This window comes from Moschus berezovskii, chromosome 23 (genome assembly GCF_049115385.1).
Source record: "Moschus berezovskii isolate FMDL1 chromosome 23, NW_MosBer_1.0, whole genome shotgun sequence".
Lineage (NCBI taxonomy): Eukaryota > Metazoa > Chordata > Mammalia > Artiodactyla > Moschidae > Moschus > Moschus berezovskii.
The window spans coordinates 22,359,341-22,461,166 of NC_142482.1; the positions used below are offsets into that span (position 1 = coordinate 22,359,341).

Here is a 101,826-nt window from a genome sequence, read left to right on the forward strand (position 1 = left end):
CATAAAACCCCACCCCCGCCCAAAAAAAAAAAAAAACCCTCTATATTTTTGCTCCATGGGTATCAGATTCTGAAAGATTTTGTCTGCCAAAGTGCATATTATCTATTGTCTTACTGGATCATTTATTATCAGTCAAAGGCCTGTGCAGTAGCTGGTAGGACCTATGATGAGCTTTGTGCATTGGTCTTACCATAGAGTTCATTTAAGGTGAGCAAAAGTGAGTACGTCTGAGAGCTCGGTGGGTCGGTGCAGCCCCTTCTGCGGTGAGCCGCATTCTGCTCGACCCTGCTCCCGCCCCAGGCTCTGCCCTGGGTGGTGAACCACAGAGAACGAGCCCCCATCCTGGGCGAGCTGCTTCTCTCACCATTTCTCCTGCTTTCACGTCATTCCTGAGGAAAGAGCACAGGTTGAATCAGCGGGCCACCCCACGCCTGGATCTGGCTGTCAGAGGCCAGCCAGGATCCTGTGACAGGGTACAGGGGAGCCCCCAGCACAGGACCTGGGACTGCACCTCTCAGGAAAGTCTGTTGGGTGAACAACTGAAGGCTCCCTGTGGACGGACTTCAGATAGTTTTTTTATTCTCAGAGCATCACTTACTGCATGAAATAGGTTATGTGCAGGTTTTGCTGTTGGGAGTTTCCCCCTGCGTTCCTCATTGGTCAGACCCAGAATCAAGGAGAAAGAGACCACCCTCTCCCTAAGGGCTCTCTCCTCACCTTCTCAGGGTCTCAGCCCCAGTCCTGATCTGCTTCCCTGTCTGAGTGAGCCAGGCTGACCCCAACATGAACTTCAGGGACCCCTTTGCCCTTCGCCAGGGATGGGCCTCTGCAGCCTGCCCTGCACCCCACATTGTCCCTGACCCCTGGGACCAGAAGGCCCTCGTCCCCACTGCACCTGCAGACCTCACCCTTCTCTCCCCTCTAACCACCCCCAAACTTAAGCTTTTCTTTGGAGCGGTATTTGCTGGGATAACTTATTGAAATGGTGATAATGTTAAAAATCAGAAGAGACATGCCTTTCTGTTTTAGCAACACTCCCCAAGGCTTGGGCATTTTTTTGTTATTAAGAAGTGTCCAGTGAGTCAACTTTTATTTGGATGATGATAATATTAGGGGTCAGAAAAAAATTTAAGAAATTAAAGGATAATGACGACTTGGTGGCCAGAGGTTTCTCTTCTCCACTTGCCACAGACAATGCTGTAGCATTCAGGCATCCTCTCCAGCTTGGGCAGGAGTATTTACATAAATGGAGCCTTTCACAGAGCTACTTCTGGCAGAAATTTTATAACCACTTCACCATATCTCTCTGCAAGTGGCCACTCGTGAGAGTAACAATGGCTTTGTTACACAAACCACATCTTTAACACAAAATTGAGTTTTAAGGGGGTTTTTAATCTAGGCCTCAGAGATGGAATCATCCTGCCTGGAGAGCACAGAAGACTTAGTGAATTACAATATTCTGCCCTTAGCCTGATGACGCTGTTGATCAGCAGCAGCTGGGCTTTCTGACCTGAACATCAACCTCAAGTTCCATTTTGGACACAGAGATGAGTGGGCGTGGGGGGAGAGGGAGATTGAAGATGCCAGAGGTGGCCTTGAGCAGATGAGTAACTAACTTAGTAACTGGTTGTGTTCTGTTTGCTTGTTTTTGGTTTTTTGGCTGGGCCTCATGGCTTGCAGGATCTTAGTTCCCTGACTAGGGATTGAACCCAGCCCCACGGCAGTCAAAGCACTGAGTCCTAACCACTGGACTGTCAGAGAACTCCCTAATAACTTTTTTTTTTTTTTAATTGGAGGAAAATTGCTTTACAGTGTGTGATCTATTAATGAGTTTTTAAAGGTAATGAATTTCTTCACTAACTCCAGTTATTACCGGCAGGTGTGTAAAGTGCTGCTTTTCCTCCCATCAGGCCGTGTGTGTCTCTCAGAGCTGATTGTAGTTCCTGGAAGATGCGTTCACTCTAAGTCCACTCGTTTGCCTATCTCTCCTTCCAGGTAGCTATAGAGTCTACTGCCTCAAACAGGGGCCCCAGAAACAGTTGTTCTCCACACTACATCCACCACTAGCAGCCCAGTGAGTACCTGAAGGCCTTGGTGGCTGCGGGGGAGATTTGCCAGGACTCTGCCAGATATGAGACTCCCCATCTCTGTGGGTTCCCAGGGCCCCTGGATGACCCTGCGCAGAAGAAGGGAAATTGACTCATGCTAAGGCTAAGGAGGGGACAGAAGGAAGCCTACGTGTTATTGTCTCCGCGTCGAGAGGAACTGAGTTTGTGCCAGGCTCACACTGAGCACCAAAAACAATCCTTGCTGAGCTTGCTTCTCCTCCTTGACTGGCAGGACCACTGGATAGTGGTTTTGGTTTCCCTTTTGTGGAGTTTCAGTTTGTGCCTTGCAATGCAGGCTGGTTCCGAGGACCAGCGGCATAACCTAGGAACTTAGAACATCAAGCCCCACTTGAGAATCTGAATCGGCATCAACCTCATAACACGATTCCCAGGAAGTTTGGTGATTCATGTGTACTCTGGAGTTTGAGAAGCACCAGTTTAGTGGGCACTATTCTGTATGATCGGAGAAGGCAATGGCAAGCCACTCCAGTACTCTTGCCTAGAAAATCGCATGGACAGAAGAGCCTGGTGGGCTGCAGTCCATGGGGTCGCTATGAGTCAGACATGACTGAGCGATTTCACTTTCACTTTTCACTTTCACACATTGGAGAAGGAAATGGCAACCCACTCCAGTGTTCTTGCCTGGAGAACCCCAGAGACGGCAGAGCCTGGTCGGCTGCCGTCTATGGGGTCGCACAGAGTCGGACACGACTGAAGAGACTTAGCAGCAGCATTCTGTATGAACCTCACATTAACCCTTCTGTCATGGGTGCTGTTCAATAGCAGAGGAAAACCGTGCAGGGAGGTGAAGTGCCCTGTCACACAGCCAGAGGCATGATTTAAACACAGATCCAGCTCCTTCCACACCATTAGCTCATAATTGTGGGGTTCACTGGCTTCAAAGTGAAAGTGAAAGTCACTCAGTCATGTCCAGTTCTTTGGGACCCCATAGACTGTATAGTCCATGGAATTCTCCAGGCCAGAATACTGGAGTGGGTAGCCTTTCCCTTCTCCAGGGGCTCTTCCCAACCCAGAGGTCGAACCCAGGTCTCCCGCATTGCAGGCAGATTCTTTACCAGCTGAGCCACAAGGGAAGCCCTTGGTAACTGTAGCGAGGGTCTGTCTGACCCTGTGCACAGGTGTGTGTGTTGGTGTGTGTATACAGCAAACACAATTTTGAGATCAGAGGAGATCAGATTGGTATTATATATTTATTTTAATTAGGTGACCAATATTGGCCTTTACCATGAAGACCTTTACCCTATAAGAAATGATTTATATAAATTACATTAAAGTGAATTTATTCTGCCTTTCCAGTATTTCCACACTGAGGTGACATTGCTCACGTTTGATTGATCCAGGAGGCTCTTCGAAGTAGAACTAGTACAAATATAAATATGGGTAGATCTCAGTTGACTGCCTGGTGTGATGGTAACACAGGGCTAGTTAGTAATGAGTAGCAACCAATTCGGAGAAGGCAATGGCAAGCCACTCCAGTACTATTGCCTAGAAAATCCCATGGATGGAGGAGCCTGGTAGGCTGCAGTCTGTGGGGTCGCTAAGGGTCGGACACGACTGAGCGACTTCACTTTCACTTTTCACTTTCACACATTGGAGAAGGAAATGGCAACCCACTCCAGTGTTCTTGCCTGGAGAATCCCAGGGACGGGGGAGCCTGGTGGGCTTCCGTCTATGGGGTCACACAGAGTCGGACACGACTGAAGTGACTTAGCAGCAGCAGCAGCAGCAACCAATTAACCTGTTAAACTAGGAAAATAAAGTGACTGTCCTCCAGTTTCAGAGAGATTTCATGGGATAGCTGATTTCTGTTCATCCTCATAATTGGTGATAAGTATATTAAAAATCTGATACCCAGGCACCATAGGGAGTGACACAACCTACTGACCAGCAGATGCAGAGAAACCAAAAGACAGGTAATAGGAAAGCTTCCATCAGTGTCCTTCCTACTGGCAAGTCTCAGTTCAGCTCGGTCATCGCCAGTACCTCATTTAAATGGGGGTGAGGCCAGTTGAAGGCAAATGAGCAGGTCCAGTCAAATCAGACAGCTCTAAACATTAGGCCCCTGCCCTGCTGACATTCCCCCTCTTCATGTTTGGAATAGAGGGCAATAATATGTTTTTTCTTTTAGCCGTGCCAAGGGGCTTATGAAATCTTAGTTCCCTGACCAGGGATTGAACCCACACCCCTGGCAGTGAAAGCAGTGTCCTAACCACTGGACTGACGGGGAGTTCCCAATGATAGCATTTAAATTTTATCTTGTTGAAGTGACACTTGTATTATTGTCTGTGAAGACAACTTGAATCCCAGCTCTGATTCCCTCAGGTGCCAACTTGGGGAGGATTCTTAGAGAGGTTCATGTTGCATGGCGATTTCTACCTACCAAGGAAGGAAAAGATGGACAGATTGCGTCCCCACTGTTAGAAGCTCCCCCAGGTGCCCCCAGGACTCCAACGCAGTGAGCCTCTCCCTGGGCCTCAGTCCTCTGGCCTGGCTGCTTCTCTTTGTGCAATTTCTAGGGTGTGGTTTCTGTAACCTTGTAATGTGGTTTCAAGTCCATGGGTGAGTTTCCTCCAGCTGCTGTTCTCCTTCCTCAAGAGCCTCTTGGCTCTTTGGGGTCCTGTATGGTTCCATGCAAATGTCAGGATTGTTTGTTCAGCTTCTGTGAAAAACTCCATTGGAATTTTGATGGGAATAGTATTGAATGTGCATACGGTTTTGGGTAGAATGGACATTTTAGCATTACTGATTCTTCCCATTCAGGAGCACAGAATGTCTTTCCATTTATTTGTGTCTTCAAATTTCTTCATCGATGTCTTAAGGTTTTCAATGTGCAGCTCTTTCACATCTTGGGTTAAATTTATTCCTAGGTGGTTGGTTCTCTTGATGTTATTGTAAATGGAATTGTTTTCTGGATTTCTGTCTCGGATAGTTCATTGTTAGTGTGTAGAAACACCGCAAGTGATTTTTGTATACTGATTTTGTATCCTGCAGGTTTACTGAATTCATTTATTGGTCCTAACAGATTTTTTTGGTGATTTGATGTGGAAAGCTGGAATTAGAAATCCCACTGTTTCTACCATGTCCGAGTCATCCACAACACCCAAGACAGAGTGACTACTAATATAATCTTCCCACAGTGCCCTTTTAAAATATGTGAAATCATATAAAAGTGAATTGCGTCATCATTTAGGGTGAGAAGGATCTGGGTAGGGCTTGGCCTCTGTAGCAAAGCTTGTTGTTTTCTGTTCATTTATTGACACAATTGTTTTGAAAAGTAATTTATTTACCAGTAATTTCAAATGTACAGAAACTCGTCAGTGGCGGTACAAAGTGCTCACTTTTGCCACTGCACACAAAACACGTCCGTGTGCCTTACCCCAAACGAGGACAGTCTTCCAGGGAACCAGCACAAGACCTTCATGAAAGGAAATCACTGTGGTTTCCACATTATGATCCAATCCTCAGGCCCGCTTCCACTTTCACCAGCTCTCAGGAAATGTCTCTTTTCATTCTGATCCTGTTTGTTCTTCTGGAACCATGACTGATACTTTTCCCTCATCATCACAACCTTGATGGATTGAAAGGACACAAAATAAGTAAGATCTGGGTGGCCTTTTTGTATTGTAACATGTATTAGTACTTCATTTTTTATTGTGATTAAATGTACTAACATTTACCATTTAAACCATTTTAAGTACACACTTCCATGGCATTAACCACATTCACACTGTTGTACAAATTTCCTCACCATCCATGTTCAGATCTTTTCCATTTTCACCAGTGAAACTGTAGCCATTGGACTCTAATTCCCCTCAGCCCCTGGCAACTGCATTCTACTTTCTGTCTTTGAATTTGACTTCTCTGGATACCTTGTTTAAGTGGAATCATATCAGTTTTGTCCTTTTGTGACAGGGCTATTTCAGTTACCATATAGATCAAAATTCATATGTTGTAGCATGTGTCAGCATTTCCTTACTTTTTCAGGCTGAATTTTCAGTGCTTTTTGTGTATGCCATATTGATCGATTGATGGACACTTGGACCGCTTCCACCTTTGTGGAAGTGATTAATATTGCTATGAAGATGGGTGTACCCATATCATTTCCTACTTTCAATCTTTTGGGGATATACCCTCACGTGGAGGTGATGGATCATATGTCGATTCTGTGTTGAAGTTTTTGAGGAACTGCCAAACTATTTTCCACTGAGGTGATGTCATTCACTTGATTCTTTTTCTGACAGAATAATATCGCTTATCCATTTACCCACTGGTGGACATTAGCGTTGTTTCTCTCTCTTAGCTGTTGTGAACGATGCTGCTTTCAACAGATGTGTACATCTGTCTTCAATTCTTTGGGTTCTGTATCCAGGGGTGGAGTTGTTGAGCCATATGGCAATTGCATAGTCATGGAGTAAACACAGGTTGCATCATTTTCCATTTCCACAATAAGGTTTAAAAGTTCCAGTGTCTCTGCATTGTTGCCAACATATGTTATTTTTAATTTTCTTGATTATACTCATTTTTACGTGGGTGAAGGAGTTATTGCATTATGATTGTAAGTTGCATTTCCTTCATATCTTTTCATCTGCTTGTTGACCATTTGCATGTCTTGTATGGAGAAGAGTCAATTTAAGTCCTTTGTCCATATTTAAAACTGGGTCGTCTTTGTTGATGAGTTGTAAAAGTCCTTGATACAGACTGGACAAAGACTCATCAGATATATAATGTGGGATCATTTTCCTCCCTTCTGTGAGCTGTCATTTCCCTTTCTTTTTTTTTTTTTTTCTAATTATTTATTTATTTGCATTACAATAGTTTAATATGAACAATCAGAACTAATGAACAGTATAACAATATTTTACAACTGAAATAATTAAAATAAACTATAAAATTACTACATAAAACAGGTCTGATCTAGCTTATTTACTTTCTATAATCTCTTCAGTGCTGCAAAACCATTTATTTCTTTTTTTTTTTCATGTTTTAATAAACACTTCGTCTTTTTGTATTGCTTTCTTTTTCATCACAATAATAGAAATATAACACCATATATCACTGTAAAACACATTTCCACATAAATGCTGATAAGCACAAAATATTTTTCATCATTTACATTTTAACTGTAATAATATATGGCAGGATTAAAGCTGCATCCATCATGTGTCTAACTAACCTTGCTGTAATGAATTTTTAAATGTAATGGTTTCTGTTGCAAAGTAAAATCGTACATAATGTCTAGTGACACAGTACGCTGGTGAATGGGTGGTTTTGGAAAATGGAAATGCAACTTCATTTTTAATTAGATTAATAAACTTCACCACCTCCACCTCCACCTCCAGCCAGCTTCCCAACCCTCCCTCCCACCACCATTATTTATTTATTTTAAATGAAGCTTTTAATTAATGTTTGACAGAGCTGATTCAGGTTGAATAGACTAAATTTCTTTAAACAAACTTACTTATACTCCAGAGTCCTTTAAAAACTTAATAGCATTTATACATTGAAGGTATTTGATTTTCTTGTAACTAGCACTTCAAATGAAACAAGCATTTGAAGCAACAAGCATTAGACCCAACAAGTAAAACTTTCTACAGTTCATAACTTTTATAAATAAAATAAATTAAATGTACAGTGAATAAGTTCTCTGAAATATTTCAATATTTCTGCAGGTTCAGTAACATCATAAAATACATATCAACTAAAATTCACAAATCTGTTAGGCATTTTTAGGCGTTTTAAGTTGGAAATGAAGACCAACGTTACATCGTAATATGCCAATTACAAATAGTACTTCAAATAGCAAATACTACAGTTTGTCCCAAACTTTAAAAACTATTCATGAACTCAACACTGAACTATTGATGGCTATGAGAATTGTTTCCTAGCCTTTTTGAAAATTTCAACCCATTTACGTTTAAGGTAATTATTGATAAGTATGATCCCATAACCATTTTCTTTATTGCTTTGGGTTCAAGTTTATACACTCTTTCTGTGTTTCCTGTCTATAGAAGATCCTTTAGCATTTGTTGGAGAGCTGGTTTGGTGATGCTGAATTCCCTCAGCTTTTGCTTGTCTGTAAAGCTTTTGATTTCTCCTTCATATTTGAATGAGATCCTTGCTGGGTATAGTAATCTGGGCTGTAGGGTATTTTCTTTCATCACTTTAAGTATGTCTTGCCACTCCCTTCTGGCCTGAAGAGTTTCTGTTGAAAGATCAGCTGTTATCCTTATGGGAATCCCCTTATGTGTTATTTGCTGCTTTTCCCTTGCTGCTTTTAAGATTTGTTCTTTGTGTTTGATCTTTGTTAATTTGATTAATATGTGTCTTGGAGTATTTCGCCTTGGGTTTATCCTGTTGGGGACTCTCTGGGTTTCTTGGACTTGGGTGATTATTTCTTTCCCCATTTTAGGGAAGTTTTCAACTATTATCTCTTCAAGTATTCTCTCATGGTCTTTCTTTTTGTCTTCTTCTTCTGGGATTCCTATGATTCGAATGTTGGAGCATTTAACATTGTCCCAGAGGGCTCTAATATTGTCCTCATTTCTTTTAATTCGTTTTTCTTTTTTCCTCTCTGTTTCATTTATTTCTACAATTCTATCTTCTAGTTCGCTAATCCTGTCTTCTGCCTCTGTTATTCTATTGTTTGTTCCCTCCAGAGTGTTTCTGATCTCATCTATTGCATTATTCATTGTATACTGACTCTTTTTTATTTCTTCTAAGTCCTTATTAAATCTTTCTTCCATCTTCTCAATCCTTTTCTCCAGGTTATTTATCTGTAACTCCATTTTGCTTTCAAGATTTTGAATCATTTTCACCATCAAAATTTGAAATTCTTTATCAGGTAAATTCCCTATATCTTCTTCTTTTGTTTGTGTTGGTGGGCAATTATCTTGTTCCTTTACTTGCTGGGTATTTCTCTGCCTCTTCATCTTGCTTATATTGCTTTGCTTGGGGTGGCCTTTCCCTCTTCTTGCAGTTTGTGGAGTTCTCTTTATTATGTAGTTTCTTCGCTGTGTGTGGGATTGGTCGAGTGACTTGTCCTGGTTCCCTGGTTAGGGAAGCATGTGTCGGTGTTCTGGTGGGTGGAGCTGGATTTCTTCTCTCTCCTTTAGAAGACAATGGGCTGCTTTTCTGGGAGCCTGATGTCCTCTGCCAGTATTCAGAAGTTGTTTTGTGGCCTTTACTCCACGTTCAAATGTTCTTTTGATGAATTTGTCGGGGAGAAAGTGGTCTCGCCGTCTTATCCCTCCGCCATCTTGTTCCTTCCTCCCCAGAACACTGGATTCTTATATTCCACTTGGTCATGGAGTATCTCTTCCCAGCTGCTCCAGCAAAGTGCAGCCGCTGTACCTTACCTTGGACGAGGGGTATCTCTTCAAGGCTGCCCCTCCTGCTTTGAATGTGGATCAGCTCCTCTCGGCCCTCCGGTGCCCAAGCAGCCACCGCCTCCTGGACGTGGTACAGCTCCTCTCGGCCACCGCCCTAACCCTGGGCGCCGGGTAGCTCATCTCAGCCACGATTCTGCACGTGGTCGGTTGCGCCGGAGCCGGGCGTCTCTCGCGTCTCCATTTCCCTTTCTAAATTGCATTTTTTGATGCAAAAAAGGTTTTTGATCTTGAGGAAATCTTTTTCCTTTGATTGCTGGTGCTTTGCTGTCAGATTGAAGACACCATTGCTAAATCCAAGATTCTGAAGATTTATCCCCATGTCTTATTGGAGATTTTACACAATTTTCCTTCAGCATCCATGAGGGATTGGCTCCAGGACACGCTGCAGATACCAAAATCTATGGATGCTCAAATCTCTTATATAAAATAATCGAGTTTTGCAAATAACCTAGGCACATCTTCCTGCATACTTTGAATCATTCCTAGATTATGTTTAAGAACTAATGCAATATAAATGCTATAAAAATGTTGTAAAGCAAGTAAATGCTATGTAAATAGTTGCTGGCATGTGGTAAATTTAGGTTTTCCTTTTGAAACTTTTTTGAATTTTTTAAAAATATTTTTTGCTCTGGCATTAGTTGAATCCACTGATGTGGAACCCGTGGATACAAGGGACTAAGTGAAATTTTACTTTTTACATTTAAGACTTCTGTGTGTTTTGAGATACTTTTTGTGTGTGGTTTGAGGTAAGAGTCCAGTTTCATTCCTCGGCATGTGGATAGCCAATCACTTAGCGCCATTTGTGGAAAACACCATTACCCCCCACCTTTTTTTTTCCTTTATCTTTCTTTTTTTTTGGCTGTGTGGCATGCAGGATCTTAGTTCCCTGACCAGGGATCAAACTCATGCCCCCGCAGTAGAAGTGCAGCGTTTTCACCACTGGACAGCCAGGGAAGTCCCCCACTCCCCACCCCCATCTTTATTGCTGTTGACTATAGTCTGACATCCATTCATCGGAAACAAATGGGCTTATCTCTGGGACCTCTGTTCCGTTCCATTCATCTATATGTGTATCTTCATGCCAGTATCACAGTGTCTTATTCAGCATTGCTGTATGCTAACATCGGAGGTTGGTGAGTGTGAACCTCCCACATGGATTTTCTTTTTTAAAAACAGTTTAGCTCTCTTTAGGCTCTCTTGAAATTCCCTATTTCAGGTGAAGTATTCTGCTCACCTTCACATGGAGGAACCCCAGTTTGCTTATGCATTATCTCCTGAAGACATCCTGATTGCTGCAAGGTTCAGACACGAGTAGAGGTTCTGTGCGTATAGCATCCTTGTTTTTGTTTGGATTCAGCTTTTCAAAGCAGTTGTATGATTACTGGACGCATGAAGGGTGGCTCTCAAGGTGTGAGACCTATTTGGCTTTGGAAGATACTGCCACCCTGTGTCTCAAGAGGCTGGATGGGTGTCCCATCCGCAGGGAACGAGGGCTGCTGCTGTCCCTCCTCCTCCAGTTATCCGTCTTGTCATTTTGGGAGGAGGTTAGCAGCCCTAGTAGGGGTGGGCTGTCTTGTTGTTTTTAAGATTGCTGTGTCTTTTACTGCTGTGCTGGGTCTTCGTGGCTACGTGGGCTTTTCTCTATTTGCAGCAGGGGCGGCCACTCTCTAGCTGTGGTGTGTGGGCTTCTCATTGCAGCGGCTTCTCTTGTTGTAGAGCACAGGCTCAGTAGTTGCGGGACACAGACTTCGTTGCTCTACAGCCTGTGGGATCGTCCCAGATCCCGGCTTGAACCCATATCCCCTGCATTGGCAGGCAGATTCTTTACCACTGAGCCACCAGGGAAGCCCCTGTCGTGTTGTTTTAATTTGTCATTCTCTAATGGTATATACAATGCTGATCATATTTTGTCCACTTATTTATTATCTGTATATCTTCTTTGGCCAGGTGTCTGTTCAAATCTTTACTCATTTGTAATGAAGGTGTTTGCTTTATAGTTGTACAAATTCTTTATCAGATATGCATTTTGCAAATATTTTTTCTCCAAATTTATGACTTGTCTTTTGGTTTTCTGAATATTTCATAAAATTTAAAATTTTTAAAGTCCATATTCAAAATTTGATTTCTTTTGCGAATAGGCTGTTGAGGTTTTGTGTTAAAATTCATCAAGCCCAAGTTTATGTAGATTTCCTTCTAGTTTTCATCTAACAGTTTTTATCCTTTTGCATTTTAAATGTGTCTGTGAACAGTTTCTAGTGAGTTTTGGTGTAAATTGTAAAGTTTGTGTCTACAGTCTCTTGATTGCATGTGGTTTCCAATTAATTATTCTATAGCTATTTTTTTGGAGAAATCTGGGTTATTTGGCTCCATTTCAGTTTGAGTTTTCAAATTTAATGGTTTCTGCAGGCTTGCCAACTGGGAGCATGGACTCCACTTAACTGAGAGGTTGCAGCCTGCACTTCCCAACCAGCCAGCACCAGTCCTGCCTCTCTGACCCTTGAGATGCATTTGTGTTTCCTTCCGACCTGTCACAGCCAGGGTCTGAGTGTCCCCCACTTCTGTTCCCTCCACAGCCCATTGCCTTTCAACAATGTTGAAGGTGACCTGAAGGTCTAGAAATCTCCTCACCCTCTGTGTCTCAGAAGTGGCTTCCTGTGAAGAAGCTTCCCCACAAAGATTCTGCTGGAGCTCAGGATATCCCCTTCCTTTTTTTCTTTTTCTTTTGGCACACCCCACCCTCACCCCACACAGCATGTGGGGTCTTAGTTCCCCGCCCAGGGATTGAACCCAAGTGAGAGTGAGGAGTCCCAACCATTGGACTGCCAGGATCCACCCTTTCCTGACCAGGCCACACAGTCCCAATCCCCGCTTGGGCATATCAGCCCGGAGCTGACCCGCTCCTTCCCAGGATCAGTCAGAAAAGGGGCCTGACCCGTGTGTTCCCCACCTCCCCAGCAGGAACTGCAGTCACTGCCCTCCCCTCAGCAGAAGGCCCCGCAGGGTATCTCCTGAGTCCGGCCTCTGATCCTCATGCTGTTGGGCCACCTTTCATGCCAGCCGCACGCCCGGGCCTTTGTACTTGTGTTCACACCTATCCATGGAGAAATCTCCTTTGCCCCAGCCATCTAGACATTTGCAGACCTTGTCTCTCTCCTTCCAGCGTTTCAGTCTCAGAGTTACCTGTCACCACTCACAGTCCTTGCAGAGGCCAGAGATTTCTCCTGGAAGGAAAGACTCTAGAGAAATCACAGGGATGAATGCAGAGTGCAGCCAAGTCTTGCCTGTGCTGATACCCGAGAGGGTGAAGAGAGTGAATGATTTCTGGTGAGAATTTTAAAGTCCCCCAAGTAATAGATCATCTTGGAGCATACTGTGTCTTCCTGCTTATTCTAAATGCATGTCATTCCAGAACTTTAATGGGGGAATTTCTTTATCTCCTAAATAGGCCAAGTGGGGCTTATGTTTAAAAAACAGTATTGCAGTACCTCTGAGGGTTTCCACACACAGCAAGGACGCTGTTTGTTCAGACACAGGCTGAGAGCTTGCCAACAGAAGCCTTGGCCACGACCCTCCTCACCCAGGTGAGCCTCCTGGGGCGGGCCCAACCCCATCGCAGAATCCTAGATTGGCCGAGGGCCTGGCAGGCAGCTGGCTAGAGACGCAGACAAGAGAAAACCGCCCAACAGCCAGGGGCCACCCTGGAGTGTGGCCTCAGAAGCCTGGTCCAGCCAACAGCATCTCCACGCCAGGAGCCACACACCACGCCTGGAGCTCTGCTGGGTGGGGATGTGCCAGGAAACCGTGAGTTAGAAGGAGAGGTCATGGCGGGCGCAGCGAGAGAAGCTTTGCGAAAACTGAGAACTGTTTCTGTTCCCACCCCTGCCGCCGGCTCAGTGTTTGGTCTCCAGCAGGCCCCTCCCTAGTCGGCCTGGGCTTTCTCACCAGTGGAGAAGTGAATTGGATGCTAGCTTATTGAGTTTTCTCTGAGCGTGAGGTGCCTCTTCCAGCCCCATGGGCACCTCCCTCCCACTTAGGCACCTGGTCGTTTGGGGTCCTCAGCTGATGCAGGTTTAGTAGATTTCCGTCGGTCCTTTCCTAAGGGAAAGCTGGGAAGGAGGGTGGGGTTTGTTGCAGAGACTGGTCTCCCTGCATCTGGGAAGGCAGGACGCGCCTTTCCCCTTTAGCTCCTCTGATAGCCCACCACTGTCATCAGCAGGTGAGTGAATGTGGCTTCTTCCCAATCATGGTGCAAAATGTAGAATTTCTCCCAAAGAAATTTGACTTTAATGAGGGGGTAGATTATACGAGAGAATAATTAGACAGTATACACATGCCAGGTTAATTTTAAATCAAAGCTTTTAGGTCAAGTTATCTTAGTTACTCCATTAACTGTTTTCAGCTAGCTGTTTCAATAATTGTGTTATCAGAATGCCTCCTGGCAGTGTACTTGCTTTTTGCATCCTGTTCTCATTGTGACCTCAGAGTCAGTGCCTGGGCGGGTGTTAGTGTGTGCATGTGTGTGTGTGTGAGAGAGAGAGAGAGAATATGAGTGTGTGTGCAAACACTGGGGGGAGGGGGCTTCCTCCTGTTTTTTCCTACAGTAGTACCTTGTGTTTATTTATTATGTAAAATAATTCATATCGCCTAATCCCAAGCTCCTAATTTATCCCTCCCTCCTCTCCCCTTTGCTCACCTTAAGTTTGTTCTCTATGTCTATGAGTTTGTTTATATTTATGTGAATAAGTTTGTTGTGTCATATTTTAGATTCTATGTGTAAGCCATGCCATATGGCGTTTGTCTTTCTCTGACTTACTTCACTTAGGATGATAATCTCTAGGTCCACCCATTGCAGCAAATGGCATTATTTTATCCTTTTTCGTGGCTGAGTAATATTCCGTATCAGTTATATACCATACCTTCTTTATCCATTCATCTGTCAATGGATATTTAGGTTGCTTCCATGTCTTGGCTGTTGTAACTAGTGCTGGTATGCACACTGGGGTACACGTATCTTTTTGAATGAGAGTTTTCTCTGGATGTTTGCCCAGGAGTATCATTGCCGGATCCCAAGGCAACTCGATTTTTAGTTTTTGGGGGCACCTCCATTCTGTTCTCCATAGTGACTGATTTAAAGCTAGTTCATGTGATTTCAGGGGATGCTGATTGATTTAAAGCTGACTCACTGACTTAAAGTAGTGGCGTGGGCTAGGGAGGGGCAAGTGGCCTGGGAGACTTTGAGAGAGAAATGCCCCGCTCTGCAGGTCACTGCTTTGTGCTTGGAGGGAGAGGAGGAAGCAGTCAGGCAGCAGGTCGCCCAGGGCTGAGGCGGCGGGGAGGGGGAAGGGCTGAGAGCGGGCCTTGGAGCAGATGGCCACTGGAGGGCGCCAGAGCACCGGCAGAGCCCACCTGCAGCTCCCGGGCTGGAGCTCCAGGCTGGGAAAGGACCTGGAGCCCGGGGCTGGTGGGATCCCGGGGACGTGCCCAGAGAGGAGGGGCTGTTTACCGGGAGCTTCTACCCCGGCCCAAACTGCCTCGCCTCACAGAGGGCCCAGAGGTCTACCTTCATCGCCCGATGGGGACACTTCCAGCTTGGTCGGGTGGCGCAGTGGTTGGACAGCCTAAGAGGAAGTGTGCGGTGTGACTGCCCTTTGTTTCCCCAGAGGCGGGGCTCGGCCCAGAGACACGGGGCTTGACTCCTGGACTTGCAGTTTCTAAGCTACAGGCCGGCATGCGTGCTGGAATCTGGAAAACGCAGCTGTGGTCGTGAACATGGAGCAGGCAAAAGCTGTAGTATTCTGTGGGCAAACTGTGCCCTTTGTCTCAAGAGTTCTCCCCAACCTTTCTTCTCCCTTCCCATCTGAGCCTCTTCCTCTTCCCTCCACCCGCCCCTTTCTAGGGCGATCTGACCTAAAGCCAGGTCATGTGACTTAAGGGTGTATGACTGATTTAAAGCCAGATCATGTGACTTAAAAGGTATGACTTTGTTTTCTTCCGATTTTAAAAAGAAATTGGGCCACTTTCATGGGCCCCTGAAAGTATGGAGGCCCCGGCACTGTGCCTTCGATGAGTCAACCCAGCAGTTTCCCCGTGTGTGGTGCTTCTCCCAAGAGCTCTTTACCACTTCCCCGTCCCCAGCTGTGTGAGAGTGCAAGGTGCTCAGGGCTCATCAGGTCCAGCCTGACAGTAATAACTGAAGCAGGGGAGAGAAACGACTATCTGAACCCACCCCTTGCCAATGACAAGCACCAAGCCAACCTCTGACTACCAGGTCCCAAAACAACACAAAAGAGAGAACTAGTTTTCGTGTTTGGGAAACAAAAGATATGCATCATGCATTCCTTCATTTATTCCAGCTCCAGACACATGCCAGGCACTACGCTGCTGCTTGGGACACGGCACACAGTGAAGCAGGCAGGAGGGACCCCAGTAACCAATGACTGTCTCATGACAGTCCTGATCAGCGACCCAGAGGAAAAGTGCACTGTGCTACAAACAGAAAGCTGAGCAACAAAACCCAGCATGGGAGGAAGAAGAGGCTTCCGTTATTTATTTGATGACCTAAGAAAGAAGAAGAAATGTCTGAATTGACCCAAAAATTATTTAAGGGAAAAAAAAGGAATAGAAGTGAGAGTCGGCCTTTGTGGTACTACAAAACCACATAATCAGGATCTGATGGTACTAACCAAAGACTGACAAGTATCGCTGGAAGAGAAGAGGGAGCCATATGTGTGTGTGTGACATTAATTTAGTGGGAAAGGATAGCTAATTTGAGGTATGATAAAACCACAACTGGCTCTCTACCTGCAAAAATCTGTATTTGGACCCTCACCTCCCACCCGTCACAAAGATCAGTTCCAGATGGATTAAGGCCTAATGAATTGAACAATAAATAGCAACCCTGCTGCTGCTGCTAAGTCACTTCAGTTGTGTCTGACTCTGTGTGACCCCATAAATGGCAGCCCACCAGGCTCCCCCGTCCATGGGATTCTCCAGGCAAGAACACTGGAGTGGGTTGCCATTTCCTTCTCCAATGCATGAAAGTGAAAAGTGAAAGGGAAGTCGCTTAGTCGTGCCTAACTCTTAGTGACCTCATGGACTGCAGCCTACCAGGCTCCTCCATCCATGGGATTTTCCAAGCAAGAGTACTGGAGTGGGGTGCCATTGCCTTCTCCAAAATAGGAACCCTAACAGAAGTGGAAATAGAAAACCATATGCACTGAACAAGGAGCAGAGCCTCAACCATAATACAGCAAAGACTGTAATAAAAAGTGAAGCACATATTTGACTGCATTGATTTTTACATGTGTGTCAAAAGATACCATAAGCAAGATTAAAAGAGGATGGATTTGGGGGAATTCCAAAATTCCCCGTTGCAATGCAGATGGCAGATACAATGCCTGAGGGCGTCCCTGGGTGGCTCAGTGGTAAAGAGTCTGCCTACCAACCCAGGGAGACACGGGTTTGATCCCCAATTCCTGGGAAGACCCTGCGGCATGCGGGCATGGCCACCTAAGCCCATGTGCCACAACTACTGAGCTTGTGCTCTAGAGCCGGGGGGCCCGCAACTACTGAGCGCATGTGCCACAACCCCTGAAACCTGCACTCCTTAGAGCCCATACTCTGCAACCAGAGAAGCCACTGCATTGAGAGGCCAAGTGCCTCAACTAGAGAGAAGACCCAGCACAGACAAATAAATAAATAAATTATTTATAAAAATAAAATGCCTGAGACAGGTCAAGAGCATCTCTAAATTGATTTTTTTTTTTAAGACAAAGAACCTTCCCAGCACTGTAGACACTTTGGGTCTGACAGCCCCTTGCTGTGGGCGCTTTATATGATACATAGCAGCATCCCCGGTGCCACTAGATGCCAGCCTCACCCCTCCCCAACTCACGAGTTGTGATAACCAAAAATGTCTGCAGACATTGCCACATGTCCCTGGGGAGGGAGAGAAAAACCGCTCAGTCGAGAAGCTCTGCAATAGAGCAGATCCACTAATAAACATATGGCAGGATGCCTCAGTAGTCAGGGACAAGCGGAGAGCAGAATGAGATGTCATTTGAATGCTAACACCTACACCTAGCGTGGATGCAAGGAAAAGGGTGTGTGGAGGACAGCAGTAGGACTTTAGAGTCTCCAAGGGAGGTCAGTCTGATGATGCAGAAGGGAGACACAAAAATTTATTTGGTGGGGCTTCCCTGATAGTCCAGTGGTTAAGAATCTGCCTTGCAATGCCAGGGACACAGTTTTGATCCCTGGTCTGGGAAGATCCCACATGTCATGGAGTCACTAAGCCCATGCTCCACAACTACTGAGCCAATGCTCTTGAGCCCAAGAGCAGCAACTACTGAGCCCACGTGCTGCAACTGCGGAAGCCCACGAGCCCTGGAATGCGTGCTCTGCAACAAGAGAAGCCTCTGCAGTAGAAAGTGTGTGCACTGCACCAAGAGCAGCCCCCGCTCGCCACAACTAGGGAAAGCCTGTGTGCAGCAGTGAAGATCCACCACAGCCAGAAAACAAGTTTTAAAAAGCTGTATGTTGTAAATCTCAGAGACTGAGCCAGTGTCATGCAGGTGTCGGGGCAGGCCTGCACAGTCCTGTCAGCCAGGACTTCCAGAACTCTAGGGACCAACTGCCAATTGCATTTTGAATGTGGTTCCCTATTCTGTAATATTTGAGACCAACAGCCCCCAAATTCAAAACTATGATACCTGAGTCAGAGGGGTCTGTTTTCCTATGTTTGGCTGGAGGGTGGGGACAAATTCCACTCCTTTCTGTCTGTTCTGCCTCCATGAAAACACAAAAACTATGCTGAGAGGGAAACCCCTGAATTTTGCAGGCATTATCAACCACAGATGTGGTCCTCCCAGTTTCAGAGATGGGCAGGAATTTCCCTCACTGTCTCTGAAAGACCTAAGGTCACACACAACCCCCAGTAGCACCTGAAACTTTGAAGCCAGTCATCTTCCTGGAATGTAATTTGTTTTTTCTTTCATTTCCACATGCTGACTCCTACCCTCACCTTTCATTCTCTTGCAGTCAGCACCTCCAGTCCAGTCATAAATAAAAGGGACTTTTTTAGTCTACAAATAATAAGTGCTAGAGAGGGCGTGGAAAAAAGGGAACCGTTCTACACTGTTGGTGAGAATGTAAATTGGTGAAGCCACTATGGAAAACAGTATGGAGGTGCCTCAAAAAACTAAAAATAGAATTGCCCTATGATCCAGCAATTCCACTCCTGGGCACATACCCAAACAAAACTATAATTCAGAAAAGATACGTGCACCCCTATGTTCACAGGAACATTATTTACAATAGCCAAGGCATGGAAACAACAATTATATATATATATAAATGAATATTAAATGTTCCCCAGTCATTAAAAACTATGAAACAATACCATTTGCAACAACATGGATGAACCTAGAGATTATCATACTAAGTGAAGTGAGAAAGACAAATACCATATGATATCACGTTCATGTGGAATCTAACTGCTGCTGCTACTGCTAAGTCACATCAGTCGTGTCCGGCTCTGTGCGACCCCACAGAGGGCAGCCCACCAGGCTCCTCTGTCCCTGGGATTCTCCAGGCAAGAATACTGGAGTGGATTGCCATTTCCTTCTCCAAAAATATGACACAAATGAACCTACCTACAAAACAGAAACAGAGTCGCAGACGTAGAGAACAGACTCGTGGTTGCCGAGAGGGAGGGGATTTTGAGGAGGGAAGGATTAGGAGGTTGAGATTAGCAATAGGTGCAAACTATTATATATAGATGGATAAACGACAAAGTCCTACTGTACAGCACTGATAACTGTATTCAATATTCTTTGATAAGCTATAGTGGAAAATAATATGAAAAAGAACATATGTATGTATAACTGAGTCACTTTGTACACAGCAGACATTAAACACGACACTGTAAATCAGGAACAACAAAAAGAATTTTAAAGGGACTTTTCTGTTCCTCATATGTTCAAAGACTTTTAGGTGAAAAGGCTTTTCCTACAGGACTTGTGCCCCAGGAATGGCCCAGGTTCTAAACACGGGTCATTCACCAGAATCCGCATCAAGCCCTGAGGTGGGGAAGGGGCGGGCGGCCCTGTGCGCTGCCGCGTGGTTCGGCCATCAGGCTCTCAGCTGCACGGCACGCGGAGGTGAGGGAGCCGCCGGTTGTCCTTCATGAAGCTCCAGGGGCTGCGGCTGCTGGGCCCTAGTCAGCACTCCTAGGCCCTCCCCGAAACCCGAACTTGACCCCCGAAACTGGGAACTCTGATGGGATGAAATCTCAAATAGTGCCAGGCGCTGTGCACTGGGGTTCCGGTGAGCGGGCGCACGGGGTGCTCTGGTAATTGATATCCTGCTGGGAAATAAAAGAGCGGGATCCGGCTTCCACTCCCACAGGTCGGCTTGGGGGAGGCAGGGGGCTGGCCCCTGTGGGAGTGGAGTCCCAGAGTGCCCGAGGACTCACTGGCTTCGCGGATGGACAGCACTCCTAGGGGGGCGGAGGTTGTATTCTGCGAGATCTGCAGAGCCAAGGGAACCCCTGGTCCTGGACTTGCAGCCACAGACCAACTTCATGTTCATCTCTGCAGATGGCGGGTGCGGGGGCCTCCCGTGCTGTCCACCTAGACCAGGTGCTTCTCCCCTTAAGGGTGAGTGATCTTCCCTCCGACCCCTCCACGGCCTCCCCTTTGGCCCGAATGCCACCGTTAGAGAGGCCATCTAGGTCAGATGCTCTTCTGACCCAGACCCAGGTACTCAGTGGATCCCAGCTGCCACCTTTTCACAGCCCCTGGCTGCTCCAGGTGTGGTGCCTACCTGCCCATCACCCGTGTGTACCTACTTCAGCTCCCTCTCTCTCCAGAGGAAGCGGAGGGAGATTGTAACCACTAAAGCAAACCAATACATGTGGAAGAAGCCTTAATAACCTGCCAAAAAGCCAAAGGTGGGGACTTCTGTGGCAGTCCAGTGGTTAAGATTCCACACTTTCAATGCAAGGGGTGCAAGTTTGATCCTTGTTTGGGGAACTAAGATCCCACATGCCTTGAAGTCAAATAAATAAATTTTTAAAAAAAGAAAATCCTTTAAAAAAAAAAAAAGCCAAATGTGTAGACACTATTGACTTAACGTTGAGAAATCATAAGCACCTAGAAACCAGTAAGAACAAGACCAGAGACCCAATAGAAGAATGAGCAAAGGACATGCATAGACCATCCACATTAAAACAAAATGCCAAATAGCTTCTGAACATAGAAGATGCCCATACTCTCCCATTGTAAAAGATGTGCAAATTAACATTATTCTGAGATAATCATTTTTAACCTGCTAATTCATGAAATTAAAAGACGCTTGCTCCTTGGAAGGAAAGTTATGACCAACCTTGATAGTATATTAAAAAGCAGAGACATTACTTTGCCAACCAAGGTCCGTCTAGTCAAGGCAATGGTTTTTCCCGTGGTCATGTATGGATGTGAGAGTTGGACTGTGAAGAAGGCTGACCGCCGAAGAATCGATGCTTTTGAACTGTGGTGTTGGAGAAGACTCTTGAGAGTCCCTTATACTGCAAGGAGATCCAACCAGTCCATTCTAGAGGAGATCAATCCTGGATGTTCATTGGAGGGACTGATGCTAAAGCTGAAACTGCAATACTTTGGCCACCTCATGCGACGAGTTGACTCACTGGAAAAGACTCTGATGCTGGGAAAGGTTGGGGGCGGGAGGAGAAGGGGACGACGGAGAATGAGATGGCTGGATGGCATCACCGACTCTGTGGACATGAGTTTGAGTGAACTCCGGGAGTTGGTGATGGACAGGGAGGCCTGGCGTGCTGTGATTCATGGGGTCGCGGAGAGTCGGACACGACTGAGCGACTGAACTGAACTGAACCTGCTAATTTGGAAAAAATTAAGAAGTTTCATAGCAATCTGCTGGAGAGGCTGAGGGGAACAGAGAACTGAGGACATGTAAAGTGGTGTAGCCCCGGGGAAGGTAGGATGGCAGGATTAGCAAAGTTGCGAATGTGTACCCTTCACCTGGCAATCCCAGCACTGGAAGTGTATTCAACAGATACTCAGTCATGTCTGACTTTATTGCCACCCCACGGACTATAGCCTACCAGGCTCCTCTGTCCCAGGCAAGCACACTGGAGTGGGTTGCCATTTCCTTCTCCAGGTGACCTTCCTGACCCAGGGATCAAACCCACGTCTCCTGCATTGGCAAGCAGATTCTTTACCACTGAGCCACCAGGAAACCCCTATTCAACAAATAGACCTGCCTTTATACAAAAGGTACATGGTTATTTATTTCAGCATGGCTTACAGTACCGAGTGATTAGAAACAGTTTAGGTATCCATAAAGAGAGGACTGATGAGATAAATGATGCTGCATACATTTAACAGAATCCTGTGCATCGTCTGACAGGCTCTCTGTGGACCATGGCCAGCTCTCCTAGAGGCAGTACAGCAAAGTGGTTAAGTCCCTGGACTCTGAGGATAACCAGCTGGCTTGGAAACCCAACTATGTCACTTACTGGCTATGTGCTCTTGAGCAACTTAGTTACCTTCTGTACTGCCTCTCTACAAAATACTGCCTTAGTTTCCCTAATAGTAAAAATATAGTGTGTCCCTTACATATGAACTTTCAAAGATGCGAATGCAAATCTTATTCCAGCGAGGAACTAGAACCTGTGCCATCAGTGTCAGGTGTGAGTCAAATTGTAGCTTGCTGTCCATCTCTTACAACTGACGATCCTTCAGCTGTACCATCTACCACGTTTCCTCCTTCCTTTAGTCAGTAACTCTTGTTGCCTAGTCCTTCGATGACAGCCCCTATATGCTAACTGTTGTACTGAACTACTGGACTTTTAAAAATATATATTTATTTATTTGGCTGTGCTGGGTCTTAGTTGAAGCACACAGGATCTTTAATTGCAGTGTATGAGATCTTTTTAGTTGGCGGCATACGGGATCTAGCTGTTGCCTCACCAGGGACTGAACCTTCCCCATCAGGGAAGTCCCCATACTTTTCAAAGTACTGTTTTGTAAGATTATAAATGTTTTATTTTTGTGTTTGTTTTTACATTTGTTTGTGTTTGCATTATTTGTGTGAAAAATGTTATAAACCTATTACAGTACTATATAACCAATCATATGGAAGAAAGCAAAAAAGAACTTTAAGAGCCTCTTTGATGAAAGTGAACGAGTTGGCTTAAAACTCAACATTTAAAAAACTAAGATCATGGCATCCAGTCCCATCAGTTCATGGCAAATAGATGGGGAAACAGTGGAAATGGTGAGAGGCTTTATTTTGGGGGGCTCTAAAATCACTGAAGATGTGACTACAGCCATGAAATTAAAAGACACTTGCTCCTTGGAAGAACACCTATGACCAACCTAGACAGCATATTAAAAAGCAGAGACATTACTTTGCCAACAAAGTTCAGTCCAGTCAAAGCTATGATTTTTCCAGTGGTCATGTATGGATGTGAGAGTTGGACTATAAAGAAAGCTAATGCCAAAGAATTGATGCTTTTGAACTGTGGTGTTGGAGAAGACTCTTGAGAGTCCCTTTGACTGCAAGGAGATCCAACTGGTCAGTCCTAAAGGAAAAGTGAAAGTCACTCAGTTGTGTCCAACTCTTTGAGACCCCATGGACTATACAGTCCATGGAATTCTCCAGGCCAGAATACTGGAGTGGGTAGCCTTTCCCTTCTCCAGGGGATCTTCCCAACCCAGGGATCAAATCCAGGTCTCCTGCATTGCAGGCGAATTCTTTATGAGCTGAGCCACAAGGGAAGCAGCTCTGAATATTCATTAGAAGAACTGATGCTGAAGCGGAAGCTCCAATACTTTGGCCACCTGATATGAAGAGCTGACTCATTGGAAAAGACCCTGACACAGGCAATGATTGAAGGCAGCAGGAGAAGGGGACGGCAGAGGATGAGATGGTTGGATGGCATCACCAACTTGATGGTCATAAGTTTGAGCAAGTTCGGGGAATTGGTGATGGACAGGGAAGCCTGGTGTGCTGCAGTCCATGGGGTCACAAAGAATCTGACACAACTGAGTGACTGAACTGAACTGATGGCCAGTCATGTTAGTTGAGTACCTAGGCTAACTCTGTTGGACTACGAACAAATTGGACTTAGGAACACACTCTCCAAATGGAACTCATTTGGATGTAGGGGACTTACTATAGAGCTAATAATAATAATACCTATCTCCTAATGTTCTTATGAAGAGTAAATAAGTTAACATTTGTAAGAGGAGTAGTACCTGACCACCATGCTATCAAGGTACAGAACAGTGTCTGTTAATTAAGTGAAGTCGATCAGTCATGTCCAACTCTTTGCAACCCCATGGACTGTAGTCTGCCAGGCTTCTCCATCCCTGGCATTTCCCAGGCAAGAATACTGGAGTGGGTTGCCATTTCCTTCTCCAGGAAATCTTCTTGACCCAGGGATGAAACCCAGGTCTCCCACAGTGCAGGCAGACTCTTTACCATCTAAGCCACCAGGGAATTACATGCTACCTTTTGAGGGTGAATATATATTGTTGTTGTTCAGTCACTCAGTCGTGTCCAACTCTTTGAGACCCCATGGACTGTAGCACACCAGGCTTTCCTGTCCACTATCTCCTGGAGTTTGCTCAAACTCATGTCCATTGAGTCAATGATGCCATCCAACTGCTTCATCCTCTGTCATCCCCTTCTCATGCCCTCAATCCTTCCCAAATCAGGGTCTTTTCCAATGAGTCATCTCTTCTCATCAGGTGACCAAAGTATTAGAGCTTCAGCATCAGTCTTTCCATTGAATATTGAGGGTTGATTTCCTTTAGGATTGACTGGTTTGATCTCCTTGCTGCCCAAGGGACTCTAAAGAGTCTTTTCCAATGCCACAGTTCGAAAAGCATCAGTTCTTCAGTGCTCAGCCTACTTTATGGTCCAACTCTCACATCTGTACATGACTACTGGAAAAAGCCATAGCTTTGACTGTACAGACCTAGGTTTGTTACAGCTTTTCTTCCAGGCAGGTGTTTGTTCAAAGAAACTCTGGAAGGGTATGTAACAAACTTATAACTAGAATTCAGGAAAACAAATAAGAGCAAGTGTTTTCATTGTAAATGTTCTTATATTGTTTTGAGTTTTTAAACATATAAGTGAATAAATACATACTCGAAAGAGTTAAAAAATAAAGAAGATATTTTAGGGAAGCCAAAACATAGGTGATGATAGGCATTGCCTGAGATGGACTTAAAAAAATGGGATGTTTCCCTTTGGAAGGACAAAGACGATACTATATATGATCAAACTACAAAATTATGAACTTGTATGAGCAGGAACAAGGGGAATCCCTCCTTCACAAAAGAAATATGTACAGGTGTTTCATGCTCAATAAAATAACCATATTTATTTCATTTTTAATTATTAACTTTCTAAAATAACACTTTTCCTACAAAGAACTCAAAACAGAACTTGTAGTTTATAACAACAAACTTTCTTAACACTTGTCATGCTTCTCAGAGGGTGGAGGGAGGGAATAAGAGGTAGACAGAACTGTAAAAAGAGCAGGGGTCGCTACAGATCTGGACACAGGCAACAAGAATGAGGCCAACAGGTCACTGGAGGGCCTGCTACCCAGGGAGGGGGCCCAGGAGAAAGCACCCATTTCTGTGACCTCTGGTTTGGGAATGAGGTTCAGTGGCACTCATGGGAGGTTCCCTTACAAGGTTTCCTTATAAGGAGCACTGGGGCTATCCACAGTGCTGGCGTTTCCTAAGCAGTAAGGCCTCCTGGGTTCCTAAGTTCCTTGGGCTCCATACACCATGAGACCGTCACAGACGTCTCATTGCTGGTTGACCAGTAAACAGACAAATGGCCAGTGGGTCCACAGTTCTTCAACAGAACAGACAAAAGCGGCGATGGGTGAGAAGGGGAGGAGGAGTAGAAGGGTCTTCTTTGCTTCTGCCCCCGTGGGATTCATGTTTTCTCAGAGGGGAGAAGGGAAGCAGAGCCTGCCGCTTACATTCCTTCTACATCAAATGGTTGTTCCAGAGAAAGCGCAGCAGCATGTGAACTCCTCCAAAGAAAACGAAGACATAGTGAGCCAGGATAGCTCTGCCTTCTTGCTGAAAGTTCTGTTTAAAAAGAGGGCAAGGAAGGGAGGGTGAGTTTTTTAAAAAGGTGATAAAATAATCCAAAGTTAGAAATTCATTATTAATATTAATTCAGTCAGTGCCACAAACTCGCTTCTCGGGCTGCTTTGTGAAGTGTCTGAGTGGAAGAATATCTTGGTCTGTTCATGATGTCCGTACCACCCACACAGCCTGGGGAAGTTTTCCTCTGGACATCTTTTCCCATCTTCACCATCAGCAAATTGGGCACTCTTTTCCAGGTTGATTAACCTCTACCTCTGGCTTCCCAGAGCACTTTCTTAGTCCTCTCAAAGAACCAAGGGAGTCTGCTTTGGGGTTGGAAGAATGGACTTTAGATGGTGAAGAGGGGTGAGTGTGAGCTTGGTTGGAAGCAAAGACCTCCGCAGGTTTCTGGTGCGTGCTCAGTCGCTTCAGTTGTGTCTGACTCTTGCAGCCCCATGGACGGTAGCCCACCGGCTCCTCTGTCCGTGGGATTTTCCTGACAGTACTGAAGTGGGTTGCCACATCCCCTCCTGCAGGGGATCTTCCTGACCTAGGGATCAAACCTGCATCTTCTGCATTTCCTACATTGCAGGCAGATTCTTTACCGCTGGGCCCCTGGGAAAGCCCATAAGTAAATACCACTATAACTGGAAACCATGAAAGAACTTGTTTTTCCCTTTTATAACTGATATCAATTTAAAAAACTGAGCGACTTTGACAGTGGTCCAGTGGTTCAGTGATTAAGACTCTGCGCTTTGACTGCAGGGGGTGCAGATTCAGTCCCTAGTCAGGGAACTAAGATCCCACATGCCATATGGCACGGCCAAAAAATTAAAATTAAAAAAATTTTAATTAAAAAAAGAAAAATTGAATTTCCTTCCTGCAAAGCAGACAAGAAAACGTATAGCGCACTGAGTCAGATGCTCCTATGATTAAATTCCAGTTTTGCCACTTAGCTGCTGAGTAACCTTGGATAGGTTATCCAATCCTGCTGAACCTCAAATGCTTCTCCTGATATACCGATTCCACTAATTCATAGAGTTATTTGGAAAATTAAATGAAACAAATAAGAGTATCTCAGATTACCTGAAAGAAAATGTTTAGTAAATGTTCATATCCCACCTGTCCTTCTAACAAACTTAAATGTCTTATACATTACTGTCAGGGTCCCAGAGAAAACAGATGACACAGTCAAATTAGGATAATACAGGGTCAGATGAAGATACTTTATGCAAGTCGGGGGAGGAGGCATGAGGGGGGCGGAACAGCAGAGTCATTGCCACCCCTCGGCCTGTAGGGACAGCGAGGGGGCAGCTTCTAGGACCCAGGATAGAGTCCTATGGAGAAAAATTTCAAAGGCACATTTAAGATCCTAAAAGCACAGAAAGAATGTTTTAAAACATACTTTATAGCTAGGAAAATTACATGCCCCAGATTAAAAAAAACAGGTCCATGAACCAAAATCCCTCAAAACTAGATGGCAAAATAGGTTGAGAATCAAGGCCAATTTGAAAACACAAAACACTTGCTTAAGTGAAAAGAATAAGAAGTCAAGCTATGTGATAGCTTGAGGACAATCAATTCAGCAGATAAAAATACACCTTGGTGAGCTCCTTGCCAGGGAGCTCCAAGAGCAAGAATCAAAGTTTCTTTAAATATATCAAAAGCAGGAAGGCATCTGGAGAATCAGTGAGACCACTTGATTAAACAAAGTACAAAATGTGAATAAATGATTGCATATGAAAGAAATATACCATGCCAGATTCAAAATTTTGTTAAAGTTACTTGAGTTAAGCCTGGAAGCAGCAGAGTAAAGCCTTTTAGCATTTTAGAGTCAAACTGAGGAGGAATTTTTAAAATTATTTTAAAAATATTCTGTGGTCTTTTTGAAGTGCTCTAAACAATTTTGCAATACAAGAAAGATTACTTTAAAAGTCTAGGTCAAAGCCAGCTTTGTAAAACACTGCAACGAAAACTAGGGCAGGTATAAGTATAGACATAGATCAGTGGAATAGAATTGAGAGTCCAGAAATAAACCCCCAATTTATAGTCAGTTGATTTTCAACAAGGGTGCCAAGGCAATTCAGTAGGAAAAGAGTACTCTTCAACAGATGTGCTGTGACAACTTAATACCCATATGCAAAAGAATGAAGATGAACTTATAACTCATACCATATATAAAAATTAGCTCCAAATGAGTCAAAGACCTAAATTTAAGAGCTAAAACTCTAAAGCTCTTGAAAGAAAACAGGCATAAATCTTCATGACGATTTCTTAGATATGACCCCAAAGCACTAACAACAAAAGAAAAATAGGTAAACTGAAATTCATCAAATTTAAAACTTTTGCACTTCAAAGAACACTTGTCAAGATGAAAGACAACCTTCAGAATGGGAGAAAATATTTGCAAATAACATATCTGATAAGGGACATATATAAGCATATATAAAGAAGTGTGCTGCTGTGCTGTGCTAAGTCACTTCAGTCATGTGCACCTCTGTGACACTATGGGCTATAGGCCTCCAGGCTCCTCTGTCCATGGGATTCTCCCAGCAAGAACACTGGAGTGGGTTGCCAGGCCCTCATCGAGGGGATCTTCCTGACCCAGGGATCAAACCCACGTCTCTGACGTCTCCTGCATTGGCAAGCGGGTTCTTTACCATTAGCGCCACTTGGCAGGCCCAAATAAAGAGCTCCTACAACTCAATAATTAAAAGACAACCCAATTTTAAAATGGGCAAAGAATCTGAATAGACATTTCTCCAGAGATTTATACAAATAACCAATAAGCACGTGAAAAGATACACAACATTAACTATCAGGGAAGTGCAAATCAAACCCACAGTATGTCTACTTCACACCCACTGCTGCTGCTGCTGCTGCTAAGTCATTTCAGTCGTGTCCGACTCTGTGTGACCCCATAGACGGAAGCCCACCAGGCTCCCCTGTCCCTGGGATTCTCCAGGCAAGTACACTGGAGTGGGTTGCCATTTCCTTCTCCAATGCATGAAAGTGAAAAGTGAAAGTGAAGTCGCTCAGTCGTGTCCGACCCTTAGCGACCCCACAGACTGCAGCCTACCAGGCTCCTCCATCCATGGGATTTTCTTTTTTTTTTTTTTCAGTGAGCAAGTCCCAAAACTTTATTTTCCAGTGCTGCTTTTATACCCTAAGTTGTGCACATAATAATAGAGAAAGGGAGGTATAGAGTCACGCCAGAATCACGCAGGGTCAGCAATCTTGACCCTTATCAGGATCAGGGCTTATTTTGGTATGTCTCATGATATACAAAAGTTTTAGGTGGTTTTACATCATCTTCTGGCCAGGGGGCCTGCTAACAGTTTATGGCCCTCTCTCCTAACAAAGGTTGCTGCTGCTAAGTCACTTCAGTCGTGTCCGACTTTGTGTGACCCCATAGACGGAAGCCCACCAGGCTGCCCCGTCCCTGGGATTCTCCAGGCAAGAACACTGGAGTGGGTTGCCATTTCCTTCTCCAATGTGTGAAAGTGAAGTCGCTCAGTCGTGTCCGACTCCTAGCGACCCCATGGACTGCAGCCCACCAGACTCCTCCATCCATGGGATTCTCCAGGCAAGAGTACTGGAGTGGCTTGCCATTGCCTTCTCCCCATGGGATTTTCTAGGCAAGAGTACTGGAGTGGCTTGCCATTGCCTTCTCCGTCACACCCACTAGGCTGGCTATAATCAAAGAGACAGTTAACTAATTTTGACAAGAATGTGGAAAAACAGGATCCCTCATACCTTGCTGGTGGGCCACAATGTAAAATAGTACAGCCGCTTTGGAAAACAGTCTGGAAGTTTCTCAAAAAGTTAAAGTTGCCATATTCCATTCCTATGTATGTTCTCACTCCTACGTATGTTCTCAAAAAAAACTGAAAACACACATCTACACAAAAACTTGCACACAGATGTTCATAGCATCATTATTTATAATAGTCAAAAAGTGGAAACAACCCAAACGTTCATCAACTGATGAATAAACAAAGTGATATATATATATACATACAATGGAATATTATTCAGCAATAAAAAGAAATGAAGCATTGATTCATGCTACAACATGGATGAACCTTGAAAAAAACATTGTGTTCAGTGAGAAGGGTACGAAAGAGGATGAGATGGTTGGATGGCATCACTGACTCAATGGACATGAGTTTGCTCAAGCTCCGGGAGTTGGTGGCCTGGCCTTCTGCAGTCCATGGGGTAGCAAAGAGTCGGACACGACTGAGTGAACTGAACTGAAGTGAAAGAAGTCAGACATAAAGACCACATATTATATTAGTCCCTTTATATGAAATTTCAGAATAGACAAATCCAGAGAGACAGAATGTAGATTGGTGGGGCTGGAAGGAAAAATGGGAGGAGGTAAGAAGGGACTACTATTGGGTTTGGAGTGTCTTACTGGGGTGATGAAAGTGTTCTAAAATTGATTGTGATGATGGCTGTACAACTCTAGGAGTAAACATAAAGCCACCATTATACTGTTTAAATGGATGAATTGTATGACATGTGAACTTTCTCAATAAAGTTGTTTTCTTAAAGAAAGAAAAGTGTTAATTTATTAAGCTGCAGAGGTAAATTTAAGACATAAGTAAATTACAGCTTAAAAGGTAAGGGGAAAAAATCATTACCAAAAAAAAAAGGGTAAGGGAAAGGAAGAAAAGGAAAATGGAAGTGGAGGTGACATAGAGAAGTGACTTCCTGATTGGGTTGAGATAAATGCAGAAAATAGGTGGTTGTGATTTTTCCTACTCTGCTCTCTCCAGAGAAAAAATTAGAAGGAACCAGGAGTATTCAGAGTGCTAGCTGAAAAAAAAAAAAAAAACAGAGTGCTAGCTGATAAAGAAGCAGAAAAGTTGAACTAAGGACTTGCCTGTAATTCATCAAGCACAGTCATCAGTGAAAACTGCAGAAGAAACAAGCATCAGAGGAAGGTGGAGAGGACCACGAGTGCTCTGTAGTAAATGACGCATGGCCAAGAAGTGTTCAACTCAAATAAGGCCAAAGACAAGTTGTTGGCTTTGATAACAGGTACTGATCATTATATAAATATAAATCAGAACATGGCACTCTTCTGCTCTCCCTCCCCAGAAGCTTCTCTCATAAACACTTAGGGTAAAACCTGAAAACCTTTTACCATCACTCCTAAGACAGAGGCCAGCCCCTGGACCTCAACACCCACCCCGCTCAGCCATTCCGGCCTCCTTGCTGTTCCTTACGCCTGTTCCTATGCTAAGGGCTTGGCACTCCCAGTTCCCTCCGTCTGGAACACTTTCTCCCCAGGTATTCCCCTGGCTCACTTCCAGTCTGCTCAGATATCACCTCCTCAGAGAAGCCTTTCCTGACGGCCCATTCAGAGTCATCTCCATCACTCAGTACCCCCAGCAGGCTAGCCATTTACTTCACTGTTTGTCCCTCTCCTACATTATGAGTCCTATGAGAGTAGGCTCATCTTCCATCCTGCTCTCTGCCGGGAACTGAGTCTGGCATACAGGAAGCGGTCAATAAATACCTGTTTGAGTGAAGGTCTGTCAATACCTGGGACTGAGTCTGGCGCATAGCAGGTACTCCATAAATATTTGCATAATCGGTCTATCAATATTTTATGTGATTATTTCCTTCTTGCTTTTAGTAACGTTATTGTTGGGACCTTCTGTTCTTGTTTTGTCTCCGGGAATGTTTTATTTGAGGGGATGGCTGAGTACTGCCACATTTGAACCAGAGCATAGAAAGGGGCCTGGCACTCCCTGAGGTCAGCATGATGGCAGCAGCAGGGATAAACAAGAAATCGCCACAGGTACTTGTCCTGTGATGAATTTAAGAGCAAAAAGTTGGGCTCTAACAGTAGGGTCAGCCACCTGTCCTACCACAGACCCACATGGTTATACTCTCTGTTGCCAGTTACAGGTTGTTCTGGAGGAAAACTAAGTCGGCCGTGGATTTCATCGCATCTAAGATTTGGGCTTCCCTGGTGATTCAGATGGTAAAGAATCTTCCTGTAGTGCGGGAGACCAGGGTTTGATCCCTGGGTCAGGAAGATCCCCTTGAAAAGGGAACAGCTACCTACTCCAGTATTCTTACCTGGAGAATTCCATGGACAGAGGAACCTGGCTGGCTACAGTCCATGGGATCGCAAAGAGTCGGACATGACTGAGCGACTAACACTTAGATTTAAAACAGTAATCTTTATGTTTTCCCTTATTACTTCTTATAATAACCAGGAGAAACAAAGAAATCAGGGAGAGCTGGGCTTAGAGCATAACCTGGGTTGGTTCAAGGAGGATAACCACAATCTAAGTCAAAGGTTCTCCTCCATCATGGAGCATTACATTCACCTGGACTCATCTCTCAAAGTGGGGCCCAACATCTGTAGTTCTTAAAACTCCACAGGTGATTCTCACATGCATCCTAGTTTGAGAGTGTGAAGCAAAGTTTCTCACATTTATAACTCAGATCCCCGAGGGTGTGTGCAAAATGGTAAATTCTGATTCCAGAGCTGTGGGCTGGGGTTTGTGCACATCCGGTCAGCTGCCAAATAATGCTGATGCCACTGGTCCGTGGACCAGTTTTTTGAGAGGCAAATGTGAGATCAAACACTGGCACTGGCTCAGGTTCTCAGTCTTCAGATCTAATGCTTGGTAATCTGGACATTATTAATCCATGCATTCTGCTAATTCCTGGGCATTCCAGCTACTGGGCAGCCGTTGTTCTGTTTGCTCTTCCCAGCTAGGCCCTTGCTGGGGAAATTTAAGTCTCACCTCTTGCACCATTCTCTGCTCAAGGCTGTCCCCGATGTTTCTCAGCTGCATGGCCAACTTGTGAATTATTTCCTCCTGATGATGGTTCTGGCCAACACTATCCTCCTTGGGCTGAGAAGGTGGACTGTGATCTACATTGATAGAAAAGAGTTCTAAGAGATAACTGCATTAACTATTGCTCATCACGAGTCACTTAAAACTGTCATAGACAATGAGAAGAATGAAATCCCATCACCACAGTGATTATTGAAAGCAAAGCCTTGCTCTGGAATAAATAGCTCTGTCCAGTAGAAATATAATTCAAGCTATATATAAATTTTAATTTTTCTAGTGGTAAATCAAGTAAAAAATAATTTTACTAATGTATTTTACTTAAGACAGTGTATCCAAAGTTCAGTTCAGTTTAGTCGCTCAGTCGTGTCCGACTCTTTGCGACACCATGAACCGCAGCACACCAGGCTTCCCTGTCCATCACCAACTCCTGGAGTCCACCCAAACCCATGTCCATTGAGTCGGTGATGCCATCCAACCATTTCATCCTCTGTCATCCCCTTCTCCTCCTGCCCTCAATCTTTCCCAGTATCAGGGTCTCTTCAAATGAGTCAACTGTTGGCATCAGGTGACCAAAGTATTGGAGTTGCAGCTTCAAAATCAGTTCAGCTTCCAATGAACACCCAGGACTGATCTCCTTTAGGATGGACTGGTTGGATCTCCTTGCAGTCCAAGGGACTCTCAAGAGTCTTCTCCAATACCACAGTTCAAAAGCATCAATTCTTTGGCACTCAACTTTCTTTATAGTCCAACTCTCATATCTAAAGTATTATAACATATAATCAATATAAAATTATTAGTGATATGTTTTGCACTCTTTTTATTTAAGCTTTCAAAATCCAGTGTTTATTTTATACTTACAACACATCTCAATCCAGATATTAACTAATTTCATTAGAAAACCTTGTATTTTATTTCATGAAGTATTGATTTGTATTTAGATTTCATGAAGTTTACAATTAAAAAGTAAATTCATATATCCAAGTTGTTTCACACATACCTAAAACTTTTCCAACAACTAAATCAAGTATCAGTTTTTTAAACTTAATTAAAATTAAATAAAACTTAAAATTCAGTTCCTCAATTGCACTGGCCACATTTCAAGTGCTCTATTATATTCCAATACTGAATTTTTAATATCCAAAAGGAAAAATTATCTCACTTTATGCTGAAAATTGTGTGGATGTATACATATCCACACAGAATTCTGAAAATAAAACTGTCATCTAAATGACCTAGTGGGGAATTTGGAAAAATCTCATTGTTAATCTTTTCAACAGAATAATTCCTTCATAAAGCAAATAACAAGCCTCAATGTATTGGGACTTTAAAAAATGTTGTATCAACATGCAAAAGGTTCTTTCTGTTGCACTTAGGAAAACTTTTAAGCAAATATGACTTTAAGGTTTTGTAAGTGCTTTTCCACTGCCAGCTGTAATATTTTAATATTTAATTTAAAATGTAATATTTTATTGTCTCACATGGTGGTCATCTTTTTATAATCTTGATTTTATTCAATTAAAAAAGAGAGATCTAGGGCCTTTTGGTCTAAGACTGAGCACAAGCATTGACTTTTTCGTTTCTCCTAGTCCCTCCCAAGACCCCACCAAAATGAAAGTATAAAAAAAGAGTAAAACTGCAACAGTGCAAAGAATGGGAAGCAGAGTCAACAGCAGATGAGAGACCTATATGTGTTTCTAGAAGGCAGAAAGAAGAGAAGACAAGATATAGAGTAGTGAGCCAGAAAGAGAAAGTGCCAAGAACCCATGATAGAAAGCCCCTTCACTCAGCAGGACCCAGAAGCTGGGAAAGGGAAACATGCCATTGACTAGAATTCTGATCAGGATCTACTGTACCATGTGGTACCCTTGACAACCCCAGCCCACTGGACCCGTCAGATTTCAGGCAAAAAGTCCAGACCACTCTTCTCTAATAGGAGAACAAATCTTGTGGAAAGAGCTAAAACTTCTTTATGAGTGTTGGTGCATCAGGTCGAAGGTCTTCTTGTTCTGGCATTTGAGGGATCTGGGGCCAGAAAGTCAGCTCCCCTAACTCATCACTCTCAAACTCCCCCAGTTCAGACCCCCTATTTGAGTCCCCATTCAGTGAGGAGCCCTGGGAAGCAGTAAGGCATAGTGGTAAGATTCTGAAGCCAAATCATTTGGGTTCAAATGTAAAATCTATAGATAAAACTGTGTAACCTGGGAAAGTTATTTAATCTCTCTATGCCTTTCTTTCTTCAACTGTAAAATGGGACTGGTAATTATTATTTTGTCAATTCTAAGATTTTATAATGCCTCCAAAAGAGAATGTGTTTTATAATCTATGGCATGTCATATTCCAGCAGCATTGTTTATTTTCTTAGTAGGAAACAAAATTATAGTACATTTTACAATTGATGGAATATTAAACTTAATGAGCAGAGAAGGAAATGGCAACCCATTCTAGCATTCCTGCCTAGAGAATTCCATGGACAGAGGAGCCTGGTGGGATATGGTCCAACTACCTTGTAGAGGGGTTGTTGAAATGATTGAGTTAATACATTTACCCTGTGCAGGACCACACCTGGAAATGGATAAATGCTATATGACTGAGTGAGTGAAAGTCGCTCAGTTGTGTCCTACACAGACCCCATGAACTGTAGCCCGCCAGGCTCCTCTGTCCATGGAATTCTCCAGGCCAGAATACTGGAGTGGGTAAGCCTTTCCCTTCTCCAGGGGGAATCTTCCCAACCCAGAGATTGAACCCAGGTCTCCCGCATTACAAGCGGATTCTTTACCAGTTGAGCCACCAGGGAAGCCCAAGAATACTGGAGTGGGTAGCCTATCCCTTCTCCAGGGGATCTTCCCGACCCAGGAATAGAACAGGGGTCTCCCGCATTGCAGGCAGATTCTTTACCAACTGAGCTATTAGGGAAGATCAAATACTATATCAGTGTTAGCTACTGCCACCAACTGGGAAAATAGTCCTCATATAACAGCAGAAAAAACCCACACAAGTTAACTGGTCAGTTGTTTGTTTGTTTGTTTTTTAATAACAGAAGATCACCAGGCAACTGAGAAGAACCATAGAATGAAAGAGAAATACCAGATAAACAAACAAAATAGTGATCCTGAAGAAAACAGATGTAATTCAGGAAACAGAAGAGAATGTTTGCAAGTTCTAATGTATATGTTTAGAGCGATTTAAGAAAATATTACATTTAGTGACTTCCCTGGCGATCCAGTGGTTAGGACTTCACCTTCCCCAGGGGTTGTGGGTTTGATCCCTGGTCAGGGAGCTAGGATCCCACAGGCCTGTGGCCAAAAAACCAAAACGTAAAAACAGAAGCAATATTGTAACAAATTCAATAAAGACTTTTAAAAAATGGTCCACATTAAAAAAAATCTTTATTAAAAAGAAGAAAGAAAATATTACACTTAGGAAACAAAAGAAAATGCTATGAAAAAAGACTAAACCTACAACAAAATCTTTCAGTTTTTAAAAATATGATTGCTAAAATTAAAAATACAATTGATTGTCTGAGAAAAGAAAATCACTCAGGAAAAAAAATCAGAATTTTTAAATAGGCGAGATAAGATAGGTGATATACAGAACCAATCTGGAAAGATCAGCACCGGATTAGTAAGAGTCACAGAAAGAAACAGAGGAGGAAAATTGTTAAACAGCATAAGACAGCTTCCCAGCACAAACTTCAGATTTCTCATCAAGAAAAAAGAAAGCCCCACCAAATTCTCAGGACAACAAAAGGGGAAATAAAATCCTCACCTCTGGACCATACTGACATTTCAAAAAATGTCATTTTGGCTAAAGATGCTAAAGATCTTCAAAGAAAAACATGGGTTAGTTTGATGACTGATTTTCCATCAGTAATGGATTCTAGAATATAGTAGAACAATTAATACCCTCAAGAATTTTTTTTTTTTTTTGTCATGCATGCTTTGCAAGATCTTAGTTCCCCAACCATAGAGGTTGAACCCTGGCCCTTGGCAGTGAAAGCATCGAGTCCTAACCACAACCACCAGGGAATTCCCACCCTCAAAGATTTTATAAAAAACTATTTTCAACCTAGAAGTCTCTGCCTACCTAATTCTCAATAATTTGTGAGAGGTGAATAAAGACATTTGCAGACATGCAAGGACTCAGGAAGTTGTTCTCCCATAAACAATTTCTTAGGAAGCCTCTTGAGGAGGTTTTCCAGTGAAACAGAGTATGACTAAACCAAGGGGAAAAAAAATAAAATCAGCAAAAAGTGGATCCAACGCTGGGAAGGGGAGTCCCAGGATGACAGGCCCAGACAGTGATGAGATTGGAACAAGAGAACAGTTCTAGAAAGGAAGACCCCGAGGAAAGGGAGATTTGATCGAAAACATAGTATGATTGAAAATTTAGGAAACTTGAAGATATCATAACTACAAATCATGTGAGCAGTGGAGGAGAGGCAGTGAGAAAGTCCAGAAAACAAAGGTAATGCAGAAAGTTTATGGTGCAAATGAGAAGCCAGTTAAGATGTGGCTTAAGTTTAAATGGTGCTTTCCTGATAGCTCAGTTGGTAAAGAATCTGCCTGCAATGCAGGAGACCCCAGTTCAATTTCTGAGTCAGGAAGATCTGCTGGAGAAGGAATAGAGTCGCAAAGAGTCAGATTAAACTGAGCGACTTTCACTTCCATGACCCACTACTTGTAGATCTGGATTATGTAAACTGTCAACAGTCCATCATTTAACGTACAGCACACTGTCTCAAAAACGTACATAACTATGCTTTGACCTTAATAGACAGAACAGTTCTCAGAGTTTTGTGAGAGGCTATTCTGGGGTTATAATCTTCAATTTGGCTCGAAATAAAATTTCCATTTCTTTCTTAGACCAACTGATCAACTTTTTTTGTTGGCACTCAGCCTGATTTAAGCAATCACAGCTTTAATCCCCTATTTCATTACTTGGAGATGATTATTCTCAGGGAAAATCACTTCAGTACCTATGGACTTTATTGGTGGTAGTGACCACTCCTGAATCCCAGAGTCTTAAGAGAATGTGAAGAGTATTTGCATAAATATAAAGGTAAACCTTTATAACATAACAAATGGAGAGAAGAAAGGGCAACTGAGTGGGGAGACCTTCCAAATGAGTATCATCAACTTCAAAATGGGTTTAGAATCAGCCCTGTGCCAATCAAAAGCATGATGATTTGCAACCATCATTTTAACTGACTGTCATCTGGGAAGTACAAAATCTAGTATCTGCAGTATGAGGACGGAATACAAGTTGGGTAAGTTTCAGTAATGGACGCTGGGAGAAATGGAGCTATAAGAATGCTAACAAGCCTTGGGTTTTCCAGCTGGGTAGACCAAGGGGCAGAGAAGGAAGGACCTAGAGATAGGACACAACAGAAGATTGTATTCAAAGCAAGAAGTGTGTTTTGTATTCTGGAACTCAGCATAACTACTATTTGTATTTCGTGCATGTCTGAGCAATTACTGGTGAAACACTTGTGGGGTGGCAAATGCGTGTGTGCTCAGTTATGTCCAACTCTTTTTGACCCCATGGACTGTAACCTACCAGGCTCCTCTGTCCATGGGATTTTACAGGTGTGGATACTGGGGTGGGTTGCCATTTCCTCCTCCAGGGGATCTTTCCGACCCAAGGATCGAACCCATGTCTCTTGAGTCTCCTGGATTGGCAGCTGTGTTCTTTACCACTAGTGCCATCTGGGAAGCCCAAAATAACAGAGATGATACTGCATATTAGATGTGTGTATCAGCATACTTACCTATTGGATACACATTGTCTATGTCAGTAATTATGGGTTACCATTACTCCCTAAGAACTTGGAATTAAAAGAAAAAAGTGTTTTCTGAGAACTTAGAGACAAGATCAGTGTATGTTTAGTGAAAATGGGTGAGATGAGCAGTCATCGGAAGGGGAGAGGCTACTAGCTCTCTCTTGCACGAGCCGTTCCCTCTGCCTGCAACTTGCACCCTCCTTAACCCCCTCAGGTCTCAGTCCAGGGTTACATCTCCAGGGAAGCCTTCTGTAACCTCCCTCCTAGGTCAAAGCCCCATTATAGCATCTGGACCTCTTAGCACCCTATCACATTACATTTAACAGTGGTATATGTGATTGACTGCTGTCTGCCTTCTTTATCTGACCATCTGTGCCAGTAAGGAAGGGGCTGTTACTGTTTTTGTTCACCATTGTCACCCAAGTATGTATTGCAGTGCCTAAAATATAGTTGGCCCTAGTATTTTTTTTTTAATGAATAAAAAAGTCAATGTGTCCATCTAGAGGAGGGAAGAGAGAGATGGCGAGCCTTAGGAGCACCAAAAAAAAAAAAAAGCAAAAATGAGCATCCAAGGGACTTCCCTGGTGGTCCAGTGGTTAAGAATCTGTCTGCCAGTGCAGGGGTCGAGGGTTGATCCCTGGTCTGAAAACTAAGATCCCACATGCCACAGAGCAACTAAGCCCATGCACCACAGCTACTGAGCCCTTGTGCCCTGGAGCCCATGCTTGGCAACAAGAAGCAGCACCACAACTAGAGAGTAAAATATATATATATACAAAATGAACATCCAAGTGTTGCAGGAAGGGGGGACCCCTTCCAGGGCCCCCCTCCTGCAACACAAGCACTCTCAGAAGCAGAAAGAAGCTGAAAACTGGACCCTCTTCTGACTTCTACAATTAATATATCCCATTTACACTACCTATATATCTATGAGTGTCTCTGTGTTAGTTGCTCAGTTGTGTCCGACTCTTTGTGACCCCATGGACTTTAGATTGCCAGGCTCTTCTGTCCATGGTATTCTCCAGGCAAGAATACTGAAGTGGGTTGCCATTCCCTTCTCTGGAGAGTCTTCCTGACCCAGGGGTTGAACCTGGACCTCTTTCATTGCTGACAGACACCCCACACCTTGTGAAGCCTCAATTCTCCGACCAGGGATTGAACCCGGGCTTCATGCAGTGGGAAGTGCAGAGTCCTGTTGGTGCCAGGAAATTTTTCTATGTGTGTATATATAATTCTGCCCTTTCCTACCAATAGAGAAGGAAATGGCAACCAGCTCCAGTATTCTTGCCTGGAAAGTCCCATGGACAGAGGAGCCTGGCCAGCTGTAGTCCAGAAATCACAAAGAGTCGGACATGACTGAGCGCACACACTTTTCCTATCAATACTTATTACATTTTTAGAGGTGGGCAGGGCCTCTTTCCACTTTTAATCATTTTTGTTTTCCCAAGAGTGTCTAATTTATCTTAAACGACGTATCAGGACGGTTGCTCTAGACTTCTCCAAATCCTACCCACCTCCTAAACTTTTCTAAGTGTCTTTTAGTTCTACATGGGCTTCCCAGGTGGTGCTAGTGATAAAGAACCCTCCTGACAATGCAGGAGACCCAAGAGATGCAGGTTCAATCCTTGGGCTGGGAAGATCCCCTAGAGGAGGAAATGGCAACCTATTCCAGTATTATCGCCTGGAAAAATCCCATGGACAGAGGAGCATGGTGGGCTATAGCCAGGGTTGCAAAGAGTTGGACACGACTGAGTGCAGGTGTGTGCATGTACACATACACACACACATTCTCCATACAAATACTATAGGTTCCTCCCCCCCAGCACCAGATACATTCATATGGCTAGTGTTCAGTTCAGCTGCTCAGTTGTGTCCAACTCTGCAACCCCTGGACTGCAGCATGCCAGGCCTCCCTGTCCATCACCAGCTCCTGGAATTTACCCAAACTCATGTCCATTGAGTCGGTGATGCCATCCAATCATCGCATCCCCTGTCGTCCCCTTCTCCTCCTGCTTTCAATCTTTCCCAGCATCAGGGTCTTTTCCAATGAGTCAGTTCTTCGCATCAAGTTGCCAAAGTATTGCAGTTTCAATATCAGTCCTTCCAATGAATATTCAGGACTGATTTCCTTCAGGATGGACTGGTTTGATCTCCTTGCAATCCAAGGGACTCTCAAGCATCTTCTCCAACATCACAGTTCAAAAGCATCAAATCTTCGGTGCTCAGCTTTCTTTATAGTCCAACTCTCACATCTATCCATGACTACTGGAAAAACCGTAGCTTTGACTAGACAGACCTTTGTCAGCAAAATAATGTCACTGCTTTTTGATATGCTGTCTAGGTTGGTCATAGCTTTTCCTCCAAGGAGCAAGCGTCTTTTACTTTCATGGCTGCAGTCACCATTTGATTGATTTTGGAGCCCAAGAAAATAGTCTGTCATCTGTTTCCATTGTTTCTCTGTCATTTGCCATGAAGCAAATGGTACATGGTAGCTCAGACAGTAAAGCGTCTGCCTACAATGCGGGAGACCAGGGTTCGATCTCTGGGTTGGGAAGATCCCCTGGAGAAGGAAATGGCAACCCACTCCAGTATTCTTGCCTGGAGAATCCCATGGACTTAGGAGCCTGGTAGGCTACAGTCCATGGGGTTGCAAAGAGTCGGACACGACTGAGCAACTTCACTTTCACGGGACCAGATACCATGATCTTAGTTTTTTGAATGCTGAGTTTTATCCCAGCTTTTTCACTCTCCTCTTTCACTTTCATCAAGAGGCTCTTTAGTTCTTCATAATGTCTAGTGTAGTTGCCCCCAAAGTAACAGAGATAAGTTTGGGCTTCAACCAGTCACTTTCCAGCCAACAACGGCTTGTGAGTTTCATTTTCAGTCTGTGTTGCAGCCTGGGACAAAAGCACTAAGAGGAGAAAGGGATCTTCTCAATCAGCTTCTTCATTAAGAGTTCTCTGTATCTAACTTATCTAACCTAGAGAGTTGGACTGGGAAGAAGGCTGACCGCCGAAGAATCGATGCTTTTGAACTGTGGTGTTGGAGAAGACTCTTGAGAGTCCCTTATACTGCAAGGAGATCCAACCAGTCCATTCTAGAGGAGATCAATCCTGGATGTTCATTGGAGGGACTGATGCTAAAGCTGAAACTGCAATACTTTGGCCACCTCATGCGACGAGTTGACTCACTGGAAAAGACTCTGATGCTGGGAAAGGTTGGGGGCGGGAGGAGAAGGGGACGACGGAGAATGAGATGGCTGGATGGCATCACCGACTCTGTGGACATGAGTTTGAGTGAACTCCGGGAGTTGGTGATGGACAGGGAGGCCTGGCGTGCTGTGATTCATGGGGTCGCGGAGAGTCGGACACGACTGAGCGACTGAACTGAACTGAACCTATCTAATCTGCTAAAGCTGAAACTCCAATACTTTAGCCACCTCATGCGACAAGCTGACTCACTGGAAAAGACTCTGATGCTGGGAAGGATTGGGGGCGGGAGGAGAAGGGGACGACAGAGAATGAGATGGCTGGATGGCACCACCGACTCGATGGACATGAGTTTGCGTGAACTCCAGGAGTTGGTGATGGACGGAGAAAGAAATGGCAACCCACTCCAGTATTCTTGCCTGGAGAATCCCATGGACTTAGGAGCCTGGAAGGCTACAGTCCATGGGGTCGCAAAGAGTCGGATACGACTGAGCGACTGAACTGAATCTATCTCTGTCATCCGTCCATACATCCAATCAGGTTCCCAGCACGAGAGCTTCCAGGGTCCTCCACGCGACCTCCCACACCTTGATGACCTGCGCGCTCAGCTGTTCTCAGACCCGCTCGGCGACCGGAAAAACCCTTGGGGCGGGGCTGGCAGTAGTGGTCACGTGAGCGGCTGTGACCAATGGGAAGTGCACACGGCGCGCCGTGCCCAGAGGCGGTCTCCGGCGCGGGGGGTGGCGCTCCTTGTTCGCTACCTGCTTCAAACCCGACTGAGAGGGAGGGAGACCAGGTATCCGGGGTACACCACCAAGCCCCTCCAGTTATCCTGGCTTTAGCGTTCTCGACGTCATAATAACTCCGTGTCCCTCACACTGCCCCCTTCAGCCTGCGCTTCAGCGATAAAAGGGGAGGAACGCGCTGCTGCTTGCTGCGCCTGAGGGAAGGCAGTGGGAGTGGGGGTGGGGCGCGGCTTCCGGCCGCTGCCGCCTCTGACTGAGCTGCAACCGGCGGCCGTTGCACGCGCTGTTGGCGCACCAGACAAAAGTGCCAGACACAAATAAGGTTTTACATATGTAATAAAACGAGAACTCTATGCAAAAAAAAAAATGCAGATTAGGCTGTTGGCTGTCACTCTAACTCAAACGTAGTAGCATTCGTAATTCTTCACCCTTCTGCTTTTTTTGAGGTGAAACTAATTAGGAAAGCTTTTGGGGTAAATGTGGCAACCGCCCACAGCGCACCTCAGTTTCATAAGGACCAGTGAGGATTAAGTGATACGGTGAGTGTGAAAACGTTGGAAAAGATTTGCAGTAAAATGCAAGTTCTAGAATAGTGCACAACTTTGTGAATTTACTAAAAGCTACTGAATTGTGTGCTTTAGAAGTTTGACCTTTATGGTACGAGTTACATCTCAACTTAGAAAAACGAAATGTATGTTCTACAAGGTAATCCTAGGTGACACAGTCTCAGGTTTGGAGATATTGTTGTTGACACCTGTCCAGATGAAAATTCAAAATTTTGGTCAATTGAGTTATTTTTAGAAAAGGGATACCATATTTGATGTGGCGGCCAGAGTCTCATCAGGATGCTTGAAATTTTCACTTTCTTAGGGGCATGTGATTCTTTTAAAGTGGAAAATAGTTTGTGATTAATTTAAATCCTTTCAGGTGTCTAGCATGTTTTTAATCTAAAAGTCTAAAACCGCATGCATTTAACTCTAACATTCTTTAATGCTTTTCAAAACACAGCACTTTAGTTTTTCAACATTTTGGGACATTCAGGAATCATACATTTTTGAAAAACAAAATTTCAAGTTTATCTTTCCCTCATGTTCTTTCCTATATTGACAATATCAAGAAGGAACCTACACTGAACGTTCCCTACCTTAACAATGCAGACATTTTCAGGTCAAGTTTAAAGGTATATTTTTATTAAAACATGAATTTGATCTATTTTAGTGAATTTGGGATCATCTTAATTAGTTGTCACATCAGTGATTCAGAGCTAATAGAAACTAGGATATTTATACCATGACGCAAAGTCAGTTTTAGATTTTTACTATGTAAGAACTTCGATGAATAGATTTACATACACTACTTCTTAATGTTTAAATACTCCAGTGCCCAATTTTATATCTTCAATACCAGGAAAAATACAAGCTAAATAGAATATTTAACTTAGTTTAATACAAATAATATCTTACCTGGGTTCCTTGACATGGCTGAAACTGGCTGGGAGCTGACAAGTTGGGTCATGTAAGCATTCTGAAAACTGTATTTCACCCACAGTGATTTGCAACAATTTGTTACATTGGGAGAGGGATTCAGAAGTTCTTTAGGTTCATAAACAATGGCATCATGTGTTTTCTTCTTGATGCTTTTTTCCTGTTAAAAATATTTTTAGAGGATTTCTCCCATTTCTCAGTATATATTTGGTATGATAAATGAATACTGATATTTTAATACAAACAGCCTTTATTCCATATAGAAAAAGGTTTTGCATTTGGGTGGAAGATGGAACAGGGTGATCTGTAAGTTCTTTTTCAACTGAAGTAAACATCTATGTTGTTTGGTCTTTAGATCTGATACATCACCCTATATCCTCATCACCCAGCAGTTTCTCATCATCTTAATAGTTACATTCATCCAGGGAACAGTCTTAAATTAGTACACATAGAAGAGAGACAAATTATTAATAGTATGGCCAAAAGAAAAACAGAATTAAAAAACCTAGACAGGGTGTGTGTGTGTGTGTGTGTGTATTTTCTCCCCAGAATGGCTCTTGTATTCCCTCTTTAATACTCCATATACACACAGTCCATCTCTGCAGACACCAATGAAGGCTATTCTGTGCACACTCCTCCCTTTTCTTCTAATATTAAAGCACCAATTGGAGAAGGCAATGGCACCCCACTCCAGTACTCTTGCCTGGAAAATCCCAGGGATGGGGAAGCCTGGTGGGCTGCCGTCTATGGGGTCGCACAGAGTCGGACACGACTGAAGTGACTTAGCAGCAGCAGCAGCAGTAAAGCACCACTCCATTAAGTTGAAGCATTGATGATTTTCATTGTCTATCAGTGTACTTACTTATCTTATTTTAAAGGTTGGACACAGAGTTTGACTTGCTAAAAATAGCAAGGTAAAAACCTTCTAAATCTAAGCAGTTAACAGAAAATCAAAGAATGACTGAGAGGTCAAACTATAAAAAACAACTAAAGGTAGCAGAGGAGGCCTTCTGAAGCATTGGATCAGTACTGTCCAATAAAAATATGTGAAATACATATGTAACATTAAGTTTTCTAGTAGATACATTAAAAAGTGAAAGGGAATAGGTGAAATGAATTTTAATGATATGTTTTATTTAACCAAATGTATCCCTAAATAAATTTCAGTGTTATCATTTCCACAGGTAGTCAATATAAAACTTATTAATGAAATATTTTATATTCTCATTAGTGTGTAAGTCTTCAAAACCTGGTATATATTTTACAGCACATCTCAGTTCAAATTAGGCACACTTTTTGTGCTCAGTTGGAGACGGCAATGGCAAGTCACTCCAGTACTATTGCCTAGAAAATCCCATGGATGGAGGAGCCTGGTAGGCTGCAGTCCGTGAGGTCGCTAAGGGTCGGACACGACTGAGCGACTTCACTTTCACTTTTCACTTTCACACATTCGAGGAAATGGCAACCCACTCCAGTGTTCTTGCCTGGAGAATCCCAGGGATGGGAGAGCCTGGTGGGCTTCCGTCTATGGGGTCACACAGAGTCGGACACGACTGAAGTGACTTAGCAGCAGCAGCAGCTACATTTGGCCAGTGGCTACTGTTTGGGACAATAAATATGATAAAGCTGTATTGCAGCTTTAGAAGAAGAAGCAAGAACTGAAAAGAAATGGCTTTGAGAGAACGACAGTAAGCAGCAGTCTCAGCTAGAAAGACTAAGTTGGGGAATATCATCAGGTAAAATTCTCATTTTTTTAAATTAAAGGATAATTGCTTTACAATGTTGTGTTGGTTTCTGCCATACGACAGTGCCATCAGGTAAAATTCTGATCTCATCGTTATTCAAATGTATGATATTTTCCAGTGTAGGATGCTATTACAAATTTTGATTATTGTAATTTGGGCCAGATTTAGGGTGTGGGAGCTGTGGGATGAAGTGTAGTATGTGCCTCGTCATTTTTGATGCCTTAGGCTGCCTGACATTTTAACTGTTCTCATCAGGCAATCTTCTAACCTTTATTTGATTTCTCAAGTTAACTTTCTACTGGAAAAAGGACATCCTCTCCAGCTAATGCCTCAGAGCCAGATCAGACCTGGGTACAATTATTAAATTACTAAAAGAGCAAAATTGACATCAAGATATAGTTTCGGGGTGAGAGTCTTGTCTGAAAGAGCCAGCTGACAGCGTTGCCCCCCAGCTCACTGTGAAACTCATTTTGTACTGGTTGTTCACATGATGTTGCTAGATAATTGAGAATAAAGTATCTAATAATGGCCTGTTAAAGTAAATAATTGAGCATATTAGACTTCATTTTCCCCAAATAGGTTTTTATTATAATTATTCCCAAGTAATTCTGCAGGATGTTATGAGATATTTATTGAAACATAATCAGTGCTAATTATACAGCCACCTTTTGGTATCCATGGAGGATTGATTCCAGGATCCCCTTTGGATATCACATCCACAGATGTTCAAGTCCCTTATATAACATGGTATAGTATTTGCATATAACCTGTGCACATCCTCCCATATACTTTAAATTATCTCTGAAATGAAGTGTTAGTCGCTCAGTCGTGTCAGACTCTTTGCAACTCTATGGAGTGTAGCCCACCAGGCTCCTCTGTCCATGGAATTCTCCAGGCAAGAATACTGGAGTGGGTTGCCATGCCCCCATCTCTAGACTACTTATAATACCTAATACAATGTAAATGCCATATAAATAGTTGTAAATATAATGTAGATGCTACATAATTAGTTGCTCAGTTCAAATAGTTGCTGGCCCACAACAAATTTCAAGTTTTTTCTTTTTGAAACTTTCTGGAATTTTCTGAATATTTTCTATCTAGTGGTGGTGGTGGTTTAGTTGCTAAGTCGTGTCTGACTCTTGTAACCCCATGGACTGTAGTCTGCCAGGCTCCTCTGTCCATGGGATTCTCCAGGCAAGCATACTGGAGTGGGTTGCCATTTCCTTCTACAGGGAACCTTCCTGACCCAAGAATTGAACCCAGGTCTCCTGCACTGCAAGCAGATTCTTTAACTGAGCTACGAGGATGCAGAACCGGTGAATACACAGTGCCAGCTATATTTTTTATCTAAAATTTATTTTTAAATATATCTAAGAAAAACACTAAACTCTTGTTAGTAACAACTTTACTAACATAGTTGTTAGTATAATTGCCTTTAGAAAATGCTGTGACTACCTGAAAACTTGAGGAAATCCAAGGATTCTCAAAAGCATAGTCATGGGAGGTATATGGAAGTCTAAGTAATTGTTGAGCTGATATATGTTGTCTATTTAATAATCATTGGTTTACATTAGGTATCTTATTATTTCAAGGCATATTAGTGATATTTTTCATTTAAGTTATTTATCTGCTTTGGAGGTTGTTCTAATTTAATGTTTAAATGTATGTGAGTCAAGTTTTTATCATTTCCTACAGCAACTAATTCATCTATGGGTTCATATTTTGTTGTCTATGTGTGGTAGCCTGAATAATGGTCCCCCCGAAGATGTCCACATCTTAATTCCCAGAACCAATGAACATTCTCCTTTATACAGCAAAATGGACTTTGCAGATGTGGTTAAGGCTATTGAAAAGCAGAGATTATTCTGGGTTATGTGGACCTGACCTAATCATATGGGTCTTTATAAGAGGGAGGCAAGAGAGTCAGAGAAGGAGATTTAACAGTGGAAGCAGAGGTCAGAGTGATATGAGAAGGAATGCAGGCAGCCTCTAGAAGCTGAAAAAGGCAAGGAAACTGATTCCCTCCTAGAGCCTCCAGAAGGAATGCAGCCTTGCCAACCCATTTTAGATTTTCTACCTCCAAAACCATGAAATAATAAATTTGTGTTGTTTTAGGCCATCCAATCTTTGGTCATTTGAAACAATAGGAAGAGAAAACCTATACAATATGTTGATTTGAGGGCATATTATATTATTGCCAGTACATGATTTGTGTTAGTCACTCAGTCGTGTCTCACTCTTTTTGATTCCATGGACTGTAGCTCGACAGGCTCCGCTATCCGTGGAATTCTTCAGGCAAAAATACTGGAGTGGGTCATCATTCCCTTCTCCAGAGAATCTTCACAACCCAGGGATCCCACACTGCAGGCAGATTCTTTACCATCTGACCCACCAGGAAAGCCCACATGATAATTTAAAAAGTGTTCATTGTACAATAAACACAAGAGTCCATATTATGGTGCGTTCATATTAATAGCGCTATACAATTATAATAATGAGGATTATTGAATTAAAAACAACTACTTATTGGTGGCAGCAACTGTAAATTAAGCTACAAATCTTTATAATGAGCAATATATGTTATCAACAGTAAGAAAAGCATACTGATCCCCTACTGAATGATAAGCATTACACTAGACACTAGCAATCAACAAGACAGAAATGGTCCCTTCCCTTGTGGAGGTCAGCAGAGGAGTTAGGCATGTACATTAATTAGAGTCATGGCAGGTGTTATGTAAATCTACCACAGGGAGTGTACTTAACCTAGTCTGGATGGTCAGGAAGGTTTCATCTATGAATGATGTTTAACTGGGACCTAAAAGATGACTTGGAATTGGCCAGGAAGGAAGATGAGGGAGAGAAAAAGAATATTTCAGAGAACTGGAACACCAAATGTAAAAGCCCAGCAGCGGTAAAGAATTCAAGGCATTTGAAGAACTAAAAATAAGAAGTGAAGAGTTTTCAATTCAAGGTAGTGAGACCTTCCCCATACCACTTCTCTCAAAAAGAGAAAGAGAAAAAAAAAAAAAAAAACCCACAAATTTCATCTTTATTTAGAGTTGATAATCACCCTAAACTTCAGTACATGAAAATGGAAAATGGATGGAGGGTGGCAAAGGACTTAGAAGACCCAAGGAAGGTCAGATCTCAGTGGTGAAGAAGGAGAAACCATGGAGAAGCGAGGCACGTCACCGGGAGGAACCCTGAAAAGACTCCAGAATTGGAAGCAGGAAAAACGCAGAAGGAAGTTAGAGGAGTGAAGATAGAAGGACTGTAGCTCTGGAAAGAGAGATTTGTTTGAAAATATGTTTAAGAAAGTGATCAGATCCCCAGGTCCTGACTCTGCCTGATATAATCAGACTACTACTTTTACCATCATGTGAAACAAGAAATGTCACCTCTGGAATAAGTAAACCAGAGTTCTACTGTGGGGACACCAGGCATGGATTAGAGTGGGAGTGAGACATCTTAATGAAAAGAGAAGAGCTGAGTCTGAATTTGAAAATGAGACACCAGATCTCTTCTTAGTCTCATAAAGAACATCACAGCCACGTTCTTATCTCTGGCAGAAAATAAACGGTGCTTCTCAGGAAAAAATAGCCACAGGCCAGAAAAAAGAGCCACAGATACTGACATTTAAGGGACCCATAGGAACAGCCTACAGTGAATCCCTTCAACTGACAAGACTCAGACACACACTTGTGGCCCCTGATCAGCTTTGGGGCCTTTTCTCTTAAAAGTGGACAACAATCCCCACCCCCAGGGGGAACAACAGTCCCTCCTGGTGGACTGTAGCCTGCCAGGCTTCTCTGTCCATGGAATTCTCCAGGCAAGAATACTGGAGTGGATTGCCATTCCTTCTCCAGAGGAACTTGCAACCCAGGGATCGAACCCTGGTCTCCTGCATTGCAGGCAGATTCTTTACCTTTTGAGCTACAGGGAAGTCTGTAAATACTGGATTTATGTTGAAGATTAACTTCAACTTAAGTTAAAATCTCCAATACGTAAGAATCAGGGGAGAAAGGAATCCCAAGTAACAGAGACAAAGCGAGGAGCATAAGAATACTTAAAAAAAAATATCATAGTATCATCAGAAAAGCATTACATCCATGAAACATGAACAGGATGCTAGAAGAAGAAATAATCTAAGAGCAGCTGGAAACTACAAATACCTTAAATAATTAAAATTCAGTAAAAAATTATGTACTGAAAGAGACAAAGAAATCCTCAAAGTAGAATGACCTTGGAAATTGTTACAAGTCTGAAAGAGTTATGAGAACATTCTGCAAGCTAACTGGCTGATCTCTTTTTAAAAAGTGGTATTATGGGAGATAAAATGGTGGGCAGATGGGGAGCATTGCCCTAGATTAGAAGATGCTAAAGAAGGAAAACAACCAGATGCTGTGTGTGAACTTTGGATCCTGGTTTTAGAAAGGAAAAAAACAAACAAACCTGCTATAAAAAAGTATTCAGATGCAGTCAAATGCATTCTTTGTGGAGGTCAAAGTAGTTAGAGAAGCAAGAGATGAGGAAGGGGCTTAGGTGTTCATTGGAAGGTAGTTTTGCTTATTAATTGCTAGTTAAGACCCCCTGGAGAAGGAAACGGTAACCCACTCCAGTATTCTTGCCTGGAGAATCCCATGGACGGAGAAGCCTGGTGGGCTACAGTCCACGGGGTCGGATAGAGTCGGACACGACTGAGCGGCGGAATGGAATGGAATGAATGGAAGTGTGTGAAAAGCTGGGCTTCTTTGTTACAGGGCTTACTTTGGCCTTTAATATGCCAAATTAAACTTGGGGTCTGAAAATGGAAATTACATTACACTAACTTATTTGACTCTAGGATAGAATCATCTTTAACATCTCCTGAGATGTTCATGTTTAGCAGAACATTTTTGTGTGTGCAGGTTCCTTCAGAATAGAGACATTGTCACAATCGTCATTTAGCATATGGTGTTTAGGGGCTCAATGAATGGTTATTGGATCGAAATTAATTATGAATTAGAAGCTTTTTAAAGTATTTGTCAGAGCCTAACAATTACATAGGCTTTTATTTTGTATTGGAAAAAGCATGGATGTTCCATGTGAGGGATTTATTTAGGAACTTTGGGAAGGTAGCCTTGTAACTTGAACTTCCTGGGACCTTGCTGAGTACTGTCATAATTATTTCAAAGCCAGAATAAAAGTATTATCTGAATATGAAAAAAGTGTTCTAGAGAATTCCCTGGTGGTCAGTGGTTAGGACTTTGCACTTCCACTGTAGAGGGCACAAGTTTGATACCTGGTCAGAGAACTAAGATCCTGCAAGCTACATGGTGCAGCCAAACAACAACAACAACAACAACAAAAAAAAAGTTTGTTGAGGAGAGGTGACTGTATAAATTGTATAAATTTAAATTTGCTGTACTTAGAGAGTTATACCTTTTATATGATATAAAATTAAATGTATGTAATTATTGGTCTCGTTTCTTTACCCTGCGTCCTACATCTCTGCCATGACTTCATGAGACGGAGGCAGGACTGACGGTGGGTTTGCTCCTAGGCCTGAAGAGGCCTGGTGTGTTTCTTCTTGTCCTTTTGCACCTTTGCCATCCCCATGGCCGAGTATTCCCTGGGGAACTGCTGCCCTTCAGATTGAGCATCAGAAAGAATGTAAAACAAAAGGTAGCAAAATGTCAACAGACTAGAAGTAGACTCTCTTTTTACCCTGCCTTTGGACTTCCCTGGTGGCTCAGAGGTTAAAGTGTCTGCGATGCGGGAGACCTGGGTTCGATCCCTGGGTCAGGAAGATCCCCTGGAGAAGGAAATGGCAACCCACTCCAGTATTCTTGCCTGGAGAATCCCATGGACAGAGAAGCCTGGTGGGCTACAGTCCATGGGGTTGCAAAGAGTCAGACACGACTGAGCGACTTCACTTCTCCCAGAGGAAGAAAATTAGAGCTTTATCGTCCAAATCTTCTGAAGAAGCATAAATTACTTTCATTCTCAGGGGAAAAAAGTACTAAAGAAATGAAATAATGAACTCTTTGTGCAATAGAGTAATTCATATTTGTTTCTCCCAAGAAATGACTATATCAGAGTGCCTTGCACACAGTGGATGGGCAATAAATATTTGTAGAATGAAAAAAGGAACTCAACTCACCTCTCCTGGCTTCTGCAGCAGTTCTTTGTTCTTAGTCTTTCCTTCCCTTCTAAGACTAGCTTCCTCCCTCTCCCACTCCCAGTTTCTCTGCCTGATTCCTCCTTCTCCTTCCCTACCTCTTTGTCATTCTCTCTTTTCCTTCTCCCCAACTCTTTTTCTTCAAATATTTCTCTCCTTTATTCTTTCTCTTTTTTCTTTTTAGTTTGATATTGCCTCCACCTTTCCTTCTTTCTGCTCCCCTTCTATTCCCTTGGGATTTCTCCCTCTTAGCTAAACATACTAAATAGTTATCTGTTTGTTTTTCAGTCCGTGGGGTCGCTACGAGTCAGACATGACTGAGCGACTTCACTTTCATTTTTCACTTTCACACATTGGAGAAGGAAATGGCAACCCACTCCAGTGTTCTTGCCTGGAGAATCCCAGGGACGGGGGAGCCTGGTGGGCTTCCGTCTATGGGGTCACACAGAGTCAGACACAACTGAAGTGACTTAGCAGCAGCAGCAGCAGCTAAACATACTAAATAGTTATCTGTTTGTTTTTCATTATAAAGTTTCTCAGAGTGCAAAGGGACCAGGAGGCATGCTTTGATAAACAAATTTTGTCCTTTTTTCATTTACTGAATGTTTGGGGAAAGGAGAAAGTTTGATCTGAGCAAAGTAAAAGAACCTCAGGGTTTTATGGTTTTATGTGATGGCTCAGTGGGTGGCTGGAATCTATTTTATGAGCCTAAATGTCACTGGTTCAAATCCTAGCTGAAGAATGTATATTTGGGGACTTGCCTTTTTGTTTTCTTTCCAAAATGTAGTTTATTTAAAACCCATATAAGGTTAAAAAAAAAAAAAAAAACTTCCCAGCATTCTCAGTATTGAACTCGAGAATGAGACTTGTTTGTTGGTAAACAGGGGCAGTGGTCAGAGCTGGTGGGTGGGATTGGAAGGTCCGAGTCTGTAAACTGGTAAAAAGGGTAATGAGAGATAAACATATCAATGGTTTACACACAGCCTTTGCTGAAGCCTAAATTTTTTGACTCTCCAGTCTGACTCCCCACAAGACTTCTGGTTAAGAGGATTATTTGATTCTTGACTCTTAAGCTGAGCATTCTGTTCTCTGTACTTTTAAAAAGTCATAGAATTCTGAGATGAAATTATCTTCCCGTGTAGGATAGGAAAGGGAGGGAATTCTTGCCCTCAACAAAATCTCAGTAAGAAGTGTTAATAGATTACTCTCCAGACCTTTACTGGAATTTAACCATTAAGCATCAAAAAATTGTTGTAGTCTCCTTATGTTCCCTCATTCCACTTTACCCTTTTAACACTCAAAATACACTCCTACCTACTTGTCCATTATCTTCTAAAAACGGACAGTATCTAAATAAAATTCCCAAATTGTAATTCAACATGGAATATCATTCAAAAGTTTTCTAAAAAGCATTTATTTTTCTTTTTAAAGTAATTTAGCCTTAATATTTTCCCAGGAAATCAAGTGGTTACATTTGCAAATGGCTCACTGTGAAGAAAATATTATTTCTGCTCTTGGGTAGGACTGGCCTCTAGTTCCAAAGTTTTTCTTTAAAAATTTTTTTATCATAAAATAAAACACAGAAACCAAAGACAAGACAAAGAAAATGTTCACCTTAATCAGTAATTCTAAGGCAAACACTATTTCAAATCCTGAAAGATGATGCTGTGAAAGTGCTGCACTCAATATGCCAGCAAATTTGGAAAACTAAGCAGTGGTCGCAGGACTGGAAAAGGTCAGTTTTCATTCCAATCCCAAAGAAAGTCAATGCCAAAGAATGCTCAAACTACCGCACAATTGCACTCATCTCACATGCTACCAAAGTAATGCTCAAAATTCTCCAAGCCAGGCTTCAGCAATACATGAACCGTGAACTTCCAGATGTTCAAGATGGTTTTAGAAAAGACAGAGGAACCAAAGATCATATTGCCAATATCTGCTGGATCATCGAAAAAGCAAGAGAGTTCCAGAGAAACATCTATTTCTGCTTCATTGACTATGCCAAAGCCTTTGACTGCATGGATCACGATAAACTGTGGGAAATTCTGAAAGAGATGGGAATACCAGACCACCTGACCTGCCTCTTGAGAAACCTGTATGCAGGTCAGGAAGCAACAGTTAGAACTGGACATGGAACAACAGACTGGTTCCAAATAGGAAAAGGAGAACGTCAGGGCTGTATATTGTCACCCTGCTTATTTAACTTACATGCAGAGTACATCATGAGAAACGCTGGGCTGGAGGAAGCACAGACTGGAATCAAGATTGCCGGGAGAAATATCAATAACCTCAGCTATACAGATGACATCACCCTTATGGCAGAAAGTGAAGAAGAACTAAAGAGCCTCTTGATGAAGGTGAAAGAGGAGAGTGAAAAAGTTGGCTTAAAGCTCAACATTCAGAAAACTAAGATGATGGCATCTGGTCCCATCACTTCATGGGAAATAGATGGGGAAACAGTGGAAACAGTGGCTGACTTTATTTTTCTGGGCTCCAAAATCACTGCAGATGGTGACTGCAGCCATGAAGTTAAAAGAGACTTACTCCTTGGAAGGAAAATTATGACCAATCTAGACAGCGTATTGAAAAGCAGAGACATTACTTTGCCAACCAAGGTCCGTCTAGTCAAGGCTATAGTTTTTCCCGTGGTCATGTATGGATGTGAGAGTTGGACTGTGAAGAAAGCTGAGCGCCGAAAAATTGATGCTTTTGAACTGTGGTGTTGGAGAAGACTCTTGAGAGTCCCTTGGACTGCAAGGAGATCCAGCCAGTCCATCCTAAAGCAAATCAGTCCTGAATATTCATTGGAAGGACTGATGCTGAAGCTGAAACTGCAATACTTTGGCCACCTGATGCAAATAGCTGACTCGTTTGAAAAGACTCTGATGCTGGGAAAGACTGAGGGCAGGAGAAGAAGGGGATGACAGAGGATGAGATGGTTGGATGGGATCACGGACTCAATGGACATGGGTTTGGGTAGATTCCGGGAGTTGGTGATGGACAGGGAGGCCTGGCGTGCTGTGGTTCATGGGGTCGCAAAGAGCTGGACACAACTGAGCGACTGAACTGGACCTGGAAGGCAAACACCCTTGTTATCACCATTGAGTCGAGAAACAGAACTTCAATACCTATCCTTAGGAGTCCCTTCTGTCACTTCCCAATCACAACCGTTTCACCAACAACAAACAAGTAACCATTACAGTAACCACTTTCACTTCCTTTTTAAAAATGGTTTGACCACCCAAATGTTCTCCCCTAGACAGTATAGGTTTCCCCCTACACACATACATGCACTTTTGAAAAAACTGAACTTTTAAGTCTTTTTTTTTTTTTTTAACTTTACAAGTTTTCTCTTGAAGAAAAGAGGCCTTTTGACCTGTAGAGTCCTCTACAGTCAGGACTTCACAGATTGTGTGATTCACGGTGCAGTTCAACATGGCCCTCTGTTCTCTGTTTCCTATAAATTGGCAACTGTATCTCAAGTCTAGACCCACTTTAGGTTCCATCCATCTAGCAGCATTTTAGGTGGTGGGGTGGTCTTCCCTCGGGAGGCCTATAGTATCTAATTCTCTCTTTTTATAATCTTAGGACCTATTGATGTATAATGCCTATATTAATTCACAGGGGACTGCAAAATTAGGATCTTCTATCATTTCTTTTTTACTTCATAGTGGAATATTCTGATGTAGATTCACTTCCCTTTATCTCCTATTTGGTTACCAAAATAAAATAACCAAACTTAACTTTTTAAAGTTCCCTTAGAGGAAAGACCCAGTAGTTATCATCTTTGTAATTCTCTTGGGGTCCTACACCTTTACTATGGCTATATGTTTGTTGAATTTGCAGATGAAACATAGTCCTATAAATGAGACTAAATGGCATATTGAAGTTGTATGTAAAGCATATAGCAAATTCTAGTCACCAGGAACTTAAAATTCTTGCTTCTCTGGTTGATTATGTACTTAAGCTCCAGTCTGTTTCCTGCTGGTCATAAGCCTTTGTGACTTTCATGAAGAGATTGTTAATGAAGGTGAACAGATGAAAGCGAAGTATAAAAGATTCTTGTGAATCTACTTTGGGTCAATATGCAGGGTTCTGGCCCCCTCTAAAAAGTCAGAAATTAAATAGTCATTTACATCTATATTTGAGAACAATTTCGGACTCCCAAACGAAAGTGATTATTCTTTTGTAAAGTCTCATTTGATATGTTAGAGATTATACACCTAAAGCATTTAAAGAAATTGTTTTTGCAAATGTAATTCTTTTGAGTAAGTTAAAAAATCTTGGCATTTGGGGGGTTGTTTTATAAAAACAATGTAGTTTTTACTACAAACAATGTAGTATGTAGAAAGGATAATTAGTTTCTTATATGATTAATTGATAATAGCTATTACTTTAAAATATTTTCATTCTAAGATAGAGTCAACCTTAATTTATTTCGTTTTAACAGTTGAAGGCATTTAGGATGCCATCTAGAAGTGCTCAGGAGTTCACCTAGAAGCAGGTGGAGCTGCCAGTCACTCAAGGTATATCAAGCAAGAATTTTGTGGTCAGCTGGTCTGACTTTTCAGCCCACCAGAACCACTAAGTAGTTAAAAGACCTTAGATATTTTACTTGTTTATGTCTTGTTTTCCTTGTTTGTGAATTTGAGTAGTAAAACCTATCTCCCAGGTGTCAAACCAAAAAATTATGCAGGAGGCTACAAATAAGAAAAGTTTACTTAGGTCTTAAGAACTGTAACTGGGGAGACAGATTTGGGTAACCCTGAAGGAGTGTTCCTGGTAAGAAAAAGAATCAGAGGCTTATAAACACAAAAAGTCATGAGGTTGTTAAAAGTTGTCTGGCAAAAAATGGTGATTAACTCCAATGCAAGTCAGAAAATATTTGTCTTTAAGGAATCATGAGTTTTTTAGGGTGAGAGTCCAATAAGTAGATAGACTGTCAGCTGCTGCTGCTGCTAAGTCACTTCAGTCGTGTCCGACTCTGTGTGACCCCATAGACAGAAGCCCACTAGGCTCCCCCGTCCCTGGGATTCTCCAGGCAAGAACACTGGAGTGGGTTGCCATTTCCTTCTCCAATGTGTGAAAGTGAAGTCGTTCAGTCGTGTCCGACCCTTAGCGACCCCACGGACTGCAGCCTACCAGGCTCCTCCATCCATGGGATTTTCTAGGCAAGAGTACTGGAGTGGCTTGCCATTGACTTCTCCAGTTTCTGGCAAATGTTCTGGATTACTTCATCAGAACAAAAGGTCAGATTCCATCCAGACTGAGCATGCATAAGTCACATTTCCTCAGTGGCCTCCTGGCTCCATTTTAGCGAGCTCTCTTAACAATACCGGCTTCATTTTGATTTTTCTTTCACAAAAGGCTTTTGAGAAGTTGTCATTAGAAATACTGTGGAAAGTGCTTTGTAATATTTAATAGTAGTAGATGTTATACTTAAGGAACTTAACACAATCAAATAAACTGTATTGCCTTTTGAACTGGCCATTGTGACCATCGAAAATTTCTGGTTTGCAGTTTGACATTAGAAAGGTTTCAGCTCCAAAGGGAGGAGGGAGGTGGGAGGGGGGTTCAGGAGGGGGAACTTATGTAAACCTGGGGCAAATTCATATCAATGTATGGCAAAACCAACCAATATAATATTGTAAAATAAAAAAAAAATTAAAAAAAAAAAAAGATTAAGAGCAGGAAAAAAAAAAAAAGAAAGGTTTCAGCTCCAGATACTAACACATCTGAGAGATTCAGGTTTTGGAGATTCATTAAATTAGAAATAAATAGATAAAAATCAGCTTTCTGTGACCATACAGTTTTCATACTCCATCTCCTTAATGTCTACCCCCAAAATATCAGATCTGATATGCTATTCATTATATGAAATTTGATTTTGTTGTTTACTTGCTCAGTCTTGTCCGACTCTTTGTGACCCCATGGACGCTCATTAATAGTGTATGAAATTAGAAGCAAAAATAGAATAATTTACTCTTAACTCCTAATTAAAAGACACAATAGTTAGCCTAATTCTCCAATGTTGGGGCCAGATTTTTGTAATATATTTCAGATTTGCTGAGAGAAGCCTTTCCAGAATGGGAGAATTTGTTTCAGGAACTGCCTTACATGAACATCAGAAAAGTCTTTTCTTTCTTTTCACTCAAAGGACATGAGAAGTGAAATATTTCTTGCCATATCAGTAAACAAGGATGTCGCTGCTACTGCTGCTGCTAAGTCACTTCAGTCGTGTCCGACTCTGTGCGACCCCATAGACAGCAGCCCACCAGGCTCCCCCGTCCCTGGGATTCTCCAGGCAAGAACACTGGAGTGGGTTGCCCTTTCCTTCTCCAATGTGTGAAAGTAAAAAGTGAAAGTGAAGTCGCTCAGTCATGTCTGACTTGTAGCGACCCCATGGACTGCAGCCTGCTATTAGCAATTGCAGCCCTCCAGTGTAAGCCAGTGAGCTTTGAGGACACTCAGGAAGGAGAACAATACCTGCTATCTAGCAGCCATCAGACAATGGCTACTTTCCACAATGAGCCCTGAGGAAAGGAAGCTCAAGATGTGTAAACCTTAGATACTAGCCCCAGATGCTGAGGTTCATATGAAAAGAATGATTTCAGTGAGCCCAGACTCTCGCATCTTTCCATACATATGCTAAATTCCTTAACTTGGAATATTTGGTTTTCTTTAATTAACAATAATCATTTGATGTTCAGACTGCCTGCCCTTTGTCGCAAAACTGTATAACCTGGCTCCTCTCCCTCACCTTACTCGCTCAGCAGTAACCCTAACATCTCAAGTAACCCTAACATCTCAGGGTTACTTGAGATGCTTGCTGTCTCCTGAGTTTGAAGTCCTAAAACTTCCCACCGAATAAAACATAACTCTCAACTTTTAGGTTGTGAATTTTTGTTTAAAGTCAACAGACATAACACTGTACTATATAGAAATGGAAATAAAGGCTTTAGTTTGAACAATTCTCTATGTTACTCTGGTTGTAAAGCTTGGATCCTGTAACACTTTCAAATTGGTTTATATTTATCTTTACTATTGAACATTGTGAGAGAGACAATGCTGTGTTTTCCAAATCTTTTTTTCTTGTTCCTTTTCCCCAGCACACAGGAAGTTGTACCTCCCAGCCTTCTTGGAGTCAGTCAGATTTGGCCATGTGACTAGCTCAGGCCAATGAAAGGTCATCAGAAATGAAAGGTCCATATCCGGAGGAGGCAAAGAAAAGCCTTTGCAGGATCCTCCAGTGTAGCTCTTCTGCCATCTCTGATGTGGAACCTCACGTTGGGTTGGCAGAGCCAGAGAAGGAAGCAGCTGGAAATGCTGAGTCACCACGTGGAGGTGAGCTGCTCTGTAGAGTCACCTGACCTACGGGTGACTAGTGAAGTACTAACCTAGCCCATCCTGATTCAAACACAGTTGTTGTTCGGTTGCTAAGTCATGCCCAACTCTTTGTGACCCCATGCCAGGGGACTGCAGCACGCCAGGCTCCTCTGTCCTTCACTGTCTCCCGGAGTTTGCTCAGATTCATGTCCAGAGTTGTTGATGCTATCTAACCACCTCATTCTCTGCCACCCTCTTCTCCTTTTGCCTTCAGTCACTCCCAGCATCAAGGTCTTTTCCAATGAGTCGGCTCTTCACATCAGGTAGCCAAAGTATTGGAGCTTCAGCATCAGTCCTTCCAATGAATATTAAGGGTTGATTTCCTTTAGGACTGACTGGTTTGATCTCCTTGCTGTCCAAGGGATTCTCAAGAGTCTTCTCCAACACCACAGTTCAAAAGCATCAGTTCTTTGGTGCTCAGCCTTCTTTATGGTCCAACTCCCACATCTGTATATAACTACTGGAAAAACCATAGCTTTGACTACACGGACCTTTGTCGGCAAAGTATAGTCTCTGCTTTTTAACATGCTGTCTAGGTTTGTCATAGCTTTCCTTCCAAGGAGCAAACATCTTTTAATTTCATGGCTGCAGTCACCCTCTGCAGTGATTTTGGAGCCCAAAAAAATAAAATCTGTCACTGCTTCCACGTTTTCCCTTTCTGTTTGCCATGAAGTGATGGAACTGGATGCCATGATCTTAGTTTTTTAAATGTCAAACACAATGCTGGATGCTTTACAGTCATTATAAGTGAAAGAACAAAATTCAGCAATGATCCTCTCTACACCTCTAAGATAAAATTATAATGAACAAATTATAACCTCGATTTTTTTAAGTTGTTGCCCTTAATGAGGCAGTTTTGCTGTACAAGTATCCAGCAACCACTGCAAGCTACTAGAATGAGATCTTTTCTCTTATTCCTTCCATTGCGACTCTAATCCTAACCAGCAGCCCTAAACTAGTTCTTAGACTCTTAAGTAAAAAAAAGTGCACTCAAAATTTAAGAAATTGTACTATTATTAACTTAATTGGTTTCTCACAATTTTAAAATAATACTTTGCATAATCAGTATAACTTTTATTAACTTTTAAAAGTGTAGAGCATGGGAACCCACTACAGTATTCTTGCCTGCAGAATCCCATGGTCAGAGGAGCCTGGCGGGATACAGTCCATGGCGTCAGAGTCGGACTTGACTCAAGCGACTTTGCACACAGCATGCACTCAGTAGAAAGCATGACAGAAAGGACTGACGCTATTTCTGTCCTTTTATGTGCTTTATAGGTCATGGGGTATATATAGAATTTTTGAGTGTTGAAGTATTTTACTCATAACACAATTTTCCAATAATTTGCTTTAGGGTGAATAAAAATGTGTAATTCAGCTTTGTTTGCCACAGTATGTAGTTTCATTAAACTCAAGATTTGAGAAAAACGTGGAGCTTTTCACCCTTCTTTCGGTCAGAATGCATATCCAGTATAGGGATTTCCAAGGAAAACGTGTTTAAGGAACTCCATTATTCTTATAAACTTCTCCTTCCAGATGTTATGTAAAGATCCGGGCTTCACGATTTTCTAAAAGTATTGGCTGTCCTGGGTTCGATCCCCGGGTTGGGAAGGTCCCCTGGGGAAGGGACCGGCTGCCCATTCCAGTATTCAGGTCCGGAGAATCCCAGGGACTGTATAGTGCAAGGGGTCGCAACGAGTCGGACACGACCGCGCGACTTTGACACTCACTCACGCACTGGCTGTTCCGGGGCTGCGCGCGCTTATTTGGCAATTCAGATAACTACTAACTTTTCCGTTTGAGACTTTCAGTAATTGAAACAGGGCACCCGCAGCTCAGAAATTGACCTCTCGTGGCTGTACAAGTGGGGGAGCGCCCTCCCTGGCGCCGTGGGGCGTATGGGGAAGGAAAGAGGACACCCGGTGGCCTGCAGCCCAGAGGGCGGGCCGGAGCCCGGCCTTCCCGGCGTGCCCCGCGCGGCGAGGGGGACTCTTAACGTGAAGCGCCGGGTGACTCAGCCGCGTGGCCGCGCGGGCCGGGGCAGGGGGTTCGGGGCGCGCGCAGCTGCGGCACCGGTCCCCGCGGCGGCTGCTGGCGGCGCCGTGAGCGCGCGCGCCTCCCGGGCGGATTCGGGCCCCGGAGTGCGGGAGGAGCGTCAGGTAAGTGGTCCGACGCGAAGAGGCGGCGGGGTGAGTGCGGCGGGGGGCCTGGCCCCTGGAAGTGCCTTTGTGTAGCGGGGTAAGGGGACCCGCTCCTCAGGACGGCGCTCGGGCGGCAGCCCTCCGGTCGTACCCCCATCGAAAGGCCGCGGCGCTGCAGTCATCTCGAGGAAAAACGTTGGCAAACGGGTTCCAGGCGCCGGTTTCCGTGCTGAGGGTAAAGCCTGGTAATCCGGGGAAGAAGGGGGGCTCGCTTTGCGTGGACTTAGGTCTACACAGTCGGGGGACAGCTGAAGAATAACTTGACTTTCCTGCAGGCCTTTGGTGTTTTTATCCCAAAGGAAGAGAAATAATGAGAGCCCGGGACTGTTTATTGATAAAACACTTCCCTACGTGTTCTTTTTTTTCTGGCAATTCATTGAATTCACTGAAAATTAGGTAGTTGGGTCGGACTTCTCGGTTTTTGCACCCCTTCTTCAAAGTCTTCCTTCTCTGCCACCCACAAATTACCAGCTTTCATCGGTGCTGAAGAACGGGGGGAGACTGAACTGGTAATTTTCTTTTAAATAAAACCTTACTTTTTATAGCGTTGAGTGTCTTCAGTTTGATTAGTTCTGCACTATTCAAAAAATCTCTTCTCAAAAGAGGAGTTTGTGATTCTTTGTGAAAATTCCGGGATTGATCCGATTTATTTTTAAACGAGAAACCAGTGAATAAACTAACAAGATAAACAGGCGTCAAGGAACTGTTAAACCCGGTTAAGAAAATGCATTTTTCAAACCCTTTAATTGTCCCCCTGTTAGCTGTTAAACAACTAGCAGCAGCTGTTACCTGAGAAATTAAACAGTTTTTAATGGTCCCCAAACAGTGTTGTTATCGCAGCAGAATTTGATGAATCCAGTCAAAGAACTTCATCTTCAACTTATTCTCACCCTCCCCGCAAAGTCTGGGACAGTTCTTAAACATGAATTTGCGTCTTGGAAATGTAAATACCCCCCAAAAAATAAATACCCGTCTCCCATTTTTTGTATATATTAAAATTGTTTAATAATTTTAAAGATTACTTTCCACTTGCAGTTATTCTATATTCGTAGTTTGTACTTGCCACTCCCCACCCCTTTGGTACCACTAGTTTTTTTCTCTATATCTGTGAGTTGGCTTCTTTTTTGTTATATATTGTTTTTTTTTTACATTCCACGTATCAGTGATCCCATACAGTATTTATCTTTCTCTGTCAGACTTTTCACTTAGCATAATGCCCTCCATCCATGTTGTTGCAAATGGCAAAATTTTGTTTTTCATTTTTAGTTGAGTATTAGTCTATGGCATATATTTACTACCTCTTTATCCATTCATCTGTTGATTGACATTTAGGTTCCTTTCATATCTTAGCGATTGTAAATAATGCTGCTATGAACATTAGGGTACATGTATCTTTTCCAATTAGTGATTTTGTTTTTTTTTAAATGTATAGCCAGGAGTGGAATTGCTGGGTCACACAGTAGATCTGATTTTAGTTTTTGGGAAACTTCCATAGTGGGTGCACCAATTTACATTCCAACCAATAGTGTAAGATGATTCTCTTTTCTCCACATCCTTGCCAACATTTGTTTGTGTTCTTTTTGATGATAGCCGTTCTGAGAGGTGTGTGGTGATAACTCATGTGTTTTTTATTTGTACTACTCTCAGAAATTTGATTCTGGAAATCAGTGATGGGTCCTGAGTCTGCATCCCCTTTCTTGGTCTGTTATTGGTGATCCAGGAACCACACTTAGAGAAACAGCAAAATAGACTGGCCTGAGAATTTTTAGAACTGGCCAACTTCCTTATCCTTTTGTTGACTTTTATTCTACTTTGATTAGGGGGCAATCATAAGCCAAGAAGGTCTGAGTCTTTAGAAGGAAACTAAAGAGTGCTTTCTTGGACTCTGCCATCAGGGTGAGTGAGTGAAAGTCACTCAGTCTTGTCTGACTCTTTGCGACCCCATGGACTGTACAGTCCATGGAATTCTCCAGGCCAGAATCCTGGAGTGGGTAGCTGTTCCCTTCTCCAGGGGATCTTTCCAACCCAGGGATCAAACCCAGGTCTCCCGAATTTCAGGCAGTTGTTTCTTTACCGTCTGAGCTACCAGGACATTGGGGTAGGAAATACATATTCTAATTCCTTAGAGATATGTACTGTGTACTAAGTTGCTTCAGTCATGTTCAACTCTTTGTGACCCGATGGGCCGTAACCCGCCAGGCTCCTCTTGTTCATGGGATTCTCCAGGCAAAAATACTGGAATGGGTTGCCGTGCCCTCCTCCAGGGAATCTTCCCAGCCTAGGGATCGAACCTGCCTCTCTGACATCTCTTGCATTGGCAAGTAGGTTCTTTACCACTGGCCCCACATTGGAAGCCTGCCTTGGAGATAGTCCGTGCCTATTAATCTGTCCTTTTATCTTTCAGGGGCCTGCTTCCAGTATCATCAGCTCATTAGAAATGTCATTAGGCTAAATCTTCCCCCCTCCCAACTAATTTCAGTCTTCTTCCCTTTACAGAGGTGTAATTCTCATGGCCTTGAACTCAAATTTCCTGTTATGTAGCAGTACCAGTAGCATTTACGAGGGCTTTCTGTTCATCTGAACATTAATTCAGTCATCAGATACCCCAGTAATGCCTATTCTGTAGTAGGCCATTTTAGCAACATTACAAAGATGTCACAGAGTTGCATTGCTCCCTTGAGGCAAATATGAAGGCTGGATAACCTCTGCTGCCGAAAGCTTTTTCTGTTTCTTAGTCCTTCAAATTTTTTTTTTTTTTTTTTTTTAGTCCTTCAAATATTAATAGATGTGTAGGAATGAGGTTAGAGTTAGGCTATGTGTTTTCTGACTCTTTTTTGGTCTTTGGTTTCTTCTTAGTGTCTCCCTTTTCTTAGTAACCTATTTCTGTTGATTCACAAAATACTGTTGTCTTCCCTTCTATAACCCTGGGCTTCCTGATTATTGTGTCATCCTCTGCCCCTGAATCTGTACATGCCTACTCCTCCTTGGCTAACTGGAGTAAAAGGTGTAGGGAAATTGTTGGAAGACCCAGAGTCATGGAACTGTGAGGCTTAGAGATATAAGGGAACCTATTACAAATTTATATGGTGCAGTCCTCTTGCTTTTTTCCGCCCACCTCTTGCCTTTTAAGATGAGGAATCTAAGAGATGAGATGGCAGAGTGAGGACCCCTGGCTCCTAGCCCGGTGTTCTTCCCACTAAATCATCTCAAGAAAAATACTTCCAAAATGGAAATGGTTTAGAGAAATTCAGTTATAAGTAGATGAAGAAAACTGAGACTTTTGCATGAATACAAAAGCAATATTTGGAAAAATGGAGATGGAAGGAGAGTGTGTTCTAACCACATAAATCAGGAAAAGTGGGAATACTAAAATAAGGAATTCTGAAGCTTGAAATAATGAGCAAATAGTTATCTTGTAATCCCAAGAAATGTTATGACGTTGGTGTTTTTTTTAATTCAGTAAAGGTTAAGATAAGTACATTGAATTTTTATTAAATGTTGGATGTTTGAGCAAAGTCCAGAATTTTTTGAACTTGCTATGTAACTATACTGTTGTCCTTACCCAGATTATCAGGTATCTCTGTTGGAGACAGAAAGTAAGACTGATCTAACTGCTAATCTGATTCCATATACCTCTTATGAGAAATGAGATTATTGGAATAGTATATGCATTTCTGGAATAGTAGGAAGGAAAGAAGTACAGATGAAAGAAGAGAACCCCATGCTATTTTTTCTTAGAGTCCCCAAAGTAGACGTTTGGATTGTTCTTGTATATTCATGAAAGTAGAATTAGAAATAGTAAGGATTTGGAACTTTCCTGGCGGTCCAGTGGTTAAGACTCTTCACTTCCCCAGCAGGGAGTGAGGGTTTCATCTTTGTTGGGGAAACTGAAGATTCAGCTTGCACCAGGGTGTGGCCAAAAAAACAAATAATAAAGACTGTGAAGAAAGCTGATCGCCGAAGAATGGATGCTTTTGAACTGTGGTGTTGGAGAAGACTCTTGAGAGTCCCTTATACTGCAAGGAGATCCAACCAGTCCATTCTAGAGGAGATCAATCCTGGATGTTCATTGGAGGGACTGATGCTAAAGCTGAAACTGCAATACTTTGGCCACCTCATGCGACGAGTTGACTCACTGGAAAAGACTCTGATGCTGGGAAAGGTTGGGGGCGGGAGGAGAAGGGGACGACGGAGAATGAGATGGCTGGATGGCATCACCGACTCTGTGGACATGAGTTTGAGTGAACTCCGGGAGTTGGTGATGGACAGGGAGGCCTGGCGTGCTGTGATTCATGGGGTCGCGGAGAGTCGGACACGACTGAGCGACTGAACTGAACTGAACTGAACTAGTTAGTAGACATTTGTTAGTAGACATCGGAGAAGGCAATGACAAGCCACTCCAGTACTCTTGCCTAGAAAATCCCATGGATGGAGGAGCCTGGTAGGCTGCAGTCCGTGGGGTCGCTAAGGGTCGGACACGACTGAGCGACTTCACTTTCACTTTTCACTTTCACACATTGGAGAAGGAAATGGCAGCCCACTCCAGTGTTCTTGCCTGGAGAATCCCAGGGACAGGGGAGCCTAGTGGGCTTCTGTCTATGGGGTCACACAGAGTTGGACACGACTGAAGTGACTTAGCAGCAGTAGCAGCAGCACTAGTTAGTAGACATTGTTATGTACCAGATTGATTAGTAGACATTGTTTTGTACCAGACTCTTTGCTCAGCATGTCTATGTTTCTCATTTAATTTCCTCCATTTTATAGCCAACGAATCTAAGACATAAAGAGCTTTAGTTTGCCCAAAGTCATACACCTTGTAAGTGGCTGAGCCAGCGTTCAAGCTTAGACTGACTCCATCAATTAATATTTATGCTCAGTAGTGCCCTCCTTATTCTTCACTGGGCAGTGGTTAAGAATGTGGGCTTTGGAGCCAGTTTTTCCTGGGTTTAAATCCTAGCTCTTTCATTTACTAGCTTGGATATTCATCAGTTTCTTTCTCTGAAATAGAGGTTGTAATAGTAGCTACCTCAGAGGGTTATTAGGATTGAGTTAATTCATGTAAAATGCTTTGATCTGCACCTGACTATTGTGAGTTCTCAGGAGATGCTGACTGTTAATTGGTTTTTTAAAAATTAGATACTGTTGATATTTTCTTTAGATTTAGATTGTCCTTTCGAGTGTTGAAATGTTAATGCTTTTATAGTGTAGATATAAATTAAACTTTATCTCTTTTCTTAATGTAACATGGGGGAGACAGCTTACTAAAATTTAGGAAAGCACTGGGGTGTAGTGGAAAGATCTGTGACATGATCTGGTTAAGGTCACTAGAGAAGGTTCAACTTTCTTAGACTAAAACAACTCATGATCTATACTTACATAGCAAGGCCACAGTATATACCTTAAAACCATGTAAGATTCCTTCAGTGTATTTGCCTTAAATCTCTTTTGGTGGGAATGGATAAAATTTTAATTTTTGCAGTTGCATCTGTGTATTAGTTTGCTGAGACTGCCATAACAAAGTGCCACAAGCTGTGTGGTTTAAACAGTAGAGCTTGCGGAGGCTGGAAGCTCGAGTCCAGAGTGTTGGTGGGGCTGGTTTCTTCTCAGGACCTGCTCCTTTGCTTGTAGGTGGCTGCTTTCTCCCTGTGTCTTCACATGGTCTGTCTTGCCTCTGTGCCTCTCTTGGCCTCATCTCTGCTTAAAAGGACACCAGTCAGATTGGATCAGGGCCCACTAATGACTTCATTTAATCTTGAAAAGTGAGCCTTAGTTGCTCAGTCATGTCCACTTTTTTAAAGAGCCACCACCTCTTTAAAGGCCACATTCTGAGGATTTAGGGTAACAGACTTCAACATACAGATTTTGAAGGAAACACGATTTAATTTAGCTCATAACAGTCTGTTTAGGGAATTAAATGCTGGGTAATTTAAATGCCAGGTAATCTGTCCCTGGTGGCTCAATCAGTAAAGAATCTGCCTGCAGTGCAGGAGACCTGGGTTTGATCCCTGGGTGGGGGAGATCCCCTGGAGAAGGGAATGGCAGCCCACTCCAGTATTCTTGCCTGGAGAATTCCATGGAGAATTCCAGAGGAACCTGGTGGGCTACAGTCCATGGGGTCACAAGGAGTTGGACATGACTGAGCAACTAACACAGTCTGAACGTTCTGTTGTCCTTATCATTGAGCACCCTCCTGCTTGGGACTTGAAACATCATGCTTTATCCTGTGCCACCCACATGTCCTTCTTTCCACCTGTTCCTTAGAACTTGCTGTTGAGTACCCGAAGAAGCACATCACACCTCCACATTAAGTCCTTGTGTTGGATTTAAAGCTATCAAGATTATTCTGTCATCCTGTTGAGTAATCTGCTTGAGAAACTATTTCATGTATTTATCCTAAATTCGTAATTTGTCTGGTATTCCTAATATTTCTTCTTGAATCTAGATGGAAAAAATGTCAAGATCTCTTAAGTAGTGATATGTCATTTTCTTCTTAAACTTTAAAAAATTTAAAGTATTCTAAGATTTTTAAAAAACTTGCATTTTCTTGAAGAGTTCCCTGTTTTTAGAGGTACATTTTCCTTTTCTTTTCTTCATTTTAAAAGTAGTTAACACATTCATTTTAGAGACTTTGGCATAGTCAATAAAACAGTTTTTTAAAAATCACATATGATAAGCCTGTAGTTAAGGGAGAATATTAATATTTTCAATCTTTTTCTATGACTAGATTGTTTCAACTTGCCTTTTTAAAATCTAGTTTATCAATACTATTTCATGCTGTTTTAGTTATTATAAAACATTTTTTAGTCTTTTCATGTGATGAATTATATCAGTTTTTAGAATGTTAAGCCAACCTTTGTGATAATGTATTATCCTTTTTTATGTATCTGGGTTTGATTTTTTTTAAAAAATAATTTGTGTAGGATTTTTGTACTTATGAGAAAAAGTGGTCCATAATGCTTTTTGGTAATGTCCTAGTGAAGTTTTGAGTCAGTGTTATATGCTGGCCTCAGATAATGAATTGGGGTGTATGCTCTCTTTTCCTGTTCTCTGGAAGAGTTTATGTTGATAAGATTGATAACAATTTCTTCCTTTAAAGATGTGGAACAATTTGCTAGTCAAGCCACTTGGTCCTGGAATTTTCTCTAAAGGATGGTTTTAATCATGGATTATGGTTCTATGTACTATTTATATACCATCAAAATAATCTATCTCATCTATTTGTATATAAATACAGGCACGTATATATTAAGCTGTTTGTTGAAGGGTGTTCGTGTGTACCATGTGGAGACTGGACTAGGACATTAGGAAGGGCAGGCTGGGACTCTGGGCAGGAGCTGAAGCAGCATTCCAGTCAAATGTTTTCTTCCTCAGAGAACCTCAGTTCTCTTAAAGCCTTGGAATTGGTTGGATCAGGCTCACCCACATTATCTAGGATAATCTTCCTTATTTAACCTAAAATGATTAAATACTTTAATCACATCTACCAAAAAACTTCCCCTAGATTAGCATTTGATTGAATAACTAGGACTGTAGCCTGTGGGTTGACATTTACAACTGACCATCACAGCTCCTCCACAGTCTTGGCTCTCTTGCTAGTTGTCTAATGCCTTCAAACAGATGTGGGTTTTTTTGTTTTTGTTTTCCTTTTTGGTTTCACCCATCCCATTCTGATGGATACATTATTCTAGGGGATAGGACTTATCAGTGCATGGAAGTCATGGTGGGAGCAGGGAGGAAGGCAGACTTCAACTTGGCACAAAGGAACCCCCCCCATCAAGCATTCAGTTCAGTTCAGTCGCTCAGTCGTGTCCGACTCTCCGCGACCCCATGAATCACAGCACGCCAGGCCTCCCTGTCCATCAAGCATTAGTGGCCAACAATAGGATGAGCTAATAATAAGCAAGAGATTCTTTATTTTGGAATATTTTTAGTTAGACTGGGCTGAACTAATAGTGTTTTTGTAGTCCTGATGGAAGGTGATTTGGACCCCAGATCTTTTTGAGATTTATGATTGTGGGGGTAAAATTGGGAGCCCATCATCAGGTGACCAGCATTTAAAAAAAAAAACACCTATCATTTTCTGTCACTGTTATTTTATAAAAGATATTTAATATAAAAAATGAAGTAAAACTTAGTTTAGGTACCAAGAAAGCATTAAACTAACATCTGCCACAATTCTTTAGTTCACATTTTAATATTTTTTAAATCAGGCCGTGTCTTAAAATGTATTAATATGATAGTACTTTCTTGAAACATTATTATTAGATTGATGTCTTAGTCAATGTCAGTTGTCTTAGAATTGGGATGATAATTGTGTTTGTATGATTGTGTGCATGCGTTACATTATCTCCATTGCCCTCATTTTTGCTATGTCAGTGAAAAACTTTCGACTCTCATTAATACTGGTCCTTGAATCATCTTCTGACACAGTGACTGTGGATTGTCTCCAGAATTTCTTCTATTGCTACAGTACTGCTTCATAGATCTGTCCCCTAAGACCTTCAGATCTTGCCGTACAAGAACTCAGCCTTTCTTATCAAATGGCCTACTATATTGAATAATGCATTTAAAATTTAAAAAATTGCACTCCCTTGTACTGTTTAAGACATCATTGCTAATAGTATAGATCTTGGAAATTTCCTGGAAGTTTGCCATTAAGTAATCTTAACTGCAGTGTCTCTTCCTGTTATATACTTTGGCTTGTTCCTAGCTTAAAGTTGTCATTAGAATGAGCGTAACTAGTTGAATCCATCAAAAGATGGAAGCACCCTGTGTGGAAATTACAGAATTTGATCTACTCTGTTTTTAGGTAATAAAGTTGAGAGTTATAGCAGAATTAAGTAAGGTCTTAAATTGAACTCGGAACTCAAGATTGTAAAATCAACCGCTCTCTGGAGTTAATTGATTTAGAGGTTGTCTCAAAGCAACTATTTAAACAGAAAAGGTGTTAGGAGTGTTCATTACTGGCATAGAAAGGTCATATGTTTTGGCTCCAGATCTTTGACTTGAGATCATATCTTCAAACTTGAGAAACTTAACATAGAATTCATGAAGTAAATCAGAACTAAATTTCCGATAGGCAGAGATAACACAGCTTAAGGGTAACATGTGTTTGACTCTGAAGCCAGAAGCCTATGTTTGAAGCCTGGCTGTACTATTTATTAGCTGTGAGACTGTGAGAACTTTTCTTAACTTCTTTATTCCTCAGTTTTCTCATCTGTAAATGAAGATAATAATAGCAGCTACTTCATAAAGGTTTTTTGTTGTTTTTGTTAGTATTGAGTTAAATAACATTTATAAAGTACTTAGAATAACTTGTAGCAAATGACATATGTTAAAATCAACAAAGGTTAGTCCATCTAGACTTAAAATGGACTATTTGTGGTAATTTGGCATATTGAATCTCAACTGATTAATTAGTGATTCTAATGTAGAATGTGTTCTTGAGTAATTGGGTTTAGATTTGGTTATTTAAGGATGTAAGAAAACTTTGCATCTTGAAAGGGGTTGCAGTATTTAAAAACTTCTTCAGATAAATTAATGAATCTAAGTTTAAAGATTTACTGAAGGTTTTTTGAGTACTTTAAGATTGGCTTGGTAGGCAGTTGAAGTACTAAAATAAAAAAAGAACACGTTAAAAGATTATAAGTATTGTTAAAAATGAATTGAAATATCAAACTTAGGATACTGGGGATTCAACTATATTTGTCTCTTTTCTGTCTTATTTTATATTTTAAACTGAGTAGTGAGTAAAAAAGTTATTCTCTAAATCCTCTTGTTTAACAGTTCTTTTTTTTTTTTTAACAGTTCTTTTAATTGAGTGATTTGATAAAGTTGTAAAGGAAATTGTTTAAAGGCCTTTAGACAGTTACAAATTGAATGTAAGGTCTTTAAGTCTTAATTTAAATTCAAGTAACTGTAATATAGTCTCTTCTGGCACAAAAGCTGTTTTTGGACCTAAGTTTATCGACAGAAAAGTTATAAGAGCAGTGAGTTAGGCATGTCAAGTCGAGAAGACAGGGAGATATATCTAGGCAGTTGTAATCTTGTCACTACTGTCCTTGTGCTTTTATCTTCCAGTCTGCTAGCCTGGCCTCGCTAGCAATTCATACACGAAAATGAAAGAGGGCATGTGGACTCAGAGGCACTCTGCCTTCCTCTCCCTGCATCTCCTAGGCACTACCCTTCTTGCTGTCAACCCACTGAGATCCTCTCATGCCTAGACAGTTCCAGTAACCTCTTACTCTACTTGTCCATCTGTGGTGATGTTTATTTTAAAGCAACATGTTGAATATGTAACTTCTCTATGTAAAAACTTCACCTACAAGACAAAGTCCTTAACTCTATTTTACTTTATAATTCAAGGCCTCTGTAAACTAGCTGCAACTTGTTTTTCAACCTGTGTTCTCCTAGGGCTGTTCTATACAGCCATCTAAGTTGTGTGTTGTATAGCTCCTTAAATGATGGTATGCATGGGGTTCCCCGTAGTTGTATGGCATGATGGTTACTCTGTTTTCTCCCACCCTTTTGTATTAATCCTTCACTCTAACCTGGCTGGTCTACCCCTCCACTCCTTTCTTATAGTAATAAAGCACCTTTTCACTCTTACTTTTCTACCTGTTATACATCATCATCCTGTTTTATGCCTTTCTTTCCTTTAATAGGTAGAACCAAAGTTCTACCTATTAACATCTAAGAGTGGAGTAGTAAACAGCTATTAAAAGAATGAGGAAGATTTCTAATCAATCTTGTGGGATGAATTTGAGATATATTGTTAAGAAAAATAGCAAAGTACAGAACTGGATATGGTAGTCAATCTTTTGTATGAGAAACAGAAGAATTATGAATTTATATATATATACACACATTATCTATAAAGAGAAACATGAAAGATAAACAAATTAATAAAACTAGTTATGTGCAGGGAATAAATAGGAGCATACTGGAGGGGAAGGGAGAGATATCTCTGACATTCCTTTTTTGTAACACTAACTTTTGAACCATGTAAATGTTTTACATAATCAAAAATTAAAATAATGAAAAATAAGCTATAATTGAGTGATTAAAAAACAAAAATGAACCTAAATTACAGGACATACAGAATAAAATAATATAACTAAAAATAAAATAAACATAGTATGCTGACTACATCCCTTGTGAAATGTAATTCAAGGACAAAAAGAATTAGCTCCCAAAAGACACTTAAACTTAGTGGGTATAAATGTTAGTAACATTAATGTTATAGTTTTAAAACTGAATTATGAACCAAGATTTTCATTGGGAGAGAAAAGATATAGTACTAATATAAAATAAAGAAAAACCATAATGTCGAATTTGAGGTGAAAATATCAGTATAAACTCTGTGTTTTTAAAAATCTGCAGGTTTGCTTCTAAACCATTTCAGTAGACTGTGACACCCCAATAGATAAGACACCTGGTGTTCAGATCTTGATTTATAAATGCTTTTGTCCACTAAAAAGAAGAAAGGCTTCTGGAGAATTGGCTGATTGTAAGTCAGTGTTCGAGATGGTGAAAGGTGAGCTTAGAAAACTTATATAGGAAGTAGCCTCAAAAAACCAATAGCTGCTGCTGTTGCTGCTGCTGCTAAGTCGCTTCAGTTGTGTCCGACTCTGTGCGACCCCATAGACGGCAGCCCACCAGGCTTCCCCGTCCCTGGGATTCTCCAGGCAAGAACACTGGAGTGGGTTGCCATTTCCTTCTCCAATGCATGAAAGTGAAGTCGTGCCCGACTCTTAGCAAACCCCATGAACTGCAGCCCACCAGGCTCCTCCGTCCATGGGATTTTACAGGCAAGTGTACTGGAGTGGGTTGCCATTGCCTTCTCCAAAAACCGGTAGAATTGTGTTTAAATGACAGATGAAGGCCTGAAGGCAATCCCCACTAGCCATACCTGGGACAGTTTGAACCAATAATTGGAGAAGTTAAAAAAAAAGATGGTAATGGATCATTTTAATACCTTAGATTAAAACAAATCTTTGAGTTCATAATTAGACTTAAAAAGGATGATACAGGGAGAGTGAAGTAGTAGTTCTACTTAACAGGAGAATGCTAGACAGTAAATGTAGGAAGAATGATAAAATTAGAAAGTCATCATGTAGTCCCAAACATATTAATAATTGGTTCAGGCAAGAATCATCAATAGATGCTGAAACCACTGGGTGAAAAGTTATTGGGAGATAGGATATCAGCTCTCTCTTTACAACAGAAAGACCTGCTGTCACCACTTTAACCACATAATCAGACATTCCCTGTAGTGGGGTAGCCTGGCATTATGTGCCTCTGATGTGATGGCAGTTTGAAGGACACAACTGTATTCTTGTTTAAAAAAAATTTAACTTGTATCTCATCACATGGAAACAATGAGATGGACATTAGAACTGACCTAGACTTTTTAATTTAAAATAATTTTTATTTTTATTGAAGTATAGTTGATCTATAATATCTTATTAGCACAGCAAAGTGATTCAGTTATATATTTTTTCAGATTACTTTCCACTGTAATTATTATCAACTACTGAATGTAGTTATGTGTTAGATAGTGAATCCTTGTTGCTTATCGACTTTATGTATAGCAGTTGGTATTTGTTAATCCCATCTCCTAATTTGTCCCCCTCCTCTTTCTGCTTCGATAGCCAAAGTTTGTTTTCCATGCCTGGCAGTCTGTTTCTGTTTTGTATATAGGTTCCTTTGTATTATTTTTCAGATTCCACATGTAAGTGGTATCATAACTGTCTTTCTCTGACTTAGTATGAAATTCTCTAGGTCTGTCCTCCATGTTGCTGCAGATGGAAGTATTTCATTCTTTTTTATGGCTGAGTAGTATTCGTGTGTGTGGGTGTGTGTGTATGCGCTCATGCATCTGTATCTGTATATCATATTTTCTTAAGTCAGTCATCTGTTGATGGTCCCTTGGGTTGTTTTCCTGTCTTTGCTATTGTATATAGTGCTGCTGTGAACATTGGGGTACGTGTATGTTTTTGAATTAGTGTTTTTGTCTTTTCTGGATATGTGCTCAGGAGTGGGATTGCTAGATCATATGATACCTCTATTTTTAGTTTAAGGAACCGCCATACTGTTTTTTGTAATTGGCTGTGCTAATTTATATTCCCATCAACAGTGTAGGAGGGTTCCCTTCTCTGACCTAGACTTTTTTTAAAAAGTCAATTTCATGTAAAATGACTGTCCCCCAAATTGTGGGGGTAGCGACAGCAGGGTGCATTATATGAAAGATTCAGAACAGCCAAATGTAAGGAATGAGCCTTGATTGACTTATGGGTCCCAAAAAAGATTACACAGGAAAATATTAGGCCAGTTGAGTAAATTTGATTATTGGTTATATATTAGTATTATGCAGATCATTTTCTTAGATGTGAGAGCAATACTGCTGTGTGTTTTTTTGAGAGTATGTTCTCATTCTTAGAATGTGCTTGCTGAAGTAACTTGGGTGAAATGTTGTAATGTTTACTTTTAAGTGATTCAGAAAAACTTGTGTGGTGGGGGAGCAGATGATCATTGGTAAATCTGAAGGATATATAAGATTTTACCGGTTATAATGATTTTTTCAATTTTCTGTAGGTTTGAAAAGTTTAAAAAAAAAATGTTGAGGAGAAAATCTTTGCTTCAGAGTCCAGCTCAGATTTTATCTCATACGAATACTTCCTTTTCCCAACCACACTGTCTAGAGGTGATTTTCTCTCCAACTTTTGTGTTTATTTTATAATCCCCAAACCTGAGTGCCACATAAGAGCTGCTTAAGAAGTTGACTTTTTAATTTTTAATTACAAATTCCAGACTCATTGTAAGAATAGGCCCGAGGATCTGGAACCACTGGTTTGACCCACCTGTTCTGTATTTATTACCTGAAGTTGCTTGTCTTTTTCATATAGCCCCACCTACTCAGTGTGAGCTTAGAGCCAACCCTTGAGAACATTACTCAGTCCTTTGTGTTGCTCAGTGCTGGCACACAGTGCTGTGTGCCTTCCACACAGTAGGGGTTTGGTAATTATATGCTGACTATAGTATATATGTTGGGACTAATTTGTTGATAATCTGAGGAGACTGCCAGAAATTTCTCCATGGTTTTGAGAGATTAAAAAAAAAAAAGAAACCTAGCTGATAAAAGTGCTTAGTCAGTACAAAAGGTCCATTAGAAAGATGTATAGTTTTTAGTTCTAAAACTACAGTTTGGCTTATAGAAATAACATGTTTGTTACCAGCAGATGTTTGGAATTAAGAGTTAACAGTGGTATCATAGTTGAGTTTTATTACCTCTGCAAATGGATATATAAGGACTCTAGTACTTGATCTCTATAAAAATACAGATACCCAGAGATACAGTTTTTTCCCTTCTACATTTATTGATATGATTGACACATGGCACTGTATATATTTAAGATTACAACATAATTTGACTTACATACATAATGATATGATGACAATAGGTTTAGTGAACATAAATCTCATATAGAAACATTACAAAAATAGAAAAAAAGATTTCTTTTTCCCTTATCTGTATCATGTTGTACATCTCTAGTACTTATTTATCTTATAACTTGAAATGTGTATCTTTTTTTTAATGCTAAGATGATTTTTTTTAATTGGATAATTGAGAGTTTTTGGTATTGGAATTGAGATAATGAATGAAGGTTGAGGTTAGGTGTTAATGCAGGAAAGAAGAAACAATTAGAGATTTAAAAAATAAGGTCTTTGAAGATTTTTATAGGCTTGAAGCTGGTTTTGAGTATATAAAAAGTAATAATGGCTAACATTTTTTTTTTAGTGTTTACACATGCCATAGATTGCTTTAGCTGAAGTATCCATAGTCCCTAGAAGAGTTCTTCCAAGTAGATATTGATGTATAGATGAGAAAATTGAGTCTCAGAGAAGTTTGTCATGTGCTTAGATTCACACAGCTAGTACGTGGTGGAATCAAGAACCCAACCAGGCAGTGTAGGTTCTAACGCACTTGCTGGTAAATATAAGAAGCAGGATAGCTTATGACTAAATGTAGCTTCCCTTAATTTGAGACTTAATGAGGAAATGGTATGGGAAATGGGAGAACATTTCATAGCATTAGTTCTTTGAAGAGAAAAAAAAAGAAAGGAGTTAGGGGAAGGGAATTGATCTTTACCAGGGATTAATTATGCAGTTGTTTAGACCCACAGGAAGAGTATATAAAAAAGGCAGGTGTATGAACCTTGACCAGTATTCAAGAAAAGCAAAATCTTGCACAGAAAAGTATTCTAGTATAGCTGCAATATTAACCTAATCTATCTTTAAAGTATATAATGTATTTATGTGTATTAAAATAGCTGAAATAAACATTTTTACTTTGAATTAAAAACTTGATTAAACACTCAAAAATAAATAGCAAAAATGCTCTAGTATTAATATATCTAATTATCCACACATTTAAAAAATATTTCATTGGAATGAATATGGCAGTAATATTTTTAGGTAAAGCTAATTTTTACTTCCATATAGTAAGACAGCAAGCAAAGCTACATTCTGAGTCATAAACTGGTGTATGTGCAACTGCCATCTCCATTAAATGTAATGCTTTATGAAACTTAGTAATTCTAAACTAGCAATCACTGCAGGAAAAAAATGAGTGGTTAAGATATAATTTTAAAGATTAAAAGAAAAAAAATTTCCCTGTTGACAACTTAAAACCATTCTGGAAGTTCTAGATAAATGACATAGAGAAAAGATGTCAAGATTGTTAAATTAGACATTGTATTGACAAAGAAATAAGATTAATCAGTGGAACAGAGTTTAAAAACCAGACCAAGCATAAATGATGTTAGTATTTGATTAAAGTGCTATCTCAAATCAGTGTGGGAAAAAAACAGACTTTTCAGAATATATTAAGGCAGTTAGTTGGTTCGCCATTTAGATTTCGTTAGATCTATACTAACTGGGCTTCCCTGCTGGCTCAGCGGTAAAGAATCTGCCTGCCAATGGTAGGAGACAACAGTTCAATTCCTGGGTCGAGGAGATCCCCTGGAGAAGGAAATGGCAACCAATCCAATATTCTTGCCTGGGAAATCCCATGGATAGAGGAGCCTGGTGGGCTATAGTCCATGGGGTCACAAAGAGTTGGACAGGACTTAGCAACTAAACAATAACAAATTCCTGAGGGGAAAGTGGAAAGACACTAAAGGTCAGGTTCAAAGGGCAAGTTAGGCAACTGCGGCAAAAAATAATTCAGAGAATTCTAAAAGTAGTAGTTGTTTAATCTCTGTCATGTCCAGCTCTTGCGACTCCATGGGCTATAGACTGCCAGGCTCCTCTGTCCATGGGATTTCCCAGGCAAGAATACTAGAATGGCTTGCCATTTTCTTCCCTAGGGGATCTTCCCAACCTGGGGATCAAACCCACATCTCCTGCATTGCAGGTGGACTCTTTTCTGCTGAGCCACTGGGGAAGCCCTAAAAGCAGTACCATGTATCATTTCGCTGAATCAAAAAAGAGAAATGTAGCTGAAATCAGTAGAACCATACAATAGAACATAAAAAGTATATTCAAAAGTGGAGTATGGGTATGATGTGCTTAAAGAGCCCAATAAATGGTAACTAAGCAGTTGTATAAGGGAGATTCATAAACAGATGTGTCTCTTGCTTTTGTATAGCACTTCATGCTTTTTTCCCCATACATCTTAATTGAGAAAGGATACCTAGCTTTGTAGTGGCTGATATCATCCCATTTTTATGGATGAAAACACTGACACTTAAAGAACGTTTTCTTGGTGGTGAGGCTTAATTATCAGTAGTAACGCCAAACTCAGAAACTGCTTTGCCTCAATCTAGTGGGTGGTCTTGTCATCATTTATACTTCCAGGGAGATGAGAGCAAGCCATGGAAACATCCAGTGATTCTCGTCAAGCCCTACAAACGACATGAATAAGTCACTGCTACTACCCAGTGTTTCCCCAGCATGGGATTTTTTCCCCCTGCCTACTGAAATCTTCTAAGGCTCTTAAAGGTGAAATTTTCCAAGTGTTGATGAAAATGAATGACTTTTTGCTTTGTGATAACCTCGAGGGGTGGGAGGTGAGAGGGAAGTTCAAGAGGGAGGGGATATATGTATACCTCTGGCTGATTTATGTTGATGTATGGCAGAAGTCAGCACAATATTGTAAAGCAATTATCTTCCAATTAAAAATTTTAAAAAGAAGGGATCACTTTTCAATGACCACACTAAAATGAGCTATCATATTTCACTCTAACTAGCAAAGATGAGGTGGAGAAGGAAATGGCAACCCACTCCAGTGTTCTTGCCTGGAGAATCCCAGGGACGGGGGAGCCTGATGGGCTGCCGTCCATGGGGTCACACAGAGTCGGACACGACTGAAGTGACTTAGCAGCAGCAGCAGCAGCAAAGATGAGGAAGATTGATATACTATTAGCCAGAGTTCTGGAGAATGGATATTCCATGCTGCCAGGAGTGTAAATTGGTATGTTTATAAAGGATAGTCTGGCAGTATACATCAAAACTTATTTACCTTTTTCCATAGCAATTTTATCTCTAGGAGTTTATTCCAAGGATATAATAGAATATGTGCTCAAGGATATGTGTGCATGTATTTTACCACAGCTTTGATTTTTAAAGTATTTATATCTTTCTATATTGACATTTTTTATTGAGCATAGATTGCTTTTATAAGCAGTAAAACACTGATGCTGTTTTATATATAGAAAAATATAATTATTCTATCACAGGATTCTCGCATTATGACTATAACTCCTATTTGATAAGAACTATAGCCAACAATGACCCAGGAAACTACTGATTTTCTCTTTAATTTCTGACAAGCAATAGAAGGGAAAACTTCTAGAATCATTATTGGATGAAAGGCAGGATGATTTGGGGGAAGCAGTATGATTAGATGAAAAGAAAATGGGAATCAAAAGACCTAGATTTGGAATCTGTCCTTGTTTCTTAGCTGCACTTGTGATTTAGGCAAAGCTGCTAACCTTCCTAAAGCCTGGTTGGTGTTTTTTTTTTTCAGCAGTGAAGTGAAGATAATTACTGTCTTTTTCCGAGGGTTGTTTCAGTTTCAAATAAGATTAGATTTCTGAAAGTTTCTTTGCAGATTCTATGGCTTGGGAATAACGATAGTCAACTTTATTGAGTACTATGTGCCATGCATTGCACTAAGCACTATAGGAAATTGCCTGATTTCATCCCTTGTGTCAGCCCTGTGTGGTCAATGGTTATCATCCTCTCTTACAAGTGAGGAAATTGAGACATAGACCTAGAAACCTGCCCAGGGCAACAGCTGTTTAAGAAATGGAGCCATGATAGAGAATCATATTTGGGGAGCAGTGTAGCAAGAGGTCTCTAAGAAGTGTTCATCTCAGCAGTCTGCTAGACTTCTTTGATGAAGACAGCAAGCGTGAGGGAAGGGAGAACCCAGTGGAAATAGCAACAAAGGTCTCTTTTCTTATGGGTTTGGGAACATACTGTAGGGAAACTATGAGATTTAGAAATCATACGGATAGATTTTTAATACTGGAGTGGTCTCACTCAATGTTTTTAGAAATAATCTAGTAAAAGAAAAACCAGAAAACAGAATTTCTTCTGAGATTTGAACATTAAGAATACATATGTAAAGGAAGTGAACAGAAAATCTTCAGTGGAGTTGGGTTAAACATATATCCACCCAGAGTCCATCTTGAAGATGGTAGGCTCTTAGCTATCAGTAACATCCTAGAAGGAGATCTTGTGGACATTTCAGATCATATCTATCACTTCTGTTGTCTCCCCTCACTTTCACCCCTTTTTAACCTATTCCCAGAGATCCTGAGTATCATCACCAGACAGCATATGTGAAGCAAAACTGGAAAACCTATTCTCCTTCAATAGAACACATTAGCAGAGTTCTCCTTACTGTGAAGTAAGAAAGAAGCGTAATGGAACTAGACCGAAGTCAATGATAAGCAGTTAACACAGTTAAACAAATGTAGTGGTTTTCACAGAACAGATTGAAAGGATTAGGATTTGTCAGTCTGGAATGAAGGTTTGGCAAAGATGGAATTACTTTCTAGATTTAAGTGTGGAGTATAGATGAAGGGTAGATTGGTTTGTTCACCAGATTCTGTGGCATCCTGCCTCATCTTTACCATCCAGCTTTTACATGGAGAGGAGGCATGGTCCTGAAGCATAAAAGGATCCTACTTTGTGAAAGATCATACCTTTGTATCATTAGCAGTCTGAAAGCATTATGCTTTTGAGATATATCTGTGTGAAGTTTGGCCCCATAGGCATTCCAACTACATTTTCAAAATCTGAATAGTTCACTTACAAGATCTGACTGAACTGTTACACAAATCACGTTTCCATAATCTTGTTTTCTTCATGAATAATTGATTAGAGGGAATTGCAAGTAAAAAGAAAATACATAGACTCATTATGGATTGGAGAAGGCAATGGCAAGCCACTCCAGTACTCTTGCCTAGAAAATCCCATGGATGGAGCAGCCTGGTAGGCTGCAGTCCATGTGGTCGCTATGATTCGGACACGACTGAAGCGACTTCACTTTCACTTTTCACTTTCATGCCTTGGAGAAGGAAATGGCAACCCACTCCAGTGTTCTTGCCTGGAGAGTCCCGGGGACGGGGGAGCCTGGTGGGCTGCCGTCTTTGGGGTCGCACAGAGTCGGACACGACTGAAGTGACTTAGCAGCTTAGCAGCATTATGGATTAATAGTTGAGATGACTATGTTCTCGGGAGAAACCACCATGTCATTTTTTTATGTGCAAAGGCTATATGGAGAGAATTCCACTATCAGAGATTATACATTTTCCAAGGTGGGGAGATTATAATAAAGGGTGTGCTGTTCTGGGTCAGCTAGAGCAACACTTAACAAAATAGGGGCCTTCACAGGAGGCCTATGAAACAGATAAATAATAAAATATATATATTTGTGTAGCTCTTTAGAGTGTTTAAAAAATGCTGTCACGTACTGTGTGGAAGTGATGCTTGAGCTGGCTTGCTGGATGTTTGTTTTGTTTCACAGCTATACAGTCAGAGTTCCATTATTTATATATCTCTAATTCCTAGTTCTTCTCTGAAGCAGTCTCTTCAATTACTGTTAGGTGTACCAGGGGTGTGTCATGATCCTTTGGTTCTTGTCATTGTACACTGCTGTGACTTTTAGATCTGTGTTGGCCACAAATAGTTTTGTAGCAATGGAGAACTATATTGTTCAAGTGCTTTGCTTATTTCTTTCTTTCTTTTTTTCTTAGATCTGTTCTGAGGACCAAGATCCTTTTGGGGGATGGTTACAGAAATGAGCCATGGTAGGCAATAAAAATATACATTCAAAGTTGAATGAAACATCCATCCTGGAAGGGGAGCAGACCCTTATCATAATGTTGAAACTCATTGCTTTGTTATTTGTTGAAGAATTCAGTGTCTGTCAGTTTGCTTCTTAGGTTTCATAGATCAAGAGTGTTTTCTTCTATCATTCTAGGATTATAGAAGAATTAGTTTATAAGGGACTTTGAGAAATGATGGTGGTTTCTTAAAGTGTGTGCCACTAAGCATTAATCCTGAGATGGTTTCTTGGGGGAAAAAAATGTTTTGAGGCCAAATTCTTTTGGGGAAGCTGCAAATTGGGTCCTCTCTTGGAATTTCATGGTACACTCTGATCCTGTTTATTGAAACATTGTAATAGTTAGAAACAACTTAATTCATAGATAGGAAAGCAGAATCATAGAATATTACACAGCAGTTAAAAATGAGTGAACTAGATAGATGTGTCTTCTAACATGGAGGGATTTTAGAATGTTAATTTCAAAAAGCATATTACAGGGTGAGAATGTATAGTTTGTATGTTTTTTGCAAATGATATGCTTTTATAGTATACCTGTATAAGGCTTGAATTCTTTTGCTGCTGCTGCTAAGTCGCTTCAGTCATGTCCAACTCTGTGCGACCCCATAGACGGCAGTCCACCAGGCTCCCCCATCCCTGGGATTCTCCAGGCAAGAACACTGGAGTGGGTTGCCATTTCCTTCTCCAATGCATGAAAGTGAAAAGTGAAATTAAAGTCGCTAAGTCGTGTCTGACTCTTTGCAACCCCATGGACTACAGCCTACCAGGCTCCTAAGAGGGAAAATTTTCATGTTTTATTTATAATAAAAATTAACTAAACACAAATAAAATGCTTGTCAAGTGCTCAGCAGGTTACTTTCTTTTTCTTGGAGATATCTGCCCCTGCTAATTTTCAAGCATATCTTTCTGTTTATTAATTCATCGTTGTAAGTTAAACTGAATTTTGAGCCCTGGTATTCATAGACTGGGAAGAAAATGTTTTCATTATAGTCTGTTATAATGAAACTTTTTCACACATTGTAAGGAATAAATGAAGTAACTTATATAATGGTCTAGTCTGTGCAGATTCTCAAGAAATCTGTTTATTCAAAGTTTTGTTCCAAGAGATATTTGGAGAGCAACAAAAAGAAGTTTGAACTTGGTTCTGGAGCAGCTAGTGATGAGTTAAGCAGCGCACAAGTTCCACAGAGTGAAACATGGCTCAAAACCAGTTAAGCTGACAGAAGCAGACCGCCTTTTGGTCCCTCCAGTGTTAGCAATGCTTTTTCCAGTTTCATGGATCTTCTTTATCCTATTCTCTAGACTTGATTTTCATTTTGACATCTTCTGAGTCAAATTTGGAAGGCAGTGGTGATTCTGTTTGACTTTACCAGTTGCTAGGGATTGATTTTAAGGAGCCACGTTTTTTGTGTAAATACATAAATATGTTTTTCTTTAAGAAAGGGTAATCTGGAAAAAGCTGTAGCCATATTGTCAGGGTTTCCAACAGAATGTTCACTTTATCCTCTCGGTGTGCCTTACGTTTTAAGAGCTATTGTCTGAGAGTTTAAGATTTCATCAACTGTGAAAGTATCTCTTTAAAATTATTTGCTTTCAGGCATCTGTATTGGCTCCTTTTTTAAAAAGGGCTCATTGTTACATTGATATTTCGTGCAAGTTAAAACAGGACTAAATGATCAACTTTATGCTCAAAAATGTACTAATTATAGATTATGAAGTTATTCAAAATTGAATGCACATTTAAGTTTTTATTGGCACCTCTACATGCTTGCATGTCAGGAAATTCAGAGTATTACTAAAACATGTTCCTGATCTTAGTGACAAAACTTCTTCCTAAAACATAACTTCTTCCTCCTGTATTGTTTTCATGCAATCCTTATGCATAAAAATTGCTAGTAATATGTTTCTTCTACCAGAACACCTAGTGGAACCTAGTATAGTATAAACTGTGAAAGTGCTAAGTAGGGTGAATTTCAGGAATGTTTTCAGCAGTTGGGCAGCCCCGGAGGATGGAAAGGCTGCAGGGCAAAGTGATTACCAAGCAGAGAGGTGTGAGGCAGCCATTCTGCCTAAGCAGCGAATGCGTGGCACACAGCATTCCCTCAGGAGGTGGTGTTCACCATGGTTTTGCACTGCTGGGGAGAGTTAGGCTTATACCCAGTGACATCTTGGTATAATTTTGAGATGGGGTCAGGCAAAAGGTACAGAAAGTGAAAGGGAGAACTTGAGCACTATACGTAAATTTAGAGCACTATACGTAAATTTATTATCTGAAAAAAATTATTTTTAGTGCCCATGACTTGCGGTTTCAACTGTCATACTAGCATTGTAGTTGTGATTCTCATTTCCTAGTGCTTAACTGTTGCGGGAATGTACGTCTCAAGTTTTTGAGACATATGGGCTGGTTTTCTTTAATTGACAATTTGAACTCTTTGTCCCTTATGTGAATCTGTGGTATAAACACCACCAAGTTATTCTACCACCAGTTAATATGCAGAATTGAATTATGGGCAAAGTCAGTGGATTTGATGTTTGTTTTATAAATAAAGTTTAAAATTATTCCCTACTAACAAGTTTATCAGTGTTCTTAGTGATTTGGTAAAGACAACTTAAGTCAGCCCAATTCCTCTCAGTATAAAATCACAGAAATGTTTAAGGTGTCATTTCTTCTCAAAACAAGAATAAGAACTGTCTGAGAGTTCTCTAGTTAGTTCTAAGTTGCGCGTATTCCTGTCTTCCAGGATTTCTCTGTGATCAAGCAGACAGTTCAGGATACACAGTCCAAAGATGAATGTCCACCGCGGCACTGAGAGTGACAGGTTATTGCGGCAGGAGGCCAGCTGCCTGATGGATGAAGCTGCAGCTGCAGCTCAAGAAAAAGAAGCAAACAGTCCAGCTTCTTCTGGTCTTCAAAATCTTACTTATCCTCTAAGTCCCAGGAATGATGGTATGATGATTAGCTTTTGATTTAGTCTGGAGGGCTTTCTGACACCTGAGTACCTATTCTCCCAGAAGGCATAAATGTTCTTACTCTAAATAATATATCCAATTAATTGGCTTAGCTTACATATCACAATTATATAAAGCTATTACCAAAAAATCTCCACTTTAAAAAGAATTTATTTATTTGGCTGTGCCATGTGGCACATGGAATCTTAGTTTCCTAACCAGGGATGGAACCTGTGACCCCTGGATTGAAAGCATGGAGTCATAACCCCTGGACAGCTAGAGAAGTCCTTTTTTTAAATTAGAGTATAGTTACTTTAAAATCTCCATTTACTTAATCAGTTTAGTACATCTAACTTGGTGATAATAGTATAAGAAAAATAGTCTCGGGTTTGGAGATTCACATTCTAGCTATAATCATGAATGAGCGCCTTACTTTCTGAGCCCTGCTTTCTTAATCTAGACAACAAGGATGTTAATATTCTCCTTACCTCACAAGGCTAGAAGACTACTGAGTTAATGGATGTCAAGGCTCTTGATAAATTGTTAGGTTCTTTTTAACTTTTAAAAAAACAGTAGCAACAATAATAATAGCAGTTACCATTTATTGAGGACTCACTGTGCTAAAAGTTTATTTTTTAGATCAAGGGTGGCAAACTGATCAACTCTGAACCACTACTTGTTTTTATAAATAAAAATGTGAAACACAGCCATTGTGCCCATTCATTTACATACCATCTATGGCTACTTTCCTGCCTTGTGGCAGAGACTGTGACCCACAAAGCCAAACATAATTACTTTTTAGCTCTTCACAGAAAGTTTGCTGATCCCTGCTTAGATTAATCTTTTTACAGATGGGGAAGCTGAGTCTTCAAAGGTTATTAGTAACTTGCTCAGGTTCACACTGCTAAGAGGTGGGGGACTGGGATTTAAACCTGTGTCTTTCTGGCCAGCCTTTGCTGACAGAAAAGCAGAGTGTACTTGCCACCCTAGAGTGCCCATTACAGAGAATTTATGCAGCAAATCTCCTCCTGCTCACCCATTTAAGTAGGATGGAACCTGAGGCATCCTTCAGGAATCAGCCCAATTTAATTGCCTCTTTGCTGGGGGAAAATCAAGTATTCTGCAGAACTGAGTTAATAGGTACCTAGTTTCATTTTTAAAAACAGCACGAAGCCTGGCTTGGTGATTAAAGTTTTTCTTGCTACAAGCTTGCCCAAGGATTGTGTAGAAATTTAGCTCTTGGTATCCAAACATAAGGCCACACTGAAAATTTACCAGAGGCTATAGGATGTGAACCCTAAACAGGTTTTTGGTCTAAATTTTGGTTTCCTTTTCTCTAGAAGCAAATGGGGAAAAATCAAGTATACTCTCACTAACAGTTTATTTGATTATCTTAAGTGCCTGAAATAAAACTAAGTTCTCAGAGGTCATGGGCAGTAATCCTGTTCATGAATTATTGTAAATAAATTTAAAAGACGTGAAGAGTGGGAGTGAGACATGAAGGGTGGGAGTGAGACATTAAATTGTACCTATAACATTTCATTTCTTTCTAAAAAAGAAAATTTAGGAAAATGTTAACTAGCCAAATCCAGGTGATGTATACATACTGTATTGACTCTAGGCTTTGATATATTTGAAATTTTTCATTAAAAAAACACATTATTTTCCATTAACATAAAATATACTAGGAGAGCTCCCTATTTAAAAGAATCTTCTGGGACTTCCCCAGCCGTCCAGTGGCTAAGACTCCTCACCCCCACTGCAGGGGGTGCGGGTTCAATACCTGGTCAGGAAACTAAGACCCCAAATGCTGCATGGTGTGGCCAGAGAAATTTAAGAAACACTATTCTGGTAATCCTTTTGAAAACATTTTCTCCTTATCATCTTCTGTATACAACCAGATTTCAGGTATCTGGTTTTCAGCTTGTTTATATGATGTGGTATTATACATTTTTAAGTGCTGCTGCATGCTTTATTTCAGCTGATAGTCAATCCAATCGTGTGAGGTAGATGGAATGAATGTTATTTTCACTTTACAGATAATAATTCAGGTTTATAAAAGTCAAATTCTTTAAAGAAATGGCTCTTTGGTGATACTAAAACAAAAATTTTGATTCAGTGAATGAATTCTAATCCAAGACCATTTGCATTGGAACTTTTCCGTTGAGAGCAAGACCTGTCTGTTCAGAAAATGGTGTTGGTAATGTTAGCCTATGCATAATGAAAATGCATTTTTCAATGAATTTCTAGGAAAAGTGGGGCAGTTAGAGACTATCACTATCCTTTTTGGAAAATAAAATTTAGAAATGTTTTTTAAGAATGTGGAAAACTAATAGTGTTGGCTAATGAAATTATCAAGTTCTTTAAATAAAATTCAGGCAATATGGATGGTATTTAGAGATAGAAGTGAAAATGAAAATAAAGTGCCTCTGAAACAAGACTACGGGAGGCTTAAAAATAGGTAAGAGGATTGCTTGTTTTCCACAGAAATTCTTCTCCAGTGTTCAATGATTTTATTTTTTGACCATGCCCCATGGCTTGCCAGATCTTCTTTCCCTGAACGGGGATCAGACTTGGGCTTCCAGCAGTGGAAGCAGTGAGTCCTAACCACTGGACCTCCAGGGAATTCCCTATCTTTTTAGAGTGTGGGCATTACTGCCTTCATTGCCCTCTCCCCAGTACACAAAAACACACACAAAGCAGAAGAAAGGGCTCATGGGCATCCAATATGAGTCTCTAGCTTGTTTTTTCTTTATGTGCTCTAGACAAGAGTTTTTGCCTTTGGATCCCTAAAGTTTGGGGATTTTTTTGTTTAATGTTTTTTGTTCTTGTTTTTTTTAAAAGGACAAGGTTTATTATTTCTCCCGAGGCTTTTTGCTGTCAAGTTATTTTGGTTTGTTTGTATCGTATGATCTTTTAGACCTTCCACTTGACTCTGCCTGTCAGCCAGCAAATCTTCCATTCCCTCACATGATGTCACTTCCCGAAGATGTCAAAGGCTCTTGCTTCCAGAGTGGGAATAAACGGAACCATGAAGCCTTCATTGCTCCAGAGCGATTTGGAAACAGTGCTGTGGGCTTTGGCTGTAACGTTCATTCTCAGGCGCCAGAGAAAGTGACACTTCTTGTTGACGGCACACGTTTTGTTGTCAACCCACAAATTTTCACTGCTCATCCGGATACCATGTTGGGCAGGTAATTGATAATAATTTCCTTCCAAATTCACTCTGTTCTCTATGAATAGAAATACCTGCTGTTTGCCTTGCATTAGATGTGAGAATGAAAACATTGAATTGCTTACTTTTCTACCTTGATACTTTTGTGAAACAGCATAGAAACCTTACATGTGTTGGTGATTTTGGGGGGTAGGTACTTTTGAGCCCCCACAAAGGGGAGTGCAAAAGGTCCAGCTGGCGTCAATTTCTAAGGCCTCCATCACTAGGCAAGCTCTGAAACTAGATCTCTGCAGCTGCTGTTTCGTGCGATGATGGCTCGCTCTGTTCTTCATGTTCCATTCTCTGTGCTGCTTCATTCAGAATACAGTCTTATTCTCCCCTCAGCATCTCCTGCCTCCAGCTTTTTATGACTCAAGTTTAGGAAAAGGAAAGCACCTGTTGAGGAAGGTTACCATCCCAGAAGTATTCTTAGAGCCTGGGCTGGGAGTGAGAAGCTCCTTCTAGCCAGCTGTACACACCTTAACGTGTAGAACAGACTGGGATAAGAGTGAAATAATTTGAGTGTATACGCACACAAACATTTAGCTTTTCATCTAGTACTTAATAGTGGATCTTATCTAAAAATTTAACCTCTCTCCAGACTTTGAACTGATTTTAACTGAATTAGAAATCAGAATGGACCACACCATTTGCTGAATTTTAGGCTAAGTGAAATCTAAGCTATTCAAATATGTGTCTACTTACATATATACAAATGATGAACTGGCTCATGAACCAGCCAGTTTTAACTGAAGCCAAACCTATATATTTGTTAAACATATGACTTAAGATTAAGCTAGAACATTAAAACATTTTCTAAACTGGCACTGTTTTAGACTTGACTTCATGTCTTCAGTCTTGGTATCTCCACCACCACTTCTCCCCAGGTCCCCCAAAAAAGGCGCTCCTTAGGGTAGACTCTCTGTCTGAAGTAGGCTGCCTCCGAAGTTAGTACTCAAGAAAATAAAGGCAAGCGTTTTCTGGGTAATAGATCCCTTTATCTAGGTGGTTCATCAGTGAGTCAGCCGAGGTCATGAATTCTGAGAGTTTCTTGGGTTTGTTCTGTCCTGTGGCTACATAAAGTATTCATATCCCTGGCCACTGAGCATACAGATGTGGACCACTAGTCACAGGGGACAAGCTGAGAAACAGAATGGTTAATGCAGATCCACGCCACTCCTGGATGAATGGCTCTGAGGTGGGGTTATGTTTATGGCATGTTGTTCACTATTTTGATTCATTGCTGTCTCAGCTACACTTCACCCAAAACATTCCAGAAAAAAGTCAGCATTCTTTGAAGACTACTTTTATCAGATGGAGTTTTTATGTACAGCACAGAGATTTGGAGAGCATGTGACTTTTTTTCAGACCTTGGAAAGCAGCCAGTTCACGGTGGAGCATAACAGTTTTGAACAGCTGGACAGCAGGGCTTCCCAAGAGGTTAAGGAAGGAAAAGGCAGCGAGTCCCCATTGGGCTGACTGACGATGCCAACCGCCTGCCCTGTCCTTTGTGCTGGCTTCTCCTTCCACAGCTCCTGCACAGACGTGCAGCAGGGGTAGGAGGAGTCATGGGGCCAGTTTTTCTGGAAGGGATCTGAGAGAGGGAGGAGGGATGGGAACGGATGAGTATAAAAGCAAGGTTTCCTCCCTGTGGCTTCATGACCTCTGAAGTCAGCCCAGAGCAGGCCTATCTCTCTGAAATATGTCAAACTGTTGATGATCCAGTTCTTCCCCTCCTTTTCGGCTTGACCTGAAATTCCCATCATTAGTTACTCCTTGGATTGAAGGAGGGCATTTTTTCTAGAGCTCGGCTGTTAAAATGTACCAGGAAAGGGAAAGCACTAACATCTGCATGTACTAATACAGATTCGTCTATCGGATTAGATGTGGAAAAGCAAAACTCAGAACACATCGAGGACGGTGTGCTGGATGGGAACATGCCGATGGGTGAGGAGGAGGAACAGGAAGGCTCAGGGCGGGAGACACTGTCAGCCAGGATGCTGGTGCTCCGGAGACTTTCCAGGTGCAGCTCCACAGGTGCCGCTGTGCGTCACAGAAGCTCTGCCGGTGACCTGGGGAGGCTGCTTTGTTCCTCGTTGCACTCAAACACTAAAAGCAATTGCTGCCTTCTTTTTCTGTCTGAAGGGAGTTTCCTAAGACTTAATTGTGTCTTACAGGGGTTGAGTCCTAGTGCTCTGTTTTAAAATTATATTGTAAGAGGGGAATGGAGTCTTCCAGGATAAGGTGAAGAAGGGAGAAGTTTCATCTGTGGAGAATCCTGCTGGAGAGGGTAACACTGTTGCCTGGGTATCTTTCAGGATGTTTGGACCAGGAAGAGAGTACAACTTCACGCGTCCCAACGAGAAGGGCGAGTATGAGATTGCAGAAGGAATCAGTGCAACTGTGTTCCGAACGGTGCTGGTGCGTAGTGACCTCTTGTTCCATCCTCTTCCCTTGGGGCGTGCGTAGTCAGAAGCCTTCAGAGTTCCATCAGATTGTGCTCTGACTTCAGGGTTTGTCATTTCTAGTTATTGCCTTTCCTGCTTTATTTTCTCTTCCTGTAATTCTTAAGTCCTTCTTGCTTGTGTGAGCTCAGTCAGGTATCAGGTTGTGATTAAACACGTCAAGATGGCCAGGAGCCATTTTGCTGTCTAATGAATCACCAACTTGGTGATGGTTCTAGGAACCCAGCACTTTACCTGACCAGGAATGAATGACTCAGCGTTGAAGAGGGGTGTTCTTATCTTGTTCTTTGACTGCATTTCCTCTTTTTAATCTCTTTATAGGATTATTACAAAACTGGCATCATCAATTGTCCTGATGGCATCTCTATACCAGACCTTAGAGATACGTGTGATTATCTCTGCATTAACTTTGACTTCAACACTATCCGATGTCAAGATCTGAGTAAGTACAGGAGAAGCTGCCAAATGCATTTGAGCAGCTAAACTTTGGACTTGCTTAGAATTGACATTTTTATTACTAAACAGAAAGCATTTCAAGTGTGGGTTGAAGATCATCTGCAGAGAAGAGACATGGTACTAACCATTCCCTCTCTTGCTTCAAAACTCTGAGAGGAAGTAGAGTAAACACAAGAACATGAGTGGGTTCTCAGGCTAGCGTGACCCAGTGAGTCACCAAGCTAATTGCTTCCTCTCTTGGGACCTTGGTATCTCAACTCTTTAACAAATGAGGATACTGATCCTCAGATATGAGGTAAGGTGTTCACTAATAGTCACAGGATATAAATTGGCTGGGTACTTCTTCCAGTTTATCATTAAGTTAGTGTTTGTTAAGTGCTTTATAGATGTGAACTTGCCTTAATTTTCACAATTAACCCTTGAAAGATGGGTGATAATCTCACTTAACAAATGAAAAGATGGAGAAATTGGCTTGTTCAAAGGTCTAAACTTTAAAGCTGGGATAACTGATTGTCTGAATACAGATTCCATGCTCTTATCATTACCTGAGCTTTTTGAAATGATTTTAAAATTCTTTAAAGTTCATGATACGTTTTCCTTCATATTCCATGACGTTCTCTGGATGTGTGGTTTCTCCAGAGTCTAGTACCCACTTAGAGAAAGTCCCTTGGTGTCTCCAAACCTTAGATTATTCCTCTCCTGTGGTACTCTACATTGCAGTCCAGAGCATCTTCAGAAGAGGTGCTATAAAGACTCATCCCCAAATGATGGTTCTATCTTTTGTAGAATTAATGTTTATGTTTTGACATTGCATGTTGAAAAAACCTCAACTGATCAGAATGCTCAGGGTTTATTAAACAGGAGATTGGTAGAATGTGTAAAGCATGTAACAAATTCAGCTTAATTATCACCTCAGAGCAGGAAACATTCTCAGCCTTGAAGAGAGCCACTTTTCTGGACCTTACCAGTGATAACAGCCGTTTACCTCATAATCTTTTCACTCCAGTAATACCTGCATTTGAGCAGAGAGGATGTTCACTTGCATTTTGTCTCCCAGGTGCTTTACTGCATGAACTGTCTAATGATGGTGCTCACAAGCAGTTTGATCACTACCTCGAAGAGCTGATCCTGCCCATCATGGTGGGCTGCGCCAAGAAAGGGGAGCGAGAATGCCACATTGTCGTGCTGACGGATGAGGATTCTGTGGACTGGGACGAAGACCACCCCCCACCCATGGGAGAGGAATATTCTCAAAGTAGGAGCCCCCTGCATGATGTAGATGTTTTCAGCAAGAAACGTGCTGCCCAGAGTCATAGCTAGATCCTAGAACCAGTGGGCTGTCACTGGTGAGCTGGGGATCAGCACACTCACCTGGGTGACCAGTTTGGTGATGCAGGCCTCTCATGCTGAGGGTACCGTGAGCATGCCTGTGCTTCCCACACCTGCCCCAGGCATCCCTGCTGGGTCAGCACCGAGGCCACACATTAAGTGGTGCTGTCATTCCTTTTTCCATTTGTTTCATTTTTCAATCCTTTTGAATTGGTAGTAATTCAAAATTCAGAAAATAGAAAAGAATATACATTGAGAAGTTTTCTTCCCACATCTGTCCCACCTACCTAGTTTTCATCTTCAGTTTCTTTTATACTCTTCCAGATTTATTCAGTGCACGTACATAAGCAATTATGTACATGTTTTTTTCCCCCAAATGATACCATATTGTAGAGGCTATTCTATATCATGTCTCACATTAAAAGCTTCCACCATCTTTTTAATGGCTGTGTAGTATTCCATTGCATGACTGCCATAATTAATTTAACCAGCCCTTTTGATGACCATTTATATATGACCATATAAATTATGGCTGATGCTCCAGTGAATTATCTTTTTAAAGAAAGTCTTTTCACACATGTATATCTCTGTAGAATAATATTCCTAGAAATGGAATTTCTGTGTCAAACCTTTGTGCTTTTATGATTTTAATATAATTTGCCAAATTATCTTCTCTAAAGGTTGAGCCAGTTTATAACTCACAAAACAGTATATGATGAGTTTATTTCCCATTTTTCACCAAGACACAGTTTTACTAAAATTTTATATTTGCCACTCTGGTAGGTGAAAAACGGCATCTTGCTGGAGTTTTAATTTGCATTTTTGTTCCATGAATGAGACTGAACATCTTTTTCAAAGCCGTTTTAATTTCCTTTTCTGTTAACTGTAATCATGCCTTTGCCCATTACAAAGTTGGATTGTTAGTCTTTTACTTAGTGGTTTGCAAAAGCTGTTTGTGACTACTCTCTCTGTAGATATCAAGGAAATTAGCCCTTTGTAATAAGAGTGGCAGATATTTTTCTCAGTTCGTTGTCTTCTTAGCTTTGTTTGGTTTTGGGTAAGCAGAGATGTTTTAGTTTTTCCTTTATGACGTCCAGGTTTTATGTCATATCCAGAAAGCCTTCCCTACCCTAAGACTATGAAAATTTCTTAACATGGTTTCTCACGGTTGATTTATTATTTAACATTTACTCTGTGATCCATATGAATGTTTTGGCGTCAAGGCTCAGGTCATTCATTAGTCTGAATCTGTTAGCTCATCTCCTTTCTCTTACAAAGGTATTCACTCCATGACTAACCCCAGACTTATTTTTTCTTTTCCAGTTCTTTATAGCTCTAAGCTCTACAGATTTTTCAAATACATTGAGAATCGGGATGTTGCTAAAACAGTGTTAAAGGAACGGGGCCTGAAAAACATTCGCATTGGAATTGAAGGTAAAGAACAACCCAGTCAGTATCCAGCTTGCATGGCCTGTGGGTATAGCTGGATCTGTGGCCATATCTTATGTCCTTAAAACCTGGTTTCTGAGTTTCTGAGGGCCTAGTGACACACATGGAAACTACATTCCTACACAAGTTTGAAATTCCAGTTTTTGTTTTGCCTGTACATTTTCTTTTCATTTCCAGTTGAAAATGCTTTAAAGCAGCTATAGGAATAAGTTCCAGTTGACTGCCTCAGGATACAGAGCAGTCAGGGCGAAAGACACTGGAGGGAAATGCAGGGCTCGTGGGCTCACCACGTGGGAGGGTCGTCTGTTTAGTCAGCTGTCCTGGTGAGGACCTTTCTGGGATCTGGAAGGGTCCTTCTGAAAACTACCTTGGAGACTCGTTTTATTCCACTGCATACCTCTGAGGAATGTCTGGGTGTATTGACAGAACTGCTTTAAATGATTCGAGCAGCAGCTCCCAACCTGTGATCTCCATGGAAACATATTGGAGACTGACTCTTGGGAGAGTGCAGAAACCATTCCGGTCTCCCCGCCATGGGTCTTTTGACACTTGTGTTTTGCTGCTGTAGATGTCTCAGTGTTGCCCACAGAAGCTGTCGCGGGGTCTGACTTAGGTTGGAACTTAAAGTTGGAAGAAATTTTTGAGATCATCTATTAAACCTCTTTCTACTACGTCCTCCTTTCTCTTTGATAACCATAGGGACAGAGGGAGAGGGGTCACTCCATTTGCAGAGTAGCCCATCAGACTGTCCTACCATGAGAACATTCTTCCACAGTTAGCAGATGACCTCCTCCCTCTTCCGTTTTCCTTCTAGTCTGCGAAGGTGAATAAGATTTCTCCCATTACCGTGTGACAGCCTTTTAGATACTATAGGCAGCATCCCAGTTGTTCCTTTAGGCTTAAACATTTCACATTTCCTTAGCTATTCATACAGGATGCCCTGTAGGCAACAGAATTAGAGGGCCACAGTAGGGTTTGTGTTCTGTAGTGTTGAAGCCAGTAAAAGAAAGACTTTTGAAATTAGTAAGAGGCTTCTCCCCCTTCCATTAGAAGGAATACAGTTTTTTGTTATTTCCCTTTCAGGGATAAGACCTACTAACCTGGGCAGGAGGGCAGTGGGCCCATGGGCAGCTGGGACTGGGAGAACGTGGTCTCCTCCCTGTGGTTTCACATAGTCTTGAGATTTGGGAGGAAACTGATGTGGTTAGAAAGAAGGAAGTATGGAAACCCGAGTGATCAATTTTCTGGGGTAATGATGGCCTTTTTTCCCCGTTTCAGGTTATCCTACCTGTAAAGAAAAAATTAAGAGGAGACCTGGCGGCCGGTCTGAAGTAATCTATAATTATGTGCAGCGCCCCTTTATCCAGATGTCATGGGAAAAAGAAGAAGGAAAGAGTCGCCATGTGGATTTCCAATGTGTTAGAAGCAAATCCCTCACAAATCTAGTAGCTGCTGGAGAAGATGTCTTGGAGGACCAAGAAATATTAATGCACCATCCACCCCAAGTGGATGAACTTGACCGGTTGAATGCCCCACTTTCTCAGATGGCTTCGAATGACTTTCAGGATTAGGGTCAGCTGTGGGTCTGTCCCTCTGCAGTCCTTGTCTCTGTGTGGGATGCCCAGCCAGTCCTCCCCTGGTTTGTCTCACTGAATAGGAGACATGCTTCTCCCCTGTCCTTTCCTCTCCTCCCATAATTAATCTGTATCCTTTTCAGTAAGCCTGTGCCTCCAGCAGGGGATGAAAAAGCACTCGCTGGTAATTAAACTACCAGCTTTGCAGCAGCCCTGGAAACTTGAAAATTTGGGGTCTGGTGCTGTTCACCAAGTCTGCATAACCGCGGAAGCAGAAAAGGAAGTCAGGACTCCTGTTGCCTCATATTCGGCAAAACAGTTCTCATCCTTCACACTCTGTTCTTGGTTGTTGTTTATTTTGTGTTATACCAGGCAAATTACTTAGCAGCAAAGGGACCAAACTTAAAAGGAGACAATCTATACCTTCTACAAGCAAACACTGATGGGATGCCCATTAGAGGTTAGTGAAGGTACCATCCTGGTGGCATCTGTGCCCGGGCTGCATCTGGGAAGAAATAGGCTCGTATTCAAAATGTCCAAAAGGAAATTCGTAAGAGCTTCAATTCAGTTTTGTTTTTCATTATTGCAGTGAACAATCTAAAACCTCACGGATTCTTTGACAGGAAGGATAATGCATAACAGTGTTTATGAAACCTTCTTAGCAAGGTTTTTGAGCCTAAACAGATTATTATTCATTTGGAATGAAATTCACAACCCAAGTTGAAGAAGCTCTCCAGATCAGGCCACTCTGATTCTCCTGGCTTGGAATCTGGTGTGAAGCTGCAGTCTTCATCCTAGGCAAGCATGTTGCTGTGGGTGTGTCTGGGACACCTCAGATGTGGCGTAATAGGCTTTTAAGATGTGAGCAGTAAGTTTCCAAAAGTGCTCAGTTTCTCAGTAGAAAGACCAGTAAGAGCTCGGGAAGAAGGGTTGGGGGTGAATCTGAGTGGGGAAACATCACCTGGTTAGGCTTTGTCCCAGTGTAGGATTTTTTGTTGTATGTTCATTTCATATTTTGGAATATTTTAGGTATCAGGGTATTTTGATTTTTTAAATAGCCTGTCAGTTGCTCACACACTAGGTAAGAAAACCATACTGATGTCAACCCCAGAAGAAAAACGGACAGAAGGGAATCCAGCTTAGTGATTTGATTGCTGTTGGCTCTGTGTTAACAGTGCGTGATCACTCCTGTCTGTACTGATGTCCCTGTGGCTGTGAGCAGCAGAGCTCGATTCAGAGTTTACAGCCAGACGCGTCTTGAGACTTTCTCCCATTTTGTGGTAGAGGTTGGCCTTCCAGTCACCAAGCCTGAGCATTTAAGAAGGGACACAGTTTCCTTCAAGTTCTTTAAGAACAGGCCTGGTTTTCTTAAATTCCATATGATAGTATGTCTTATATTTCCATAAGATACTGTAGGGAAGCTACTCAGTGCCATTTTATGACTGCCCTAGTCACAGTCCTCCAAAGGTAAAGTTAGGAGTGTGCTGACAGCTACTTTTTCCAGGCTTGATGAACAAGAGTGTTCTTAAGGCGTGTGTTCTGTGCATGTGACCAGGGCCAGTGTCACAAGGCACATCAATGCTCTGTTCTTATTCAGAAAAATTAGTAGCAAGGGGTTAAACTGAGCCAACCCCCAGCTACAGAGTTACTCTGATGAACACTGGCATCCATTTGTATGGCTGATGAGGGTTAGTGTTATTTTGTAGCCCAGAGGGTAGTTTTAATTCTGTGAAAAGAACTGGCTCATATTTGAGGTCAGGATTGGCTTTGATCTTACTGGTACTACATTTACACCCATGAGTAGTTGAGCAGCCCAAATTGTTTAGTGGTGCTTCCTTTACACTTTTCAGTTGACTTCCATGCCATCACAAAGGAAACTGGAGTTCAACTTTTGTGTAGTCTGTAGTGAGTATGTGTAATTTGTTTTATAGCTCATATATTAACATTTAGGGGTAAACATGTCTTAGCTAACACAGTCCTTGCTTAGGTAAAAAGCTAGGTATGAAAGTATGGCTTGTACTTAACACCCTGTTCTGTGTAAATAATTTAATTTCCTCAGGCTTTTAAAAACTAGGTCTTTTTTCCCCCAGAATTGGGTTGACATGCTTTTGGACCCAGCGCCTCGGGTCTGAGGTGTCACCAGGTGGTGGTGGCTGGGGGCAGGCGGCCTGCGGGCTCCCTCTGGTGGAGAGGCGTATCTTCGGCAGCCCCTCCCCTCTGGCCTGGAGTGAAGCATCACTCTGATTTGGTGGCTCCTCTCAGCCACAGCTGCTGTCCCCAGGGCCAGGACATTCCGCAGTGGCAGGACCTCACAGCTCTCGCAGGGTTAAGAGCTGGGTTACAGTCACTCCCATCAGGAGTCAGCTACTGGCCAGCTGGGCAAGAGGTGTTTCTCATGAAAAAGGTAGCACTCAGGTTTGGTGTTTTTTTCCTAAGTGCCTAAATAAGAAAGCCAGGCTGTTTGTACAGAAACATTTTCATAAGAAAATGATTTTGTCCAGACTGTCTTATTCAGAGGTATGTGTGTCAGCAAGCAGATAAACCTGAATTGAGGTTTAGGATCTGAGTCTGTGTGTGCATCAGGTCATGGATAGCTGATTAGGAAACAGTTGCCATTAAGGAACTGGATGCAGGCATGGAGACAGTGTTAAAATGTGTCTGAGATGACTTAATGGTTTCTCCAAAGTGGAGAAAAGGTATTAAAAGAATGACAGAAAAAAGGGTAAGGATGCTAGAAAGTAGCTTAATTTATTGCACAATATGCAATAGCCAATGCTGTTTTGAACTGAATTCGGGGTGGTAACCTAACGTATGCAGGTCTGTGGAAACACTGTGGAATAAGCCCAGGAAGGATGGTGTTCCAGCTGGTCCTCCTCTGAGGAAGCACAGCCAGAGTGTGATGGGAGCCTTTCCTGAGTAACAGTCAGTAGAAGGTCAAGAGTCAGTCTTGGTGATTTACTCAGGGCCACTTCTTGCCATCATTTTGAAATTGTTAAACTGGGCATAGTTCAGCAAGCAGACCTGAGGCCTTTGTGGGAGATGGAGCCGCGTTCGTGCTCTGGTGGGATACCGTCTGCAGGAGAACATGACATTTCCTCTTTAAGGCAAAACGCTCATAGGTTTTGCCTCTTTACTTTGTTTTTACGTTTAAAGTTGCACTTGTTCACCTACCAGTGTTTACGAAATCCTTATATTTGGGATGCTTTTTCTATAATAAAATATTATCATTTGTGTCCATGTTGTTTTTGTTGTTGCTGTTTTTAGCAGAGAGTAAGTCTGGAGCCGAGAGTAGCGGCACACAGACTGTCCCGGAGGGTCCCTTCCTTTCCTACGGCAGCTGGGAGCTCACCTGGAGTCCATGTGTGCTTTTCCCACCGTGTGGTTCCTTTGAATTCACAGGTTCCAGAGCCCTCACGGTCTGCCTTCTCAAGTGTCTGGTTAACTGGCATTCAAGACCTCTTGAACCCTCAAATCCAACTAAGTAGGACCCCACAAAGCCAAATGTAAAATAAGGTAAGACAGCTCATCTCTCTATGTTCTAACTTTGGTTCAGAGCAAGGAAACACAGCAGGAGGGAAAGGCAGGTAAGAAGGTGGGTCCCTGGAAAGTACCGCTGCGGGCACCTCGCCTCCTCTGCCTTGTCTCCGCCTCCTCTACTCTGGGGGTCCTGAACTCCCTCCGCTCACCTCGCCTGGAGCTTATTGGTGATACTGACAACTTCAAGGGTGCTAAGCACGCTGGCCTCCCTGGCAGGCCTGCCCTTAACAACACAGAGGTTAAGAACATGCTCTGAAGACATGGCCTATTGAGGATGTTCAAGGCCAAACTGCTTAATCATGGGGACACGCTGCCTAGGACACAATTCCTCCCTTCAGAGGGCTTTTATAATTGCGTGGACAAGACAGATTCATAAATAGTTGAGGTCACTTGGGAATCCCAAAAGGGTGGAGGAGCCAGTCCTTACTGTGAGGATTAGAGGAGAGTTCATGAGAGGATTCTATACATGACACGTGAACTAAACTGTGAAAGACAAACAGTGGTTTTGGATCCATGAATCTAAAAGGAAGAATTCAAACCAGCTCAACTGTATAATCAAAGACGCAAAGGTCAAGAGGGAAGAGGACGGGGGCATCCAGAAATGAGGCCAGAGTAAGGAAGGACCCCTGTACCTCAGACAAGGTGTTTGGTCTCACTGCATAAGCTATTGGCAGCCTTAAGGGTTTTATCAATAACCTCAGATACGCAGATGACCCCACCCTTAGGGAAAAAAGTCAAGAGGAACTAAAGAGCCTTCTTTGATGAAGGTGAAAGGAGTGAAAAAGCTGGCTTAAAACTCAACATTCAAAAACCTAACATAATGGTGTCCGGTACCACCACTGCATGGCAAATAGATGGGGAAACAATGGAATCAATGACAGACTTTATTTTCTTGGGCTCCAAAATCACTGCAGATGGTGACTGCAGCCATGAAATTAAAAGATGCTCCTGGGAAGAAAAGCTACGACAAACCCAGACAGCATATTAAAAAGCAGAGACATTACTTTGCCAACAAAGGTCTGTATGGTTTTTCCAGTAGCCATGTATGGATGTGAGAGGTGGACCATAAAGAAGGCTGAGCGCTGAAGAATTTGTGGTTTTGAAGTGTGGTGTTGGAGAAGACTCTTGAGAGTCCCCTTGGACTGCAAGATCAAACCAGTCAATCCTAAAAGAAATCAATCCTGAATATTCACTGGAAAGATTGAAGCTGAAGCTCCAAAACTTTAGCCACCTGATGCGAAGAGCCAACTCATTGGAAAAGACCCTGATGCTGGGAAAGATTGAAGGCAGGAGGAGAAAGGGATGACAGAGGAGGAGACGGTTGGATGGTGTCACTGACTGAATGGACATGAGTTTGAGCAAGCTCTGGAGTTGGTGATGGACAGGGAGCCTGGCGTGCTGCCGTCCGTCGGGTAGCAAAGAGTCAGACAACAAAGAGTGAGTGAACAACACAGGTTTTATGCAGGATAATGACATGACCAGATCTGAAATTTTGAAGACTTTCTTTGGCAGCAGGGAGAACAGACTTGAAAGGGGAAGGAATAGGAACAAAGAGGCCAGCTAAGAGACCACAACAGTGGATTCAGGAAGGAATGATGAAGACTGGCAGGATGGACAATCACGTCCAAGAAATTATACATGTTCACTGATGGGAGTTGTGTAAGAAATTTCTGGCTTGGACAGCAGGAAGAATGAGCTAAAAAGAAGGCGGTGGAAGCAACAGAAGCTTCCTAAACAGTTTGTGCTTGTAAGAGGCCTTCCAGGTGGTAGTTTCTGATAGGCACTAGAGTTCTGGGGAGATATTCTGGGCAGGATGGTCATTTTGAAGATCTCGCCACAAAAATGGCAGTTGAAGCCACAGTATGGGGGAAGTCACAGGAGTGAAAAGGCAAAGGCACTGTTCTGAGGAGTCCCAGCACTTAGGCAGAAGCAGAACTACAAACAGGAAGTCAAGGAGGTGGAGCAGTTGTTTTTGAGTCAGCAGTGAGAGTGCCACAGAGTGGTTTGGAGTGGGGGCTGGAGAGAAGCCAGGGGATATGGCAGCTAGGATGCCACTGACCAGAGGGATGGTTTAAACAATTAGCAGCATGTTCTGCACACAGGATGATTAATACTAACACATTTCATACAGCTGGAAGGAACCAGAAGCAAGAGGGAAATGGAGTAACACTGAGAAGTGTTCTTTAATTTATAGCTCCATGCCTCTGTCACTGCAGGGGAGCATACCCACCAGCCTCCCGAATCCTGGCCTGCACTTTCCCCTCTGCTAAATCACTGCTACTTGTAAACATCTCTGAGAAGTGTCCTCAACCTTCCCAGGAACTCAGGGTTGGCTTAACAGTACTGTTACAGCAACACCAATATAGTAGTAACGTTATAGTTGATGCCACAATTCTGTTAAGCCAACTTGCTGGCTGGGAACTCTCCTCACACTGATCTGTGGTTCAGAACCACAGTGGGCTCCCTACTGCTCCCTTGAGTGCCTGGGATTGAGCTCTGTATTTTATGGATGCTTAAGTATTATGTGGGCAAGATGTTTATCTCTGAAAATATGCCTGAAAACCATCATAGAGCCTTGTTTTTAAGTCAGTGTTGGCTTTGATAGACCATTCCAGGGAAATGTTTGCTAACTAGGAAAGGAAAATACCATTCACTGAATCCTTTTTGCATTCAATTAAAAACACCATTTGGGTAACACACAGAGGCCCAGGAGAGAGTAACAGGTGATCCAGGAAATGTATTTTCCAAGGAAATGATTCAGAGAAAGAGTATTAGCTATCAGTGAAGGGAATGGCAACCCACTCCAGTGTTCTTGCCTGGAGAATCCCAGGGTCGGGGGAGCCTGGTGGGCTTCCGTCTATGGGGTCACACAGAGTCGGATACGACTGAAGTGACTTAGCAGCAGCAGCAGAGGATTCTTATGTTATATAGATGAGCACTAAAATTAGCCATCTGCTATTCACTGCCTATTAATCCCAAAGGAATTTGCCTCTTACTTTTCAAAGTAATTCTTAAATAGGTACTGAAGAAAATTCTGATGTCCTCCTGAATCAAGGAGACTGAATGACATCAGCATTCAGTTTCAGTTTCGTATGTGGTACAGTTAAGTTCTATTATTTTCTAACTCCCCGCTAACAGACAGAACCCAGAGACAATGGTTCTCGACATTCTTGAAACTCGTGAGCCACGGGCAAACAACACATTCTGTTTAAGCTGCATTTAAACAGATGCCTGTGGTTCCCACCCTGCTTGGTCTTTGCCCAAGGCTCCTTTCCTAGACCCAGAGAAGGTTCCTTACATC

At 41.9% G+C, this 101,826-nt stretch overlaps 2 protein-coding genes across 4 annotated transcripts; one reads left to right on the forward strand and one right to left on the reverse strand.

Moving 5' to 3' along the window:
- Positions 1 to 24,838: 24,838 nt before the first annotated feature.
- Positions 24,839 to 51,852, reverse strand: PXT1 (peroxisomal testis enriched protein 1). Its single transcript, XM_088831333.1, has 4 exons — positions 51,589 to 51,852; positions 43,681 to 43,861; positions 32,430 to 32,560; positions 24,839 to 25,656 (listed from the first exon to the last, which is right to left on the reverse strand). Exons 2-4 carry the CDS (start codon positions 43,730 to 43,732, stop codon positions 25,552 to 25,554), a joined length of 288 nt encoding a protein of 95 aa, XP_088687459.1. The 5' UTR covers positions 43,733 to 43,861; positions 51,589 to 51,852; the 3' UTR covers positions 24,839 to 25,551.
- A 7,077-nt stretch (positions 51,853 to 58,929) lies between these two features.
- Positions 58,930 to 98,221, forward strand: KCTD20 (potassium channel tetramerization domain containing 20). Of its 3 annotated transcripts, XM_055407217.2 has the most exons (9): positions 61,001 to 61,151; positions 81,464 to 81,517; positions 84,294 to 84,499; positions 87,422 to 87,695; positions 90,034 to 90,136; positions 90,502 to 90,622; positions 91,694 to 91,891; positions 93,289 to 93,399; positions 94,693 to 98,221. In XM_055407217.2, the coding sequence occupies exons 3-9, from the start codon at positions 84,340 to 84,342 to the stop codon at positions 94,983 to 94,985; spliced, it is 1,260 nt and encodes a 419-aa protein (XP_055263192.1). In that variant the 5' UTR covers positions 61,001 to 61,151; positions 81,464 to 81,517; positions 84,294 to 84,339; the 3' UTR covers positions 94,986 to 98,221. The 3 variants fall into 3 exon arrangements, with proteins under 3 accessions (XP_055263195.1, XP_055263192.1, XP_055263193.1); XM_055407220.2 differs by lacking the exons at positions 61,001 to 61,151; positions 81,464 to 81,517 and adding an exon at positions 58,930 to 58,950; XM_055407218.2 differs by lacking the exon at positions 81,464 to 81,517.
- Positions 98,222 to 101,826: the final 3,605 nt, after the last annotated feature.

Excerpts from the sequence above, each read along its gene's own strand:
- KCTD20 (XM_055407220.2), top strand. The coding sequence starts at position 84,340 with ATGAATGTCCACCGCGGCACTGAGAGTGACAGGTTATTGCGGCAGGAG. Across the intron at positions 84,500-87,421 it reads TCTAAGTCCCAGGAATGATG|ACCTTCCACTTGACTCTGCC; the intron begins GTATGATGATTA and ends ATGATCTTTTAG. Across the intron at positions 91,892-93,288 it reads GGGAGAGGAATATTCTCAAA|TTCTTTATAGCTCTAAGCTC; the intron begins GTAGGAGCCCCC and ends TTTCTTTTCCAG.
- PXT1 (XM_088831333.1), bottom strand. The coding sequence starts at position 43,732 with ATGACCCAACTTGTCAGCTCCCAGCCAGTTTCAGCCATGTCAAGGAAC. Across the intron at positions 32,561-43,680 it reads AGCCATGTCAAGGAACCCAG|ATCACAGTCCACCTTCTCAG; the intron begins GTAAGATATTAT and ends CTATCAATGTAG. Across the intron at positions 25,657-32,429 it reads AGCAGAGAATGGTGCAAGAG|AACTTTCAGCAAGAAGGCAG; the intron begins GTGAGACTTAAA and ends CTTTTTAAACAG.